This window comes from Vanellus vanellus (genome assembly GCF_965231255.1).
Source record: "Vanellus vanellus genome assembly, chromosome: 3".
Lineage (NCBI taxonomy): Eukaryota > Metazoa > Chordata > Aves > Charadriiformes > Charadriidae > Vanellus > Vanellus vanellus.
In genome coordinates this window covers 10,570,922-10,715,100 of record NC_138907.1, presented here as the reverse complement: position 1 = coordinate 10,715,100, position 144,179 = coordinate 10,570,922, and the positions used below count along the sequence as shown (strand labels likewise).

At 39.7% G+C, this 144,179-nt stretch overlaps 4 protein-coding genes across 6 annotated transcripts; 1 reads left to right on the top strand and 3 right to left on the bottom strand.

The window, feature by feature from the left end:
* Window positions 1-49,471: 49,471 nt before the first annotated feature.
* C1D (C1D nuclear receptor corepressor) lies at window positions 49,472-64,202 on the bottom strand. 3 transcript variants are annotated; one of them, XR_014268998.1, is made up of 6 exons: window positions 64,160-64,202; window positions 55,284-55,430; window positions 53,856-53,922; window positions 53,331-53,386; window positions 50,139-50,475; window positions 49,472-49,803 (listed from the first exon to the last, which is right to left on the bottom strand). XR_014268998.1 is itself a non-coding variant. In XM_082481228.1 (5 exons), the coding sequence occupies exons 2-5, from the start codon at window positions 55,428-55,430 to the stop codon at window positions 50,299-50,301; spliced, it is 447 nt and encodes a 148-aa protein (XP_082337354.1). In that variant the 5' UTR covers window positions 64,160-64,202; the 3' UTR covers window positions 49,930-50,298. The 3 variants fall into 3 exon arrangements, 2 of the variants coding, with proteins under 2 accessions (XP_082337354.1, XP_082337355.1); XM_082481228.1 differs by lacking the exon at window positions 49,472-49,803 and having other exon boundaries at window positions 49,930-50,475; XM_082481229.1 differs by lacking the exons at window positions 49,472-49,803; window positions 64,160-64,202 and adding an exon at window positions 58,052-58,164 and having other exon boundaries at window positions 49,930-50,475.
* Window positions 64,203-74,841: 10,639 nt separating this feature from the next.
* On the bottom strand, window positions 74,842-82,477 carry DNAAF10 (dynein axonemal assembly factor 10; the record flags this gene model as incomplete). Its single annotated transcript, XM_082481630.1, has 8 exons — window positions 74,842-75,671; window positions 76,429-76,526; window positions 78,040-78,174; window positions 78,527-78,642; window positions 79,930-80,031; window positions 80,489-80,619; window positions 81,742-81,842; window positions 82,292-82,477. The coding sequence occupies 8 exons, from the start codon at window positions 82,475-82,477 to the stop codon at window positions 75,464-75,466; spliced, it is 1,077 nt and encodes a 358-aa protein (XP_082337756.1). The 3' UTR covers window positions 74,842-75,463.
* A 117-nt stretch (window positions 82,478-82,594) lies between these two features.
* PNO1 (partner of NOB1 homolog) lies at window positions 82,595-89,033 on the top strand. The gene is made up of 7 exons (XM_082480551.1): window positions 82,595-82,821; window positions 82,911-83,060; window positions 86,106-86,189; window positions 86,808-86,868; window positions 87,615-87,732; window positions 88,236-88,306; window positions 88,778-89,033. The coding sequence occupies exons 1-7, from the start codon at window positions 82,663-82,665 to the stop codon at window positions 88,843-88,845; spliced, it is 711 nt and encodes a 236-aa protein (XP_082336677.1). The 5' UTR covers window positions 82,595-82,662; the 3' UTR covers window positions 88,846-89,033.
* Window positions 89,034-90,529: 1,496 nt separating this feature from the next.
* Window positions 90,530-132,341, bottom strand: PPP3R1 (protein phosphatase 3 regulatory subunit B, alpha). The gene is made up of 6 exons (XM_082481175.1): window positions 132,112-132,341; window positions 108,031-108,070; window positions 98,479-98,655; window positions 96,112-96,171; window positions 94,977-95,161; window positions 90,530-92,698 (listed from the first exon to the last, which is right to left on the bottom strand). Exons 1-6 carry the CDS (start codon window positions 132,112-132,114, stop codon window positions 92,651-92,653), a joined length of 513 nt encoding a protein of 170 aa, XP_082337301.1. The 5' UTR covers window positions 132,115-132,341; the 3' UTR covers window positions 90,530-92,650.
* Window positions 132,342-144,179: the final 11,838 nt, after the last annotated feature.

The window sequence follows — 144,179 nt, the reverse complement described above, 5'->3', positions numbered from 1 at the left end:
CCTCAGAAATGCCTGGATGGTTAAAGTGAGACCAGGACACCATTAAGATACAAATGGTATAGAGGCTTAATAAGGTAGAGACCCTGCCTCACAGGACTGAAGAAGTAAATTGGCTTGCCCAATGGGGAGCTGATGCTCAAAAATTGTGGGCAAACGGCATCATCTAAGGCTAGTGCCTCAGAAACAGAACTGTATTTCCCTCCCCGGTTGTATATGTATCATATAAAATACTGGAATTAGTAGTACAGATGTCCACTATGGAACAAAGTAATACTAGTATTCTACTAATTTCCCTAATTTAAGGTCCAGCTTCCAACAATTTTTTCTTGTGTCCTCGATTCAGAGGAACAGCTACGCATCTTCTGTGAAATACTTTTGGAAGCCACCTTAAATACAGATAGGGCCTGAACCCAGCAGTTAACATCACTGAGCATCAAAAGGCAGAATTTTATCTTAGCATTTTCTAGGCCTTTAGAGAAAATACTATACACTGCAACTATTGCAACCTGCATCCATGGTTTCAGTGTACCAACCTGAGGCTTGTAGAAATTAAACAAGGGGTTGCAGCCGCTCTAAGGATCTTATAGTCTGAACGGTGTTTAGTCATATCTTGACGTTCTACTCTGAAGTAAATACATAATCACAATTAAACATATCTGACTACCTATGATAATCCATGAGAAGGCTTCACTGGGAAGGGAAATGAAGAATAAGTGTGCCACTGGAGACAGCAAAGGGAATAAGAGACTGGTGAGCTGTGTTTACCAGACGTAGAATTACATCAAGACACCAAAGGTGTTACCTGCTACTGTTAAAAGTGGACCTGTAAGAACCATCACAAACCAAAAATTTGATCAAAGACATAAATTCACAGTTGCCTCAGGAGAGAATTAAGCCTTTCCACACTCTGGAATACTACAGTCAGCTTACTATTCCCCAAAAGTCCAAAACAAGCTAAATAGCCATAAATAAGTATAAATAGCCATACTAAATCTATGACTTGTATGATCTTGTATCTTTTTTCTGGATTCTGGAAATAGACTGCTGATATCCGTACTCAAAGCTAGGAACTAATCCTGACAGGTACCTGACATTAACATCTGTTGTCAGAAAGAGATGAGAAGGCAAACTGCTTACATTTCCTACCTCGGTGACTCCTCTCAAAGGCTTAAAAACATCTACTGCTAGTGCAGGCTCTTTACAAAAGTAAAATCAGCAATTTTGACTAGGACATCAGACTTCCGCAAGCTGAAAAGTAGCCACAGCTCTGCAGCCACACACGCCCATGCCAGAACTCAGGGGCCCACGCTGGACTCCACTGACATTGTGAGAGACACTGTGGGGACAGCAGCTATTTCTAGGAAGAAATGCTATTCCTCTGTTTCCCAGCTTCCCACCTGCAGCGGGGAGGAAGTAGCTTCTCTTTGACTTTCCAAAGATTTTATTCCCAGATTCACCCCATTCCAGCACTGATCCTTCAGTCAAAATTCTCACACTGCCAAGAAAGCTTGTCTCTGCCTTGTCCACAGCATGTAAGAGAACACCTACAACAAATTCCTGAAATCTAATATGCATAATAACTTTTAATTCCAGCATTTCAGTGCATACCAAAAGCAAAATGTACCTTGAATACCTGGGTAACAGAAATCAGGGACCATATCTGAAAGAAGTCTCTTTACTAGCTCCAGATACAGCATGTTCTGCCTGCCAGTCACCACTGTCCATACATGGGCCTTAGAAGCAGGCTCTGTACTGACTTGTCAGGTGTACCCAGCATGGCACACAGATTTGAGGTAGCTGTCTGCTTCTTGCTGGAAGGAACCTTTTCTGCTTGTACCAAAGGGAGAGCCTGCACACATACTCTTTATTTGGTTTTCTCACCTTTGGAAGGAATATGGTTGCCCCAGTTTGTCACCTTCACATGGCGTCAACTGTAACAGCAGACAGGCTTGAGAGGTTAAGGAAAATAAATTCATAAATTCAAAGACAGGACAGCCTGCAATGAATGTTGTAACTTGAAAGAAGATCGTAAAAAAAAGTAATTCCAAATTATACTCTGCCATAGGTCATCTTCTTAGTAGCTCTAGTATCCACTAGGCTGAATCCTTAAGACATGCCTTAACCTTTACAGACATGATCCAGACCTTGGAGTCATATCCTATGAGGCAGAGATTGACTGGAAATGAGACCAACATACATCATGTCTGCATGACAGTCTGAAACACACACCCATCACAAGAATAATAAAACCCTCTCTTGAATGTGTCTGCATTGTAAAAGAGAGAGGGGGAAGATTGATTTATTTAAACAGTACTTAACTAACAATAAACACTATCAAACCAAAGCAAACTAATGCTCAGCCATTAAAGCATCCATTCAATGGCCCATCTGTCATATTGTTAAGACCTTTAGAAGTTGTTTAACAAAATGTTAAATAAGATGACATTCAGCAGCACAAAATGCTTGACTGGCTAATGCAACAAAAAGGGGTTGGCCTGCTGGTGTTTGATATACTGCTCTGTGCTACAGGCTGAGAGCTCTGGAGCACACGAGGGGGCTCCCAGACTGTTGCTTTTTATCTCAGTGAGCTATGCCAGAAAAGCCCAGAATCACCACAGGCCAGCGTCAGCAGCATCATGCAGCAGAGAGGAAGAAAATCACAATGCAGACAGGAAAAGATGTACTGTACAAGGAGAGCAAAAGGAAGCAGAAGAAACAAACTGGCCTATGAAAACAAAAAGGAAGAAATCCCCATATTACCATATTCTTGGTGAACCCTGCCTGTTCCAAATCCAGATTAATTTCTTTTTCACCCATCTCATGTCTTTTATGCTACATTTGACGGTAAGGTTTGATGGATGTGCTATGAAAATACTTCAGATTGGCCATGATAGACTATTTTGTAAATATCTAACAATTTCAAAGGTGGATGCAGTCAATTCAGCAAAGATGCATGTAAGTTTTTGTTTGTTTTGCTTTCTTACATGAGAAATTCATTCTCATTCACTTTTCAGAATGGCGACCCTCATACAATATAACTTTTTAGGAACTGACTCCATTGATGCCAGTGGCTTGTACAGCTTCAAATCTATCATCAAAGTTAAGGCAGTACGACTAGGCAAGGTAGGCAATTAGTAGGATCCCTGCAGTAGTTGAAGAATAGATAAAACGTTGCCCTGAAAAAGCCCGTTTCCTAAGGAAAAAAAAAAAACAAAACAAAACAAAACAAAAAACACCAAACTTTCAGATCTGCAGAACGAAGACAAGGAAAAAAGTATTTTAAGTTTGGACGTGTAAGAGTTTTCACAAGACACTCACTACTGGACAGCTATATTTTCACAAATGATGGTCCCCAGCCCCAAATGCCAGTAACAAAAATAAGAATCTGAAAAGCAAATAGCAACATGCAAATGACTGTTAAAAATAAGAGTACAATTTTCTTTTACAATTTAAATCCTTCCCCTGGCATTACAAGACCTTTTTTTCAGATCCAAAGCTTCACAGTACTATGAAATGTAACCCTTTGTCTACCAGTACCCTTCAGTATACAACGGTTTTGTTTCCCATATTCCCTGCTAGTGCATTTCCCTGACCAGTGCTGAGAAGAGAGAAGCCAGGTAGCCCAGCTGGCACGTTCAAGTTTCCCAGCAGCTCAGCACTGACAGCAAGTACAGAGGTGCTTGGAAAATCTGGCCTCAAGTGCCACAGGCAGAGAGGTACTCTGTACCACAAATGTCTGGGTTTTGTTTCAGCATGGTGACAGCTAATAAAAGTATAGTATTAGCAGTATCAGGCAGTATGGAGCTTATGTGCTAGTGCTAGACTAGTGTCGACAAAGACACCCCTGCTAGTCACATTAGTAGAGCAGCACTACGTTAACCTCTAGGATAGGAGGTTATAACCAGGAAAGCTTCCTGACATTTTCACTGTCCTTCAGTAGTAGCCAAATACATATAAGGGTGAACTACAATTGAAACTAACCAATGTTTCCAGGTAACCTATTGACTGAGAAAGTATTCTCTCTGAAAACATTCTCTTAATCAAGTGGTATTTAATACATCAAAACTGAGATGCAATAAAAGCCTAGAAAACAGGAATTCAATACATGTTAGCAAGTCTAGATAAACACCGACTGACAAACGCAGAGAATTTACCTTGGCTGCTAACAGATATTAAAATTGCAACACTTGTTCATGCTGTGATTGATCAACAGATTTCTTATCTACTATGAATACACAACTGAAAATTAAAAAACAAAACACGAGAGACTGAAGTATATTCTTAGAAAGACAAAAAAAAAAAAATGCACTTTGCCAAGCTGGCTCTAGAACCCAAATCATCTGCCATCAAGGTGCTACTGTCACATGGTGATAGTGGCACACTAAGTACGAACCAGATGCAGACACAGCTCCAGCTTAATAGCAAGAGTGATGGGGAAACCACACAACCCGTTTTCTCAAACATCCTCCCAAAGCCTGATTCTGCCTCAGCAAGATCTATTCCAGATGAATAAGGCACCTGGGAAAAGCAAGTGAGATCACAACAGTGTTCTGTTGATGACGTGAGTAAATAACTATATATATATATATATTCATTCCTTTCTCACTGAAATTATCTTGGCTATCAGTAAAGAATACTTACAGGAACATCCCAGAATGGTCTTTTTCCAAACTAAAAGCCCTAAAGGTCAGTCTTCAGTTATACCAAATTCAACACTATCGTGAATGTGTCACCTCTTGGGAAAGGGGAAGGGATTCTTCAGCAAAACATATGGCAACAGCAGTTTATTTTATCACACTGCTGTATTGTTTTGAAGTGAAAGAAGGCTTGTAGGGAGAGACAGTATCTTTTATTAGACCATCTATTATTGTTTCTTCCCCGCCCTTTTAAAAGTAGTTTATTTTATGGGTTATGGGTGACTAGAGCAGAGAAAAGAGCTCTGCTGTAGTACTTACAGACAAGAGAAGAGAAATAAAGATAAAAAGGAAAAATAAAGAAGAAATGAAGTAAGACAGGCTGATCTATTAAAAAATTGGCACAAGGGTTTTATTAGAGACATATACTGGCAGAGTGAGGGAAAAAGAAACACAAGGGAAAAAAAAGACTCATCCTATACAATGAGTATCTGACTACAGACTGATTCAAGGAGTCAACCCAAAACTGCAATCAGGTCAGCAGAAAAAGTCCCACAGATGCCAGTCCAGCCTCTCCTGTAAGCAGTTTTCAGTTACATAAACATTGCTGTGAATGTTCAAGAAAGAAAAAGAAGGGTACGCCCAATTTTGGACTTTATAAGCTTCCAAGTGCAAATTCTATAGAGGAATACCAGCTAGCTGCCTTCTGCATGGCAAACATGCCAGCTTTTGACACAAAGGAGAAAAGAGCATTGTGCTGGCCTTTTTGGGTTTTCCTCCATTTTGGGAAATAACTTTGCACTGGTCTATCCCCACAAGACACGTATGGTAATGAAAGCTTTCTACCTCTAAGCTCACCTGAATAATGCCACACAAGATAACAGGAGAGCGCCAGCATGTGGAAGCTGCATTGCTACAGCGCCAGGGAGAACCTCGCTCCCACTGCAGATCCTTTGCTTGCATGTTCATTAGTTAACTTCAAAGAAGCGGCTGACAACCTTCCACAGTGCATGAAGAAAGCTGAAAAGATCAATTACAAAAATGATTAGTATGCAAACTATACCCGGGGTTCTGCAGGCAGCTATTCCTCAATAAGTATATCGGAGACCAAACAAAAGGATAAATAAATCATCCTAGCCTCTGTTTACAGCAGAAAACGCAGCCAAAAAGAAACCTTTAAGGATTTTAATCCTATTGGGAACACATTCCTATTTTTCTATCAAATATATTGCACTGAAACTTAAATGAAGCTTTTAAAACTCAAAACCAAGAAAATTCATTATCCCATAAAAGGACAGATTTGCTTCCTTGGTGAATTAGTCATCCAGCTAATCTACCTAGTTTCTTCTCTTTCAAGCAATCTTGCTCTCATCAAAAGCTGTCATTAACTGTACCTGTGTTTTTTGTTCCAGGGACAAGGTAACACATTGTTACAATACGTGTGCTTGCACAGCATTAATATGATGGGGTTGCAGTTGCAGAACTAGGGTATGTACCCAGCACCTTTACTGTAAACACTGTTTTCAGGGACCTAACAAAGTGGATATAGGAAAAAAAAAAAAAAAAAACAAACACCACCTCAAAAAAACACCCCAAAACCACACCAATTACTCTATAATGGCCGGTTTCCTGAGCCTCCCTCAACCTGTTCAGCGGTTTATTGATAGGATTGTGCCCTTTAAAGCAATGGGTAGTTTTTCACCTTCAGAGGGAGTTTCTCAGGCTTAGCTCTTGTCTAAATACATCAAGAAATCTGGTTTGTAAATGCATCAGGCAACTATATTCCTTATTAATATGAACTAGTGCAGCTGCACTGACATCCATAGAGCTGCACCCATTAATAACAACTAAGAATCTGGCCTATAATATGATGCTATTAAGGCCAGTAGGTCTCATCAGTCCTTCTCTAAGGCGGGGGGGGGGGGGGGGGGGGGGGGAGACAGAGATCAAAATATAAAAGCTGAAAACCAGCTACTGTGACTATATCATCAGATTCATCTTCCAGGCAACTTATGTGTGATTGTTTAACCTGAAGTGGCCTTGGATTAGCATGAGAGACTTACAAAACCTGCAAACCACACAACGGGTCATTCATCCATGAGCCTATTTGATTCACACCGTTTCAGAATTAGCAGAACACATGCTGACTTGGTACATTGCCTCACCATAAAGACATTAAACCAGATGTGCAGCAACTGACCAAGAATGCCTTTTCCCAAGCACGTTCTTTCTTCCTGCTGAACTATTTGTTATATAGATATGTCTGCTGAAAGGTTACTGAACCACACAGCTAACGAAAATGCACAGACAGAGACAGGAGCTGCATCTTTGACTGCAGCAGAATTCCTCACATCCACGTCAAGCCACAGAGAAGCTGTGCTGCTGTTAAACGGCTGATTAGTTTATTCTGCCAAACATCTGAGAGCATCATTAGTTACACAAATGGCTTGAATTATGATCAAATGAGCTGAGTAACCTGCTGCCATGAAACTCCATGTGAGTTCTGTTTTATCAGATCTCAACATGTGTTACTCAGTGCGAAGCCATGTCTCCTGGCTCTATCTGATGGCTCACCCAGGCCAGGGCGCAAGAGTCCCCTTCTCAACCTGAGGACCACCTTCCCAACTGAATTCTTCTACCTGAAGATTGCCTCAGTATATATTTCCACCAGACAATAAGGACTAACACAACATTGTTAGACATCTTTTGCCACTGCACTCTCACACACTCTTTTTGACAGTAACCTATACATGTGTGTTGTGCCCTACTTTCAGAAAAAAACCCAACACATTTCCCTGTTTGAAATCTCAGTGGTGATGGAAAGGAATTCATGAGATCAGTTTGTCATTTTACTAAGACAGGACCAGGCTATGTCTCAGTCTACAGAAAGAATACAATACCAGCCATAAGCTTTACCTCCTTCCTTTACTTTTTGCTGCCACTCCCACAACCCAACCATTTATAGCAAAGAGGCTCTGCCATAGATCAAGATACATCAGCTCAACCTAATTCCAACAAAAAAAAAAATTAACTGCCAGTATTTCACAGCATCAGTCCTCCAGTCTGCTCCCACTTTTGAATGCTGGCACCTGCTGTGCTAATTCCCAAGGGTAAGTTCCTGTATTCCAGCAAATAAAAGGTTCTTGTATAAGCAAAACCATCAGGTCCAAATTATATTTCCTCTACTGGGTCTCTAAACTCTTTGCTCAGAAAGTAAAGTACCCAGCTAGTATCACTCACAAATGTGGGAAGCTCCCATACATTTACTTCTGTCCTATGAGATACTTCACTAAACAGGAGATAGCCTGTACAGAATCAACATGGGGGGGGGGGGGGGGGGGGGAACCACACCCAAAAAAAACACTGTGCTGTTCTCAATCCAGGGACACTGAAACATTTTGTCCTGCAATACAGAACAGTGCTTCTGTGCACAACTTATCCCGAAATAGTTGCATAGAAAGGATATCAAGAAATACGCAGAAGTACTGATGAAAAGACTTGTAAGGATAGCCATAAATCAGTGTGTTCTCTCTTAGTTTTACAAGTCTCAAAATTCAGTTTCATTCTCACCTCTGGGAATAAATGGTTTCTAAGATCTTAAGGGGACAAATGCATTACAGAAAATCCACTGCTGCCACCACGAATGGTTACACTTATTTAGCCATGACTGATCAATCAAGAAGGTCCGCAGACATTGCCATGCCAGCACTGTCAGACAAGAAATAAGCAGCCAGGTTCATTCCTGAGATCAGCAGAGAGATAATCAGGCTTCACACATGCATGAAACCCTGTCCAAAGATGAGCTGTTGGAGGAGGTACAGCACAAAACAGGTCGATCTCCTGTACATCCTGGGACACATGCTCTGTGTGCATTGCTTTATGACTGCGCTGCAACGTGCCCATTTCCAGCACTCACACAGTTACAGGGTGGCTTGGTGGCTTGCTTTGGATGATGACAGAAAGGGTTTGGAAAGATGTGTTTGCAGAGCCATGCTCTCTCAGGTAAACACAGAGAACGGATGGTTCAGCTGTACTGGGCAGAATTAGTGACCTGCCTCATACTTATTTTTTTTCCTTCTCATTTTCAAGCACTTCCTGCAGAGAGCACCTGAACTGCAGTACAGCTAAGCTAGAACTACAGCAAGCACCTGGTGAAATGCTATATATGTTATTTTGGATCATCTTATAAAATAAAAATCACAGCAAACACCATTAGCTGTAATAACAATGGGTCCAAGATTTAATCATATGGCACTCACGTGGCTGGGAATTTTCTAACGGGCTTCAAGTGAAACAAGTCCTTTCTGTAAAAATAAACTTTTCATTCAAGAAATTCGCATTTATTTCTTTTAGGATAATCAGAAAAAAGCTATCCAGTTTCAAGGAGGATATATTTACTTGAGTTCACCTGACCTGCTGCAGTGCCTCATGACATTTCAGTTTTCAACTACTACTGACAGACCACACATACAATGGTAACATATATTAGTCTGGAAAATATATTAATTAGTACACTACTAATAATTAACATGATAGAAAAACACCACTTTTCTTCTGCCAGGAATACTTTTGTTCAAAAATATGCGCACAGATCATGTTGAATTGCAACAGCCTTACATAATGGACAGGCGAAAAAAGTACACCACAAATAAACAGTGCAATTTTTAAACTCCAACAATTCTTACTGTACGAAGACAAGAGAGAGAACTTCAGTGGCATTTTCATGCCTAACACCTGTAGGCTCCCAGCCTGTAGCAGCAAACTTGCACCAGACACTAAAAACAGCAGACTCATTTTATGCCATAATCTTTTTCTATTGTTGATGAGGAGACACTTCACAAAAATAAAACCACAGATCTTCATATTCCAACTCACCACAGAGCCAAAAATAATGGTTTCCCCCACTGAGAGACAGAGCTAACAGCTATAGTTAGTCAATAGCTCTCTTTTGCACAAACTCACCCTCTCAGATTTGTAAGAATGCTTTCATTACCCAGCTCATACAATGTCTTGCAATTGAGATACAATTGTTTTCATTAATTAGAAAAGATTACCAATGCTAAAGTCCTGATCTCCTCTCCTGACAGAAGAAAAAGCGTGATCAATACCATTATGCTCACATAACGACGGAGAAAGAGTGACCACGCCTTGCAAATTTGCTGCTAATATATTTTCAGCTGTTGCTGTACGTTATTGTATTTATGGATTTACTATGGCTTCTAAGCAACTTTTTTTTTTTTTTTAATGAAAGGACATCTGTATCAGGCACATATCCAGAATTAGTATTCTTCTTGCAGAACTCCAGCATCTGTTCCATATGCTATTCTATCTTATATACTGACTAATTTCCAATAGCACTGGATTTTGCAGGGTTTACTACAGCGCTATTAGAGGGCTCATCAATATGTTCCTCCACTTTGAATTCAAAAACCTATTCAGTATTATGAAATATAAACTTACAGCTTTTTTCTCCCAAGCAGCCCCTTACTATCGCAGTTCTGTATACTGTCATTCCTGTCTGCCTTTGTATCCCGTAGTTACAGAGAGACCAGACATCAGTTCTTTTTCTGCAATGGTCTTAAAGAGGTCTTTGTTCCAAAGCTTCTTAATGGAGCCCTAAGATATGGAGGCATTTTACCATCAATAATCTGTTAGCGCTTAAGGGCATATTTTTCCTGCATAGCATTCTTCAGTGTTTTCTTTTTGATGCCTCTGAATGACCTGGAGTAGAAGGCCAGTTCTAAGTAGCCTCTGATAAATTATCAGTGTATACATAGAGAATACAATGCTGGGGAGAGGTCTGCCAACAGAACCTCAAAGCACATCATTCTTATGATTTCCTTTAATTTTTTTTCTGACCTTATTGGAAAGTCTTATTAGATTTCCCAAACTTCACATGTTCCTTTCCAAGTGTCTCCTTTTAATTTGGCAAATGAACAGAGTATTGCTTGCTTTTTATCTTCCACTTTCTTCAACCTTTTTGATTTGCTAATATATTTCTTTCACACAAGAAGTTTCAAGAAGTACACTTGAAAGTTTTATATCAAGACCACTTTTCAAGATTCAGTAGTCCTACGACATAGCTGCTCTGCAGACAGGAAAATGTACCCATGCTCTTCTTTGTATCATCTTCTCCTTCAGACATTCTCTGACCAATAAAGTTACTCCTCAGTTTGTTTTCTGCCTTCTGTGTAATAATAAAAAAAATTATTTAGGCTTTTTGGGATTTCAGGATTTTGGGATTTCATCCACTAAAACTTCATGTTGTTTTCCACACAACATTCATTATTCCACCACATATCTACACTCATCTGACACCCACCAGTCTGTCCTACATGTGATCTGAAACACTTTGCTCTATGAAGTGTTCATCAACTAAACTTGTCTCGATCTCACACTCTGTTGCACAAAAATTACAAGTAAGTACTCGTGGGCGTATTGAGGAATTCAAACTGATCACTATCGCACCTAATTCTTCTCTCTCCTGCCTGAAGACAAATGTTTCACTTACCCTCCTTTTTCTTTCTTTTCTTTTTTTTCCCCCTAGAAAGGCACAACACTGAAGGTATTTTTCAAAGGTACTTTCATCTCCACCAGGGATTTTGTTGAGCAGTGAATCATAAGTCACATTTACCTTCTCACCCACATATTACAACCAAAGTGCAGCTTGTCATTTTGGTCACCAGTTTCAAACTGCTGCCAAAAGATTTCTGAACCAGCTTGCCCACCGCTGCACCACTGTCAACCCAAGCCCTTCTCCACCCCTCCAAGCACACCGTGTTGTGACCGTACACAAGGATAACGCCATACTCCATTTGGGTTTTCAATCAGTTTCTCCCACACTCCACTTTTATGTATTTTTCTTCTTACCAGTTCTTAGTAAAGCTTATTTCCATTTGGCTCCCCCAACTGCTTTATGTAGCCTGCATACTGGATGCTTTATGACTTCCTCCCCTTTTCACTGCAGACTTCTTTGCCCTCTCACAGACAGTCTGTGTAAGTGGGGCTTGTATCAAAACATGACCACTGTTTTTTTGCTAGTTTCTTCTGCCCTCAGTAAAATACAAGCACTAGAGATCCCACACATCCATTCCTTTCACATCAAAACTCCCTACTAAGTGGGGTAATATTACAATTCCACCTTGAGCTCTACAGATAGAGAGCCTATCCACAGCCAAAAAAAAATCTGTTGAAAACATGTTGAGATAGCATGTGTGTATGCATGCATATGTGGAGACCAGTCAAAACTGCCAAACTAACAATTAACTTCAGATATCTCTAGTAGGACTCCCAACAACATGTTGCCCTCCAGGAGCTGAAGGAAGGATGCCACTCATCCTCATGCTTTCACAGCCACGTCACCTCACCCAGCAAAGGGCAAGAGTACATGAAAGTAATTCCTACCACCAGCAGCCACTTTTTTCACTCTTACCATTGCCAGGGAAAGCTGAGGGTGCCCAATGTGCCTCACCAGCTTGGAGGACCACACTAAATCAAGTTTTGCCCTCCAGTTTCGCTAAGGTTTGTGGCTGCATTTTCTTCAATGTCTTTTTCCAAAATCTTGACCTTTGACTTGCTATTCCATTTCTGGGTTATTATGATTATGACTACTACAGGAAGAGTAACCTGTTTCATTGAAGCCTAGACGTCTTTCAATTGCCCACTCCATGGCCCTCCAATGCACATTCAAAAAGCTGGTGTTTAAATTTTGCCTGTCAAGGCATGGGATGGTTTTATGGAGTTCACCAGCAATTTTTTTTTTATTATTATTATTTATTTATTATTTTGACTCTGCACCTGCTGAGGAAAAAAGATCAGCAATGGAAGGGTTTTCACCACAATGGGGTGGGTGGAAGGATTATGTAAACAACTTGTCTGTCTGGAAAAAGGGGCCTTGACAGGTCCCATGTTGTCAAATGACAATTGTGACTTCTTGCATTTCAAAAGTCACGCTCAGATGGTTTCATCTGAAACCCTCTGGGTAATAGTAGCCTTTTGAGGTTATGATATCTCTGGATGGAATTCAATAAAAGAAATTCGCTTTCAATTGAAGCACTGGAACACCGCCACACAGCCTCAACAATGCAATACGTCTCCAAAGAAAATTGGACTGATCCCCCCCCTCCTTTTTTCTCCTCCCCTTTCTATTTCTCTCTCCGTCTTTAGTTGTGCTTTTAACCTTGTTTGTGGGTTGCTTTTTTTTTTTTTTTTTATATATTTCGTCTCCCAATAAGCTTGGGATGCTGAAGCTTAAAATAAAATAAAAAAAACAAACAACCAAAGAAAAAAAAACACTTGGGACTGAAACAGTAGTAGCTAGTAATAGAGAGACACAGATGCTCACAGCAGCAACGACAACTCGCTCTCAATAGCTGACCTTTGCCACATACGTGAAAGGAAATAGAATAGAACCTCTGCTCTAGGTGAAGGGGGGATATTATTACAACCACCAGCTTCCTAGTCCTCGTTAATAAGGCTGGTTGATGTACTTATTTATTTAGTTTAAGGCCAGGGGAAGAGAAAAAGCTCACAAAACCTGCCTGACTGCCAGAGGCAAAAGTGTTGGCTTTTTGCTTGGGTTGTCATTCACTCTGCCTTGGAATATTTTTGCCTTTTTTTCCCCTCCTCTCTTTTCCCTGGATTTGGCAAGAGCTGCAATTGTCTGTCTTCTCTTGGTTTTGATCCTCTAAGCAGATTAACACATGTGCATAGTTGGGAGGCAGAAGATGGAGAAGATGCATCAATCTAGTGAGAGCATTCATTTTCTCCATTATTTTCTTAGTCAATGATCTAACTCTTATGTTGCTACTATCACATGTAATTTTCTTTTGATTTCCCATTAGGTCAACTGGGAATAGGAACTGAATAATAAAAAAATAAAAACCCCACACCTTGGAAACAGAGTGGAGATCTGTTCGACAGACTTTGCACTCAAGTTCCTTGCGGTTTGCATTTGATTCACCTTGGGTTGTAAATCCCCTTCTTTTGTCTCGGTTCTACAGTGATTTACTCTCCTTCCATTAGGTTAAGATTCCAAAACCATTAAAGTAACAGCAATGTTAGAGTAAAAAAAATCTGATCTGGTTCCTCTCCCTACAGCACTATTTGTCAGGTTCAAGTCTGGTCAAGTGTCAGCTGAGAAAACAGGCGTGGAAGGGGAAAAAAAATAAAAAAAAAAGGGGGGGAGGGGGGAGGGTGTCATTTGTTCCATACATGGTGCTCTCTTCTGATCGGCTGCAGCGAGAGAATGGTAGGCTATGCACAGCCACCATCTTTGACAAGAGATGTCAAACCAAATTCCTGCCTCACAGGGATCCTTGGGACCCACTTCCACTTTCAAGAGAGTTGTATGATTGCTGGTATCAAAGCCAAATCTAGAACACAGGCTTCTGAGTTACAAGTTTAAATGCCACTCTCATTTCAGACTACTACATTTTTAACTGTTTTCCTTCAGTTGTTCTGTACATATTATTAAATAGCTGTGATAGGACTCACTTATTTCATAAGAGCTGCAGCTAGACTTCCTTGCAAAGACTTTGCTTACACAAATTCATAGCGTCAGCAATAGCATTAAACATACCTGATCCCAGTTACCTGGAGAAAACTATTTAGGTGCTGCAGAAGCAAGCAGATGGCAGCTCTGGATAAATTTGCATGCACAAATATTAAAGAGGGATTACAAGTCTCTAACACACAAGATTTTCCCCTAAAATTCTCAGAAGTACAAAGAAATGAAACAACTGCTCCAAGTTCACTGAAAAGCTCAGTGACAGAGTGAGGACCAGAAAGCAGGTCTCACTTCCCCTCTCACACCCATTCCTGAAAATACATCACCACATTAGAGTGCAGGCTTGGTGTAACAGACCTTCCCAGGGGCTAAGGTATTAACGAGGTACTAAAATATTTAGGTGCATTTACTGCATCTCATGATGTTGGATTAAAAAAAAAAAATCCTTCCAGCTAGCAGTCTTTATGCTCTCATTGTCTCAAGATAATACGTAAATAAAATATATCCATCTCAGTGCAATGAAAGTTCATGTAAGTATATTCTGCTACTCATACATTTGCCCTGCCTTAATTCTCCTGAGTGCCAGGCTTGGATGTAGAGTCTATTTGGACAGGGTTTACTTGTTGTCATTATATTTAAGTTAAAGAATGTCAATTCTCTCCTCAAAAGATTTACAAAAGACACTCATTTGTTTGTCCTTTATGGACAAACTGTCACTCTCCACAACATTTTTCCCCTCTTTCCTCTTTGCAGGAAATACCATTTACTCACACATAAAAATATATTCTAACTACCTGTATAATGCATGGGGGTGTTCAAAGAGCAATATTAGAAAATGGTAGAAAAAGAAAAAAAATATAGCAAGTTTAAATCACTGCAGAGCTACTTTCCTAGCCTTTTTAGTATTTGAAAGATTTTAACTTTGTTATGGAGTAGTAAGTCAAAGCTCTCCAGGCAGAGTAGTTCATGAATCTCTCATCAACATTCTCCCTGTTATTTACCTCCCTGTATTTTAATTTTTTTTAAGAAAAAAAAAAACACCCAACGGTTGTAACAGACTTAAACATGTAAAGCAAGAGATTTGTGCTTTTGAAGCAATTCAGACATCTGCAGTCTAATAATCTATGTTTTCCTGTAGCAATAATAGAAAAATATTCCTTGCAGAGTACAACATAAGGTCTAATCTCCAAAAAATTACAGTCATACAGTCATTCTTCACTTTATTCTTGAAAAAGAACCTTTGTCTACAGGAACAACAAGAATTTTCCATTGCTTCTTGCAGTGCCAAGCACAAGTACTCATCAAGGTGGTAGATGGTCCTACTGTCTTTAACAGGATTAGCCATGTTCATGCACTTAGTGGCCATGACACAAATCACAGGTGTGATCAGCTACGTTTGTGCTAGCACAAACCTGGTCAAGTCAGATACCACTGAGGGCAAAGAAAAGCAATATGTTTTTTAAGCTGTCAAGTGAAAAACAGAATCCTGGCCTGGCTTACACAGATAAACATACCAGCTTCACGGCTAGCAAAATTTAGCTAGGGCTGGTGCATCTATACACACTGTTAATTCTTGGATAAAGGCATAGGATAAACCCTGAAGTTTGGCATCGAGCAATACACAGGTGCAGTCCTACTTACCAAGATGAGCACATTATCTTCTCTTGCCAACATGGATTTTACTTAATTGGTTAATCATAGTATGCTAGTAAGAGCTCTACCATGGATACTGCTATGTGAGGATTGAGGTACTTTCCTCCAGTACAATTTATCTTTAATCCTAGTAGAGATTATTTCAGTTGTCAACCCAGAGTGCACTATGAATCAAAATAAACACACACTTATTTATATGAAATAGCATCCACATTGCTAACAATTAAAACCACAACACCTTGTAAAGTTATAAACAAAGACCCTGAAGTCCAGACCAAGAATCTCATTTTTATCTTTTCTTCCATACTTCAGGCTGTTAACAAAGAAGTTATTGTCCTAGCTGGGAAGAATATAAAGCCTTGCTTAGAAAGTATAACTTTTACTTTACTCCCATGGACAAATTCCTTAGAACTCAGAGCTCTGTTTTCCTAAGTTGTTCAGAAGCAGAGGGGTCCAGGAGAAAAACATTTTCCTCTAGCAAAGAGAGTTCATACCAGCCCAGAATCATAGAATAGTTTAGGTTGGAAGGGATCGTGTATATAATCTAGTTCCAACCCCCCTGCTGGGGCAGGGACACCTCCCACTAGACCAGGTTGCTCAAAGCCCCATACAGGTGGCCTTAAACACCTTCAGGGATGGAGCTTCCACAGATTCTCTGGGCAACCTGTTCCAGTGCCTCACCAGGCTCAGAGCGAAAAACTTCTTCCTGATATCTAATCTAATCCTACCGTCCCAGTTTAAAGCCATTCCCCCTCATCCTATCACTACATGCCCGTGTAAATAGTCCCTCCCCAGCTTTTCTGTAGGCCCCCTTTAGGTACTGGAAGGCTTCTATAAGGTCTCCCCGGAGCCTTCTCTTCTCCAGGCTGACAACCCCAACTCTCCCAGCCTGTCCGCACAGGAGAGGTGCTCCAGCCCTGTATAGCAGTATAGTTTGCTTACAGTATACAATACTAGTCCTAAAATATAAGCATCTAGGAATTTTGCAGTGAATGCAGCTTAATGGGATATTAAGCTGGGTGTTTTGGCTGTGGTCGTAAGTCATTTAATAAGAATTCAGATCCATCCTCCAAACTTTGTGACTTTCTTTTAAACTATTTTGCTCTAATAGAATAGATTATCACTTTGTGATCCACTAAGTCTTCTCATTCTTTTAAGACAGTCACTGCAGCATAGCACTAAGAAAGTAATTTATTATTGTAAGCTATTGTAGAGAGTGCCCCAGCTGACCAATATTGGCACCTGAATAACAGGACTGACTCCCATCAGCCTGAGGCATGGGAGTTCTGGGACCATATCCAACCCAGACCTCCTCACAGTGTGAACGTTCAGGCTGATGCTGTTCCAGAGTCTAACCTGCAAAGGATTTTTTAAAAGCCTTGCAAGGCTTGCAAAGTCATTGCAAAAATTAACCAGGATAGGCAAAAAGTCTGCTCATACCACATTCACGATAAAGAATAACAATAATAAAAGACTGCAGGAGGAAAGGAAGATACCTCTCAAAAAAGAAGAAAAAACAAACAAACAAACAAACAATAACCCCAAAACTGCCCATATACCATAAGCATGTAAGGCTTCTGTGAGACTGTTCATTTTCCCTTCAGATTTTGACATGAGTATGATATGTCTTTAGTTTGCAAATCTTGAGCCGTGTTAGTCAGCTTGCCTTTCTGCACAGGAAAACAGTGTTGCCCCAGCAATACTGAACCCAACTCAAGGAGTAAAGTGCATTTCAGTTGTCATTCCCACGTTACAAAGCCTACCATCTACCAGGAAGATACCACAAGACAGCAAACTCCTGCAAGGAAACATCCAAGCAGCAAAACAGAGAACAGTCAAAAAATCATATTATCCAGAAAAAGAATACCCAGAAAACAGAGGAAATTTTTGTTTTGTTCTTAAAAGACAATCTGAAAAAGTTACTGCAAAATAAAATCTATCCTATTTCTTGTACAAATATTACTCTAAAGGGTTTTTCTTCCTGTACCGGTGGTTTCCCCTGTTCCCTTTTAAATTAATTGGTCCTTCCCTCTCATTACATATCAGGTCTCCAGTACTGTAGGCGAGAAGAGATTGCAGCTACACCTGCCAGCATTGCCCTGCTGTGCTCTGCAGCCACAGACGAACATCCGTTTCTTATCCAGCTGTGCCAAGGAAGAAGCTTCTGTCTCCAGACCCCCATTTTTCCCCCTGTGCTTCCACTACCATCCCTTGTTAAGTAAGCAGAATCACTAGCCATCAAACAGCAATTCTACGAGGGCACATTATCATGTCCAAGGTGAAAGCTAGCCACATAACAGCTCACATGAATCACTCAGAGACTGGTGAAAGCACTCATCTCTTCTACCAGCATCTTCTGCTTCTGGAAAAAGATCTTTCTGTAGCCTGGGGTCCTCTGGGGCCAGAAGAGTCAAATTACAAGTTATAAATTCTCCTAGTAAGAAAGAAGTACAGCAACTTTCATTGGAAATCACACTCCAAAATCTCTTGGAACATTTTAACCTTGCTCCCATACGATGACTCATCTCACCACCTATACAAAGTTCCACCTTCATTTTAAAATTTATTAATCAATCCTCCCACTAAAAGCTAGGAAAAAGTTTCCTATAAGAAAAGTCTTTTTTGTAATAATATTCTCTGCACAAAAGAGTCTTCGTTTTTGTTGAAAAAGGCAAGCATGTGAGCAAAAGCAAACAAGCACAGCCCACGAGGATGAAATCCCAGTGAATCAGAAAACAAAAAAAAACTAGCTAACAGTAACACTGGCTTTACATATTATGGCTACTCCACTGTTGACCTCTCAGCACTGATCCTCTAGGATCCTCAGTCTACAAGTGACCTTCAAAATATCAGTCTGAAAACAGAAACCTCCCAACACAGTGGTTGCTAAAGACTTAAAAGATGCTCCTATGTCTCTAAGTTTCCCATTACGCCTCACACAGCCAACCCTCCTAGCTACCTAGCTGTCTTTCCTTTTCCCCAACAAGTCTAAGGACCTCAACCATTTTTCCTACTTCACATCTCAGTTGCTACCTCAACCATCTTTCTCTCAGATTCACTAACTGATTAAAAAAAGGTAAACAGAAATTCACTCAGAACTACACAAGCAGTTACAAGGACTAATTACTCGTAAAATTCTTGGGACAGTCACCTACTCTGGTTCTCAGCATCTATCCACTAGGTAGAGAGTTCAAAACTAAAGGAGATGAGAGTTGTTGCTACTCCCACTGACAAGCATTTACCTCAAGCAGCAGCTTTTCATGCTCTCAGCCTTAGGTGTCTCTGGCTTAAATACTTCTGTCAGAAAGAGGTCTGCTGGTCACCTTGCTAATAGTGCAACTTCCACATTATCTCCTCCATGCACCAGGGCAGCTGACTAAATTTGTCAAGCTGAATTAATTTGTCTCCAAGAACACTTTTATTTCACTATTTGCCTTTAGCACTTAGCATTGAGCTCCCAACATACCTTGTACAAAAAGAACAGTCTTCCCTTGCCTTTTTTATTGAAAGCATGTTAGGCAATCACAAAAGAATTAAGTGGGAAAATTGCGTTCCAACACTGATGATTTTTGTTTTGTTTTCCTGTCTTCCCCCACCTCCCTCCCACCCCAAAATCTGAACACAGGCATATTGCAGCTAGAAGGGCAACTGCGGTCTGCAGTTCATACGGATGACTTCAAACTAGGGTTCATGAGGGTATATGAGGGAGAAGGAAGAGGGAAGTTAGAGGGGGAAAAAAAAAAAAAATAAAAATCTCATGGACTAGAAATGCAAGCTGCAGATGAAAGTTTATCCTTCCCTATTTGTTATCGTGTTGCTTCAAGGGACCCTGGCCTTCAGCTCTAGTTTTTGGCCAGAACTCCACAAGCTTAATTTTAGTGAACTCATAAAAGAGGGCCCTAGGGATGATACAATACTCTGTGGAACCTCTAAACAACATGAATGACTAATGACAAATGAAAGGAAATTCCACCTAAACTGTCTACTTGTGACCAAATATTCCAGCTTGGAGGTTAAGTAATAATCTGAGTTGACCTGAGCTCTGGGCAAACGTTGTGACAAAGACATCCTTTTCTTTCTGATTTTATTTCACTTGTTTTTATTCAGATTCATTTATAACAAGTTGGGTCAAGAAAGGGATCTGTATTTAATTTCACAGAGGTAGCTCATTGGTTGCAATTCAGATACAAACTGAAAAGTATCACTTGGATCCAAACTCATTTATTGTTTTCTTTACAGTCAACCCAGTTTGAAAGTGAGCCCTGAAACTCTCCAAGATACTCTCGTAATAACTCTGCTTAAAAAAAAAAAAAGTCCCCAAAATAACCTTTAAAGCATAGCTCTTTTTACAAGCAAACTCAGCCATAAATATTGTGCTTGAACCAAGAACCAAAAGCAGAGATCTCTTGAACTTCTGCCATGAATCACTACAGAGCAGAATGCAGGCACAGTCTGCCACACATCCCTGGAATATGCTGGGGGAGTTGTGAGAGGAGCGAGGTTCAGAGGGTCCTAGGATTAGCGCTCTGATTTTCCTGTTCAAAACTCAAGAAGCCAGCAAAAGCTGCCCTTCCTATCCTCTCCCACACACTGCATTAAAACAGATTTCACCCCCAGAAAATTACTCCTGCCCACAAACTTGAGATGGCCTGCACCTTGTCTGGTTTCCTCCCCCATCTGCAACAGGCCAATGGAAAAGAGAAAAAAAAAAACCCTGAAGTGGCAGACACAGTTGAGGGTTCATCAAGAGTTATGTGATGCTGGGGATGGACAACTACAGAAGTTCTCCTTGGTGCTGGGGCAAGGAAGGCTGCATGTAGTTTTGGCAACAAATATCAAAATGGCACAAAGCCACTCAGGGTGGGCCCACATTGCTACAGGGATATCAACACGGCCCAAGGGATCTGGGCAACCTGGAATGCATTTACTGTACACACACACACACACAGAGGTCCCTACAACACAACCTGACCAGTGGGACAGATGCAAGCATTGATATATATCCATCCAACAGCCACAGAGCTGCACGTGGATTCTATGGATCTGGGACTCGACTACTTAAACTGCTTTAATGGTCTCAAACCGTTTAAGCTTTATTCAGCTGAAACCATCTCCTGCAAATCTACAGTTCTTTGTATCTCTTACACACAAACAGGTCAAAGGCATAATACTGCTTTAAAAGAAACTTTACTGGTCTTATTGACATTTCACATTTTTTAATGGCTTTTTATACACACATTTTAAAAAGTATCTCTCTCCATAAATACACATACATACATATAAAGTATATAAATATTTAAGTGGAATATGACCAGACCTAATCTATTGTGTTAGCTACTAGAGCAAAGTCTGACTGAAGCCAGCTGAACAGTCATCAGGAGAAAAAACTGGTGAGGAAGCAGTTTCACAAGCATTTAGGGCAGTTCTGAGAGAAACCAAGCAAAAGACAAAAGTGGCAGATCCTTGTTACAATCATTTGGCAACACTTGAAAATTCTTACCATAGTCTAATGACTGGTCTGGCAAGGATTTTTATTGGTTGAAGAACCTCAAATACATAAGTTTATAAGTGGAAAATTACCTATAAACACTCCAGGTCTACAGAGACAATGAAGAAGAGAAAATTGCTATACAAATTACATCAGTGCTCCTATAAGCGCATCGTTACAGTAGGAAGGGGGGGGAAAGCATCTGTGTTGTTAACAAAGCACATGCTTCTGGGAACCCTCTCTCTGATACACTGTGTGGGGTGCAAGAAGACAACTATTCCTGCTGAGGTACTGGTGCTCTCCACATGTTTTCTCACTGTGCAGTGTTATTCCAGAAGGGCAGGAATATCACACTCCAGTCTGTAAATTAATAAGGGTGGAGATTCAAAGAAACCAAAACCTCACCTTCCTCTGGCATTACAAAACAAGTCTAAATGCACCAACACACCCCATGAGAGGGGAACATACACTAGGGCCTCCCTGTACTCTGGGAAAAGCCAAACAGAAACAGCAGCTGCGCCCTGTATGCATTTGCTAAATCCACTGGCACATGATACTCCCTGGAAAGTCATGGGCCCTGCTCCTTCACTGCCAGACCCATAGGGAATGTGGGTGTACTTGGACTCTCCATTCAAGGGCCTGCAGCACATGCTGCAGAGTTTACTGCTTTTCCTTCTGGGTGTTTCCAGGATGACAGCCAGCACAGACATGCTGGTGCCTCCGTGTCAGACATTACTATTGCAATTCTTGGGAAACTGAAGCAATGAGAGTCATTTTGCAATTGTTGCAAACCATTTGGAAGGATTTATCTTTTTTGACCTGCCACCCATACAGAGCAGGTATAAGGACCTAGCTACACCTTCAACAGGAAAGGAAGCAGGGCAGTATTTTCTGGAGAATGGCTCCTATTTAGGTACCTCAGCAAAAGAGCAAAACCTCCACAACTTTCAGCATCCAACTATTCTAGCTGATAATCTCTTCTAGAGCAAGGAAGTCCTTGGCCTTTGCTTGAAAAATATCACTGCAAATGACACAGCAAATGTACAGAGCCAACAATTCCACGGGAACTGCTGCCTATTGAACATTATGAAAATCCAGCTGCCTGTGTCCAGTCTGTCCCCGCCAGCTCCTTTTTGAGTCCTGACCGAACAGTCCTCTTTTAGCCAGAGAATGTGAAAGGTGTGAAGGATGCCCTTCCTTCCAGGCCCTTCCTTATATGCTTGGCCAAACCGTAAGCAGACTTATTTAAAAGAAGCTAATGGAAGCTATGCATCAACTGCAGCTCACACAGGCTAACAGCCAAATGACTCTGTTTACTGTAACCTCGATGCCCAGAGAAGTTTCTTTTGTTCTTAAAATAGCATCAGTCACTGCAGAGTGGAGAAACAAGGAAAATGAAGACTATATATATACATACATATTGTCACAAATCCTGGGGCTGGTACATAATATTCATTGTAATTATAGTTTTAATTGATTTGCATATTACAGTACTGCAGCTTCTGTAGATCAATGAGTATATCAATATTAGGTGTTAAATAAGAATATTAAAAGGCTCCTCTAATGCATAATTTACTTCATGGCAAACAATTTCTTCCTCTCAGATCATTACTATTGCAAATTTGGAACCTTATCTGAAAGGGTTTCCCTAATGCATTTCCTAGAAATTAAATTATTCATACAAATATGATTTACATTATGATTTTTTAATTTGAGTTGAGTAGCACTGTGGGAATGTACTATTTTCTTAACTGAATGAGAATGAAAACTTGAGGGGAACATAGTAAGCTCTGAGTTAGAACATATTTATTTTGTTATTTGTATCCCAGTAACCGCATCAAAGTCCCAGCCCAGGTCAAGATCTCATGGGCCAGGAAGCCTGCAAAGCTATCGTAAGGAAAAGGTCCTTGGCATAAAACAGCTTGCAAAATAAACACATGATGGAAAAAGGGGAGGCAACACCCTGTATATCATTATCTCCACCTTGAAAAGTAGGGATGGAGATGCAGACTGCTGTAAGTCACAATGAGTTAAGCCAAGGAGTCTGAACTATGGCAAGAAAATGGAACTGGACTCTATTAAACGTATCATAAGATATCATCATTGCTTACAAAGGGAATATTTCTGTTACTAAAGGTCTCATTAATCTAGTGGAAAAAGCATGACAAGATCTAATGGCCAGGAGCCAAAGCCAGGCAATTTAAGAGACATGAAGGGTGACCATTTCTAAAACGGGAAAGTAGGCCATTAGAGTTGTGACGCTGGTACATAGGGAGGGACACAGTGACTTCTCCATCTCCTGGAGGCACTCAAATAGAGCTGAATGTCTGCCTAAAAAGGCAGAGATGCTGTATCCCAGAAGTTGCAGGCCCCATGGAAGATTCACTACTCATATTGCACAGTCTGTGGTCATATTCAATGTCAAACTCTTCTGGCTTTAACAGAGCCAAGAGCAAGCTCTCAAATTCCAACCTTTTATCTCAGCTACTTCCTCTCAGAGATCACATAACCACTGAAAACACACCAGAAGCAAGACAAGAGAAAGGTGCCATCAACAACCACTGGTATGAAACGATGCAGTGGAAGAGGAAGCAGGGAGTGGCAAAGAACGCAGGGGTCTATCTGTCAAAAATATCACACCTATAGGACTTGACTTTTCTAATATTGACAGCAGCTGACAAAAGAAAACTCATGTACCTCGCATTCCCTTCCTATCAGCTGAGGAGGTAAGAATTGCCTACACCATTCCCTGAATTTACGCTGTGAAGAAGGAGAGGGTCAACAATACCGTCACCTTTGAGAAGCAGCACAGCACAGGTCTTGGGAATTCATCACTAAGGAACAAATCAGGAATTAGCAAATACAATCCATGCATGCAGAGAATGATTTACGCCTGCCTTAGGGAATGGGAAAGCACTCAGCAGGTCCCCAAACAAAGCCATCTTGCTCAGGTAGTTTAATAAGCAAAACAATCTCTAGGTCTAGAGGAAAAATTCTGGCTTCAAGAAGTTCAACAGGGGAGCTGCCACAGCGGCACAGTTTTCCCTCCAAATTGAACTCCCAGCTGAACCACTAACCTGCTGTATGACCTTGAACAGCCCTTCACTTCCCCAGGACTCTGTCAGCCTTTGCACGCCTTGGGGAGCGTTGTGTGACTCTTGCTCTACATACATGCAGTGCCTAGCATAGCAGGGCAAGAGGTCCTTGGCATTTCTATGGTACAAATGCTATTACTAATGTCATTCACAGGCCAATCCTACTCCAGCATCACCGTGTGCCTGTCACCTCACTGGGCTACACGAGTCCTGCTTTTGGGAACAAAAGTCACAGCACTGCTGTACTAGGAAGCATTGCTCACATGCTGGTGACAGGTGTTGATCTCTTCTTTGTACCAAACGTGGAAACAACATTACATCCCATACGCGGTTCCATAATGCCACTGAAATCACAGGCAATGCATTCACAGAGTCTGGCCTCAAAACTGACCAGTTTGCTGTCCTATACATGGCCCTTTTTTGAAGTAGCTTTATGGACACCAAGGAGAGGAGGGGGAAAAAACACTGTAATAAGCAAGAAAACAATGGCAGAGATCTATTTGAGATCCAGCTGCACATTCCATTATGGGACAAAACAAAGTTTAAATACCTCCATTGCAATAATCTGACCAGCTCAAAGAAAGCTAAAAAGGACAAGGTTTGAGTTTTGAGGGTGCTTTGGGAGGGGTTTGTTTTGGGTTTTTTTAAATGTTTACCTTGTAACTGACCTCGTGGGCAGAAAGAAATGACCTGCAAATGGCTTCATGACATGCCATTCATGCAGCCCACAAGAAAAAGAGTATACGGTTTCTTTCAATACAAGGTTTTGGACAGAGCTGGTCTTAAAATATTGAGAGCTAACTTTCCACTCCAGTGCCTTGCAGCTCAGTTCTAAATAATGGCCACCAAACAGGAACAGGCAGAGAAGAAACAATTTTAATTAGCTGTACAGTGAGGGTCTTTGTCCCACAGATAGATTTGATTGTAACGCTGATAACCTTCACAGGGCTTGTTATCACATTACACTACACCATTCTTCTGAGCTGAAGAAATTTTCCACACGCCCCAAATAGACTTAGCAGCAGTGAAAGAATAATGTCAGAAGTCCCTTCCAGATATTTTGGTGGGATTCTTCTGTTTGACTGAGTTCGCTCAACTGGGATGAAGCCAAGACAGCTCATCAGTGGAGCTGCAGAGTGGTGAGTGATATCAACACAGACCTCTGCCAACTCCTTGTTTACAAGGGCTTGTTTGTAAACCTCTTTATGGGGTTTTTATAGGGCACACAAAGTTCCTTACGTTAGCTCCTGAGAATAGGATCTGATAGCTACAAACCAATGTATTCTGCATAAACTCAGATAAGAAGTACCGGCAGTGATATTACCTGACATGCTGTGACCTTCAGACATTCACCCCTATGATTACATACACCAACCTTTCATGGAATTCAGAAAGTCATGGAAAAAAAATGCCCGAAAAATAGAGCAAGCTGTTTTCTCCATGACTTCAGCCCCTCCACTGTATTGTTGTGCACTTGTGAGAAGTACAGCTAGCATTGTGCTTCACTCACCCTTGCTAGTGGCCTGCATATGGCACCAGGCAAGGAGAAAATCAGAACCTCTGTTCTACAGCAATATTGGGAAAAGAAAGGGTTTGGATCCAGCAGAAGGCTTTTTTCTATGAAGGTAAGTGATCCCACAAATAAGCATATGCAACTTCGATCATTTCCAGTTATTGCACCAGCCAAGAATGAAGCCTTCCTGCTGTACTTAGATAAGTAGCTCTGATTTAGTAGGGCTCAGACAGCAGTCATTAACAGCAGGATTCCTTCTTCCTTTCCAAAGCAGGGAAACCAGAAACCTCTTCACAAACTGTCTCCCTATAGGATACAGATCTGATCCTCATTGCCCATGCACAGCTTATACTGCAGGTGTAACTTAACTAAGGGATTAGCTCTAGCTCACAGCAAGACAGTTGAGAGTAGGATCAAGCACTGCCATTATCTTCCTTTCACTACTACTGGGGTAGATGGAGCCCTCAATGCACTTGCAAGGAGGCTGGCTCCAGCAGTCAAGACATAACTGCTATAAAACTGATGGAGGGCAGAGTGCAAAATTTGGTAGCTTTGGTGATGAGCAAAGAATGAGCTCGTGTGTAATAATTAGCAAAAAATAAAGTAGTAATAATGTAAACATGTCCTGAAGCAAATCTAAAAGTCACATTTTGTTTATACCTGTGGCTTCATCACTCCACTGGCCTTGTGACATCCCTGGGGGAGGAAGAAACCAACAGCCAGTAAAATCCCTGGACAAAGCACAAATTGCCTGCACTGATATGTGCATATTCCTAAGTGGGGCTCAGGGAAAAAGGTTTTCTGTTCTGTTCTCCGTATGTCCAGATACAGACATACAAAGCAAGAAAAAAAAATTCACACCTTTGACTTTTTACTTCAGAGCCTATCGTGAGTTCTGGCTGCTGTTTACCCTCATGGTAACAGACCTCTATTATCATTGCCCTTCCTCACACACCCTTCACAAGGCTGGATTATTGCTGGTTCATATATCTTGACAGGAAGGCTGGACAGGAGTTTCCTCTCCTTGTTTCACCTCCCTGCTGGGCCCACCCATGTCTGCAGGTTTTCCACCCACGACTCTCCAAATGCCTTTTTGCTGGAATTCAATGGGGCACAAGCTCTCCAAAGGGAGGGCCCAGGGCTGCTGAACCAGTGAGGGCAGCATATGCCCCTCTCTTGTAAGAGGTAGCCACAACATCATGCTCCTCTCAGCCAGACTCACTTTTTCTCAGAGAATGCAACGCCACAGCATCTCTAATGGATGCCTGCTAGGCACGCACATACTCCTGACTGAATCCTACTATTGTAGATAGTACAGGGTGGTCTAACCTCAACAGCTGTAGGGGATGCATTTGGGTTTACAATTCCCCATCCTGCCTTCCTCACCATGGGTTGCATCCTGCCTCTCCCTCCCCAGCAGTGGCCAGCCCTCTCCCTCCCCCACCACAGCAGTGACTGCCAGGTGCAGCCTTAAGACCATCCACATAATGCCAACAAGGCACTGCCACAGACTATGATCTGATAGAGCCCACGACGCTGGGTAAAAACCCCTGGACATTTGCCCCTCAGTAGCAACTGATTCCCCATCTCCCCCCAAAATACACACACCTCCTTGTCAAAAGCAGCAGCGTTTTGGCTTTGTTGAAGGACGAGCTTAGCTGCTGGAGGGCGCAGTCGTAGCTCAAAACAGCTGTTCCCCATCTCCTCCAGGGAAGAAGCCGGTGGGCCGGATGGATCACTGCAGAAGCCTGAAGCTGGCCTGCAGGCCGCCAGTTGGACCACACGTGACATTTCGAGCAGTTGCAGCAGGCTGCTAGCGTCTCCAACAGCTCCACAGCAATGCAGTGCTACCCCTTTGACCAGGGGGCTTGTAACGATATACTCACATCTGTAACACACATATGACACCTAGTCAGCATTTATAAATTAAGCTTTTATTACAAAGTCCTGTTTACGAAGCTATTCTGAAGCATGATTCTTTTCTCTAGAAAGAGGTTTTAAATTCTTGCCTTTTCACACAGTGAAGAAAGGTATTATTTTCCCTCTTTTCCTTCTTCGTGCCACTGATTTTCCATTAACTCTTCTGCACATCTCTGTCAGTTTGCATTAATTATTCCCTCAATTTCTCTTTCTTCTTGAAGAATTCAAAAAGTATTTTGGAGAAAACCACAGGTTTGAGCAGAAGTCAACAGAAAACCACTAGTCTGGGATCACCCAGGTGATCAAGCATCAGTTTGAAGTTGTTTGCCTAATACTTATTTTAATAAGTTTAATACTTATTTTAACTCCTTAGAGCAGACCTACTGATGGCAAGCCCAGTCATTTGCATCCCAGTACTGTGCATATTTATTAACCTAATATTTTTACTAGAAATTACTGTGATGAAAAAGCAAAGCATACAGCTAATATCACAAATACAGCAAATAATTAACCAGTCAGGATTTAATATACCTCTCTGCAAATATTTCTCTCATATTAAGGCCTTTGGCAAATTCAGAGGTATGGTAAATTACATAGCAAAATGAGCTTGGTCATTGCAAGGTGGGGGGAAAGAATTCAGTTGAGACATAAATTCCAACTTCAAACTGAGGAACACTTTCTCTCAGCCTTATAACATCACATAGCACTTTTTTAATCAACTGAAACACCCTAAAAGACATAATTTTGCAACATCATCCATTGAGTGGATCTTCAGGTACTAACAGAAACATCAGGGAGTGTGAGTTTGCCAGTAAAAGCCACTGCATGCTTTTCAGTCGTTTTCACATATGGCATTTATTCAAATCCTGAAAAAGCTTTTCGCTCCAATACCAGAATTATTACTATTACAAGAAATGTTTTGCTGAAAAAAAATAGGCAGAACCACAAACTGCTATATTACACTTCAGGTTAAGGTGTGAGCCCTCACTTATGGGAAAAGCCATTGGGAATTTTCAGACTTTTAGCAAGGTGATACTCAAACTCTTTCCAGCTTTAATTCACTTCCATTTCTGCAGAAAGAGTTCATAATCCGACATATTTTTAGTTAAAGTTAAGACACAGAACACTTTAAAACTACTCCTTAATTATATAAAGAAGTTTTTAAGAACTCTTCCTCTCCTTTTTGCCCCAGTCCCAGTGGTTTTGCCATTCCCTGCATTGCTGATTGAGCCTAAGCAGCATTCTGACCACACATTTGGCTCTTCACCTTCTTACTTGATCTCTCCCACATCAGAACATACTGCTTTAGCCTTCAAAAGCAGTTTGCTAGAAACTAGAACAACTTTAAAACAGAAATGGCTGTAAAGCATTAGATTAATACTGGAGTACAGGAAATCAGAATGTTGTATTCTAATTAGCTGGCAGGTGGTTCACGATCATGATAAATTTCATACTCTAGTTGACACTTTTTCAAATGTTAATGTCCTCTAGAGGAATAAACTGTGTTGTAATGACTGGAATAATGGCTTCTAAGGTGAGCATTTGGCTTATTATGGTTTCAAGCCCTGGCACTCAATGTACATAGGTGTTAGGCTACGCACTCTACAAAAAGGAAATAATTATGATCCTATAATGAAAAAAGAAGAGATAGAAGAGATTTACAGAAAAGAGGTTGTGAAGAGAATCTCAATCATGGAGACAACCACCTCCTTCATCAGTGTGAAACAATAGTTAATCAAGTACTGTATATAACATAGCAGACAAGCACTTGCAGGCATCCCAAAAGCCACAATGTTCTGGATAATTGCAGCAAGTTTCTTGGTGGTTGTATGGTTTCAGCAGTAGTAAAACTCTAGTCTCCTGCTTCCTTCTCTCCAACCCTTTTCCCCCCCACACTCACTGTGAGCTTGTTTCCTCAATGGAAGGAACTGAGGCAGACTGCACAAAAGAAACAAAAAGAAAGAGGAAACTTGTGCTCCAAATTCAGTCCCATAGCAGCCAGTAACCAATGCAAGAAAGTCATCCAACGATAAGCAACAAGGACAGTTTTAAGGATTGCCATTTTTGGACTCTAACAAAGGATCTGGATATTTTGTCTTGTGAACCATGTGCTCCTTCTAGGCAAGTGCTATAACTCCACACTTTCCTTCTCCCCTAATGTTCCCACATTTTCTGCCCACAAACATGCACACAGACAAATACTAAAGCCTAAGCCAGCCTAAATATTTACACAACATGAACAACACCACAGCTAGTGCAGAACCAGCATAATTTCCCTTTCTTTGGGTATACAGTTCCCCTCCAAGTACTTTCTCAACACCCAAAAGTTCCCATGCACAACCATGCAGTAGCATTCTCCTCTAACAACCAATTTGTCATTGCAAGTGGAATTGACCTAGTTTGCATCTGCTGATGATCCCATGGTTATGGATATATCCCACTGTCCTCTTGACAATGACTTGTGTTTACAATGTCAAGGATACCACAGTGATTTATGCCTTCCCAAGACAAGCAGAATCATCTGTTGAGCAGCAGTCATGGCCTCATTTGCTGAAGTGTTGCATAATCCTACCTTTGCCCCCATAACATTGCTTTAAAAGTGTCCTCTGTCAAGAGCCACTCTGCAATCAACATTGCTGACCATGTGTTATTAATTAAGTAATTTTACAAAATTAGAAATACAAATCACATTGTTTTCAACCAATTATTCTGCCAACAGAAATGACTTGTAGTTTTTGGCAGGTCTTTTCCCTTTGGCCATTGTTTTCTTAGTTATTAACAAGGTTACAGTTGGTCCTTTTGATTAAAAAGCTTTTTGGCCAGAATCACTGCTATGGGAAAACAAAACCTGAAATTCAATATCCTTCTAGAATTCTTTTGAAATTTGATCTCAGCACCAACGAGGGAGGAAGGTGAAGGGCCATAGGGGATATGTTTTGTAACTTTTTCATTTTCGCTCCAGCCTAAGATTCTTGAAGATGAGGCTAATAGGACTAGAAAGCAAAATAGGGTATTTTTGTTCACTTGTCTACCTGGAAAGTACACACCATGTAGTTACTTAAGAGCTGACTGTAACATTACACTTTTAAAAAACATGACCTTCTTGAACTAGAAAATAATCTTTAAAATGTATATTTATTAGTGAACATATACAAAGAAATATCACAAAAAATATGATTTTTAATGTGACCAAACCAACAATATAACTGATTGCAAGAACTAGATTTCAACACAAGACCTGATCCTGCTAAACATACCTCCAAAATCAATGCTTGTCCTTCAGCACTTAGCACCAAGGGTGCTATGGAACTAGTTTCACCTTAGAAAGATTACTTAGAAGGTAAAGTGTGTGCCACAGGCCACTGCTGTACTCCCACTGGGGGAAAGCTTAGTGCTTAGGCCTTCAGCAAAATTAAACTTCCACGCATTTGCAGTTGTATGAGAGCCTACAGATCTATGGTATGACTTCAGCCCCTGTGTACTACTATAACAAATAATACCAAAAAAAAAAAAATGGGGGCGAGGGGGAATACCTGTACCTAGCTTACTTAGCTTGTTCCTTCAAAAGAGGTTATTAAAGCAGGATGGTGAACTGTTCCTTTCATATTTGTGAAAGTCAACATCATACAGAAGGACAGAAACGTGTAATAGCAGAAACAAGCAAAAGAGTAAGGAACGTTTCCAGGTTGCTCGATGAACTGGCTTGTGCCAGGTACCTCAGATTGGATGTTTAAACAAGCATGTTAAGCACTTCAAGCTTGGAAGATTTTAAGGCTTGGGTATAATTGACCAAACAATTCAGAAAACGGCACACAGGGGTGTCAACCCTGCATATCAGCAAAGAATCAAACCTACCCTTCTCCATTGTTTTACTTTCTTGCTCCATCAGAGAAACAAAGTACAGGTAATAAATCCAAACAGTAACCACATGAAAACACCGTGTTCAAGAAATAACAGACTAGATCTTTCACAAGACAGACAAACTGAAGGTGGTTGGATTTTTTTTTTTCCCTTTTGCATCTCTGATATTTATGGTCGGTGATTTACACCAACTAAATACCTGGCCCCTAAAAGGAACATACCACTATTTGTTGTAATTAAAGCTCTGGTAAACAGCACATTGCTGTATGTGAGTTATTTCAGCAGCTTTCGTATCTCAACCTTTGCAGTATCCCAGCAAAAGTCCTGGTACAGCTACTGTTGGCCATCTGGAAATTTTTCCCTTCCCCAGTCACGCAGCTAGAATAAATGCCACCTCTTCTGCTCCAACATGGTGCTTTGCCTAGGAGCAAACCAAAAAAGTTTCTTACTCAAGAAACACTTTTCCAGAGCCAGTTCACTCTATTCTTGGCGGGGAGGGGGAGGGGGGAGAATCCCAAGAAAAAAATCAAGCTCTTCAAAATTAACCCTTCAAAAGAGGACGCTGTAAAGCAAATGTTGGATGTTACCATTTTGACTGCAGAGACAGCAAGGCTAAAATTAAGTTGTGGAGTAGGCCTGCTTGACCTTAGAAGAGAAAGATCATGCATTTCAAGACTTCTCGCTATTAGTAAGATTTACGCAATGCTGCACCAGTGACACTCGCAGAATGTGCATTACGCTTGGCAACAGGCCTGCAATCCAGCCACTTACTTCCATCATGTATTATAATGTAGAAACAGTCACACCTGCAAAGCCTATGACAAATGACATTTCATTAACTTTGAAGACTGCTGGATCATTTTCCCAGGTTACATGTGAGCCGGGCCATAATAGTCCTTTCAACAACCTATCATGAAAAGAAAGTCACTATAATGTCCCAAATATTTCAGGGAGTAAATACTTCTCAATTTGTTAATGATCAAGTTCTATGTCAATTAGATGTAATGGGATAAAAGCCTATCATTAGAGATCCTGGGCCACACAAATTTAGAATGGTATTTCCCATTGCTTGTTTTGTCACTTCCCTGCCACCCTTTCTCTCTCTCTCTCTCTTTTTTTTTTTTTTTTTTTTTTTTTTTACTGTTTCAAGTGACTGGTAGAGTGGTCCAGTACATTTCACACAATCTGCTTTCATGTCAAACAATCTTTCCATGTATTTTATTTCATTCCCTTGATAATTTCATGGGATCAACAAATCAAACTGTGAGGTTTTACAAACACGAGAATGTCATCAGAAGAACACAGAATGTAACACCTCAGCTGCCTTCTTTTCAAATATCAGGATTCCTTTCTCCCCAACCTGCCTTACCTTAGTTACAACCACCAAATCCTGTTTAAATCATACATATTACAGATGTATTAGGACATTAGTCTGTGCTGCTGATAAAGAAAGGCTTACAAAACAGCTCTTTGTACAAAACATCAGTGTTTTCCTCACTATGACTTCTGTTGCCCTGAGTAATAGCACTTCTTTCTGCTCTCATGGAAGGGGAGGTGGGAATTACTCACATGTGTAAAGCTAAGCACATTTTTAACAGCTTTGCTACACCAGGGCTCAAGACTTTGAACAACAAGGCTTCTACATGAAACTTAATACAGCTTAGACTGAGGCCTGCAATTGAATCCCACAAGTGTGCAAGGTTCTGCAGTCAACACATCCATGGCATAATTCAGCTCCTGAGGGCATTAACTGCACCCCAGTGGCCTCACAAAAATCTAGGGAGCAAGAGACCATTCACCCCAGCTCTACAGTTACTTCCCCAGGTTCTTTCCGAGGAGCTGAGGATCACAGGGTGAAAGTCCTATGGTATTCCTGATGTGGGGAGCGAAACACGTGTAATAAACAGGCAGGTCCCCCTTCTGCCTGGCCAGAGGCACAGGCTGCCTATAGCAGAAGCCAAGAGTCCAGCTCTTAATGTGCACACGCTAGTCCATCAATCTCCATTGAAGCTTATCCTGAAGAAGTCATCAGGAACATCATGATCCTACACAGTTAAACTGTCCCCTGTGAACAATATCAGGGTGCACACCAGATCACAGCTTATACTGTCAGAAAACCCCTGCAGATCCTCCCTCAGAATGAGGGCTGGCCCTCTATGCCATCTCCTTACACATTTAGATGTCAGAGCCTTCCTCTTGTTCTGGGCCTTGCTCAGACATGGAGGAATTCAATCAGGATTATGCATGAACTGCAAAGTCCTAGAGCTGCCAGATCGCTGTCGGTGTTTGTTGGCTTCTCAAGGAATCATGCTGGCAACATTTATAAGTGTACTGAAAACCTATTTGCAGCTTGAAAGCAAGAAGCACACAAACAAGAATCTATTAAACAGGTATTATTAATCTTCCTACTGCCCCCGTTCTTTTTCCCTAACTACAACCTCTGGAGCTAAGTGGGGACATATCTCTATTAGGAGCACTTTAATTGTGAAGATGCAAATGAACTCGACAAAATGTAAAGCACCCATGAAGAGAAATGAAGAAATTCAGGTGACAATGTGGCAACACCACATTGCTATTCCGTAAGAAAAGCACACTCCATGTGTAAATGCACAGCTTTCCTATTATAAGTATGCCTACACCCAAGGCTCATGTTGCCTACGCTGCTCTGTGAGGTGGGAGTTACATCTCATAGCATTCAGTACAGAAAAAATTATCTGAGAGAAGCCTGTCGTGTTCAGATGGGCCATAATAATTAGCCCCATCTATTGTGTCAACCTACTTAAAACAGGCTATACTACTTTGGATCGACTCAGAAGGTTCCGAATCAAACATCACCCCAATGATCTAAACTAGGTATCGATTGATTTATGTCAACATTCTTTTACCTTAAAACATACCATGGCAGGCTTCATCCATTAATTTTTCCTGTTTATGAGTTTAAGTTTGTGTATGTCTGTATTACTATTGTATTTCAACTACATACCCTATAGTAAATAATCTTAATGATCAAATGACAGGCTTCATATCTCTCTGAGCAGAGTTCATCTGATTTATTAAAGTGACACCAGACATTTACTCAAGGAGTAAACAGAGCTGACATTATAGGATGATCTCTGAGGGGAACGCTCCAGGGTAAATACTGAGGAAAAGGAGTGGTTATGCATTCCATTCCTTTGTATTTCTTGCCTAATTCTTCACTTTCTTCTTTTTAACGTTCTTATTAGTATTACAACATCTTTTGTGATCTTTAGGCAATAATCTGAAAGGGAGCCCTTGTAATATAGTCAGTGTTTACAGAAAAAGACCAACTGGTCAAATCTGGAGAAGCATCTGGAGAAGCCCAGTGACTCTTTGTCTGAAATACAGTCTCAATGAAACTGTGACTACTTGCTCTGCAGTGGGGTCCTGCCTTGACAAGGAGTCACTGAGAAGCTCTAGATAAGCCTCTCCACCTCATCTCTATTGACTACTTAAGAACAGAATTATTGTCCTTCATCCTCATCCCCAGAAAACGTCAACCGAATCTACCTTTTCTTGTTAGGATCATGGGTTTGTGTTTGTTAATAAGAACAAAGGACAACAAAACGAGAAAGAGGAACAATATCGATTAAAAGAGATAAATCTTCTAGTCTAACCACAAGTGCAGTGTTCTCTCTTATGACATATAGAAAAAAATGACATATGGATTGGAACAATTTGACCCAGCAATCCCATCCCTTCTGTGAATGACAGTAAGAAGCTGTGTGGCTCACTTTTGGTAATCAATTAAATTAAAAATTAAGATAGCTGTTATCTGCATAGAAAATAAGCACCACCCTCCTTCAAATCTAGGGCAACACAGTGTCCTGTTTCCAAGACACTGCTCTGGTGACCATCTATACCCACCTGCATCAGTGCAGAAAGCAAACCTCCTCAAAGTAGAAGACAGAGGAGTTATTCAGACAACCAGTATTCATAAGTAGGGTACAAGGTTTCGCACTCAGAAACGTGTGGAAAAAAAACCTCAAGAGCCTTAAAATGACATGCATGGAAGCAAAATGTTTTCCATGCTCACACCAACCTAAGTGAACAGAAACAGAAATGGAGTACTGTCGGTTTTTTTAAATCACAACCAAGAGCCCAACACAGTAGGATGCATCTGAAGAGCGGAAACAACGTGTCAGAGCCAGAAGTGCCACAAGGACTTCTTTACAGCTTTCACTTTTACAGAGGGATACTCAGATGGTTTGGCGACTGCTGGTGAGATGATACAGGCTCCAACAATGAAACAATATCCACAGGCAGTACAAGAGGCCAGGTTAGGCATGCAGCACAGCATAAGGAGAAACAATAGCACCTAGAAGGCAATTCTAGGTGGTCTAGCAGCATGTAAGCATTACCTTCTCTCACCTTTTTCTGACAGATGTTTTGACAGTCCTTGAATAAAGCTGAAGCAAGGCCAAACAGCTCTCATTCCCTCAAAAAGAAAGTGCTTCGAACTTGTACGCAGGGAAGGGGAGAAGTCTGTAACATACACTGACTACACAGACATTAAGAAACACAATGTGAGACATACCACAAGTAAAAGCCTTGCCTTGGCTAGACTAACAAGGACAATGCTAATGCCTGGATTACTTTGCTTGACTTAAACAGAAGTTTAAAAGTTTCCCTAAAATCATAGTATCTGTAAGGCTGCCACAGGAAAAACACCACCTCTGACACGGACCATCTTCTTCCCTCCCCTCACATGAGGGATCATCTAGAACCATTCCCTCTCATCCTCCCCTCAGACAACTGTGTGGGTCCCATCACATATATAGGACAGATGTATGTAGGGAGATGTCCTGTCCTCTAGGCCAGAAGGTTCAGGCTTCTTAAGGCCCTGGTCTTAAATTGAAAGTGCTTTAGCTTTTCAGCTAAAACTTCGCTAAAATACTGCTAGAAAACAACTTTGCCATTTGAGATTGTTCCATCTGTAACACGGCCCCACACATGAAGGTCCACATCTGCAACTAACATAATTCAATATAACGCTCCTTCAGCCAGCAGTGATATGAGCAAAACTTACGGCTTCAAACTTAAAGGCCTTACCACCATAAACACTGAAGACAGCTGGAAAATTATATTTAGCTACAACCAGCAAGTTAACCTGGTGCTGCCATGAAAAATGTCTGTTTCCTTGACTCATCCGTCGTCAAAGCATAATGAACTTATAATCAAAATGGTATCACTTCAACTGCTGCTGCCAATCTTTCCTTTAATGGAATTAATTTAATAAAATTTAAAAAAAAAAAGTTTCCATGTGTATTGATGGTAGACAACAACAGTAACAATGGCTTCATAGGGACTGTGGAAAAAAATCCAGCCTATTCCTCAGTGGCAAAGTGCTCTGCCTACTAGACAATACCGGGGCACCGCAGGGCTGAAGGGACTTATCCTCACAAAGCAGATTGAACTTAACTGCCCTTTCAGGGAAATGGAGTGAAAAGAGTTAATCGTTTCTTTTCCCTATTCTATTTTCTCTGCCCCTGGCTGGAATCCAAGTCCAGGAGGGTTGTTTGCTGTTTCAAGAGGGTTTGGGGGGGTTTAGGAGGGTTAGGCCTCTGCACCTGTAGATCACATTGCAAAGCCTTACTTTGTAACATTCACGAGATGGCAAACTGCTATTCCCCTTCAGCCAGTTGCCTCATTCAAAAATTTTGCTCTTTAATTTCCCCTTTCTTCCTATCACTCATGATGACGGGCCCAGTCCACTGTTTACTGAAGTCTGGGGCCTTTCTGCTGAGCTTGAAAAGTCCAATGACTTCTTTTACTAGATGAAAACAGCATCAAGTACAAAGTAGAAAGGTAAATTAAGTTCTGCATTCAAGGCAGAGACTCACCTCCAGATCCAGGAGATTGAAAGATTTTGAAACTTAGAATGGCAAAGCCTAAGTCAAAGTCACTGGGAACTTTGCTTGGGTCTTGAGATCAAAGGAGTGTTAGTATGGTATTTTCAGCAGCTACAGACCAGTTTCTATCAGTTTTAGTCCTAGTCCCTCCATCACAAAGCAAACCCAAGATTAACAGAGATTGTAATTAATCAAAACCAGAGAAAATTCACTTCAATTGGAGCAAAAGTCAGGTTTCTATTTAAACTAAAGCAGAACTTTGACACACGAACATAAGGCTTTTAAGTTCCTCATGGGCACATTTTTACTTGAAATAAGAAAGACTTTATTAAACCAAGAGGAATATAGGAAATACAATTCTGGAATACAATATAGGAATACAATTCTGGATCAACTTTCTTGGGGCCAAACAAACCTGACTAGTTAAGGATGTTGACAGGATTTTTTTAACAGGACTAGGCAACATCATTGTCTAGCAGAAATATAATATAATTCATCTTAATCATTACACTGATGCCCTCCCTGTGTTTCTCAGGAGTGTTACAGGAGGCAACACAGGTGTAGACATATTTATGAAGAAAAGCAAAGGGGAGAAAGAGTAAAAATCCCTTTTTCTCAATGGATGTGCATAATAATCTGCTTTCCCTCTAAAAAAACAACAAACTAAAGAGCTAAAGATTTTGGCAGCTATTATTGATTATCTACCAGGTTTCTTCTGGGAGCTGAGTATTTTGCATTCACATTCTGAGATACAAACAGCAAATTAATCTTGGGACTTGGCCAGCATAATGTTATACCAATGGGTTGATTCAGGAGCAAAATCTTCAGAGTGACTCATACTGCTGAAATTCTGGAGAGAAAAAAAAAAAAGGAATGACCAATATGCAAGAAACTACATGTGTCAATGGGCTGTGACTGAAGCTAAAGGACTTGACTTTGCATTCCTCCTAAATTCAGTGGGGAAACTGGGGCAGGAGGGGTGAATCACCAGAAGTTTTGCTCAAAGAATGTAAAACAGAACACAAGGTCTACTGTCCCCATCAGGATTTCACAACTACATAATAGTGGTGATTTCACTGAAGCCAACCCTGATTTATTTCAAAGCAGAATCAAACTTCAGGTCTAAGGAAGCCTTTAGAATATGTCTTTACTAATGCCTTATTATTTTAATGGTGTAAATCCACAGGAATCAGCCAGACTATCCAAGATTTGCAATGGTCTAACTGAAAGCAAGATTCATGACTTAACATACAAGTTTCTTGGACCTGTGATATGCTCATTTGCTAGTTTCAGCACAGGCATGAAAATCATCAGTGACCAGATGCTAAGCAGCAAATAAACACTGTGAAAATTAGACTTTGACTCAGAAACATTCCCAGATAAAGTTATTTTAAAAAGTTATTTTAGAAAGTAGGTATTTGGTGCTACCATCTTGTGCTGGTGAAAACCAGCATCATTCTATTAATAGAAGAATATCCACTTTTTCTGGCCAAGGCTGCAGCCCTTGATCATCTTTTCCTTCCCACTGGGAAGGACACAACTTTAATCTGAACAGGGCACTGCACAGATGTGCTCACCTCAAACAACATGCCTAGCATGACACATCATGCCAGCTAGGACTGATAGGCAGTAAGCAGGGAAGACAAGTCAACACCTGCTTAGCCCTTCTGGTAAATCTGCATCACTTCACTCCCAAAGAAGTGCAAAGCCTTTAGAGTCCACAGAGCCATGGCTCATTGCATCAGCTGAGGTCCTGTCCTCCAGCCTGCAGTTTTGAAACGCTGCCCTTTTCCACTGCACTTCCACATTTGCAATCTATCAGGATCCTGAGTGGAAGAATAAAGGACCCGATCTGCTTCTTGCTCACATCATTGTAAATTAGAAACAAACCCATCAAGCATTAGCAGCTTTCCATGAGTATAAAACAGGTGTAAGTGAGAGGAGAGACAGGCCTATAAACTCAGCTGAATTTAGAAATCAATGTATTACTTTCCAAACGTGCAGAGATTACATTACACTGTATATATACATACACATATACACACACAATTTTTAAAACCTCTCCAAGAAATCTGACAGAAACTAAGCAGAGCATATGGAAATTTAACTGGTTACTCATAAAAAGCTGCTAAAATTTGCCAAAGTTAAAAGACACAGTACAGTCTACTACACAGGCTTGTTAAAAAGAAATAAGATAAAAGAAAAGCAGCATTTTTAACGATGACTACCTGATGGGTGGAGCACCAGTTTCATTTGTCCTAAAAATGCAACATTTCTGCATTTTTAAAGATTTTGAAGCTTGGGCTCTTTTTTATTTTTTTTTTCCTCCTGTCCCTGAACCTCAGGAGCCGATTTCTAAGGCTTTACAAAAAAAAAAAAAAAAAAACAACACACACCACCGCTTCTCGCCGCTCCCTCCGGCCTGTTTGATGCGCCTTTGCTGCCACCAAGTGGAAAAGACACGGCAAGGCTGTAATTTGCCGACACGCCATGTGTCAAAGGCCTCGTCTAAATCCGCTTTCCCGCCTTCCCAGTTTTTCCCTCAGCCTCTGCCTCCCCCGGGGCTGCCTGCAGGAAGGGGGAGATGACAGCTGCCGCCATGTTCGCCACAGGGGCGGTCCCCAGCAAAGCCACACCAAGTAGTCTGCCACAGCGCTTCCACCCGTGGCAAGTATGAGGGAAATACAGAAAGAGGAGCGGGAACAGAACAAATATAAAGGATCACCACACAGCACCTCCAACCGATGTTGTAAGGGCGGGCCTCCTCGAGCACTAAATGCATTTCCTCAGTAACACACCCCCATTTTCCCTCCTTGCAGAGCTGTTACTCTTCCACTAAGTGACACAGGTGTGCTTTAAAGATATAAGAGGTGCAAGGAGAAGTAAATCCTACCTTTTTCCTGTAGAGGGACGGAAGAGCAGATCAAAACAGGCCGGGAGGCAAACACAGCGCCTCACAGCCCTGCTCAAGTGAGACGAGACCCGCCAGGCGACGCCGCCATTTTAACCCCGGGGCCGGGCGGTGATTGACCACAAAATGGCGAACAGGGGTTATGGCTACCTCGAGCGGCGCAGAGGCGAGAGCTGCGGCCTTCACTCTCTGAGTGGATACAGAAATGGGGAAAAAGAAATGGAATAAAACCACACAGAAACACACCCTCAAATTCAAGATAAGTCTTGTACACCTTTAGATTGTGAAGAAGTTCTGCTAGGGGAGGAATGGGCAGAGGTTAGGCAGTGGCTATAGCCTCTGGGTGGGTTTTTGTGAGGTACAGGAAAATAGTCTCCTTTGAGCCTCCTCAGTCTAGATGTCCAGTGGTAATTGAAGTAAGTCATAGCCCCATGAGGGGATGAAGTTTGTTATGCTTTAAAAAAAAAAAAAAAAGGGGGGGTAGGGAGTGCATGGTGATAAGTCTTTGGTGAACCATTTAACCTGGCTGCTGTGATCGCTTGAGCCATATATATAAGTATTTAAGCAAGGTAACCCAAGTCAAAGCAGGTACCATGAGTGATTATAGTCCATGAAGGATAAAATCTAGCTATAGTATTACAACTTTGATGAGTCTACCACTTGCTAAGGTGTATCAAGTGAAGAAAAGAACAAACATCTGTTTTATTGTGTTATGGATGGATGATTTGGTGGCAGGACTGCTGCCTGATCTGGAGGGGTACAGAGGACTTTCTGGAGGGTGCTGAGAGTAACGCTTCTTTGCGGATGCTGCAAAGGAATCCAGTGCATATTGGTTTCAAGGAATATATATACTGTTCACCTTCCCTTTTAATTTAAACTAATTTAACCTACTATAAGATGTTCTCCCCGTTTTAATAGATCTTGGTTTTGTAGCAATTACTGTCATTTAGGTAATACCACACAGATGTGCCCAAGGAGCACAAACTTGTGAGAAGCCTTGAGGAATTTCTGGCAGTATTTCTTTCATTCAATCTAATTTCAGAGACAGGAGAGCCACCCAGTTGAATTATATTGACGGGGGACATAGGAAAAGCAGATGAAAGACTGAAAAGAAGATGAAATGGCTTTTAAGAACAAAGGTAGTTAAACATGAGGACTTACACACCTTCTCTGCTGTGCTTATAATCAAACTGAAAAATGCTTGCCTCTCAAATTTATACAAGTAATCTAACCTACTAAAATAAGGAAGTATCAGATATACTAAATAGGGAAAATTGGCAAACTTCTAAGCTCGTGGTTGACTGGTTCATTTTCCAGATGCTTTTCAAAACCTAAGTGTTAAGATGTGTTCTTCAGTTATGTCACAAAAAAAAATTCAGATATCTTAACAACATGGGGACCACAGATGTGTTAACACACAGTGCCAGCAAAGTCACTCCAGTTAACACCAGCTGAGAATCAGCTTTTAGGTGGGTTTTTTTTCCTGCTGTTGGTGAGACTTTGACTCAGATGCTTGAATAGGGTAAAATTGTTACTAATGTTTGCCAGCTGAGGTAATGGCCACTGAGGTTCCTGAGGCCAGCAGGCTACCCAATACAGGCTTTGTCTTAAATGACATCGAACCTCAAATTCTTTTTGGACACAGATGAGCTTACCACTGTGCATTAACTGTAGGCTTGGCTCAATTATATCTTGGCTTTTTGTGGCAGGAATGGAAGTGCAATGGGGTCAGGAAGCTGTGGAAGTCAGAAGTCACTGTAGCTAATGTCAGAATCTGGCCTCTTTGTCTTCCTAAAACCTATGCAAGGAAATCCAAGGGCAAAATCTGGCTCTTAATTTTTCTAATAGCACAGCCTCACCTACATGGCAGAAGACGAAAAAGGTTGTCCAAGCTTATTTTGTTCTTGTTAAATTTTTTAAGTGAGCCAAGTCTTAGTCTGGGCAGTTTGCCTTGGCTTCAGGAAGGAAAACAAAGGCACTATAAGTTACGGGTACATCTAGAACTTTTAACCTATGCCCAGAAATGACTCATTTCTATACCAAAACTATGTAATTCTGTATATAAGGGATGAGGTCAAATTCTTAGTCTTTAGTGATCTGAGTGTCTTCCAGAAAGTAGGATACTTCATTCTACAAATCCCAAGAACACCTATTGAAAAGAGTATGTTAAATGGACCAGATGTCATTTTACCAGCTCAAACCTGGAGCAGCTTCACAGCTCAAAAAATAAACACACACACACACACACACACAAAAAAAGAAAAAGCCCCAACCAACCAAAAAATCCCCAGTATAACAACTGTAACCCTTTTTTTCATTATGGTTTGAGCTGAGACAAAATTTTAAGTTTCAGATTTCTAATACATTCAGCATACTTAAACAGTGAAAAGAGGTATGCTTACACTGGGGTTACCTCTGAGGAAAGTGACGCATGTGAATTAATTCCATTTTAGTTAAACTGGTATGAAGTTGAATTCCAGTGTGATCATAATGCATATTAATCAGATACATATGAGAGCATCCTTTGTCTCCATTAACTTTTTAAAAATCTGAAATCCATATAAAGCTACATTAAAACAATGCTGTTAAAAGTTGTAAAGTTGTACTAGACCTGCAATTCTGAAAATATAGTCTGTTACAGAGTCCTGTCATCATCTGAGATAAATTGGACTTTAAGTGCAGAGCCCATATTCCTCCCTAAGCTATTTGTGGCTTCAGAACTGTGCTGAGAGCTCAGTAATGCTGATGACCATGCATGGGAAAACTGGAACACGAGCAAATTAAGGGCCAGTATCTATCATGCAGTTCTCTGAAGTTTCTCTAGAGCCCTAATCTGGATAGAGTTTCACTGGGATAAATTTTCTTGTTAATCTGCAATGCATTTCAAATTTTTACCTCAATGAAGGAGAGTTACAACCTTTAGAAAAACATGGTCAGAAGTTTTAGCTAACATTGCCAATGTGGCCTATACTTTACAAATCATGTTCTTGAACAACTGAGTATCTGCTCAAGCTTTCAAGGGGGAAAAAATAGCCATGGCAGAGACCAAACATGAAAAAGTCCCAATACAAGTAGTTAAAAGCTGGTAAAATTATAAACATCTGGGAAGAGAACATTACCATAAGAAGCTGAGGCACTGTGTGGAAGTATCAGCGGTAAGCCCTGTATATAATAAAAGGTAAACAAAGCTTAACAAACACTGTCAAAGCATCAAGAAAGTAGACTCAGTAACTAACAGACAAGTAAATTTCCCTGGAAGTCAGTGACTTAAGAATCAGCTAGATTTTTAGTGCTGTTTTTGTTACATAAAGACATTCATACCTACATAAAGCCAATTTCTCTGTTCTTTTGTGCTGGATTTTTGCTACTGTGGCCCTAACAAAAATCAAGAGTTAAACTGACTTAGCAGCAATAGAGAATTAAGCTTGTGATGTTATACGCAGTCTCCAAAAATAGCATTTCACTAATATGCACTTTGCATTCTGTTACACACCAAGAGAAGAACTTAGTGCCATTCAGGAGATATATAACATGCAGATGGCTGTGTAATGTGTACATACACGGACAGCACCTCATGAGATTAACTGCCTTGAGAAAATGTTCTCTCCAGGGAAGCTTTGTAGGAGAAAACATGTTTTGTCTTGTGTGTGAGTTGGGGAGCAGGTTTGTCTGCCCAGGGCAACAAATTAAAAAGATTGTTTACACTATCCAACTTGACAGTGTTTGATGTCTCCTTCTCACCTTTTAACAACAGAGACGGTAACTTTGTGGCTTTAAACAGTGACTAATTTGTTTCCATGAGGCAAGTGACAAAGAAAAAATAAACATTCTAGGAAACATATCCATGAAAATGAACATTCATATTGAATGAGAGAATATCAAAGACTACTGCTTTTTCCAGACTTTTTCACTTGCATAACTCAGCAGCTGCTCATTTACTTTAACAGACTCTGCTGGTAAGCAGCAGCTAAGAATACGCCCCTAGAATTACTACTTTAAAAGAGTTCATTTGCAAGCACAGCTGAGTTTTGTTTCCTTTCTGCCGATTCTGGATCACTGCTAAGCAAGATATATCACCATGAATTTTAAGTGATCCTTAGCTTGAAAATGGTTTTGTTGTTCATGTACTCTTTGGATATCCCATCTACGTATCTTTGATATCAAGATTGTCTTGATGTAAAGCTGGAACAACGTAGTGCTGAATTAAACCCATTTTCTATCACTTAATATAGGCTTTAAATTTGTCCATGGAACGTGTCCACACTAGACTGAGAAGAAGCCTCTTGACAATACTGAATTATCATACTCAATTGCTTCCATCCATTTGCTGGGGCTGCCAAATTGAAATGATGCATGTCAAGGCAACCCTACACTGAAAAGTAAAAGATAGCCTCTTAAATGTTCCATTTACAAAGCTTTTTATTCACAGTCAAATTTAGTATCCCCTCTGAAATATATCACTTTACAAAATTGATACCTTGCCATTACAAGGTTTCCACGCCATATTCGCTCAGCTTAGTAGTAAAAACAAGCTTTTGCTCTTTTCCCTTTGGTACAGCTGATGAAAACTGAGCAGTTCAAGGTCTGCTTCTTAGATCACCAGCACTAAGTATTCCATAGATCTGTAATCTACAGGGAAGGTTAAAAGTCACCAAAAAGGCAAACTGTTAGTTCTATCAGTAAAATATTACAAGTGCATCGTATTGGAAAGCAGAAACTGAAGAAAAAAAGTCCCAAACTACCACTAATGCTAAGGATGCTAAAAGTGATCTGCAAAACAAAAGTATTCATGTGGACTTTCTGGAACTCTCTGCAAGGAGTATCACTCAAAGCAAATTAGAAAAAGAAAAATTACACTGTCACACTGCAGAACGTTAATGCATTTTTTTCCTAGTATGTGTCACACGTGATTCTAAAATGACAAATAGCATTATTTACATTCTGTATTATTTCTCTTTGTTTGCTGTAACCTAACACTTTTTTTAATCACTGACAAGTAAACTTTTAACTGAGAAACATATATAGTCTTTTTAACTAATGCACTGTTTTGGCATCTTTACATCTCAGTTTATGAAAAAGGAATAACCTGCCCGCAGTTCGGATACAACCAGTTTCAATTATTTTGGCCCTCCAAGTTGGAAAGTCTTTGTCTTAAAGTTTGTTAGACTTACTCTTTTGGAGAAGCAGAACATCTCCACAAAACTTCACGATCATTTCTCCTGTTACATTCTGATTTGCTTGTCACTGTTTAGCTGAAATTATTTTTTTTTCAACCTTTGATTTGCATCAAAAATAGTTTACTGTTGTTTCCTTATACTTTAACTCTCTAAGGCAGCCATATATTACTAGCCAGCCATATTTGATGGAAGAAAGAAATGACATTCCGATCAAGTTGTCTCAATTTTTTATGAATAACATGGCACATCTCCCAGCTTGTAGCAATGTTAAGTTTTTTCTAGGTATAAGGGGGTTTTGCAGTTGCTTTCAGTAGAAGAGAATATACACGAATTGAGTCAAAAGTTCAGCGAGATCTTGCCAGAAGGAACCCTATACCACAGAATGCCACTTACACCAATATACCTCCACCCGTGTTTCCAGTTACAGATCGGATTTTGCTGTTCACAACTCCCAAAAGCCTTCCTGTGGCCAAGAGCTGATAGAAGCTTCAATCCAGGTAACCAAGGTCTCTTCTTCTGGGGATGCAGAACCAGGTCTTCATCAATCCCTGGGCAAAGCAAGTCATTTACTATGGAAACCAGGATTACCCTTTTATATTTGTAATGGTCCCAGCCCCACAGTTAAAATGTGAATTTTGGTCTACCCTCTTAAATCCAAGAAAATTCTTAATTCTGAGAGAATTAAGTTTGTTTCACTTTTATTATTCCAGATAAGTATGTTTTGAGGAGATTTCCAATGAAACTGCAACATTAATACTTTTTTGACAAGGCTTCATGCTAGTATTGATTTTCAAGGCCAGAAAAAAATAGGATGATTTAATAAAACATCCACACTTGAGGATACAGTTCTCCACTAATAAAAGTAAAAGGAGTAGAAAGGAGCAGAAAGGAGTAGCAGTGATGTGTTGACTTCTCAACTCATGGTTAGCATTTATAAAAGTGGTAATTTAAGTTCTAGTAAGATTTCTCATTTGTTTGCAGCCACAGTAAACACTCTGTCAGAGAAGTTTTCTAGGAGTAGACCTGCAGAAACTTTACACAGTTGGGAGAAGACTTCGTTTCTTAGGTCAGAGATGTCCATTTTGTTATGGTAAAAATCTCTTTACGTGGCTGGGACAGTTAATGACATGGAGTTTTCTCCCTGCAGAATTTTTTTGAGAAGCACAGGTGTATGGGGAGGAAAACTTTCATTAGACATTTAAAGATGTATCTAAGACAAAGATAATTCACTGACTGAAAAAACACTGAGTAGTATGCCAAACATCTACTACAAAATCCTGAGCCATTGATTTGATAACCGAGTAATTTACTTCTCCTGTCCAACTGTAGCAGTTCGATGAAGCCACACTAATTCAAGGACCAGAGTCCTTGAAGACCAAATGGAAAGTCTCCCATTGACTCTAAAGTCAATTGAGTCAAGTCCCTACTATCCAATGACCTCCAAATTTTGCCAAGCATAGAGCTTCCTGGATGCCCCCAGGTGCTGTTTGCTATTTTAATGTAGCTAGCTAACACTAGTGGGGCTTAAAATCTTGAGCTGTGTTTCCATTTCTTTTCTGAAGGTTGGTTTTGGGGTTTTTTTTTGTAAGTTTGGAAAATTCCCCATACAACCTCATATCAAATTCTAGTCATAGCTGCTAATAGCTTCACGTGCTCTTATCAACCTTATCGCTTCCTTGGTACGAAGACTAGAAAGAAAGAAAAGTTCCAAGAACAGGTAACACATTAAATGCATATATCAAAACAGAATCTTTAACAAAATGAATGCTATTTTCACTTTTAACTTAAAAACCTGAACACAAAACACAGATTTTGACATCAATTGGCCTCTAGTCTACATATATACAACTACATGTATATTTCTACCATAACTTAAGAGTTTTACATAATTTTGTCATTTCATTACTTATAAACATTCTCAGAGATGTCAGTTTTGTTAGTGCTTCTCTTAGCTGGTATGTCTAACTAATATTAAATAACCCATAATATAGGAAAATCAAGACAAAAGCAGGGAGGCGTCACACACACCTTAATATTCCCTTTAAATATCTTAAGTTCATTAATACTTTAATTCACTGGTGCTAATAACTTTTGCTATTATTAAGAGCAACTCTTTGCATTACATTGGCATTAACTAAGTGCAGAATTAGTATTTCTGCATCATATTCAGCACATATAGCAATGCGACTAGAAGTCTCCCAGATGTTTTCCTTCCCTTTCAGGCCCTGTAGAACCATTCTGGGTTGTTTTGTATTAGAAAAGCTACAAATCCAGGCTGTGAACAGCCATACTGAGTGATACAAGTCTTAAAAAAAAAAGTTTACAAAGTTGCATTTGTTACATCTATTTAAACTGCCCTATCACAAATGCCAAATACCTGTATATAATTAATTATACCAGATGGACTTCTACCTCAGTAAGTCTTAGCTAATAGCCTTGCATTATTCTTGTTTAAACATTTACCAATGAAAGCTGTGTACTTTACTGGACAATGAATTATGATCCTTTTCAGACATTATCCTTTAAAAACAAAAGCTATAATTGAAGCTTTAGAGGAAAATCATGTAATGGAAATGTCCTTCAATTCCCTTTTAATTAACAGCACTGTCCGTAAATACAAGCTGAGCTACTCATTTCCTCAAGACAATGCCTCTCAAAGTATAAGACATTATCTCCCAGAAAATCTCTACATTAAAGTGCTTCTGGCTTGTGCCACTTCAGACCACTTCTATTGTCTTCCCAAATAGTTCATAGGACACCTAGCCTTTTTTCTTTTTTTAAATTGATGGTTTTGAGAATAACATTTAGAATCTCATACTTTGCACATGCAGACTTCTACATCCACGCAAAGTCCAGAAGTATGTTTATAACAGCCTGCAGCTATCTTTTGCAGTATCAGGTTGAAAGGGGTAAAACACAAGAGACACTTCCAAATAAACTCTGTCCAAACCTGCTGAGTACACCAATACATAAGCATTGCTATCTTTGGTCAAGAACACACTTCGGGTCTTTTTCATTTTTAACCTTAATTAGACAAAAAAAAAAAAAAAGACTCCCAAGTCCAACAGCTCTTTTGTTTGGTGTAACCATGACATTAACCTGTAGGAATAAAGCATTCGCATTTTTGCTTTCAGCTGGGAATGTTCATGGACCTTTGATATGCATACCCATGTGAGCAGTCCTGTAGATGTGAGGCAGCAAAGTCAGGCACCTACATGAACATTTATACAAGCACATTCTCTTGTTAGTTGGACTGAAGGAATTGCTCTTTATTCAAAGAGTTTATTTTAAACAAAAATGTGTAAATTCATACCAGTCACTGGAAATGTTTCTAGAGATATGCAACAATTATTTAAGTTCAATAAACTTGTTAATGTATTGAACTTTCACTTTCAAGTACATACCTTCATTTTAGCACCTAATTCAATTTAGTCCATATTCTGCATTGCATGATGCAGTACAACTCTGTAAGGACAGTAACCATCTACTGTACATCATTCAGCTTGCAGTACTGTAGGTATACTGGATTCATTTGTTCTTATCATTTAATCTTTCACACTAACACTATTTCCCAACCAATTTTGTAGACTGCTACCCAAACTGCATTTTGGTGAGCTACATTGTTTATTTTTCCTTCACAAGTAGTTAAGTTACTGCTAATTGTTAAACAGCTTTTGGGCTGGATAAGTAAGTTTTGCTTTGCAGTGTATTGAAAAATTAACTAGTGAGGGTCTTCTAAAGAAACTAACACACCTCCTCTCCTAAAAGACTAAGCTTCACATTTTGCAGAAAACAAATAGAATATTTACAAAACAGAGCAGTAGTGTTTATTGCGCCAGAGAATGCTTTCCTTGATGAAGATTTGAGAAATCTCAACAGATGACTACACTCCTACCACCTCAGAGCATATTTCTCTCTCTCACAGTGTCAGCAGTGAGCACTGCAGCCAAAATTCCGATCAGGTTCCTGCGCGTGCTGTTTCCTAATAGCTGTCCCCAGCCTGTGCCTTTTTTCATGCCCTACAAATTGCCCTTTGGGGATAATCTACTTTTTCAATTGACTAGACACAGTGGCTTAGAGTGGAATCCAGGCTGTTTGCTTGTAGCCCTTGAAGCTCAGTTTTCTCAGAGGCACCAGAAGTAAGGGAATATGGCACACGTTCAAGTTCAGAAGCTGAAAAGGAAACAGTTTAACACAGTGAATAAACCTTACAAAACTCTACAAAGACAGCATTTCACACAATGATGTAATGAGAAAGTAAACATGGCTCTTGCATAAAGACCATGGACTGGATAGCGTTGTTTGAAACTTTTTAATATTCAGAAGTTTCCGTACATATAAAAAAGTGTCAATCATTGAGTGGTAAAAAAAAAAGAATTCTTAGATATTATGAACAAAACATCACTAGTATCTATTACCAGCAAGCATATGTCATTATTATTTGAATAATGAAATGTTACTTCTCTCACATGAAATGGCACTTTAAGATACACATACAATGTGATTACCTCAGTGACAGGTGTTCTGGACAAAATACAATCCTGTAAAATTCTTAAGTATAACTTAATCAAAAATGTTGCTATACAGCACCTCTCCAAGATGCATATAGTATGCAAAACAAATTTTTAAATAAGTTCTAGGTGACTCTGTATAAGGGGAAACAAAAAATTAGTCCATCTTTCTCTTTTTTCCTTTAGCAGGAGTTTTGGACGTATGTTCATTTTCAGCATTTGGTTCCCAGAGTGCATTTCTTACAAATCTAGAAGCAGCTCCTTTATCAAGTTTGGATGCCTTTTTCTTGTCTGCTATTTCTTTGACCTTGTTCATGTATGTTCTTATTCTCTCCTAGGAAAAAAAAAAGAAAAAAAAAGGAAAGTATATTTCATACTATTCTCCCAAGATTGTTGCTAAAATAAAATCAATGAGTAGAATCTCTTCACACTGTACATTTCTATAATACCTATAAAAATAGCATCATTTAAATATATATATACCAGTCTCTTTGCAAGCTTGAGGCTTCCCCTTTAGCAGATTTTCCATCACATACCATACTAATACTTGCATGACATCCACTGTCATAGGAACATAAAGTCCTACAGAGATGAAGACTCCGCATCTAATTTACAGTGAGACGAGAATTGTTCTTGCAAGCAAAGTTAGAAAACAAAATACCGAACTCAATTTGGAGTTGGGCCTACATAAAGACGGCAAAATAATATTTAGATATTTGACATATTTATAGATGAATTGTACTGTCTGACTACTGTCTAGAAAAAAAAAAGTCAACGTGTCCAAGCAAAGCCAAAAAGCATCTTGCACAAAATCAAAGATGTTACACGCATTATACATACAACTACAAAGAACTCTTGTGGTTAAGATCCTGAAATGGTCAAGAGGACTTATCAATGACCCTATCTAAGGCAGCCTAATGAATTTCCAGCCATACCAGAAGTTCCTTTTATGAACATAAATTAAAAAAAGCCTGTTTCAACTGCCATTCCATAAAGCAAGGGGATACTTTCTTGCCATCTTAGCATTCCATAGTCATTTGGTGCCTAGAGTTTTTTTGAAGAAAGCATGGCTTAGATTCAGCACCACTTAAAGTATACACTCCCAGCTTAACTCCCAGCTTGTCGTTTATGTGCCTACTCATCCTCATCTACTTCTGCAATCAATAAAATTACTTTGAGAGGGTAACTAAACCCCTCTAAGATGGGAAACACCCTCTGTTAAATGCCTGCTTCTCTCCACAGACTAGAGAGGACACTTACAGTAATTCTGTAAAATACATAAAAGTTTGGTTGATATATTTCATGTCTACATGTTTAGCCTAATATGGCCTTCAACTTTAGCACCTTTAGGTAATACTGTAATACAAACAATAGTAACATATATATAGATATAGATATATATAGTGCTCTACCCAAATGATAAATCTGGATTAACAGAACATTTATGGATACTGCTAACTAGAATGTTGATATTATGTAACCCACACATTTCTCGCACAGCTGCTGACAGCTTTTTGAATGTGGAACAACAGTTATGAGACCTACACTACTAAACTGATTTTCAGTTCTTCAGTGACCATTATAAGCAACTGATTTGTCAAAAAGATGGCCACTTTTTCTGTATTAAAACATAGCTTTAATGAGGAAAGCTTTACAGGGTCTGAAATGATGATAGACTGTAATATTTCTTTGGTGACCGAGATGGCTAATGAGAACAGATGGCAAACCTACATGTATCAACATGGGAAAAAGGAGCTGACAAATGTCAACGTGAGAAAAGAAATGAACTCTGATAGCTTGAATGTGAGTTTTATTAATACAGTTTGAATCCCCGTGTATTCCCTGTATGTACACAAGGAGAGCAATTCTAAACCCAAAACAATCATGACAGAACAGTCTTTTTTTATTCCCTTTCCACATGAATAAGAACATCACAATGCTCTTGGAAGGAAGGCATGTGCATTAATTCACCTTGATACTTGTAAAAGGAAAAGAGATCTGGATAAGAATCCAGCCTATGGTAATTCACCCATTCTTCAGAGTTAAAACGACTGGCACTCATGAAGTAAAATACCAGCATAAAATATCCACAGATAAAATAAAATTTATTTTTTAGTACTGCTAAATTAACACAATATTCAGACACTATATAATACAGGAGGAACAAGAAACTGACTGAAAGCTCATGAAATATTAACCAATCCATTTTTTAATATGATACAGTCTAGACTACTGAAAACCTCACAAAATTAAAAATAGAAGTATTCTTGTTATTCAGGCTAGCTTTCTACATTTTTCACTCCTATCTTCCATTCCACTGGTTATGTAAGGATTACATTTAAGCTAAGTATTTTACGATTGCCCAGATTTAATATTTTCATTTATACAGGAATTAAAATGAGTAGCTATAAGTTTTGATTTCTGTTTTTTCTTCAGGCTAAATAATTTGATTTTTTAAGTCAGCAGAATTTTCAAGATAGCTGGCCTTCCATACTGTAGTCATGCATCTAAATGGAATATAAAGACAAACCTAAAAGATTTATTATAGGTTGTAAATATGTCACTAATGCAGAATTACTGGACAATACACATACAACTGGTGCCAAAAAAGCTTTTAGCTTTGTTGCTGAACTGGATTCTTTACTGCTGAGAAAATGAATTAATGGAGGACTTGGAAGGGGGAGGGGAGCTCATTCCCGTCTTCGCTAGTAAATCAACCACACTATACTTTTAGAGTCATACAAAAGTAAGAAAAGGTAGCCTCAGAGATTAACATGATTCCAAGTATTTATAAGAAAAAAATGCCATACTGGAAGTTATAAATTATTATCAGACATGTTACATTTTTCCATTTAACAGATACAAGTGAAAAGCTGCTCTATTCAGAATCCAATTCTCAAAGGTGGAGAAAAGAAAAGATGACACCATTCATCTTCTTGTTCTTTTCTAATTTCAGCAGACTCTACAACCTTGCTTTAAACAGTACTGTTTGGAGCTAAAAATACGTCTTTCTTAATTTAGGCAGCCCAGCAGGGCATATGAACAGTTATATAACACCACGTAGCATATGCACACTATTATGGCAACATATCAATTTTAAATGTAGATATAAACATTTTTTCACTTCTATATCAGTTAACTGTCCTGGGCAAGTAAAATATTGCAGTGCATGCAGTGTAACAATCTTACCAGTTCTTGTTTCACTGGATGTTCCTTTGGATTGATTCCCTGAGTAGCCAAGTATACTACAAGAAAAAAACATGGGTTTTTTGAAACTGAAGGCTGTGATGACCGAGGACCCAATCAATCACTCAGATAGGAAAACTGTAGGTTCTACATAAAACCATTAAAAAGAAATGGAGTTACCTGTATTGTTAAGTATCTGACAAACTATTATCATCAAATATTGCAATTTAAAAAAGATAAATCTAACATGGTTAAACTTCCTGTTAAAAGGACAGAAAAGGTTGCTACGAAAAAACAAAGAAACATTCTCATGCATGTACAAAGTCAGCTTGATATTGTAAATATCATTTTTTGATTTGGAGTTTCAACATCATTTATCCTACAGATGCCAATAATTTCGGTCCTCAGGGTAATTACAAGTTTCTAATTATTTGGCTATGAAATATGATTATTTAATGTTCGCAGCTGTCTAGAAGATGTTCAAAAGGCAATCATAAATACTACTTTTTCCTCCTACTACATACTTACCCCAGAACATTGAATTTAACGTGTACACTGAAACCAAATCCATCTTTGCTTGCTCAAGAGGATCCAGCTAGAATAAAAAAAAACCACACATCACATTTGCACATTTTTAAGCAAGATGTGCACAGATTTTAGTATTATGTGCATTTTATAATTGTGAATGTATTAATAAAAAAATACACACTGAATGAGCACATTTTTGTACCAGAAGTTCACTGAGACCATGTTTATGCCTATTTCCCTGACATCACAGAACCATTTTCTCCTCTGCAACTACTCTCGTCATTTTCCCAATCTGATGTTAAATGCCAGTCCCATATGGCCAAAAGCCCAAAAATCTCTTGACACGTAGCTCTCAGACTACTGTTCCCATAGTCAGAAATAAGTCTCTATTTTTCCACAGAAACTTAATTCAAAATAGTTGCTGCTATCAATGGAAGAAAAAAAAAGTCTTAAGATCGCAGAAGCTCAAATGTGAATACAGTATGCTACAGACATTCAATGAACATTAACACTACCCATGGCAGACTGTGTGTTCAACGCATGCTGCAATACTTAGGGCTGTAAACCAAAGGAAGAATAAAGGTAATGAGGGTTTTTTTTCCCCCTCAACTGTCAAAGTCAATTTATTATTTTAGTCCTATAGGATTTCCAGAAACTCTGATAACATCATTGTACAGCTCACTAGTTCTAACATGGATACTGTCAAAAGATCAGTGTTGTCAAGACTGTTTTCTTCATAATTTATTTGTGTTAGAAATCCTCAGAGGATAAAGAAGCTCCCTCATGTGCTGGCTTTTTCTTGCCCTAAAGAAAGAAAGTACATGTTAGGCTTTAAATGTTAAAAGATAAAGAGGCTTGTATGAAGTCTTCAGGCAGTACCTTGCTCTGTCTTTATACCCTGAAAAAACCCACATTTTACAGACTTGTGCTTATAAGATAGCTAGAGGAGACAGCTCGGTTTTTAAAGCACCAGGTCCTGCAAGTCTAGACTTCTAGAATCAGATCAATCCTCACTGCTGTCAATTCACCTTTACATCCTTCTGGGTATACCAAGTTCCATTAAGTTTGTTGTGAAAAGGTCTCGGAAAAAAATGTGAATGACCTCTCTGTTATGAAAGAGCACTCAGCATGCACTTTAAGGAAGGTCAGAAATAAGCCAGAACGTCCTCTACCTAAATGACTCACTGGTAGGATCATCACTTTTCAGCTTGGAAGAGCATTTTTTTTTGTTTGTTTGTTTGTAAGACCATCTGGATATCTTAGAAACGTAAGAACTTCAAATATTAGGTATCAAGGGTAGGAAGCATCACATTTGTTATTTCTCTGTGCAGTGGCTAGCCTAACAGACCCTTTTATTTCGGTTCAGGTTCCCAGGTATTCTGGGTATATATTAATAGCAAAAAGATTGTCAAAAGGAAGGTTGTTTACCTTTTGGAGAAGCTCACTCCTGGAAACTGACATCATTGTCTTTAGCATCTCATCTACAGAACCAAGAGATTTTTCAAATGCTGCAAGATAATCATGAATTTCAGTGGGGTATTCTTCTGTATTAATATCATCTTCTGACATTTCCATCTGGAAAGAAGAAACAAAACTAATAATCCCTTTCATTAAGTCCCTACAGAGTCAAAAGACTTTATTTTACAATACAAAGCATTAGCATTCATGCATTAAATATTACAAGAAATGGCTACTTCTGAAGAGTTCTAGCAGGTGATGTCAATAGTGACACAGTTAAAGGGCCTATAATTTCAGGGATATCTCCTAACTGCTGTGCAAAATGGCACGAAGGAGCATTACAAATTACATGTCTAGTACCTATCCTTATAACAGTCCCAAACCAGTATTTAGCTTTTATGGTCTGTGATAGAAAGAAATTATTTGCTTGTTTAAAAGAAGTGCTCTATAAATCACAGTATATAAAGAGCTACACCAGGCAACAGGCTGGACACTGGAAAAAAAAAAAAATGGGGATATGGCTTCAGCCTGTCTTAGGAACAGACATTACTTCAGCTTTAAAGCGGTTATGCAGCACCAGTTATGTCAGGGTCAGTTACATCTTCCAATGCTAAATTTAGGAGTTGGTCCAAGAAATTCTTCTTGTGAACCCTGTGTCCAGTTTTCTGAATTCTCTACGGGGTATTATAATTTGCAATATAACTCTACCAGTAACAAAGCTGAGTTGATTTGGGGATTTCAGAATACTCTGGAAAACTTGTAGACACATCTATGCACAGCAACCGTGAGATAAGCAAAGATGTGAAAAATCCCAAAGCACTCCTTTTTTTGATCCCAGCAGTCATGGTAACATGACACAGCTACTGCCAAGCCACCTGGCTGCTGGCTTACAATCGATATCTTTAATTCCTCTCAAATCATAAATGACATTATCTCGGGGAGTTAATGTTACTTAAAGCTAGGTTATTTCTTACAACTTCTACTGGTTGAGCAACAACTTCTGGAATGTTACAAGGAAAGAAGAGAAGAAATATATAATTTTCTTGCCCATTTGGTGAGCTGCATCTAGAACAGTGGGAGCACCTGGACCACTGCAGTCCTTCCTACTTAGAATCAGCGTGATAATCTTGCCACCCTGAGGCTGAGTACAGAGGGCGGGAATGTAAATTGGAGAAATTGCACTTTCAAAATTTCATCTGTGAACACCAAGCCACACAGCCAGTGCAAACAGCAAGGAAACAGCAAACAGCTGTCACATCACGGGAGTTTGTTTTAGGTGAAGATTTGATCTTTCCCTTTTCCTGGCAAGAGCGTGGTGTGTGTGAGAGAGGTTTCTTTTTATTTATATAGTCTCCTAGAGGTCAAACACGAGGAAGATTGGGAGAAAAAACAGTGTGGAGCTATTCAACTTTGTCTGCAACTGCAGTTTTTAACCGCACCAGCGTGATTTCAGAAATATGATCGGCCAGTTAACAAGCCCAGTTTCACTGCTGTTGTTTACATAGTTTAGAATTATAATCCTACTCAGCTGCATGACTTTTCATCCTGGTCAGAGCTGTTTTTCAGATTGAATACAGAATCACAACGCTAACCATGACATGTTGAAGGTCCTCTCTACACCCCAGCATGTAACTCACACATGTAAACACTGTTCCAGTCAGCTGCAGCAAACCTAAGCAAGAAAGCTGAGATGGACCTACAAGATGCTGTAGGGTAATACTAAGCAAATACCAATACAACTATTTCTGCCATTTACAATAGTATTGCTTGTGTTTTGTTTTGTCCTGGCCACCGGCATTATAATCACCTTTGTTAGGCTGATTACAAAAGTCCAGAAACAATGTTTGTTGTTAACTTTTAGTCACGTAATCCAGCACTGAAAATACTCAAAGGTACAGAAGAAACTAGATTTTCCCAGCTGTTAATACAGTTAAGCCTGGTTAGAAAGTGTCTGTCACTACACATTTACACATACAGGGAGAGGTGTAATCCAATCCAAGAATCATCTAGAGAGCTTATTATCACTACAATACTTAATCTATGGTCTTAATTTGATGGACATGCATGAACATACCCATAAATTCCAACTCTTCTCTCTGTCTTTATCAGGGCATCCAGCACCTGCAACTGCAGGAAAAAAACAACCCACCGACAAAGTCCTGCAGCAGGAATGTGTTACCAATGCAAATTAACGCAAGCTATTTTCCAGCAGTTGCAAGGACAGACAGTCACTAGAGCATATACGATATTATTTCCGCTATCTCAAGCTAAACCTAAAGAATGAGACAGAGAAAGAATAGGAAGATAGAAGGAAAGAACAGATAGTCTAAAATGTATTTTTCTATGATTGCTCTCTGATGAACCAGAAAGAAGTTTGCTCTTGTATCCCAAATATTTACTTGGCACTGTCAATTAGCAAGGAGAAGGAAAAAAATGCATCAGCCTTCAATGGAACAAGGCTGCACATTAGCCTATGTACAGTGCCCTTCATTGATAAGTCTGCTCCTTCTGCCCAGGGAGGTGGAAGAATTTGTTGAATTTGTGTTTTCTGTTCAACGGGAACTAGCAAGTTCCTACTCCTGCTGTGGAGGGACCTCTCTCTTTTCATTAGACTGTTGTTTCAGCATTACTAATCTCTAAGCAGGATCTGTTACAGTGTTGGCACATGCCAACAATAAGGCAGCAGTCAACAGCCTAAAATAGTTTGGATAACATTAAATCAACAAGAACAAACTTACACTACATTAGAAAACACGTACACCGGAAACTCCACAAAGCTGTTTCTGCCAAAATCAACACACAGACTGCACAGTCACACCTGCAGAATGAGAAAGCCAAGGATGGAAGGAACTAAGACCACATCAGTGACTCTCTAAACATACATAAAAGCCGTACTGCCCTCAATGGTTGTGTTTCAGTTATTAAACCACAAACAAAATTTTCCTGAAAGTTTTACAAGTGTTTATGTATTTTGAACAAGTAGAAATTTAATTCAGTTCCTGAAGTTGATGTTTACTACACGGGTTTTCTCTGTTGGATTTGCTGACTTGCAACCAAATTTTATTTGGCATAGAGATTCCACTTAAAAGAAAAAATATAGTACAAATATTCAGATAAGAGAAGTTATGAAAATAACTTACTGGGTAAGCACGTGAATAATGGGCCAGTCTAAAGCAAATAAGGGTAAGACAGCATTTTCATTATCACATAACAACACTTACGATGCAGAACACAGTCTGTGGTTGTGGGCATGATGATAATACTTTATAAGATCTTTAATTTTGAGAATGCAAAGGAAAGTTCACAACCCATAAACATAAAATAGAAAAGGCCTACTTTGATTAAGGACACCGAGGCAAACAAATAGTGATGAAAAATGTCGTATGACTTCATAACATCAATCTACCAGAAACAACTTTCCCTTTTAACCCTGAGCTGAAAAACTGCCATGTAGTTTTTGGGAAACAAGCATAAAGAAAAAACATATTTGAGGAAGAAAAGGACTTTAAATCACAAAAGTAAACCATTTTCACAAGAAAACTCAGTCATTGGATTTATGTCTGATAAAAAATTGTCTTATGAGTTTCCACAGGTGGAAAATTTCTGAATGTTCTGAAACTTCTAAAAAATTCTGAATAAATTCTCTTTTATTCAAAAACATGACTACATTTATGTAAATTTCTGCTTAAAAAACAAGGAACACCTTGTTTTCTCTCCAGTCAACATAGTAAAAATCACCAAGTAATAGACTCAACCTGCAAAAAGGGAAGGGAGGGAAATATTATGAACCATAGAAAAGACACAAATATGGAAAGGAGAAAGCAAGAGAAAATATGTCATCTTACGCAGACTGTATAAAAAAAGACTAAACTGGTGACAATCAGCAGCAGTTTGTCGTAGTGATAACGTGGCTACTGATCTAAGATCCAACTGAGTTAAATGTTGTATTAAGGAAGTTTAAATAAAACCAAACAAAATAGATGATTGTGCACAATACAACTACCAAAATTGTCCATCTTCACATTTATCTTTCAGGAGAACGAAGAGAAGAACTCTGCAGACACCTTTCAAGAGAAGTACACTCATGACTGGTGTACAAAGGTAAGAAAAGGAAAAAGGGAAACTGCAGACAATTTGCAGGTGGCTTTTATGAATAATCTTTGAATGTATCTGGTGTTTTAACACAAACTGTAGACAGTAATTGCCAGCTGGCTTACAAAGCAAAACCAAAACTCCCTTCCTGCCCACCCTCACAGCAAAACTGTAACTGTCATACTGAAAGATATAAACTAATTAGGCCCTGGGTACCTCTATGAATGATGAAAGCAATGGAAGCTACATGCATGTATCAACATGGCAATAGGAAACTCTGAAAGAATTTAAAAATGCTCAGTGTTAGTGTCATGCACAAGGTTTTCCACTGGAATTAAAACTGCCCAGTTCAGAATAAAAATGGTGTATTTGAAGTATTTTGTAACATGCAAACAGAAGACACAATGTAATTAAGCACCCTTCATTCTGCTTAATACTGTAACTCACGTCACACTTCATGTTAATTCTTACCTATTTCTTAAGCACGAGAAAGCCTCGTCTTCATACTTAGCTCAGATCTTTTATTTTTTCAGATTGTTCATTTAACAATCAGATTAGACTTTCCTGCTTTTCATGGATATTTACAGATTATATAAAGAAAACCAAAACAAACCCAAAACCTTTTGGTCAGGGCACATAAAAATGCTCTCAAATTTGAAACAAATGCATTAGCAACATCAATATGACAAACTGTCTCTGTCAGCTCCTAAAAACTGACACTGTCCTCCTTCTCATGAGTTCTGACTCACGACCTGCAGTGAATGTAGCTGATGTGCAAGTGCAGCAGAGATGTTCCTTCTGCTCTAACACTGTAGTTCCACTGCTGTGGCTGTAGGACGACAGAGCAACAAGGAACAAGCATCTTAAATTTAAAGCTACCAGAGATCATGACTAAGTTCTTTGATCACAAACCTCTTTTGGGGAGAGAAATCCACCTTATTCCATGTTTGCAAAGCTCTAAGTACAATAGGCTCTAATCTGTGACAGACAACTTCTCAGCATTATTGCTGCATAATAATTAGTTGACACTGGTCAACACTGTGTCTACAGATCTGTTTTGCTGCTAACGCCTTTCAAGCCAGCTTGGGGCAGCTGGAGAGCACATCTAGTACAATTAGTCAGAGTGCTCTTGCAATGCCAACTCACAATCTCATTTGCAAGAAAGATTTCCATTGCAAAACTAATTAAGCCTACCATGAAATACCAAGTATGCACCAACAGGCTTATCTTGATCCCCTTAAAAATATCCCAACTCGAGCCCAATGCACAATTTGCACTATATTACAAATGGGCAACAGCTGAGCAATCATTTTTAACCCTGCCTTCAAAGCTAGGCTCCAGTCAGCATCTCAACGTGCACAGAAGAACCCAACAAAACGGGTCACAGCCATTAGGCTCTTGCTGATGCCACCGAGATATAAGTCTCTTCAGCATTCTAGAGGATTTGCAAGGTTTATTCTGATCTGTCTTAAAAGAAGATTAAAATTTAAAAGGAGGAGATAATATTTTTGAGGCTCATTTACACTTCAGCCCATGGGGGGATATCACATTAGAAAACGGGTATCTCACCTTGGCTTATCTCACCCATATTCACTGCAGCCCCAGCTATATCCACACAAACCAACTTTGTAAACCTTCAACTCAGTCTGCATGATTCTTAAACCATTTTTGTTCTCTGTAATCAGCTGTCCTAGATTCCACATCTTTGATGACACAGTCATTTCCTTTTCTGAACAAATCCAATATACCCTGGCTCCTGTTCAGCTCCAACCTGTCAGTGCACCCATCAGTAAGTACAATCATAAAACCAGCTTTCTTTAGGTATGTCCAGAACACTTCTCAGTGAGAAGTTTTATGAAAACCACACTCAGACTATGCTACCACAGCTCAATTCAAGATTGGGGCTTTAATGTGATGTTAAATTTGTACATCTAGTCTTTAAAACATATTTTTGGTTGCACTGAACCTAGCAAGAACTTCTTGTACAGCAAAATACTATCTCCTTGCATCAGTTTGCACATTGTCTCATAGCGGATGAAACTCAGTTATCTCCATATTCCAGCAGGTTTTTGTTGGTGACAGCAATCAATACTGAATAATTCTGTCCTACCAAATTTGCAGCGAACAGGAAACAACCTGCCTCCAGTCTATAGCTCCTGTGTGCTCTAAACCCTGGAGTTTACCACCTCTTCTAAAATTTGTTGTAACTCTCCACTGCACTTCACGCAGTACCTTTCTCTACTGTTTAGAACAGCGACCCCAGGCTATTTTTGGTTGTTCATTATTTGACTGTGCTAACAAGACTCTGTTCAACTATTAGAAGCATTTACCCATTTTTTTTCATTGAACATAATGCAGTAACTGTGGGATGTTGTGTTCTAAGCATCAATCTTACTGATGCAGGAGAAAACCAGGAAAATCTTTTCTACCTACCCCATAAATAGAATTTAAGAGCTGATAACCTGACAAAAAGGAGACCAGCTACTATCAGCAAAGAAAGGGGACATGCAGAAATCACAGATGTGAGGGAGTAATAGGGAATACTCGTCTGGGGACATGGAGTTTTCACAGGGACTGATATAGGTTAAATAAAACATTGTAGGATGGAGAACAGAGATGCACTCTGGCCTGGCACAGGAAGAAAGGGCATTGCAGTAACTACAGCCTGACACGGAAGGGAGAACAAAGAACCAGGAGAATAAACAAAGCCAGGAGAAAGAAACCCAAGCAATTTCTCAGGACAGAAAAATAGAGCTTATACAGAACAGCATGCATGGGGAACACTGCCTGCGTGAAGAGGTGATTAAAGGTGGTGTGTATCCCGAGGCCCTGCAGAATGCCTCATAGCAAGCCTGCATAAAGAACGGAGAAAGGCAAATAGTTATAGTGAACAGAGAGAGCTCAGACAAAGGTCATAAAGTCTGAAACCCCAAAGCTTTCATAGTTTGTTATCACATCCCCTTGGCATCATCTCTAAAGTTAATGATATCAAGCTTCACTCTCACTGTTGCCTATCCATCAGTCAGCTTTGTTTCTTCTGTCGGCTGCCTTTTCCAGCTCTGGTTCTGCAGCATCTACCTGGAGCTGTGGTGACCAGTACCATTACAGTACACTGTTTATTTATTTATTTAAAGGAATTGATGTTTTTCTCAGTACCCCATTACATTCCATTCCATATACATCCTACAACTTTCTACTGCTGCCATTAAAAACAAACAAACCATCTTTACTAAATGCAGGCAAGTTCATATGAAAAGCAGACCGGCTTGTGCACAGGTGAGGAATGAAGATGAAGATTCTAAAAATCTCGCACCACTTCAAGGAGAAATGCGCCTATCAATTATTTGTGTGATTTCTACACCGCATTGATACGAAGCTTCCAAATTCTAACAAGCACTTCCAAGCTTCTCATGTTCTGGGGTACAGCCTCGTGTTAAGTGCTTTCTGATTTCTATAGCAAGGGTCGTACTGCTGCACGATTAGCAATATCCAAGTATTTTAGATTGGAAGTGTTCCTTTATATTTTTAAAGTATATTTTTAAAACCAAGACATGTGGCAGACACCTTTCAATTTTGACTTATTTTACAATCGAGTCTTTCCATTTTTGTTTGTCTCAAAAATGAGGCCTTTTAATTAGCATAATCTAAAGTTTAATTTGCATATCAAAGTCCTATCCTAAGTGGCTAGCAGCAACTAAGCTTGCAGTCAGGATGCTGTGACAAAGCCTACGGAAGGGGACATCTTTACCTCTGCAGAAATATGAGAGAACCGTATCCAGATCTACTTCATTACAAAGTGCTTGAGCTTAGTAATTTTAAGTATCAGCACCTGCATTTCTGTTAAGAGAAAAGAGTGCTTCTGGACTATTTTAACCACGGCCTGTAAACTGCAAACTGCATCTTCTCGTTGAAAGCCGTGCACTTCTTACAACAATTACCAAGTTCTCAAGGCTCCTTCCATTGCAACACTATGTTACTGACCTTTAACAGGAACGTAACCGTTCACTGCCGACAGTACAACCTGCCATCCCCAAGGCATGGTGCCAGCCAAGAAGCCCGTAGTCCATATTCTCTTTCTCACAAGTAATTACACAAGCCATGCATTAAACTGTGTTTACGCTCACTGACAAAATGAGTAACGCACACAACCTGACCCTCAGTTCTGGGACATTACGGAGGGGCATCCCCGCATTTGGGTCAGTGACAGGAGAACAACTTGGGACAGTTTAACATGGACTCACAGCTCCCCTGGAAGCCTGGTTCAGCTCCCAGGTAACACACAGGTTCCTCCATCACAGGCACACCAGGTGAAGCAGATATGCGTGCAAACCGAGGCTTTCCCAACACTTTATAACCAAAATCTCCTGTCCTAACACCTCTTTGTGAAATATGGAACACTTTACCCATCCTTTAGAGATATGGTATAGTGGGATTTTACCATTTGACCCGACTTCCCGAATGTGGTCGGTCACAACTTTCCACCTCCCTCTTTTCAATAGCCTCTGAAAACGCCTAAAACCACACAGACCGATCTGACTGCGTGGACGACAACTCCCACCACAAGGACGCCGTGGCCGTGGCCCAGGCCCGCCGCCGCGGCCCAGCGGCCGGCCGCGCCAACCCCGAGCCGTACCACCGGGGGAAGGTGCGGGGGGGAGCGGGCAGGCCCACCTCGAGGGGTAGGTCGGGGGTAAGCCTGTGCAGCCGCACGAGTGGGGTGAGGACAAGGGAAAGGCGGGAGGAACCGCTCTTACCTCCGGGCGGGCTGCCGGTGCAGAGCGGCGAGGGGGCGTGGGTTCCTCCGGCGCGCAATGATGACGTCAGGGCCGTCGGGCGCGAGGGGCGGCAGTTGTCGCACGTGTGTGCGCCGTGGGGCGGAAGTGGGGAACGATGTGCGGAGGATCCTTCCGCCCCCCCGGCGGGTAACTGGTTCTGCTGCGGCCGTACGGTCCTCCCCGTACCGCCGGTGGGCACCGCGTGTAGGGGCACTTCCGCCCCTAGCGACAAGAGCGGGGCCGCTTTTTTAGGGCAGAAAACATGCTTTTCGGCAGCCAGGCCGTTTAGGTGGAGGCGGTAAACAGGCAGTTCGCATAACGCTTCCAGTTGCTTCCTGGAAAAAGGGAGGCACAAACTGGTTTGCGCGACGGTGCCTTAACGCCAGAGGTCCCTTGGTTACACGGAGGCGTCCCAGGGGAAAGAGCATCTGTTCTGTACTGGCTGATGTTACACATCTTCACCTCATCTTCCCAATGTGTTTCTCCTGGCAATTTTCAGCAAATAAATCTGGGTTCAAAATGCAGTGGACTGATACTTCTCCACTGCGAGAGCTCGCTCTCTAGAACTAGATTGCACAAGCGCATCTGTGGCTCCCAGAGATGAGATCCACATTTTACAGATTTATGTTCCGATAAGTCATAAAACAGAAGTAAGTATCTGCATCAAAAGTATTGGCATTACTAGCCAGACACCTCTTTTGCCTCCTTTTTGTTTACAGTCTCATCTGAAGCTTATTGTAACCAAAGTCTGCAGCCGGTTCCCTCCAAGGCAGATTAAGATAGGATCACTGGAATCCTTCAGTGTAGTTGAAGGGGGCCTGTTCTCAACTATAGGTTACGCTGGAGTGTATGTATGTGGCTGATTAGGTCACGGCTGGTTGCCTGAAGGGAATGTGCTGAGCTGGCTTCCTCAGCATCAGGGTTTGTAGAGGAAGAGAAAAACAGGTCCGGTCTGAGGAAGGTTGAGGTCAAGGCTGGGGAAAGTGGAAGAGTGTATTCGTAAGGAGAACAGGGCTAGAAGTTTGGGGTTTTATCTAGCTGCAGTGCACTTCTCTGTGCCGTCGGTGCAATTTAAAATATTGCAAAAGTGAGCTTCCTTTTAATAAGTTCCTTTACATCTAAGTGCTATACTGTGTCTATTCTAATTAAATCAGTATGAACTACAAATGAGAGTCTTTCTCTGTACTTACAGTCAGAAGCATACCTGAGGATCTTCAGATGGCGTAGTTACTTGTTTACATTTTGTCATCTCTTTTTCCTCCAGGAGATTTAAAGGTTTAGGTTTTCAGTTTCAGCCAAAAATGGCTGCAAAAGTAATGCAAATGGTTTGGGGTTTGGGTTGGTTTGGTTTTTTTTTTTTGTGGTGGTTGTTGTTTTTATAACAGTATTTATGAAAGCAGCAAATACAGGGATTCTTTAAGAGCCTTTCAGCTCTGTGTGGGACACATACAGATAGTAGAACCACTGGGGTAGGGAATGGGTAGGCAGGTATCCCTACTTTCTGCTAATATTTTAGTGTAATAATATAATGTTTCACTGAATTGTCATAAACATTTCTTATTTTCAAAAACCACAGTCTTAAATTATTTTATCTTGTTCATTTTTACTGATACAACTGCAGAATTATGTGCCGTAGGTAAAAGGGAATTTAGGAGGGTTGTTTGTTGTTTTGGTTTTTTGTTTGTTTTGGTTTTGGTTTTGGTTTTGGTTGTTTGGTTTTGCTTTTTTTTTTTTTTTTTTTTTTCAAAAAAATCAGAAATGCAACAGTCTGAAGGGTAGCAGAGAAATAGCAATACCTGCACTCCTAAATAAAATAATACTTTGCATTTCCAATGTGCCAAGTGTCTACAAGGACCTCAGAACATTTGACATATGTTTAGTTCATTCTTACCACAGTATTCATGTACCACAGGTTGCGAAATACAGAGAGGGAAGTTGATCGATAGACTAATTGATTTACCAAACATTAGGTAGGAAGTTTCTGCCAGAGTCTTATTTCCTAAGCCAAATATTTTGTTTCAATTACAGGATCAAAGGAAAATGTATCACATGCTGATCAATGTTCAGACTCAACCAACTCTGTTTGTAGAAGATTGTAACTGCGTACTGCATTAATGCAGCACAGGTTGGACTCAGAGTAGTTCATGTTCATGCAGTGTGGCTCTCTGTCTCCTTCTAGTGGTTTACATTTGTTATAGATTTGCTACTGGCTCCAGACTACTAGAGATTTATACTTCGGTTCAGTTAACTGGTGTTCCTATACCGAGTGCCATAGGTCTTGGAATTTCTTGAGGCAATTCACGCAGAGGATTACTAGGTATATAAGTATTCATTTCCTGTTTAAAATAACTGCATTGCTTGTTTGGGTTTCAAGAGCAGAGAGTGAGGAGTTAAGGATTTGCATTTATCCCAGCCAAAATCTGATCGAGATACTGCTCATATAATTCAACTGTTTTATGTTAGTGCCACTCTGAAGATATATTATGATTTTATATATGGATATCTGTGCAAAAATCCATGCAAGAAAAGCTATACTGCCATCCAGTACTTAATGGAAGCCATTTCATTTGAGAGGCCTATGAATGATTATTGATTTTTCTGTATCATCATTCCCAAAACAACAGAACACAAGCCTGAATATTTTCTCCGAAGTAGTCAAAGTGACAGACATCTTTATCATAATTACTCCTTTATTATGATGTATCTCATTCATTGTACATACTATATATTCACTCCTGCGGAGTCAATGTTCTTTGCAGAGCAGACACGGAGGCCAAATCTTGTAGTCTTGATCTCACTGGAAACATTATGCTTACAGCCTGGGTCATGCAAAGCACCATAGTCTGCCAGCTGTGACAACTCCAGCTTCCAGAAACAATGCCACTGTTTCTGGGCTCTCTATATGAGCTTTGGGAGATGCTCATACAGAAGACAAGATAAATAAAACAATAGCCTAGATTCTTCTGTTCTGAATGTGGTGTAAATACAAAGAAGGATGCTAGAAGCTACTTGTAACAAAAGGGCTAGTGAATCATTGGCAGAATAAAAATGCTACAATCAGACCGAAAGCAAAAGGTGGTTGCAATAGGCATCTATAGTCATCCTAATGGAGAAAATAAAGCTTTGTCTGTAAGTCCAGCTTCTTCTGACACTAATAGCTCTTTTTGGCCTTTTAATGTGAGTCTTAATGAGAGCAGCAGAGATACGTAATTAAATAATTTAGCCTTTCTAAGTAGACGCTTTTATCAGGTGCCCACAATAAGCCCTTTCTAGCAATTACTGGAAAGCCAGTACATCCAAACACTGAGAACATTCCCTTTTATTCTGTCAGTCTCTGTCTTAAATCTCTAGATATTCAGCAACCATGCTGAAAATGCTAAACCAATGCAGACTTAAATGAGATTAAGTCAGTGAGAGTACAGCTACCCTGTGTTGAAACTATACTGAGAAATTTTGTGTTACCTCTGGTCAGTCTGTAGCTTGCATTTAAAATGCGTTTGTCTAAACTTGTGCAACATTCCATTTTAAACTATTTCAAGAGTGAGTTAGTCTGCATATGCATTACCTGACCTGCAGACCATTTCACGACAGTTCCTGGCCTGGCATGTTTAAAGTCCAGTTATGGCCAAAGTCATTAAAAAGCAGAGTATGAGATGATACCCTTTAAAATCCCAGGTCAGAGCGAGCAGACCACTTTGGGAGATGTCAGTATGTATAGGACACTTGTGTCTGAAGGGCCTCAGTCACATTGGGCATTTCTGGGCTAGACATTTTGTGATTGTGAGGCCTGTTTCTTTGCAATGTAATCTACTGAATTTGCAATCTGGTGTGTGGGCAGGCCAGCAAGTTACCAGAAGAGGGTGTAGCAGGAGTAAGCTGAAGCATGAACATCATCCATCTGCTTGCTGGTACCTGCCTGCCTACGTGCACTTGCCACTCAGTGGAAGAGGGGTGAGTACCTGATGTTTCCTCTGGCGTATCAGAAGACAAATACTTGCACAAGGACAGTTACAGGCAGCTACCTGGGTCAATGGCATGTTTATGGTAACTTATGTCTCTGCCTGTATGCCACAGAAACCAGATACATGCAGGGAGTGGGAGGCAGGACAGGAATAGAGAGTTTGCAGTGGTTTATTGCAAGGCGGATGGTGAGTCTTGGAAGACGGCACAAGATATCTGTCTGCCAGGTTTCTGCCCCATCCACTAGATAGGGTAAGGAGCGGAATAGAGCCCTGAGGCTAACCCACAGGGACATCTCACATCTTCAGGAACTAAAAAACCTCTAGCAGTGACACCTAGGACAGTGGAAAAGAAGTGTAGCCTCCAAAATTTTCCATGCTGTGATACAGCTTGCTGGACTTGGGGACAGTGTGCATGGCAACCTAAGCCCAGGTGAACTTAGACTCACCTTTCCGTTAAAATGCTCTGGAAATGTCTTTTTTTTTCTGCAGTCAAATTAAATTAGAATGGCTTTAAACCTACTAAACACAGACTCTTTTCCCTTTTGAAAACATAACATTTCTAATCAAAATACAGATGTAAAAATAGATGGAAAGAAGGAAACTGAGCTTGAATGTAGCTTTGTTTTAAGGAGGAAAAGTAATATAATTCAATAAGACTAGCTTAAACCCTCTGATTAAAGCTTTTTTAGCATAACAGATAGGGAGGATGAGATCTACGCTGAGATAAAGATAGTTAGTACAGATCAAAAGAGCTTGTGTTCATGCCAGCTAGATTAAATGACAGGATGTGGTGAAGTGCTGGGTACCATATCTGGTTACTTTACATACAAAGCTTTATTTGTTGAATGTAGATATATCTATTAGGTTATATACATTTATATATGGAAACTGTAGAAGTAAACTGAAAGCAATCTACCATGTGTAGAGTATTTGTTCTGATATTGTTCTAAGATTGCATTTCTTCCAATTAGTATGTAGAGCTGTAATTTTTTATAGCTGTCTCTCTCACTAAGACTGTGGAAGCAAATTGTATTAGAAATTGAGGTTTATTTCTAAATGCATTAGCATTCCACCATTCTCACTTGTTAGCTTCTGTGCATAAATTCAATAGAACCATATACTTCAAACTCCAACTTCATTTTAGCAGAAAGCCTAGGACAACCTTAGGAGTAAATTAAACTTAGGACCCAAATTGCAGAGGCAGGACACAGGACTGGAAGGCTCTTTGGTCTAACCCAGTGTGGCTGCTCTTATGTTTCTCATACACCCTGCAACAGCAGGATGTGGGAGGACGGGAATGTGAATGTCAGGAAGGGAAAACAGTGCCGGATATGAAGATGCCACAGGCCTGTGCCCCTGCACACTTCTGCAAGGAAGCAGGTCTCTCCTCTACATCTGCAGAACAGGCTGCGAAGTCCTGCCTGGTCGAGCTATACCAGAAAGAAACACGAAGGAGAGATCCTCTCATCTCTGCAGGAAGATGGATGACTCAGAAAAGGAAAGGTTTAGCATGGGATGTAACTGCGCTGAAGAGATTTCATTAGCTGCACCTACCTTTTATTGTTATTTTTCACTGTTGCTGCAGTGCTGCCTAGAAACCTGAGCCTCACAGCGCTCCAAGCTGGAAATGCTCATAAGAAGATTGTCTCTGTCTCAGGAATCTTAAACAAGAAGTAAAAGATGAAGAGAGCAGGAGGAAAAAGCCTTTAGTACTCAGAAGACATTGCTAGTGTTGGATTCTTTCTGGCAGACAGATGCAGGACGGGCTGGAGCAACATCCCAGCATAATCACAGCCAGAAAACAGCTACAACCGCAGCAGAAGAGGTGCACGGTTCCATTATGTTCTGTGACACAGGGAAGGGGGCAAGAGGGTACAGCTCCCTTAGCCCTCACAGCAAATCCACAAATAAGAACAACTTAAGAATTTGCACCACATGTAGTCATTTGCACCTGTGCAAAGTGAGGATAATGTAACATTTCTATGCTGATGGAGACGTTTGCACAAAGAAATCAGGTCCTTGGTATTTTCTGAAACACAAATACTGCCAGTGGTGGGTTTTAATGTAAGCAGCCCCTGCCTGTAAGAGATGAAACTGGAAGCAGCTGAGACTTGGAGTCTTAACCAGTAATTTGCTTGAAAGAAAGAGTAGTTTCAACTGCAAGACTGTTAACAGTCAGTCTAACAGTGGGCAGCTGATACAATGCAATCTGGTAAACAGGCTGAGCTACTATTTCTGAATCACTGCCACACAAAAAGGTCCCATCAGGTCTTGATTGCTGTGCGGTTCTGTGGACCTTACTGCCCTTCTGCAGCCCACACATCCTCTGGCTTCAGAGAACGTCTTAAATATTTCATAACCTTAAAATCCCAAGCAACCAAGGAGACCTTGCCTGTACTTGTTTTATTTATGTTGCTGGTGTGTTTCATAGTGATGAAAAACAGCTTCACTGCCATGCTTAAGAAGGTCAGGGTGTAATGTTCTGATCAGGAAATACCCTGAGAGGCTGGCAACCTTGGGTGGCCTCTTGCACATTGACAAGAGAGGAAGAAGCCATTGGTCTGGGAAGGCAACCCTAATCTGTGCATTCTGCACGGCCCGTTTTTATTGCCAAGGTCTATAGAGGAGGGAGCTTACAGGTGCCTCCATGTGGTTCTGCAGCTCAGCTCTCTCTGCATATCCCCAGACATGGAGGTGGTGACTAACAATTTACTAACATTGTAGAAGCAGGGGAATAAAGGCAGGAGGGAAGGGGATCTCTTGGAAGCAGAGAAAACTGGAGCACATCTGTCCCAGAAGCTGTAGCTGTACCACTAAGCTAAAGGGTGACAGGCTTGCTCTCTGACTCGGAGACCAACTGGCATAGCTTGTGACCATACTGTTAAATTGAGCGTGTCTCCAAAGCAGGGCTGCCGCACACAGACTGCCTATTGGGAACAGCCCCTGCTCACGCTACAGTCCTGAATCACACCAGCAAATTATTGGGCCAGTGTCTATTTGGCCCAGATCGACAAGTTAAGGATGTAACACTGAAGAGTATTACAGGGAAGAGATATTCTGCTGTGATCCCCTTTACTGCAGGGTCCTGCAAAACTTCTCTGCCTCTTTGTTGGCAATTGCTTTATTGGTGGCTGAGGAAGAGGAAGACCAGACTGTGGGGCAGCTACTCACTGCCCTTGAGATCTACTCCTGCAGCCACCAAGCAACAATAACCCACTTCCAGCGTCCTCCTTGGACAACGCTGTGCAACTGCAAAAGCAGGCTCTGCAGTGAGAAGCAGGTCCTCCCAAAAAGGCCAGAAAGGAATGAAAACCTTGTTTGGCCAAAGCTAGAACTGGCCACATCACCAAGTCACCAAATAGCTCTGGACGAATTCCACAGAAATCCCATCTGGTCATTCCTCTCTGCTGAATTTGCGCTGCCACCGGCAGTCCCATAGCCATGCCCTACACTGCACACAAACAAATTCAGCTCTCAGCTCCTGCCTGAGTTAACAGCTGCCCTTGCCCAAAGTACTGGGACTCGCATTTGCTGTGTTTGTTACTACAAAATATCTTGTGTGCACAAAGGCTTTAAATACACTGCAGACACGTGGACTGTGATCTGGGGGTTCTTTGAGGAGCGGGCAGTTGTTTGGTTCAGAGTGCCTACTACCGAAAATACAGCAGGAACAGCATCAGGAGCAAGAAAATGCAGGCTTCATCACTGAGGAAAAAAGACAAAATGTAGTGAATCAATGCATTTCCTGGTAGTTTTTCAATACCAACTTTACAGTTAGACAACTTTATTTCAGTGATGAATATCCAGGCCAGAAGTTAGTAGCTTCTTATAAATCAGTAAGCTTAGCCAAACAATCCCTATTTGCTATTGAATATACTTGATGGCAATAATTTAGGGAAGATGAGCTGAATTCTATTGGCAAGCTGTATCTGCTGTGTCTGAAGTTATCACTGGAGGACAGATATCCTTTTTCAACACAATTCCCTGTCTTCCTTCTGTGCACCAGTCCCGTGATGTCCCTGACAGCATCACTGGTTGTGAAGAAGCAAGGGTACGTGCACTTCTAAGTGTTAGTATATGCTGTGCACCTCACAGGTTTGCCTTTTATTCCCTGCTTCAGCTCTGCCCTGAAGTTCAGAGTTACAGTTGCTATTTTGGATGGCACAAGCAGAAAGTAATTATAAACTAATACAGTTCACACATAAGCAGTTCTAACTTCATTGGGTAAATTCTCTAATGCTGGCATGCTACTTAACTTTTTCCTCAGTTCTGTCTTCTGTCATGGCTCTTTTGTTACTGGTTCTGGTTTTGAATACCTCCTATATCACAGCTGAATTTTGGAAAATCAGAGACAATAGGTGATATTTCACCCACCTCAACAGCGCACCGTATTGTGGCTTCCCATACAGAGTTATAACTTGCCTTACTTTGCTTAAAATTCAATCCAAGTCATGGCGAAGCTGTAAATAGTTTTTTGGGGAGGGAGGATGAAAACTACACACTGTAGACCAAACTACCCGCACAGAAACCTTGGAGGGCTGTAGTCTCCAAGGACCTGTACAAATGGTGAAAGTCAAAGTAACTATATTGATGTGAAAGGAAAAACTCTGATTTGGAGTAATTGGGAATTTGGGCAATACCTGGTAAAAAAAAAAAAAAGGCTCAAAACCAAAACTGTGTAGCACATACCTACATTCTGGCTGCTGTCACCCCCATAAACAGATTCTTCTCTTCCATAAGCATACTGGGATGGTTAACACAGGAAACAAGCAATAGCTGCCAAGCAGATATACTTGTTAAATGTGGTCACTCACGGCACAGCCAAACTCGGTAGCACATTCCATTCCCTGGCCCTGGGCGAGGCAGGGGTTTTCCAGAGTGCTCCTTGGAGTGCTGTGTCAGAGAGGATTTGGCCCTGTGCATTTCATCTCTGATGCATTATGATTTTATTTAGAACACGCTTTAGTTCTTCAGCCTCCAGGCTGCAGAGGCAAGGTGCCAGTCTTCAGCAAGAGGGGGAAGGACTATAAATAGAGCAGGCTAGACTGCCACAGGCAGCTTTTGGTCTGCTTAAGTTTCTTGTTTAGCCTGGGAGAAGCAGAAATGCAATGTGCTGAGGAGACACAGCATAGTACTAGCACTAGCAACAGCTCTTCTCTCCAGCCAATGACTATCTTTCATTTTCAAGGTACACAGACACATCCATTTACCTTTTCTGAACAAGGACAACACCACCATTCTACACTTCCCTCCAGCTCTCTTGGCTTTTTGCAAACTCTTGCCATGCAAACCGTCAGGTATTTTCATGAAAACAGCTTCTTATGAGGGAAATGCATTCCTTCATTTTCAAAACAACAAATAAAATGAATCCCAAAATTAAGTACCCAGAGGTAACACACATTTCATCTTTTGGAGGCCTGTGGAGCTTTAAGAAGTGTTATTAGTTCTTGCTGTAATTTGTGTTGCCGTCATGTAGGCTCACTAGGAGCTCTCCCTGGAGTTGTTTGTATAAGGAAGGGACATTTTTGTTGTAGGCCAAGTACATAATAAAAATACCACCAAGAGCCCAGTCCTGCACTCAGAGTTTTTTGTTTTACGTCACAGGTACCTATATCGAGAACTTTTTTTTCCCTTACTCTGTGCTTGACTCAGAATTACTGCCAAAGACGGAAATCATACTTCCACAAATTTCCACTGCCTAGCATACCTTTCAGTGAGTAATTTTATTTACAGCACAAAGCTAACAGAGGCCATCTCTGAACAGTGCATTTTAGACTCAAAGCACTTTTATTGATTCTTTGAACGTAGTAGTCTCTGGCCTCCACATTGCTTCCCCCATTTGTCACTTTCCCTACCTTATCCTTCAGTATTTGGCTGTTTCATCTTCCTCCTGCATCTTGCTTGGACGCCAGTTGGTGGCATGACCAGTACAGACATAAGGCACCGGTGTGTCTCTCTTTACAGAGCAGCCTCTAGTTTTCAGGAGTGGTCCCTGGAAGGTCAGGCTTGATGCAGCATAGGTGACTTGCCTGAATTTGTCAGATACCAATTGCTCATTCCAAAGCCTGAGAAAACAGAGCTTCTTTCAAACGGCCACAAAAAATGGGGCTTTTCTGTAGTTAACCTGGACAAAGCTAACATTTTCCCATCACAATCTGGTTCTAGAAGTAATTAAATGCTTTTACCTGAAATTTGCAAATGCACATACAAGTCACCTGAAAGCTAATACCAGACAAAGAAATGACAAATTAAATCATTAGAGCTTACTGAAAGTATGAAAGCCCCCACCTTAATACACAGATAAAGGATGTGCCTGCTAAAAACTGGCAGCAGCACACGTTGGTAAAATCAGAAAAGAAACAGATTGGAGAAAAGGGGAATTACAAAGAGAAGTTCAGGTGAAACTACAGTAACAAAGTTACTCTGTCATATTGGGTTTTGAAGAAATACTGAATCTGTTTAAAAAACCCCAAACTTTGGCTACCTTATAAAGTTTTTCACGATGGAGCTAAGGTTTTGTAACTTTTGCTGCAAAATGAGTAAGTTTTATCTAAGTACTGCACACTGTTCTTGTAAACCTATACAATTACATTCATTCCCTAAATCTCTGGATGTTTGAATAATACACTTTGTTCGTATTAGGACAACACTCCATTTAATTTTATTTATAGAATACCAAGTTAAACAGATATAGAAACAACAGAACATAAAAACTTGTTATGAAACCAAACTAAAATTAAAAAATGGTGCATTTTGCTCAATACTTTAATTTCAATATGATCTTCAATAAAAAGCTTACTCCATTAAACCTGAATAATACACTATAGAAACTATAATGAACGCCGAAATAAAGAGTCACTTTAACAAAAATTCTAATTAATATATCAAATAACACAAAGAGTTTCTGTAAGGGAGCATATAGTAGTTTCCATTGCGTGAATGCATATGGAAAATACTATATGTAAAAAAGCCAAGCCATTTAACAAGCGTGAACAGATTTGCACTGTGATTAAACTGAACACAATTTAAAGTGATTTCTGAAATCACAGGTTGCGTTAACACAAAGGCACATCTTATTTTAAATGTAAATTCACATTTCTAGAAGGTAAAAGTCTTGTGCCCGGGCAACTTCGCCTCACTGCGGCACAGTCGAACAACTGTAACTGCATGTATCTGAACTTTCAATAGAAAGATCTGGTTTCTATTTCTTTAATCCAGTTTTAGTAAGGGAGAAATTAAATTAGAAACAGAAGGGCTCTCCTTCCCATATTTACAGACTGCAAACTATATTGCATTCTCATCAGAAATTCAAGTCTTCCTGTCAAATTTTGTTAAGCTTGGTAACTATCAGCACCCTCACAGTTTGGTCAAAGGCACCACAAACACACAGTCCCTTTTTGTCAGGGCTCCAGTCCAGGCTAGAAATTGGCTGTGTTGACAAAGTCACATTCTGCAAGAGGCTGACTGAACCTGCCACCCCCATCTCAGCTCCTTCAGAATCCTTTTTCGAGCGCTGAGCTGGGTACTCACTGGCAAGAAGTAAAGAAAAGTAAAACATGCACTTAGAATTTACTGATGAAAACACATTATCCTTTTTATTTTAAAAATAACACAAAGAAGGGTTTTGTCTGTTCTCAAGATAAGGCAAATAAATGTCTTAAAAATAATGAATAATCATATCCAGCTATATGCACTCTGCATATGTAGTAAATATTTCATGAAAGAAAAAATTAAGCAGGAATTTTTGAATCCTGACACCTCTCTCCTATAGCCCCTCATTTTTTAACTGTTTGGCTTTTGCCACAAGCAAGAAAATTTCATCTCAGCTATCCCTCTGAAACTTAATACACCTACCTCACTGCATTCAGGATGATTAAATTATTTTGCCACGTAATGCAAGAAGATGTAAATTTAAGAATCATTAAAAGTCCAGGCTTTCAATATTCTTCTCAGACATAACTGCTACCATGTGAGAAATTTAAGAAATCCATTTTCCTCCCTTTATCACCTTGTTAACTGAGGATATAATGAGATCTTGATTTTGTTAAGAAAAGCGACAAGGCCAAAATTCACCTGTGCTGTTGTCACATGCTTTTAGGAATTAATTCAGGATTCCAGATCAAGTACTGACACCCTTTCTACCGCATTTGTAAGCAGTAATTTTAACTAGATATTCTGAGGTTGGAAGCAGGACCCCGCTCATCCTTTTCAGGAAGATTCTTTCTTAAAACAATAAATGGTGGGTTTCTTATTGTCCCTGTTGCAGGCTAGAGAGTGATCACTTACTATTTCCAGAGATGAAGGCTTCCAGCTCCTCCACTCGTCATAAATATATCTCTGTTCTGTGGTAGGTGCCGAACCTGCCATATGGTAGATTTTTGCGCCTAATAAAAAAAATCATCATCGTACAGAAGTCAGTTACGGATGAGCATCACAAGAAAGGACACAGCATCTTAAAACGGCAATCACTTGTATGAAGGGAACCCAGACTTCTCGTAGTGGACATTGGAATGTCTGTTCTGGGGTACCTTCTCTTCCTCTGGCCTTGTGACCTGCTGCCACAGGAGCGGCCAGTTGCTATGCAGGAAAAGCCAAGTCAAGCCTCAAATGTGTCCCGTTCTTCCACAGAGCTACAGAAGCAGCCCTGCCAAGGCTCTCATTCACTGGTATTTCAGCTTCTTTGGGACTAGCCATGGGAGGAAAGTTAAGTAGAGCTAAAGTGGCTTGTGTAAGCCTGTTTTTTGAAACAGCTCTAGAACTACAAGATTCCCAGGCTCTTAGGTAACACAGTCACCACAAGGTTAATTTCACTGTCTGACTTCTGTTAAAATCACTACTGGAAGGGAATATACTGCAAACACTGTGCAAACACAACAAACAATCTACAATTCAAATGTAAATGTTGCCAGGGCACAGGAAGATCACAGAGCAACAGAAATCACTTAAGGAAAAACCCCAACACACCTATGCTGACTTAATGCATATCTGTCTGCCAACGTCCAAAAGGAAAAGCTTAAATGCAGGGAATGAAAGATAAGACAATCCATTTTCTCATTTTGATTATTACAAACAGTAATTCAGTAAATGCTTTTGTGTTATCTAATCAAAGTACTTCTAACATCTTATCTCCTTTGAATGGTGGTAGGGAAAAGAGTAATTGAAAGATACTAAGTTGAAACTCAGCTTTTTCTAATTTAGGCAGTCCTAGAGAACTTCACCACAAAAGTTCCATTCCTAATTATCACATTTTGTTCGCTAAAAAAAATAAAAAAATACTGCTTTATAAAAAACTTAGACTAATCAACACAGTGGTCACAGATGGAAGAAAAAAGGTTATGAGTTCTCCATATTTAACAGCCTCCAGGCCACCAAGTCTCTCCTATGTATGCTTTCACTCACTCCCAATAACCCAATCCAAAAATGCTTAGTTCTGCAGAAAAATAATGTTTTCTATGACTCACATGAGGTCTGGTGAGTGCAGGATGAGTGCAGGATGAAAAAAGTTTGCAGAGGGCTCACTTTGTTTTGGGATATATTTAAGATTCAAATCTGCGTTCTCATCACAATTTAATATGGCCTCCAATAAACATGACTCCCAGACTAGGGGCATGGCTGAATCCACAGAGGTGCAACTGCAACAGGACCCAAAGACCAGAGAAGCCCAAATATCAGGTTATAAAAGGGATGAAACCCTGGTGAGTGCTGGCAGCGAGATGCACAGGGGCCTTTCCACTACTTGCACCTGGGGCCACAGCAGCCACACTACTATACAGCTTGTGCCACAGTAACATAAGCATCTATTACCTATCAAAGACAATAATTTTAGACCTGTAGCACTTTGACAGCGTATATTCAAACAGTTTGCCTCTTATTAAGAAATTCTCTGTCTCCCCATACCTTCTCTGAAACAGAAGCAAAACCTTTGGTTGGATGCTGAGTTCTCATATCGAAAACATGAAATTTTCCCTCAAGCGACGTGGCCACTAGCTTGTTCATATTTACATCTTTTCTGTCAAACTCCACACTGCAAACCTGGAAATATATAAAAAAAAAATACATTCAGCCTTGAAATTTAGCCACTGCTAAAAAAGTGAAGGTTTTGTGATTTGTAAATATATATTAATCATTGGTTATTTTTACAATGACAACGTCACCAATTTGGAAATAACAAAAACATCTGAAAACATGAATCCATTGAAAAATACCCCATGCTATCCAGAGCAAGAACTTGAGTGGTACAGTTTGGTGAACTTAAAGAAAATGATTCCTTGATACAATCTCAGCAGAAATGTCTTCTGGGTAGATTTCACATAGAGAAGAGTCCTTCTAATTTTTCCATCCTCCATAGAAGCTGGGATGAAAAATACTTTTATGGTTTTCTTACCCCATTCTTAATGTTGGTCTCCCATCGTAGTGACATGGTTTTTAAGTCAAATAATTTAATGTCCCCATTGTCGTATCCAGCACATACGACGCGTTCCTCTTGATTGTAAGCATTGCCTGGAGAAAGAATTCATCAGAATACAGAAACCCTCTTTAGGCTTTAAGTTTCAGACCTCCTAAGCCTGCAATTTCAACTTACATTTATGCCAGAAAAATATTACTATTGGGATATTAAGATTTAATGAACAGTCTGGTTTTAAAACCTGACAGGTATAGAAAATGTAGCTTCAAAATTGGCAGTCTGTTTCTTTTAAAAATATGAACAAAATTCTTATTCCCCCTACCAAATACTGCCTAAATCGCACAGACTAAGCACTGCACGCTGTTCTTGCAAACCTATACAAATACATTCCTCCTCTTCAATCTCCATCTGCTATAAACTGTGCTCCCCAGACAGCACCACAGCAAAAGCAGTTCCTTAACCAGCCTCTCAAGCAGGAAATGTTAGCAGGACAAGACTTTTCTGCAGACAGAGACTCGCAGGGAGGCCCTGAGCATAACCATGGCCATCAACAGACGGATGCAGAAGCCTGTGTCCAAAAACTCTCAGCTGACAGGTTCAAGGAAGCCCATCAGTGTCTGAAAGAAGTTAGCCCAGGGCACGTAGTTCAAGATGAACCCAGCCTTGGCTCAAGCTTCAGTAACAAAAATGAAAATGGAAGAAAATATGCGGCCACTTTTTTCTCCATTCGTCAAAGCAGAAGATATCAACAGCAATGAGCATTACAGTTGCACCTACTTGCTAGGAAAATGTCCTCTCACTACCAATTTTGTTATTATAATCCATGCACTTAGTAGCAGTTTGTAAAACTCACTCCCTGGCTCTGGAGGCAAAAATGGAGCTAATGCAGAAATACCAGCTTGTGTAGAATACAAACAGCTCGTTCTCTCCAAAGAAAAAAAGCAGAGCACTCATCAAGCATCTCTGTGGTCTTCAATTAGCTCTTAGTTTCAAGGATCTTCTCTTAAATTAATATCTTAATGCTTGATAGTTGGAACTATGCTACAGCAGTGATTGGTTCCTTGCGATTACAACATTTATACTCCTTCAGGACAACGCAGCTGGGTATGCTGTTTTTACATTCCTAGGCACAGAAATAAAGCTTGCACAACTTATCTGTGAAATGATTGACCAAAGGTGATAAGAGTCCAAAACCCAGCTATCAAAAAATTGGCTTCTTTTGAAAAACATTAAAAAACACATACATTTGACAACACTGAAAAGCAAAACCTGCTATTGATTGCTCCACACAAAATAAGCTATTCCATAACATCCTAAAATACTTTGATAATCCTCAAAGCAGTCATATTAGAGGTAGGAACTGTTATAAGCCGATAAATTACCAAATGCTACTGTCCAGCAGTCTCTTTTGCTCTCCCCCTGTACAGGTTCCATGTTGGCGACAGGAGTATCTTTCTGTCTTGGGTCCCACACCTTAACAGTTCCTGTGAAAGAAGAACAGTGGGGTTTGTATTATGGATACGCTGTCACGTTGCGTTCATCTTCCCAAGGAAGGCCTTTGCTTTTTCAGCCTGATCATTCAAAACACAGGAGCACCTCTTTCAATTCCAGAAAGCCAGACTACATTTAGCAGATAGAAAGACATAAAACAGAAATAAAGCAAAAGTATATGTTAAGGAAGTTTTCTCTAGCTGATGTTTTGCATTTATCCTGCTTTGTGTTCCTTCTGTCCCATGCTCAGTGACAACAGTATCTTTTGCTTATCTACAACTAAAGAATTAAGAGAAAATTTGTCCCAAGCAAGATTCAGAAGACAGCGTACGAAGAACTAGTTGCAATGGATTTGTAACTAGTTCAGATGGCAGACTGCACCCTGCCATCAAAGCTCGCAGGCCACTTTCTCAGAATAACTGAAAAGACTTTCAGAGTTCACTAACTCACCATCTCGACTGCCAGTCACAATTTCTGGTGCACCTTCCCCAATTCCTAAGCCACCTACACCATCTATACTGTTTATGATTTCCTTATGACCTTTCACAGAATACACTGGTATTTCAGGAGCTTCTAAATTCCTAGGCAAGAAAGAAAAGAACAGATAATATGGCATTTTCCTTGACACTCGGGATTCGTATAAAAACGAGAGGAAATGAGCACAAATTATGTAAGCTCAGATTAACTGTGTGAACAAAATACAGATATAATAGTGGGAACAAAATATGGATATCACCATTAGGAGCCACGAGTCTTTGCTTGATTCCTTCTTTGGCTACTGCTTTAGACTGGTCTGAAAGTTTTTGCTTAGTTCTGGACTTCCCTGTTTGTCAAGGCAGTTGTGGAATTCACCACAGCAACCCTTAAGAACCAGTTTTTATGTTGGGATCAAAGCGAATCATGCTACAGATCAGAATTCTTCGATTAGCTTTACTTTCAGTAAATACATAAAATGACCTTATTTGCTGATCCCCACCCAGATCTGACTGCTGCTCTTCAATTTCAAGTGAAAGTTGCACGCAGCCATGGGTTTCACGGTTCTTTCCCACCGATTCTCATCCCTCGAGAATCCTTCAGGATTTTATTTTCAATTTCAACTAGTGACTAATCCACGTCCTTCTTGCTATTCCAACAAAATCGAACCAATAATTCCTTGGCGATGGAAATATTGTGATAGTAATAATGTAGAAGTAATATTATGATAATAATAATAGTAATGATAGCAATAATAACAACAACAATGATAAAAAACAACCCTTTTTTGACCGTTTAACTTTACTTGATAATCAATTTACCTACACAAACTAATTATACAAATCATTCAGGGACCTGAAAAAACATTTGAAACTCAAAGATTAAAAACACGTGTTTAATCTAGACATCAAACCGAGGTTGAACACAACCTCTTGTTTGCACTCATGAATCCATTCCGCAGCCTCTTTTCAGAGCAGGACCTAGAAGAATTTTGGCAGGTTTTTCGTAGCTGCACGCAGGAGAGGCAAAGTGAAACGGCACTGGATTAAACCACTGTGCAGAATTCACCTAGTTTTTACAAACCAGACAGGTTCCAATACAGCATCTTACGGCCGGGTCCCAACCACAGGGAGCATTTGACACACGAGCCAGCCGCACACAGGAATACCCGTCCAGCCAGACACCAACAGCATCGAAGGGAAAAGCTCCAGGAGAATCTGCGTGCTCACCAGATGTTAAGGTTTCCTCCAAAATCTCCTGTCGCGAAGTACCTCTGCTGCAGAGACGTCGCACCAAAAGTTCCACATTTTAGAGGTTTAGCCTTTTCAATCTTTTTTAAAACAAAAAAAAAAGGATACAGTCTGGGTCAGCACACGGGAAAACGCAACACAACCTGCTGCGGCGGCAGCGTCCACACAGACGATGGGTGGCGGATTTCAGTGAAATGCACATTGGATATTGGGCATAAATACAACCAAAATCCCATCAAAGGCGAACCGCGCTTTGCCTTGACAGGAAGTCCAGTTTAATGGTCTGAAACCTTTCACCTGGGCTTACTACCGATACTCGGAGGCTGCTGCCTCTACTGATTTGCAGCAAAAACCAAACCTCCTCTTCAAAAAAACCCCAAACAAACACAACGGGAGCCTCCGGCCTCCCATGACAACCACCCCCCCCGGTGCGTGCCAGGCTGGGGCGAGTGAGGGGACCGGCAAATCGAACGGTTGCTGGTGTTCTTCTCGTGTTTCCCCCTCTCCCTCCCTCCCGGCCGGGTCTCACCTCCCTCAGCAGCGCCAGCCGCCCGCCCCGCAGCTCGTAGAGCTGCAGCAGGCCGCTGCCGCGCGCCGCGCTGCCCAGGCAGAGGAGCCGGGCGCTGCGGGGCACCCACTTGCAGTCGAACAGCGTGTAGCTCAGCGCCTGCTGGGCGTGCGACACCACCTGCGGCCGCTCCAACCCCGCCGCCATTCCGCCCCGCAGCCGCCCGCTCCAGCGCCGCGGCCCCGCAGGAAGTGGGGCGGGGCGGAAGCGGCGGAAGGGGCGGGGCGGGAGAGCGCCGCCTGACAGGCCTCCTTCCGGCGGCCGCTGAGGGGGCACGTGGGCTCGCGGGCTCGCGCCCCTGACCGCCGCCGTCTCCTCACGGCTGCGCCGCCATGGAGGCTGAGGCGAGCGAGGGCGGCTTCACCAGCGTCTCGTCCAAGCGGAGCCGGCGGAAACGGCGAGCGACGGCCGCCGCCGCCGCCATGGAGACGGCGGAACCGCGGCCTAGCAAGAGGCCGGCTTTCCCTCCGGTGGCCGCCGAGGCACTCGGGGTAGGCCGGGAGGGGAGATACCGGCGGCCGGTTGTCGGCCTGGCCTGGCCTGGCCTCACCTCCCTCTCCCCCTCTTCCCCCCCCGTTAGGTTGGAAAAGGCGAACTGCGGAAGGTTCCCGTGCCGGCCAACAGGTACACTCCGTTAAAAGAGAACTGGATGAAGATATTCACGCCGATCGTGGAGCACTTGCAACTTCAAATCAGGTTTAATTTGAAAACGAGGAACGTTGAAATCAAGGTAAAGAGAGCTCCTGCTCCCGCTGGCCCGGCCGATCCCCGAAACGCGGCGCCTCTTCTCGCAGGCGTTCTCCTTCCGCCTGTTAAAGGGCTGCCTTCTGAATCCCACAGAGTGCTTGGGAAACCCCATAGTTTCACCTAACCAGAAAACCCTCGCTGGGGGTCAAAGTAAAATCTGTCAGTTACTGCTGAGACGTATGTAGTTAATGTAAGTAAAATTCTAAAGTGTTAATCTCTTCTGGAAGGGACCAGCATAAATTGCTGGGATTTTGTGGTTTTGCTTTTTGGTCGGGGTTGTGGTTTTTTCCAATTTTTATAGGAGAAAATGATGTACTTGAGAATTAAGGAAGAATCTTAGTCTGTTCGTTAGATATGATTTTGGAATGCAGTGTTTGCCAGACATTTAAGGCTACTAAGTATTTATGTGACAATTCTTAACTAGCAGTGTCTTTTGAGGGGGACACTAAATCTTCTAATGTCTTCTGTTTGTGGCAGAAAATAAGGGCCTGTAGTTTAACAGCTTATGATTATCCTTAATGGATTGCACTGCAATAGCATGGGGTACAGATACCAATATATAATTGTAAACCTTGTAGATGCTCATTCTTCAGTCTTATTCCTTCTCAGGACTATTCAGAGTAGCTGTTTTTAAGTGTCTATATCCAGAGCTCATGCTACGCCTTTGACAGATGAGTTACTATATTAGCAATGTTGATGCATGAGATTTTATAATGTAATGGTGAAAATTAGACACCAACAATAATTTTGCTTCCTAACCTTGAAATCTTACCACAGGTTTGATGGTAGCAACTAGAGGAAAAAAACTGTACTGTTAGTGACAAGTGGGCCATCATTCATGGTCTCCCACAGCATCCTCATAGGGAAGCTTAGGAAGAGTGGGCTAGATGAATGGACAGTAAGGTGGATAGAAAACTGGTTGCAAGACAGAGCTCAGAGGGTTGTGGTTAGGGACGCAGAGTCTAGTTGGAGGTCAGTGACGAGTGGTGTTCCCCAGGGGTCAGTACTGGGTCCAGTCCTGTTCAATATATTCATCAATGACTTGGATGAGGGGATAGAGTGCACCCTCAGCGAGTTTGCCGGTGATACAAAGCTGGGAGGGGTGGCTGACACACCAGAAGGCTGTGCTGCCATACAGAGAGACCTGGACAGGCTGGAGAGTTGGGCGGAGAGGAATCTTATGAAATTCAATAAGGGCAAGTGTAGGGTGCTGCACCTGGGGAGGAATAACCCCATGCAGCAGTACAGGTTGGGGGCTGACCTGCTGGAGAGCAGCTCTGTAGAAAGAGACCTGGGAGTCCTGGTGGACAAGAGGATGACCATGAGCCAGCAATGTGCCCTTGTGGCCAAGAAGGCCAATGGCATCCTGGGGCGCATCAAGAAGAGTGCGGCCAGTAGGTCGAGGGAGGTCATCCTCCCCCTCTACTCTGCCTTGGTGAGGCCGCATCCGGAGTACTGTGTCCAGTTCTGGGCTCCCCAGCTCAAGAAGGACAGGGAACTGCTGGAGAGGGTATGGCATAGGACTACCGAGATGATTAGGGGACTGGAACATCTCTCTTATGAAGAAAGACTGAGGGAATTGGGTCTCTTTAGTCTGGAAAAAAGATGGTTGAGGGGTACCTGATCAATGCTTATAAATACTTAAAGGGTGGGTGCCAGGAGGATGGGGCCAGGCTCTTTTCGGTGGTGCCCAGTGACAGGACAAGAGGTAACGGGCACAAACTTGAGTATAGGAAGTTCCATCTAAACATGAGGAGGAACTTGTTTACCTTGAGGGTGGCAGAGCACTGGAACAGGCTGCCCAGGGAGGTGGTGGAGTCTCCATCTCTGGAGACATTCAAAACCCACCTGGACGCGTTCCTGTGCAACCTGCTCTAAGGTGGCCCTGCTCTGGTAGGGGGGTTGGACTAGATGATCTCCAGAGGTCCCTTCCAACCCTATGATTCTATGATTCCATCTTATTAGGAAAGGTGACAAACCTATCCCTTATTTACACTTCCTAGAAATAACTTGAAGGAAAGTTAGGAACACTCTTGTGATTCCACTGAATAACTACACAGGTGAGAAACCTGGGATTTTAACCCTGCTTTTTGATGAGAAATGATGTCTGGTCAAAAAGCAGGTTCTTGATCAAGTGGACTGAACTTTGCCTATATCTATAATGAGTATAAAAAATTGAAAACTTTGAAATGAGTTTCTGTCATATCTTTGACATGGTGTGGAAGCTGTAAATGACATTTCAGAATACCTTCGAAATAAATGCAATATACGCAACCTCCAGAAATTCGTATGATTACCTTCCTCGATTATTGTTTCCCGCTTTTCTTGTCTTACAGCTTCAAAGACTGCTCTTTGCTGTCCCTGTTAGGATCTGTAAACGCAGATGAGCACAAACTTTTCCACTGGTGGCAGAGGAATGCTTTGGCCCAGGTTTAGAACATGAGCTGAAAAAATGCCCTTTGGCAGCAAATCCTGTGGCCTCTGCTGGAGGGTGGGGAATAGAAAACACTCCAACATTTGCAGCTCTGTCGGGTTGATTTGTTCCTGTTTCAAATATCTTGTTAATCTTGTCCCATATGTCTTATTGAACCTGTCTGGGTTTCTAATCACCTGCTGTGATATTTGTAGGATGCTGTCAGAATAACTTCCCCTCCTCAAGCTGTCTCCCGCCATCATCCTTCTCTCTTACTCTGCTGTCCTGTGTTGCAGTTTAGTTTGGGGTTTTGGTCTTGGTTTGTTTGTTTCATAAAAAGGGTTCTCCTCAGTCACTGGTGGTGGGTTTTTTCAGCAGTTTCTCTTTTCCCTCCCCTCCAAACACAGGCTGCAGTGGTTGGGGCATTCTTGGGCGTGAGGGTCAACGTTACAAGAAAGCACAAAGTTTATCACTTGGGTCTTTCAGTAAAATGCAATATAGGAACATTACCTAAATGCGACTTTTTAATGGTTAGCCTTCATTTCTTAGGTTTTTTTCAAGTCCTGATCCTACTTGCATGGTCCTAATTTGCAAATGTAACTTCTTGTCTTGCAGACTTGTCAAGAGACAAAGGACCTTAGTGCTCTAACAAAAGCAGCTGATTTTGTGAAAGCATTTATACTTGGGTTTCAAGTAGAGGTGAGTCTCCCAACAGATCAGTTGTGAGGTTGCTGGAATTTGCTTGCATGAAGTCTTTAGCCTCTGCACATTACAGTAATAAATAAATAAAAATCTTGTGGTGGTTTTCTAGAAATAAGTTTGTTTGAAATTGTTACTAGAAGTCTAATTTCTGAGGCTAATGCAGAATAAAAAGGTAATCTTGAAACAGCACAGAATTAAAATTATGAAGTGGAGGCAATATTTAATGGCAAAGAGGAAATTACATTCTCTCTGGCTCTGAGGTGCTCTGCACATGTAGAGACTGTTCATTTTGCTTTAGTCCCAGCCAATAACCATCAGTCTGTTCAAAACTCAAAATTTACTCATAGAAAACAAAACCACCTTTTGCAGTATCGTACAGGCTGCTCGTTGCCGCAGACTTTTACTGACTTCATTAGCATAGGAGGGTCTGCGGTGAATGGGGGGGTCTGAGCATTTGTAGGCTTCTCTACACGGAAATAAATGCTTATAGTGCTACAGTAAAAAAGCAGAGAAGTACAACTGATGTCATGTGTTAATATGTGCAAAGAAAACATATAAGCTTGTAACTCTGTCATACTGTAACACTCATGCTGATAACAAATCTCAATATTTTAGGATGCTCTTGCTCTCATCAGATTAGATGATCTTTTTCTAGAATCATTTGAAGTTACAGATGGTAAGTAGTTTCTGCTGTGGTAATCAAGTAGTCATGTGTACATTTATATTTATTTTTTTTCCCTCTGCTCCACTTGTGTCACTTGTCCCCAGGGTTCAGGAAACCTTCATGCCAATACATAGAATTACTGTCTAGGTACAGGCGGCTTGAAAGGGTTCTCATTTTTGTTAAGATGTCCCAACAAAACCCCTAAACCTTCGTTGTTAAAGCCATGTCGCTTTGTCAGGTTGATTGGATTTTTCTTGTCACAGCATAAACATTGTTTTAAACTGAAAGGGGACATGGAGTGTTTCCGGGAATACATACCCACTAGACTTTTAAACTGTCCTGACAGCAAGGGGTGGGAAGTAGGCAGCAGAAACACTTATTATTTTATGTATTACTGGGACTCTTTGGAGCTGGCTCCAAGGAGAGCAGTGTTTAAATGTGATCTATTTAATTCCTACTGGTGTTAATTCTGTCCACTCTGGCTCTGCTGCTTTCCTCAATCTTAACAGCTCAGTAACAAAGAGACTGCCTTCCATTGCAGTTCTGTATGAGAATTTCTCTCTGCTGCTCGTCATGTACCCCTGGATGTGATTTTCGTTTCCAGTCACACAGGCGAATACAGATACATACGTATTTCACCTACAGTGAAGTTGCTTTTGTATTACTTAAAATGAGTTGCTTCCAATACCTTGAGCAAGGGAAGCATTACAGAAATATACAGCACTGCTGTTTTACTGAGTGTGTTATTCTCGTTTTAGTCAAACCTTTGAAAGGAGATCACCTGTCAAGAGCAATAGGGAGAATAGCAGGGAAAGGTGGGAAAACAAAATTCACTATAGAAAACGTAACCAGGACAAGAATAGTTCTGGCTGACACGTAAGTATTGACTTCCTTAAATTAATCCATGTCCTCTTCCAGGAAGAAAGATAACTTGATTTTTTTTTTTTTTGAAACTGTGGTAGAGCATTAGTAAAACAAACTTTTAATGAACGCTGTTTATTTATTTAACCTCTTAAGAACAATGAGTATCACCAGCACACCTGGAATTGACTCTACAGAGCATAAGAATTCCTTCTTATGAATAATCAAAGTTGAACCCACCAACCACACAACAGTGTTTTCGTTCTAAAGCTGCTACACTGAATTTGCAAATTGTAAAATCTATTTTATAAAGGATTTTGGAAAGCACAGGTTCTATGTTGTAGGTTGCCTGGTTTTGAGCGTTTGGGTTTTTTAATTGCAACTGTAGCAAGGGAACTAGTATACTCATCTGAAATTCCATGGTCATCTCTCACCTTAGATGCTCTATTAACTAAATTTAATCACAGGGAGGGTTTTTTTTCCCCATTAACTAATGCTACTTTGGTTGCTTTTTACAGGAAAATTCATATTTTGGGATCTTTTCAGAACATTAAAATGGCACGAACAGCAATTTGCAATCTAATTTTAGGTAAGTCCTGTTATCTAATCTTCTCTATTACATATGAATAGATCTTGTAGTCTGAGAAACCGCTTTCTGTGGGTCTTCTCTTTTTCCTGCTGTGTCCACACCTGAATTTGGAGCAAGTAGCTCGCTGGGAGTTGTTGTCCTTCTTAAGAGAAGGGTTTGGGGAAGAAGCAGGGAGCCCAGGGCTGGGTTGCTGGCTCCAAAATCCTCTCCATGGAGCAGAGGGAAGACTTTCTGCTTTTTGCTTTAGCTGCAGCATTACCTGAGGGGCTATTTTGAAGGCACTGTCTCAAAAGCCAAAGGAGCAACCCACACTGACAGCAGCAGCTTAACTCTGCGCTTACAGCAATAGACAGGGTGGCTAACCTTGACCATCATTCTCACCCGTGGACTTATTTCTCCACTTCTAATACTGTCTGTTTCTGTGAGATCCATTATCTTGTTTGCTGACTGAATTTATGCTTTCTGCTGCAGGAAGTCCTCCATCAAAAGTTTACGGCAATATTCGGGCAGTGGCCAGCAGAGCAGCTGAAAGATTCTGAGCTGCAGTGCGCCTGCACCACCAAGGACTGGGGCTACACAAGCACTCGGTCTTCTGCTTGAGTTGGAAGCCCAGAAGAAAACCGGGACTGTCTGTGCAGTCTTAATTTCACATCAGACAGTATGTCTGATGTGAACACACTTAGTATTTGTGTATAGTCATTAAAAGTTATTTTAAATTGGTTATCCATATTGGAAGTACGGGTACCTGATTTTACTTCAACTTGCTCCTCAAACAAAAACAGGCTTCAGTACTGACTTTTTGAACATCCATGTATTAAAGAGAGTGCTGTGAGGACTTCAGAAAGCCTTGGAGCTTGTGCCTAAAGGAATCAGCATAGTTAAGTGTTCATAACCACCAGCATCTTCCTGGAAAATGGAAGAATCAAATGGAACACAAAGTTGAGTGGGAGGCTGCCCAACAAGTCTCTGCTGCTGATGATACACACAAAAATGATAAGAAGACAAAGAGGTAAACAGTACATTTGAACTTAATCCTAGAATTTGCACCTATACAGATTTTATTCCTTTTTATTCTCTCACAAATGATCTGTAAGGGCAGGCTAGTGAAGCCAGGTTAAATACGTGCCAGCGTACCAGAGCACAAACAACTGTAAAGTGCTGTCTCCCGTCGAAGTGGTACATTTATGTAACAGAGTAGGGGGAGAGATGACAGAGCCCAGCCACCATCCCAATTTGACTTGTATAGGGGCCCTTTTCTCCTGCCCCTGCCAGACAAACTTGGTAACAAGTCTCTTGCAAAATAATTCAGTTTAGGTTTGTGAACAAGAAAAAAAAACAAAACAAAACAAAATGAGACTATCAAAACCAGAGCAAACAGTTTCCAGTGCAGCATGCAGTAGTATGGGATTATTATTCTAGCCAAATTCATTCCAGCCTTCACCTGCTAAGAGATTTAAGTTACCTAAATGTACAGCTGTCAGCAGTCTGAGCTATAGAGGGGAAAGCGTGTCCACTTCGAGCAGCTCAAGGTAAAACAGTGCACCTGCCCAGTTAGTGCATTTTCTGTTCAGGGGTTGCTTTTGTCATTGATCTCAATTAGCTTGAAAGATAAGGGGAGAGTGAGACAAGGACACTGAGAAGTAATCTAATCTTTATCCTAAAGCAGGTGCACACTGATACTGACCACAAGCAGTAGAAAGGCAGAGGGCCACACACAGAAGGCCTAAACAACTGCACCAAAGAGCAACAGCAAACAGCTTCCGTAAAGGACATACCTGCTACAGGGAGGATTGTTTCCACCAGCAGAACTCAGACCTTTCCTTGAGAAAGCAGCTGCCTTTCATTCTCCACCTACATTAAGGTTAGGGGTTTTTGTTTGTTCTGTTGGGTTTTTGTTTTTGTTTTTTTTTTTTTTTTAAACCACCTTCCACTTACTGAATGCAGAATGATTGTGGTATGATTTAAACAAGGTATTCTATCCAATTCAGAACCCTAACAAAGAGAACCAGATGGGCTTTAAAAAAAAAAAAAAAAATACACAGAAGTGGTGTTGAAACACTGAAATAAAGCTTGGGAAGTACTCGGGGGACTCTACCCCCTGTACAGTTTTTCAATAGAGACAAAAACTGAACAGCAAGTTTTCTTTAAAGCACGGTACAGAGCAGCTTTAAGTCGACCAGGAGTCAGTTTAAGTTGACTAGGTAAGTACTGAAGCAGCCCAGCCAAGGTTCAAATATTTTATTTTGTATTCATATAGTATGAAGGGTCTTATAGTTCCCACAACATATGATGTAGCATGCAGAGGAAAAACTAAACATTCAACATAAATCATTTTTCCCCACACAAACTAAAAAACCCCCTCATCCCTCCCCTTCCAATCCCCCTAAGGAAATAACATTAGCACTAATTCCTATAATGCCAGCCAAGATATGCACAAGCAAGTAAGAGAAATCGAAAGCATTTGCTAAAATGTTTGTAACAAATACTTATGTACAAAAAATTCACAAAAGACTAGTTCCCCCTTGAAGCAGAGCACATGGCAGTTGACACTGGAACAGATACAACCACTGGCTGGGATTATAAGCCACGTACTGATCCAGAGGAAGAAAAGTTACATGTAGTGGAGATTTTTGTTTTGAACATAAACATTTACCAAAGTTTGGCAACATTATCATCTTTTAAATTATGCAAATTATGTAAACAAGAGGAACATTTCAAATCGATCTACATGCAAAACTTCATGTCATGCAAGGACACCAAGCACCTGGATTTCTCTCTCACAGACAGAGCCCATGATGTGCAGCACTCAGTTGAAGGAACAGCTATGGCAGACAGGTGCTCAATTGAAATAGGTTCAGACAACCTGCACTTTCCACTGCTGATTATAAAACAACGTTTTTAATAGAAAAACTACTATACAGGAAAGATGTACTGTCCTAAAAAAATCTAGCAAATGTTTTTCTTCCAGCCAATAGTACCATTGCAGAAAAGGGAAGGGATGATATAAAGTTGTAAAACATGGCTCGCTACTTTTATATCACACAAATATATCAAGTTACCATCCGTTACAAATTATGATATGGACAAATCTAGAAAAGAAAAAAAAATTCTCCAGGTGAAGGTCTGGAGAACCGCAAGAGGTATAAATTTAGATAGTGTGAAGTTTTCCTCCTCTATGGCATAGGTTAACAAGATTTTTCCCCCCGTATGAATCCTATATACATATATATATATAAAATATTACCAGTTTATTTATGCTGCCTGTAGTAGTATTTAAATGCAGAGGGGAAACTATCATGGTTGAAACAACAGAATTTAAATGGCAAGAACATTTTATAATCTAAGTACTGTATAAAATAAGTAGATGGGAATCCTGCACAGTTACGTCGATCCTAATTTCATTAAGCTAAGCACAAGAGAAAATTGTGAATGTCTCTACCACCTTGCGCAGCTGTAGCTAAAATGAATCCAGAACAGCAGATTTGCCTTAATTTCAGGACAGCTGTAACTGCTCTGCACTCCTGGGTGATGAATCTAGTAGCCATCAAAGCATTCTGCAGTTACTATATGCACACGAGGGCTAGTTCTTGGCAGTAGCATTAAACTATAGTCTCATATTAAGTAGAACTGTACTAAGTTATTTAGCAAAGAGACACAGTCCCTGGTAATATATTAACAGGTATAAATAAACTTAGTCTCCTGTGTTACAAAAAAATGTAATTAAGGTGAATTAATAAGAAGCAATGCTTTGTCAGCCAGTCAATATATAGAAACATCTGAACAGTCACAGGAAAAGGAAAAGAGTTGACCTAACACCCAGTTAAAATTTTACATTCTTCTACTATATATATAAAACTGTGTGAAATAAAAGTAAGGATGTATACCCATATATTGAACTGTTAATATTCTGCTTGGCACTTTGTACTCTAGTTTTGTTTCTGAATCAAGTATATTAAATTAAAGCCCACCTAGCTACTACATATAGAAAGCTACATATATATCTATATATAAATACACACACACATATATATATATAGATAGATATTTCCTTGTTATAAAAGATGAAGAAAAATAAATTAAAAAGCCAACCCCTTCCCTTTCTCCACCACACTGATATGCTCTTTCCATCTTTGCTGTCCTTCAGACTTTAAAGTGCTACACCGAGTTATTGAGAGAATAAAAGTTCAATAACACTTAGTTGGCTTCATGAGGCTCATGTTGGAAAATGTGGCTTCACAGAGAAAAATACTTCCATTTAAATACACAGAGAGCATTGCTGGACGTCTTGAGCAGATCTTCAGAGATGGAGAAGAAAGCAAAAGTGTTGGGTGGTGCCCTACAGAGTCACACGTCTACAACCATCTTTTTGTGGATATCTAGGCCTCCTACAACCTGGGAGAAAAATAAAGTGTTTGTAAATAGATGAGAACCGAAAGTCAGCACAATACAAAGAACACACTTTATTCAGAAGGTGCATTCAGGTCAATCGTAATTACAGTACTTCCCTGGCCTCTCCAAACTAATTTACTTTTCACAAGTACTGTGCGATATGTGAATGAATTATGTATGAACCAAGGTAATTATATTAGTACAATTTACACACTCAAGGGCCTGAAAAACAGCGTCAGTTACATCATTTTGGCTTTCCTCCCCCATCTCATATTCTGACCTTGTATTAGGTTTCAGCATGTTAAATGAAAAGCTAACTTTACTTCTAAAACATCCTGTAAAACTCTGCATCTTTACATGAGAAGCAAAGGGCCCTATGAAAGGCGGCAGGATTTTATGACAAGACTGCATGCACCCAGAAAAGAATTACCAGGGTTCAAAGGCATATGATTCGTGCCCAGAGAAAGGAAGAAAGGTGCAATGTCAGAGGAACTTTCTATAATGCAGAAATAAACTTCAAAGGCCAAACGTTATGGCCAAATGCCATGAAAGAAAGTATTTTGGTGGACAGATGGCACAAAATTCCAAGAAGGTAAAATGCAAGAACAAGAGGATAAGAGATTGTAGGAATGAAAGGTGTCCTGTCAGGAGGTCAAGAACAACGGAAGAAACTGAAAGAAAGCTAGAGGAAAAATCAAACAGTAGTACAAGACAGAAGTCTTGGCAGAAGCTCAAGGACAAAAGAAAAGAAAGGGCAACATCATATTCGATGGATGGCTAGAAGACAACAGCCCAGTGCAAAAAACGAACAGACATTTCACTAATGTAGTGTTTGCAGGCTGCAACTCATTCTGAGTTCTCTGCAGATGACCACGGGTTTTCACACGATGCCACAAAAGTAACTACCAAAAAAAAAAAAAAATGCAGGCAATAGAACCTTTGTGCTTTAATAGTTTGGGGCAGGGCAGATTTCCCCCCCTCCCTTTTTTAGAACTTGCATTGATCATGAGTATGAACAAGTTATGTTTGAACTGAAGTTGTAAATTCAAAGCGTAGGAAACAAAACCAAGGCTTGAGTGCCTATTGACTCATATAGCACTACCCAGGTGTATGTTTATTAATAAATCATTTAAAATTAACAAGTAAACACTCATTATTGTGATTTTCAAATGTTCCAGTTTCAATGTGTCATTTACCTTTTTTTTTTTAAAGAGAGAAAGAATTTAAAACTTGCTGTCAACTAATTAAAACAATACATCATGGGGTGAAAATCAACCATTTCAAGTCTCAAGTGCTCCATTCAAGCGTTCCACTTTGGTAAAACCCAAAGTTTTTAAAATGCGCCTTTCAACCATTCGTCTTTTTTCAAGAGCAGCACTTGAGGGGTTACTCTCCCTGTAACTGACACAAATCCCGCTCCCCCGGCCTTTGTAAAATCCCCCTGTTCTGCAGCTGGTGATAATCTCCCCAGGCTCTCTCCACACCCTGCAAAGATAAACCTTTCTAAAGGGTGATTTGGAGCGGACACCTAATTTAGAGATCGCAGGAGATTAACCTAAAGTTCACCTCTATGGAACACACCTCTCCCCTCCACACACCGCCCCCGATAGCCACACTTTTTAAAAGAGACCTCTGCTATGACATACTCTGTTTTTTCAGATGGTTTGAAGCCTTTTCCCCCTGTACACGCCTGCCCACCGTGCTCTGAGTTTTTTCACTCAGTGTATTCTATTAAGCAGCTAGAGATATTTAAAACAAAAGTGCTCTTTTTAAATCAAATTTAACTGTTGAAAGCAAGGAAAACCAGCCTCCTACGACAAGCCAGTCACTCGCAACTCATCTTTAAAGCTATTTTCCACCAGCATAGAGAATGGAATCCAATATACGTCTTCATGTCAGACTAGCATTTTTGTCTATGTACAAAAATAATTAGGACTAGTCTTGTGTTTATTATGTCATAAAGTGACATAGAAATTACTTTATACGAGTTGCTGTGCTCTGAATGCAACAGCCTCCTCTTCTTCTGGCACGCTAGATTCCATGGGAAATCTGCACCTGAATCTGCATGACTCGGGACTGGCTCACAGGCTCTAAGACACATTGCTCTACTGGAAGCCCCAAGACGATGATACCATCTATAGTAAAGCTGTGTCAAAGGGTGACTGTTGCCAGATCAGAAAAAATACTCTGCTGTTGTAACCTTACCCTTTATACTGTTTCCCTTTTTTTCTCCTTTTTTTTTAGTTCCAAAATATTGAAGTTTTCTTTAGGTGTTACTTACAGCACAGAATTCTTCAAAGGATATTCTTCCATCACCATCCTTATCTGCATTAATTATGGTTTTATCTACTATTTGCTGTAACTGAGTGTCTTTGAGATTGTTCCCAACCATCATCTTCAGCACCTGGAAGAGCTCTCCGTTTGAGATATAACCATCTTTGTCCATATCGTAAATGCGAAAAGCAACTGCAGAAGTAAAATACATGTAAAACTTCCAGTAAACAAGTGTGGTCAGAAAAGAGCAATATACATTCATGGGCTTTGCATTAATGATAAGTGATGACACCATCCTGCACAAACTCATAAAAACACTGCAGTTTAAGTGAGATTTCTAACAGCCTTTCCCTTTCATTCTGAAAAACATGAAACATTAGAAACAATAAAATGAATGGTGCTACTATTGAATTTAAAAGAAAAAAAAAAAAACACCTCATTTTAGAAGTGTCAATCAAAATTGGTTTAGCACCAGCAGTGAACTACTCTATAAACACAAGTGGAAAATCTTCACCACCGCAAGCAACCCACCCAGGTAGCAGCTCATTTGGAAGCAGAAAAAATTAAAACCTTCCAGGGAAGAGATGAATCAAAATCTCACCTGGTTACTTTGCTGCATACAGTTTGGTATTAAGACTGAATTTATTTTTAATCACTTCAGTACAGGAGATTTCTTTCCTAAATCTGTATCATGTCAGTTTTTGAAAGCTACATCCATGACTGAACTTATCCCTTCCCCACTCCAAAAGCTTGGGTGGTGATATGCTCCTGAGATGCAGTTCTCAAACAAGAATTTAGTGCTGGTCTACTATAGTAGCAAAAAATTTCGTATTATTCTTATGCTCCCTTAAAGCAAAACACATTGCTAGCAGTTTTGTGATTGAAGTACCCCTAAACAACTTATTTTTTCTTAAAATGGGAAGCAACTTTAGATATTCAGAAGGCAACCTCCTCAAAACATTCCCCGCAGAAAAGAGTGCTGGCAAATTCTTCACAAAATGAGTGCAAAAAGCTTATAGTCTACCTTTGTGATTCCTCACTTTTTTAGAAGAATCTGGATTTTCTAGTTTCTCACTGTAAACTAACAAAAGTATATTTTTGAGGATCAAAACCTTTTTGTTAAGTAAAATAAAAATACTTACACCTCAACTTCTGTTCCTTATCTCCTTTGACGCTGAACTGGGAGACTCCTTCTATAAATTCTAAGGAATACAAGAAAAACATTTACGAAAAAGGTTTTTTTTTTAATAAACCAAGGAAATCAACATTCGGAATTTTTCAGAAATTGTTACAAGAATCTAAATTGCCCTAAAATCTTTAAAATATTGCCTACCTTGTGACACACCTAAGTGTCCACATACTTTGATACTTTAGTGTTCTTTAGCAGGAAGTACTTCAAATTCAATACTGCATTCACTGAACCAACTTGTTCACACAAGAATTTAAGTAATTCCGAACTCAACTTTCACCAGAATCTGATACAAAACTCCACTGAGATTTCTACTAAATCTACTCCAGTGGGGATTCTCGTTGTAGAGCTCCTTTCTCAAGACTGGTTTCTCAACTTAATGCAAGAATTACATAAAACTGAAAACTGCTCTAGAAAAAAAAAAAAACTAAAAAATTATTTTTATATAAGAAACAGGGTAAAAAAGAAAATTTGCACTGTTTAACAATGAAGTCATTATCCCAGCAGTAAACTCTTCAGTTGCCAAAAAGCCCTGGGATGTGATGTGTCTGGATGAGATCCCATAACTACACTTCCTAGAACTTTGGGTGGTAAAAATGACAACAGTGCAAAACTATGGTATAGAAACCAGCTAAACTACAGAAACAGCTAAACTATGGTATAGAAAAGAGGGGTATAGCAATATAGCATTAGATTGAAAGGCCTACTACAGTTTGAACAAGTTTTGTGAAGTTAAGTCAACAATTCTGATGGTATTTATCAACAAAATGCTTGACTGATAACTTCAGTTTTACTATTATGGTTATGAGACGTTAGTATAAATTTTGAGTCTTTCAACAAAAGAACGCAAGTTTCCTCACACTTGCAATATTCTTTATCATAGAATGGTTTAGGTTAGAAGGGACCTTGAAGACCATCTAGTTCCAACCTCCCTGCCATGGGCAGGGATACCTCCGGTGGGAGACCAGGTTGTTCAAAGCCCCATCCAACCTGGCCTTGAACACCTCCAGGGATGGGGCAGCCACAGTTTCTTTGGACAACCTGAGCCAGCGTCTTACCACCATCAGAGTAAAGAATTTCTTATATCCAATCTAAATCTACCCTCTTTCAGATTAAAATTCTTTCCTTTGAGCTTCCCTCTGAGACAGAAAAAAAGAAATTAAATGACTCAAACTTGGCCAGACAACAACAGAATTCATTGCCACTTACTGCAACAGCATCATTTTCCCACTGAAAATTGATTTTGACAACTTCCTGTTCCCACCCAAGAAGAACAGCTCTTGATAATTCTTTTAATCACAGCTCAATGTCACATACAATATAGCATCATCTTTCATCACTGCCTATTTTTCACAAGGGAATTTTGAACGATTACATACAACAATTACTACTTTGGAAACTGATACCAAGAAAAAGTCTCAAAAACTCAACATTCCAGTTACGCTGTAGTTCTCCTTATAGAAATTTACAGGATTTTGTGAAGGTTAGCAGCTTTTGTGTGTTAACATTTTACTTAAAATGCCAGCTTGATGATATGAGATTTAAGAATTTGCTCCAATTAAAAAAAAAAAAAAAAACAAAACAAACACAACAAACACTCAAGAAAAACTGATTAACCTTTTCCAGTCATGAGCAACAAGAGGTAAAGTATTACCCTGAACAGAAGTTACAGACTTTATCATTTCTGAGACAGAGACTGTTTTAACATCACCTAGTAACTAAGATTTTCAACCTGCTGGCCCTTTTAATCGTTATTTTTTAAAATAAGTCTAAAGTTTTTGAAGAATGTACTAAATCAAATACTTGTTTTTCACTTGAAGTGTCTACCCAAGATCATAAAAAGAATCCTGTAAAGGACGTATCAACAGAAAAATTCGGACCTCTTTCACAATTTAGAAAACTATTTTGAAAATACTTGGAAAGACAGATCTCTTAACATTTAGATAAATACAACTTACACACAGACACACCACTTACACAATTTATCCCACTTTTTTCAGTCTCTTCAGCCTAAGAATATACTTCAGATAGGACCACAATTAAGACTATGAATTAGTGTACTTCAAGGGATACTTAATGAGTAGTCCTAAATTGGTATGACCTGGAAAGCTATTACTAAACAATCTGCTCTTCTAAGCATTTCATTCAGGAGTGCCCTAATGGGCCAGGGAAACTAGTTTTACTGGTATTCAGTTTCGCCAGGAATTAGCACCTTATTTTGATTAACACCTTTTCTTCACCCTTCCCTTGCAAAACTAGAATTCCCAGGCTCCAGGAATTGCGATAAAATACCACCACCTGTCACAAAGCACTGTCTTACCTTTGAAGTCCACTTCTCCATTTCCGTCTGTGTCAAATATATCTATTACTCGCTGTACTAACGGGTTCTGTTGCAATTCGGGTAAAGACATGAACTCTTCCACACTCAAAGAACCAGAGTTGTCCAAATCAAGCTTCTTAAATCTCTTTCCTAGTCGTTTTATCTCATCAGCATCAACTGGAAGGAAAAAAAAAAAACAAACACCATATAGCTATTCTCAGAAATGCTTCAGTAAACTCTCTGCCAGTTAAACACAACACGCATTTCTTTATAGCTTTCCTACCAGAATTTCTCCTACTTTATTACAACTATTAAACACACTCATGGAAGATTACAAAGATTATGTTGAATTCTGAAGACAAACACAAGCCTTTTCATTTTATTTTAAATAAACCTTACCTTTTTTCCTCCCTGCCCCAGCCATAATACAGCTAGCCTTGTGAGTCACTGCATACCACACGCTGACACAACATTTTTAAGGATTGAGGGTGCTTAGCTAGTTCTTAGACAGCTATTATAAATACCTGGTATGAAGAAATTTAAAAAAAGAGACCAAGTTTTCTTTGAAGAAGCTAGCATTGCATTTATACTAACCTAACATAAGTTAGAAAGACAATTATATTAGTAAACTTATTAGCAAAAATAGTGCTTCTTCAGCACGGCAAACATAAGAGGTCTCCTGGGACACACGCCAAGTTAAGCAGGTTAACAGAGTCCCACTGTTGACCGGTTATCACTCATCTACTCACAACATCACCCAGACAGACCTAATTTTTTTTTTCTCCATCTCAAACAGAAAATAGACATACCTGTAGCTGGCACCTGCATACATTTATTTGTTTTGTCCCAGAAATTAAGCAGACTCAGGTTAAGGTGTGCCCTTAACAAGCAGTACCACTTCATCTATCCTCTTCAAATTTATAGAGAATCTCAATTAAAGCACATTCCTTGTACCCTACTTTACATTTCAGATTTTGCCAGGAATGGACTAAATCTGTGAATCCATAAGAATGACTAAAAGAAATCTTGTACTCTTACTGCTGAAAAGCTTGACAAATTTTTTCCCTGTAACAACCTGAAAAATCCCTATCAGCAGCTTGATTTACCAGACCAAAGTCAGGTCACAAGTTGCTCACCAAGTTTGGGTATGAAGGAGGAACTGAGGTTCTTGGGAAGTCCTAGAAAGTGGCCAGCATACAGCAAACCACAGCAAACAGATCTTGCAGAACCAGAAGCTTTCAAACCTTCCATATCCATTTCTTTCCTAACACCAACAGTCTCCTCAACATTTCTTACCTCCATTTAGTGCATTTGCTTCAATAGTAAAATGTAACTTCTACAAGGCACATACATACCACCTGATCCACTTTACATCACATTAATATCTCCTTAGGGTTTTGTGAAAGTGCAGCATAAAAAACAAACAGTACTTAGTCTATCCAGTACAGAAGGTCACCCAACATGCAGTTTTATGTTTGGAAATTGCAGCCGATTCAGAGACTGGATCCTCTACCAAAGCAGTAACAAACTTCCACTTAAACTTCCTGATATCCTTGTCTAAAAACCAACCAGAGAGACACACAACTACAGTATTTCAGAACAAAAGGGAGAGAACACACCGGAAGTCCAGAAGCATGTGAAAATTTTCCATCAAGACTTATTTTGCCTAAATAGTAAATTCTGACATTCTGCAGTTAGTTGCTTTTGGTAATTGCTTGCAACTGGAGAGGCAGAGGGCAAAAAGGGTCAATACTCCCAGAACAATCTTCCCTTTGCTGTGCCAGCAACTGACAGATCTCATTCTGCCTCTAGGGATATAAAAATAAGGCTAAACAGCATTTGCAGAGGCTTAAAGTGGTTTCCTCAGTTTCCAGTATGCAGTTTGGTATATCAATTAATTAGGTTCTCAACTGCAATAAAGCCACATTCTGTTTTCCACCAGTTTACGCAGAAGCCTAGGACATGACTGAAGGTGTGCCCTTAACAGCACGACATCGCAGCGCAGCGTCAAGAACCCATTACTGTCAACACAGCTACACAGAAACCCCTCTGGATGACGCGCAAGGAGCTGTATCATCATATGGTAAGCTATACGTAGAACATAATCATGAGACTAAAAGAAGACAGTATTAAAGAGAACAGCAAAGCAGAGCTCCACTGGCAGTTAGCCCAAATAGTTGCTTAGGAGTTCTGCCAGCACCAAATTCTGCTTCTACACCAGTATACTGAAGGTATTTGCCAACTCTTGCTTCTGTCCACAAAAACTCCTTGGTTTCCTTTTTCCCCTCAAAATCTTAAAACTGTAAACAGAGTCAGTCAGTCTTTGAAACAGCAGGCACTATCTACCCTCACTCCCTGCCCTGCTGCCCTGAAGTTACCAGGCCCACTGCAGCGTAGTGCAAAGCCAGCACTTTGGCAAGCTGTTAACATGGGAATCTCCTTTTTACTGCAAGCTCTACTCCGGTCTTGTAACTCACATAGAAAGAGTTAATGGCCTAAAAAAGTCCGCACAGCATAAGCATTTGAAAAAGTACAGAAACATTAAACATGGCTTGTCACACTACATATGTAAACACATTTTCCACTGCAAAATGAACATATGAATAAACGTAATCTATACCTATATTACAATCATGTATCTAAGGACTTGTCCAGCCATGACATCAGTCTCCCTACTTTTATCAGTCATCTTTATAATAGTGTTCTGGTCCAACCACAACCGTCTTAGTTCCTTACCTGTACTCAAAAATCACAACATCTTTCAAGTAACTGGCCTTTATTTTAAGACAAATCCCTCATAAATGATCTATTGTTGAAATCAGAAGTTTGCAATTGCATCTAGAACTCATGCTGGGAAACCTTGAAATAAGTTCTGTGAGGGTTACTGTTAGAACTATTTCCTACTGATAAAAACAATAAAAAGTACACGAACTATTTCTTTTTAAAAATTAACTTCACTTCAAAACAACTAAACAGCAAATTGAAAGTATTACCTATAGTGTATATAATGCACTGTCATCCTCTTACCAGATCAGTGAGATCTCATTTCCAATATTAATGGAAAGACTAGCACTGACTAAAATTGAAAGATTAAAGCTTCCTAAGCAACCTGAAATACTTCACAGTTCTGCAATTTCACCAAAACACAATAGTGAAAAATGAAAGAAGCATTAACACAGCTGCACCTCTTCTCCCTTACCACACAAACTAATGAGTTAACAAATTGGAAGTTTTGAAACATTTTTAACTTACACTTAAGAAAACCCTAAGTATCAGAACACAGCAATGACATTTTTACAGATGAGGACGTAACTAAAGAGAAGCCTGAGCCAGGACAGAAGCCCAGCAGTCATTACAGAGCATCATTTCTCAGAACCCCAGAGTAGCATTAAGCAAAGTCTTATTTCGCAACTCCAGTCCATTTCCTGGTTTGGGAGCTAAAGTCCACGATATTTTTCCTCACAAATATAAAAGCAAAGACTGAAAGTGAGCCCCAAAGTTCTGTCAATGATCTGCTATGAAGTGGAGCTAATTACCTTGTATACAAGTGACTCAAACACTGCTACATAGCTTGAAATTATTACAGCTGGCACAAAAGACAGACAAGACCAACTCTGCCACCACACTGGCCTGCTAAAGTAGAGAGAGAAGATCTTCCACAGGATGTGCTAAGAAAACAAACTTTTCCCAGAAAGGTATTTTATTTCAAACTAATCTATCTCTAGCAGCACCTACCAACATGAATTAAAAAAAGAGAACATTTTATCGGGACATTCAGAAACAGATCCACTGCACACAATGTTAACAAGCAATGCTATGCTGAAAATATATGTTCTGCCATCATCTGCTGGGCATAAGAATCACTGCTACGCTGAAAATATATGTTCTGCCATCATCTGCTGGGCATAAGAATCACTGCTACGCTGAAAATATATGTTCTGCCATCATCTGCTGGGCATAAGAATCACTGTTCAGTTAGCCAGCCTTGCATCTGCAATTAGCCAAATACTTAAATTTACAAACCAGCAATGCTTAAGAGAAGATAAAGCACCAATTTATGTTTTTCTTTTAAATTTTGTATTCATGGAGATCAAGATTATGGATGATAAAGACAAGAAACAGATGACGATGCTTTTTGTGTTCTGCTGAACTGTAGCAAAGCAACAATTGCCTAAATTATGAAATTAAAGAGTCTTCATACTTAAATGTTAATTACTCCTTCTGTACACATACACATGTGCAATTTCATAGCTCATATGGTCCATTCCAGTTCATCTGCAATACAGAGTCCAGGTACAGATACAGCAGTTTCTACTAGAAATTGGTATTACAAATTTCTCATTCCTAACCTTGAAATATTCAAGCAAAGAGTCTGCCTGCATTAGAGAACTGAAAGAAGTTCTACTCTTGGGGGGGAGATGAGAGGTGAGGGGGGGGGGGGGGGGTTGAGTCAAAAAACAGTAGTGAAGAAATTAGTCTCTCTGCCAAAAGCTGACCAAATATCAGTCTCGTTCAATGTTTGATTCCTGGCAATGGACACACCACAGATGAGAGTATTTGGAGGAGAAAATAATGAAAAATCAAAGTAATTACAAGAATAGGAAAATATCCTTTAATAGTTCATAAGCATAAAAGCCTCTGTTCATAATGAACATATATGGATAAAAACATCTGCAGATCAGTGTTTCATAACTGACTGTATGAGAATTTCATATCAGAACAACTTCATTATTTTTCCCTAAACACATTGCAAGCACCTCACTTACCTTTAAAATCCTTTCTATAAACTGAAATTTAAAGAGCTTATACATTTTAAAAAAGTCATATTTCAATAACATCTCTGCCTTCATAAAATAGCTTTTAAAAATATAATATGAAATAAGGCATGAATTCATTAGACTAAGTCTTATTTTAAATTTGCAGGTTTTGTCTATTCTTTCTTCCTTTAATTCAGTCTTCACTTCTGCTGATTCTCTCTGCCTGAGCTGAACTTACCTAACAAACATGTAGGTTTTCTGGGTTTGGGGGCATTTTGTTTGACTTGGTTTGAATTTTTAAAGGAAAACAGCAAATATTTATGTATAACAGCAAATTTCAAAGACATCCTATTCATTTTTTGTTCACATTTCCTCCACGAATGTGCATATATACAACAGTCCTCATCTATGATGGACATGCCCCCCCTTTTACGAGACTGCTTCTTCTGCAGTATCTAGAGACAGACTGACTTTCTTAAAATTTCACATAGAAGAACAGAGTACTGAATTAAGTTTTCAGAGCCTGAACAAAACTTTTCCTTCTTCGGTAAAGGCTCCTTACAGGCAAGCCTTGTGCCCATGCATTTTCACAAGAGCTTCAGTATGTTTGTAAGGCACAGGATAGTTCAGATACAGTGAAGGTTTCTGAGCCAGAAGGACTGATGGTGGCAGTAGCAGACAGAGTTTTACAAGACAAGCTCAGGAGACCAGGACAGAGATGAAAACACTAGGAAATCCAAGGAGGTCCAAGTCCACAATAGTATAAACAGGGCGATAAAAATCACTGAGCGAAAAATAAGGAGGCTCAAGCTTTGTTTACATCATTTGAGGCAGAGTTTGCCTGTGACTCATCACAGCGGTCTGAGCTTCCTTGAGCTCTGGCCGCAGCGAGCGTTCCTCTAACCTCAAACTCAAGTTAGCCTTTTTTGTGCTTTGCTCCCCAGCTGACAGGAGGCTCTATGCTTCCTATGCTTTTCAGCAGAATTGGAAAGTATCCCATCAGCTTGGCACTGATGCCTGAGCCTACAAACTTAATAACTGGCTTGAAATAATACCTGTTAAATGCTTTTCTTTAAAAGGCTTTGCTGGTAGCCCTGTAGAAACATCAAATTATTCACTGTTTTAAAAGCCCACAGAGTTATTTATGCTTATTTCATAATATATTTTGAATTTCATTCACCTTGTAACTAACACAAGGCAGTTTTTTTTTTTTGTTAAGCAGTATCAGCATTAAGGATTTTTGGTTAAAGAACTACCAGTATTTTCAAAATATTCCTCTTTCATCCAAGTATTAAAATTCTAGAGCCAACAATACCTGCTTTGTATCTTGAATTCATTTGCATACATCTAAAAATGGGATGAATCAGGTTAAAATGCAAGGACTCCATGCTTCCAAGAAGCCACATGCAAATGCTCTGCGTAACTCCCATTTCAGAAGAGCTTTATCTTTCAGCTGGACACTCTAATATGTTGATATGTATTACTGAATACTCCACTCCTTTCCCCCAACACAGAACACCAGAGGATGATCCATGATGTTTTAAAATAGTCTTCAAGTGGCAACTCAAAAACCTTCATTAAAAGCAGATTTCTGAAGTGTGGTATGCTCTATGTTGAAAAAAGTAGTTTCAGAAACTTTAATAGTATTTTTTCTAATCAGTGTAAAGGTATATGGCTAGCTTCCTATTAACATGGTAGTCAAAGTAAGGAATGCCTTAAAAACCACACAGACCTCTCCGAAATCCCCTACATTCGGTGATATGTTAACAGGATAATTGCTTATGTATTCCAAAGCACTGTACATCCATGGCTTCAGAGTACACAACACAGGCACCTGCAAAGCGTACAAACCTTAGAAAAGCTGTATGTTGCTCAGCAAAGAGGTGAAGTCCAAGTGTTTACCTAAATGTTTAAACCTGTACTTAAAAGGTGGTCTTTTCAGATACTCATAACTTTGAGCCAGTATTTTAAAACTAACAAAAAACAGACCAGAATGTGGTCACAGAGAGCCCAGTTTCCACATGTTTTTCAAATACAAGATCGTTACGAAAAAGAGCATTGCTAAGGTATCAGAAAAAAAGATTTTTGTAAAGAAAACATGTTCCAAATTTTATTTTAAAATGTTCCCAGGTTAAAAAAAAATATTTTTTCCTCCATAAGAATGGATTGCGGAGATCTCAAAATAAAACAGACCTTCAGCAAAAGCTCTCACCTCTATCTACAGTCTTGTCTGATTCACGAATATAATGTTTCAGAGTAGCAACCAAGACAGCCATTTCAGTCTTGGAGATCAGATTTCAAAAAGATGACGCCCTTGAGAACACATTCAACCACTTGTCTTGTATATGCTTACACACAGCTGGCCTAATCCTTTTCATGACTTCAGATGTGTCAATTACAATTTCCTAAGTTAGAAAAGAGATACCAGTCTCCTTATAAACCAAAACATACTATAAAATATTGTTTATATTATAAAATACTATACTATAAACTATTTTCTACCATAAAATATTGTTTGCTATACTATGAAATAGTTTTCTTCACAGGTTTTTGCTAGGATAAAATTTTCTCATGGCTAATTTGACATAGCTTGGCTGACATCAAATTTTCACCACGTAAAATGGTACTAGATTTTCAGTAATTTCTCAGACATAGCACAGCTGAGAAACAAAACTATGCTCTTCAGCACCACTAATTCAACCTATGAAAAGAACTAACATTATAAAATGAAGGGTAAAAAGAACATTCTTGACTATTTAATGGTGTGCGTCATCGGCACAGTATCCTGAATTTGCCTCCTGCAACTGCCAACTTTAAAACAAAATTATTCTTATAAAATGAGGCACCAAAATAGTGACTGCAGTGCCAGGCAGAGGTGACAACCCAAAGCCACCCTGCTGACAGCATAAACACATTATTGCTAACTGACAGCCTCCCCAAAAAGTCTAACCATTCAAAATCCTTATCAAATGATCTTCAAAAATGTTGTCTGGTCTTGCCCTGAAAAGCTTTTGTCCTGTCAGTGACAGCTACTTGGAAGCAGCATGAATGTTTAACATTTGAAGAACAAGGTGAACACCTGCTTAGTGGACTTATTCACAGACATGCTACTGTACACATCTGTGCCGCAAACCCCCCTTCTCTCAGGATATTCAGCCATCCAGAATCTTTAAGCACACTGCAATCATTCCAGCAGTTAGGCACAATCAAGCAAAGGGCCGTCTCTGATAAATACATCTTCCCTGATGTATGTTGCTCCCAGAGAAGCAGCTGACTGACTCTCTACTGTGAAAAGGGCCATCAAAGCTTTAATTGTGCAAAACCGCAGATTTACACGATATCCTCAACATACAGTTTAACCACAGAATATAACACGGAAACCATCTCTTTCTCTGCAATAAAAGGGGGCAAAGAAGCTCAGTAATAAACCTTTAGGTTGGCAGTTGCTACCAATGAATATAGCTTGTCCTAGAATCAAATGGCAGATGGGAACATGTTGCTTACAACTCTGGCAGAGACACACATAGTTTAAAAAAAAAAAAAAAAAAAAAAGAGAAAGATATCTTCAGAAGCCAGTTTGTCCCTAAGGAAAAACTGACCAATGGAGCAGTAACCCAAGATTGACATACACGATTCAGGAAGAGACTACTGAAGTTTTCATCAAGTATGAAAATTCCACCCACACACCCATATTTAACAGAACATACACTGAGAGCACAACAGCAATGCAGTGCTGCGGAGAAGATTCTCAAGTGTTTACAAACTGATGACTCAAATTATAATTCATGTGGACATGTGTATTAGGCATAGAGGACTTGCAAATTACTAGCTAAAGCCTCATTTCTCTGAAAACATATTTAGAAAAAGATTCCTCTATGATTATTTATTTTATATTACCATTTGAGTTATGCTGAGATAGTGTTCAATTATGACTAGCATTGTGAAAGCAATCTAGAAGACAGTCCCTATCTTGAAGAATTTGTTATCCTGTTTAAAAAACAAGATCTGATTCACCAAAGATGAGGAATTTTATCAAGCAGTACATCCATACATACACAGGTCTATGCATGACTTAGTGCTGAATAAAAATATTCAAGGCAAAACCAGTTAAAAATAAGTACGCTTAGCATAACACCACAGGGACACTTCACAAGACGACCTTTTCTTTGGTCAGCTTCAGGCAAGAAATATTTTGTTATTTTTACAGGGCAGACTGACCCCATGAGACAGCAATGAATTTTATGCTCACGTGGCCAAAAGCGCATAACACCAAGTGGCTTCTCACCTAAATGCCTGGCTGCAAGCTTACACAGGAAAAAATGCTCTTTTAACCTCAACCTCTCTTTCCTCTGAGGGTGCAAAGGCAGCTTAGGCAACCTCCTTCACCCCTAACATAGCACATACTGCACCACAAGCTGTTCCGCATCTCTGAGGAACTGGCACTGGGACTGATGGAAAAGCCCCACCAGTAGAACTACCAGTTATAACACTTAACTTTACAGACATCTAAACTACCATAAGTTTCTTTTGCATTCTAATAGAAAAATTGAGAAAATCTTTATAATTGATTTGTTTTAAAGATAGATTGTAAAATCAAAAATCAGTCAAACAGCAAAAGCTGTATTTTTTCCAAAGGTAAGCTTTCACCTTTTAGTTTTACTCTTCTGGTTAGTACATAAACTGCACAATTTTTTAAGCAACAAATCCAGTAAATTCATACATGAAAGTTGTACATATCGAACTCCAAATAAGATTAACCTCTCTAACAATATAACGTAGCAATTAAAACACTTACAGTGTGAGCACATTTCCAAAGGGTAACTTGCCTCATTTCCCTGAAACACAAAAAAAAGAACAAAGTCGCAATTATTCCCAAGTTAGCTTAGAGGAACTATTTTAAGTTTCAGGACTGTAAAGACCTTGGGCAATCCAAGTTACATGGTTATTTAAAAAATAAAAAATGTACCAGGGACAGTGTTTTATTTGAATAGGAGGTCTATGTTACCAAAACATATAAATAAATATAAACATCAAGAGGTCTCCTCTAATGAGAATTTCCATGAACATCTCAGCAGTCCACATGATGATAAGAACTTCAATCCCATATCCTAAACTCCAAAAATCAAACTCACTACTTATATATTGTGCAAATGCTACTTTTCAAGTTAAAATACTTAATTGCAAGACATCACATAATCTTACCATTTTATACGCAGAAACAGACATGTCCTTATGAATTACCATGACAAAGCTTACTCAATTAGCATAAGAAAACCACAGCGTATTTTCTCCCCAGAGCCACCTGCCCACTCCCTCCAAAAAGGATTCACACAGGAAGAATGATGCAAAAAAAAGTGGTTTACATGACAAGAAATTCAGACGAAACCGCTTTACATTAAAATATTTTTGTAATGTACTATGTTAATATGCTCCTGTTTTGTAGCTGAATGGAAAGTTAAACCAAGATTTAAAATCCTTGCTGCACTACGACACAGTCATAGTAAGAAAAATTAACACTTTGAGTATACAGTCACTTTGAACTCATACATACTGAAAAAACTACAACTACTGCAACATGAACGCCAAAAGACACTAACATTAAACGTTGGTATTTTTTCTGTAATTACCTCTCTTTGAGCCAGAGAAAAATCACAATACACACATGCTTAATTTTTTTTTTTTTTTTTTTTTTTTTTTAGAGTCAGCCAGCAAAGGAGTGACCAGATAACTTAAGAGATTCATAACTTAAGATTCATAACCAAACGTTTTAAAAAAAAATATTTTTAAGGGACTGTTTTATACAAGAAAACAAAACATATTTAAGATGACTCTCAGACACATTCTATTCAGCAGTGTTTCTCTTACAGTGTGGAGCATAGGGATTCCATAGCTGAACACTTGCACAGAAAGACTCCTCAAAATAATACAAAATTGAACAGAAATAGAGATTACTTGACAGAAGGGAAAAAAAAAGGAAGAACTACATTTAGCCTGGAAGCATGCAATTGCATTTCCTAATAAGGACAGAATGGGTTAGAACAAACATCTCCTGAATCTAAACAAGTCTGAGAGGAGATGTGTTGTTGTCGGGGGAGGGTCGTTTGCTTCTTTTTTTTACCTCCGGAACACATTCACTTTGCTTATCCCCCACAATCCATAAGCCCTCTTGCTTTATAATATACTTGTTTCATAAGCAGAGCAGTAAAAGATACAGCCTTAACTTCTTCCCCAACACCTACTTATAGCAAGACAGAGTAGCAGAACAGAAATCCCCAAAACCTCAAAAGCATGACTGAGATATTCTACAAGAGAAATTCATTCCACTGTGGCAGGGAATCCAGGAGAACAGTGCCACATGGAAAACCTTGGACGGAACCCAGTCAAAGTCTTAATAAAAACAGCGAAGACCAAAACAGGTAATAAAAGCCTAGTATATTTAAATGAATATAAAAGGGTAGGGGATTTAAAATGGGGGAAAGCAGAATTTTGAAACAAGAAGAAACAGGAACCAGGGGATCCAGCTAGGCTGCTCAAGACACGAGGTCATGAAGAGGCAAGAAAAACACCAGACTGGAAGGCTGCAAATTAAAGGAGAAAGTTGAATTAAAACCAGTGCACTTATGCACATGCACACACAAATATACAATCTTAACTACATTAGAAGACTGCTCTGCGCACTTACATCCTTGTTCAGGTCTTGGGATAAAGTTAATTTCCAGTACAGGCTACTGAAATCAATCTGCCCAAGGAAGCATAAAATGCTCCTGAAAATTGAGCAGGAAAAACTAAAAAATGGGGGTAACTTTTTTCAGTTCACTAACTGATTAAGCGTAATGTTTATAAGGAGTCTTACTATGCATCTAGATGCACAGGCTAAGCCAATCAAGTAATCTACGTGAAGTAGCCTAAAAAGTATTTGTGAGCAGCAAAAGACGTGAATAAACTTCAGCTTAGTTTTTCTGTGAAACAATTACTACTAAAAAGAAGCGTTAAGAATACTTACCTATCCAGGACCGGAATTTGGATAGCTACAAAAAAATGAGAAAAATCTAGTAAGTGACAATGTAAAAATTATATGATTATTCAATATTTGCTACATAGTACTTAAATAAGGTATTTTAAAAAGTAGTTACCTGCTATTGATGTACTGAGTGTTCATCTTCACAGGAGATTCCGAAAGTCTACTAAGCTTTAAGACGACTTTAATCCCTTCTTTTTTTTTTTTTTGGTACAAATAAATGTTTAAGCTACTCATGACAAGATTCCCAGTTGCACAGCTATGACCTGGACAAACATAAAGGTGTTCCTCTGTACCAAAGACCTGATCCTCAGAGATGATTAATAATTTGGTCTTCAGGGCAGGCATTTTTCATTGTATTCTGAACTGCAGTACAAAAAGGTCAGGTATGTGTCCCCAAATACAATCAGTATGTGTACACGCTGTATGAGATACAATATAAGCCCTTGGAACACAAGTGCTAAAAAAGCTAATATTTTCTTGCTGTTTAAGAATATGTAGGTAATGAGTAAGATGGAAGGTCTAGAGCTACATCCACATTAATGTGTTATGAAAAAAAGCAGGGAGGGAAGCACAGCTATGAGACTTCATCAAGTATCAAATGAGCCCTTTAAGAAAAGGAAAAAAAAATAATATCGGGTACACGCTTTCATCTGAACAGTTTTAATGCAAAGAATTACCGAAGTTTAACACCAGGACTAGGTAGCATTCTAAAGAATGCTGGAAAATACTACTTTGTGACTGGATGCGCTAACAGAAAATTGGACGGTTACTGCAAGAGATCATCATAATTATAAAACACTGCATTGACTTATATTTTTTATTTTATAGTTTTATGATAATGATACTCATTTATAAAGACAGAAGTCACTGTAAAATCTCTAAACAGCATGTCATTTAATCTCTGATGCAGACCTGTCTACAAATAAATGTGTAGAGTAACAACGTTCTGATGCAACTCTTAAGATCCCCAACTTAGAAAACTCATTATAATATTAGCATTTCCTGCCAGATACATATTTAGCATACCTCACGTGAAGTGAGAGTATCCTCTCATACACCATATTAGCCATTTCAAAATGAGTGACACATGCTTTGTTGAAGAAATACCGCTTGTACAGCATCAACACTCCACAACATATTCACTTGGCACCTACGCCTAGTATAAAACACACTTTCCTCAGCTGCATCTGGGCATTGCTACCATACTGCTGGAGTTCCACTTTTTTCTCTCAAGTTACAAACTTCGAACAAGCAGCTGGAATACTACGGATATTTTGCACAGCCTTACCCTTTCAGAATAGTCTTGAATTTTTTTTTTTTGAATGCTGTTAGATCCATACAAGTTAACTTAGAAATAATTACAGATTGAGGAACAGTCCGGAGTCTACTAACAGAAGGCTGACCAAATTCTGAACACTGCAGAAATACCAGTTTACTAGGGAGAGGTCAAAACATGTCACTGAAGTATTTCAGAAGTTCATACGACATGCAGTTTGTTCCTTCAAGAATAAAATTGTTCTTTGCAATTTTATTCTCTCCTAATTATTCTCCTTTTCTCTCCTTTCAGCAGCTGTGCCTTTTTACTGATTAAGGGTAACCTATTAAAGGATTTTAGTCTTTATTTCTTCTGCAGATTATCCATAAAAATGTGTTTCTTAATTTCCCTTTCTTTGGCAGTTACTTCAAACACAAATCACTCTCTCTTCTTAAGATCAGTTTTGCACATGATCCTCCAAGGTCGGATAGTTAAGGGCAATTATCTTGACAAGTTTCCTCTTAGTGAAAGACATGAAGAGCTGTGGATAGAAAATAAAAAAGGAAATTTGCAATTAGCAAAATTAGCAGCAGAATCTAAATTCTTCACTGAAGTTGTTTATACAAAACAGCTTGTACACAGCAAGACATCAAACTACAAAGCAGTTCTTCAGCATCCATTAGCAGGATACACCTTCTAGTTCTGTTTGTATGTTACTTTTCTGCATGATGTACATCTTTTTGTGAATAGTTCAAAGACTTAAATTACGGTGTTAGCCTTCAATTAGTTTTCTGCTTGTATAAAAGTAGAAAATGTGTTTAAATGCCAGCAAGCCACGATGTCAGCTTAGGACATATCTCAAATTTAGTCCTCAGAAGGTGGTGTGTGAGGGCCTACAAATACAAATGAACTCCCAGAACAGTTTAAAAGTTAGATCGTTTCAAAGCTTTTGATTTGTTTCCATAGGCAGACAATGAATTAATTCAAAAAGCAGCAAGAGTAGTCTCCTAAGATCTGTTTAGTACCTGTACAGAAGTAATTGTCCAAGATTTACTATAATTTCTGCAGCAACATATAAAGAAGTGTAATAAGCTCATCCTTTGTTGTAAATGGCCTTACATGTGCAAACTGCCTGGACGGTGCAGACGGCTGTTACACCTATGCACCAAAGCTTCCCACAGAAACGGAACATTACTAGTGTTTCTGCATCTGTGTTTTTGATACGTGGGCACATCAATAGGGTGTTGTCAACATGCTATATGTTCTGCTTCCTGCATTTGTCCCTGCACCTCCTAAATTACTAATTATCTTTGTTATCACAAGAAACAAACTAGTTGGTACAAGTGAAACTACTAACCAAGCCACATCTGCTGGCGGTCAGAACTAGCAATTATTGAGATAATAAAGTTCAATTCTCAAGTTACACAAAAAGCTGTTTTCCATCATCCACTACTACAGCTAGAAAAGAATGAGAGCGCTAAGAGGAAAAATGGCAGAGGCTGGCAGTCAGCATTTAAAAAGAGCCTCCTCAAAAGAGCCCTCCTCTTCCACAAATGCACCAAATGCTATCTTTTCTCATTCTTCTCCATAGCACCAAAATAAATGATTTCTGAAAATTACCTGTTGCAGAGTATTCTTTGTCCTCCTTTGAGCTCATTTTCCATGTCTGGCCATTTTCAAAGCTTTAACAATGAAGAACTTCCAGCTCGATAAAGAGAAGTTTGGTTTTGTTTTGGGTTGTGGGTTTTTTTTGGGTGTTTTTTTTTTTTTTTTTCCATGACCATTGTTTAATAAGTTACTAGAACTTTGACTGTCATACGTTGGCACTGTATTCTTCAACAACCACCAGGCAAGCTGGCAAACTAAAAAAACTATGGTATTTGTTATTAAGGCTGCAAAAACTTTTGCAGGAAAAGAACACACCGCACAGACACATCCACAGTGGTTTAAATGTTCATTAAAGTGAATTTCAGACAAAGCCCAAGAGGCTTTAAGCCACTTTAATATTTGAATTTCTGAATTAAATATTGGTCACAAAATATGCAAGATGTCACCTACTGTAATTTGTACATTTCATATGTGACTTACCAGAGCAATTAAAAGCCTAAAGGAGTTTACGAGAGTACAGATGAAAGACATGCCCAAAGTTTCTGTAGACACCACAACAAATACAGCTTAAAACAAGACAAACAGAAATACGTTTGACTGGAAAAAAGCAACAAGAAAAACACATTCATCTACACCATTCAGAAACAACGTGAATGCATTTTGCCTTTTTTTGTTAAATCAGATTAGAAAAAAACAAAACGCCCTCATCAAACAAACTACTCAATACAGAGAAGTTGCATCTTACTTGAGAGGAGCCTGTGAATCAAGAAAAACAGGTTACTGGTTATCTTCCAGTATATTTAACAGGAATATCTAATTTGTACACTACAAAAGGAAACATGTAAAGAAGATGTCATAGATAAGACTGCCAGGGAATTTCGCATTTCTATTTAACTCTGAGAAATTAAGTCACCTTTTAGGATTTTCACTGCAGCCACTAATAGAAATCTACTTAACATTGGAGTATCTCAACACAGTTACCCAAAAAGAAGACTGGACTTAATTTAAGAGCTGATAATAGTGCAGACTAACTGCCAAAACTTAGAAATTAACATTTAAAACAATCTGAAAGCAAGTACTTAGTAGGTGTTTTCCATAAAAGTATTCCAGGCACAGAGAGTGCAACTCCCCCAAATACTACCTCCTTGGAATTAGCAGCTCTCTAGCACAAGACTTCCACTCAAATACTAAGAGAATAAATCTACTTCTGAGGTTCTTATAATACTAATGTTGAGTCAGATATTGCAATACAAAAGAATTAAGCAAAACCAAAAAATTAGAGGGCATTAAATTAGAAGACATGCAGAAGTTTGAGCAACTTAAGAACAGCGACAGTTTCATCATTGACCCCAAATTCTCAACCTAGTTTCCAAGTTCATCATCCACAGAAGGAATTAAAGAAATACATAAAAATGTCTGACACCTGCCTCACATTCAGTAAGTTCCAAAATTAAATATCTTCTAGCAGTATGCCGTACTACATCTCCAAATCTTACATTATTTTTCTAGGCCATCAACAAATCCATTTGCTCTTCTGAGGGGCAACCTAATTCTTTGCCCCTCTAATCCTGAAGCTAAGATAGTATGACAGCAGTTTGAGACACAAGACTTCCAAACTGAATCCAACTGAGCCGACAATTTATTAAACCTTCACAATTACACAATTTTCACCACCTCAGCTCTGCTTATGTCCCTCTGATTTTTGTAACCAAAGCTGTGTAAGCACAGCTGTAGCCACCACGTATTTCATTGCCATCATCTTGTCTGTCCATAACTCCAATGTAGTACCTGAAAGTTTGATACCATCTCATTCCCCTTCTGGCATTTGAACTATCAAATCTGGGCACCTTGTTACCCTGTGGTGTGAACATTCAGTTGTCCACATGTGCAACAGAAGGCATTAAACGGGTTACAAATGAGCAAGGAATTCTTAGAGGGTATCCAGAAAAGCAAGGGATTACAGAAGAAAAATAAGGACAGAAAAGGCAAGGAAGAAAAACACAGAAGCAACAGTAATGGTACCAGGTTAAGTAGCACAGACCACAAGCATGACAGTAATGGACTTGGGCATTCAGTTGGTACTTAACAGTTGTGCTCTCCTGCTCTTCTTTAAGTAAAACTTCCCATTAAAATTGATAATTTTTATTAACGAAACTCTAGAATTGCTATCATATATTGAATTCACAGAACAGCATGGGTCATGAAAGAAACAGAGAACATGGTCTTTACCAAATAAATTTTGCAATGTTATGTTAGCAAAAGAATAAACACTATTTTTATGGAAGAGTATCCACCATTTGTTTCTTTAATTTTTTAGTCAACCAGACACAAGGTACATATTACAGCAATGGATTACATTTATTTTCTCCTGGACCCTTGAACACAAGATACATCTACAAAAACAAACTATGACAGCTATTAAGAGTTCCCTAGGTACACAGAGATAAGGAATGCATTCAACATCCACCAAGTATTAGGATACAGCCTAAATATTGGGGGGAAAAAAAAAAAAAAAAGCCCCCCACAAAAAGAAAAACACCACCACCACCCTCAAATAAAACCCCACAAACAAACAAAAAAAAAACCCAAACTCAAATCAACCCATACTTGAACTTGCTTTTAAGTTATTCCAAGTGGTTTTGGGACACATTTGCTCTCCTAACTATGACTGTTGGACATTGAGAAAACCCATAAAGCATGAGGAAAAGAAGTTGCAGGAAGACTATTTGATCTAGTACAAGAGTTTATTTTATTTAGGAACTTCTCTAATGATAATTTTAACTTCTCTGACTTAGCTACAACCCAATACTTGAAGCTTCTCATGTTGAAGACACTAAAACAAATGTATCCCACAAAGAAATAAACGAGAAACTGAAAACTGCTATAATCTAACTATTGCACCTTAATGCAAAAATGTACATATTTTTTCAACTCAAAATTTGCCAAGGGATTGTTAACGTGTTCTCCTCTACTTTTTGTTCACATACACAAGTATTATCCAAATGTTGATTCTACAAGAGTTGAAAAAACAGAGAAGCACGTTTTTAATGGCCTACATAATGTAATAACTGAAGCATCAAATGCTTTAGAAGGTTTAGTAATATTTTCTGTTTAAAAAAAAAAATCTAAGAGAAAATGGACAAGTTTCATTTGGGATTAAAAAAAAAAATCTTAGTTATATTTAGTTAATATGTTGTTGTCCAATCAATTTACGGTTTCCTTTGAGGAGGCAGAGGCATTTGCCTTTCTGGTAGCCACAATGTTCAAGAGGATACAACTATCTAGCATGATACATCCTCAGCATCTCTGTTACAATTCCACCCAGCTGTTTAAGACCACCAACATAAGCCTGCCAACATACTCTTCCATTCCACCTTCATCTTCGGTTACAGTCTCCATTCCAGGACTACACATGAACTGTGCTCTCCCCTATAACTGCCGACGTAATCATCATCCCTTGAAGCTACGGGTAACCTTTTGCCCAACACTTTCAGTTACACTTCTTGGAAGGTTTACTAGAATTCTGATAAACCACTGAACGTGTATCAGTGCTCAGTTTTTATGTATGATCTTAACTCAAAGGTGAAACTACAAAGGTATAAGGGACTGGTCTTACAGCTGCTGTTAATATTCTAACTCCATATCTCACCTGAACGCTAATCAACAGCAAACATTGAGGAAGGCTACAAACATTATGTAGTCAAAAAAAGGCAGCACTGGAAAAAAGAAAATCACAGCTTGTTTTACCTTACCTTTGGAAGGAGAAGATTTCAAGTTTTAAATGTTATCCCCAAAGTAGCCTAAATTTGTTAATCCTGCCTCTAAAGAAAACACCCTGTGACCTTCAGTACTTGGAGAAACTCAAAAAAAGATTAATACCTAATTCTTGAACATGGCATTTAAATTGCAGACATCAGAGATAATGAACCAAGGCAAAGGGGATTGCCGGATTTGGGATTACAGTAGAGATCAAGTCAGGTTAAAGCTGTTACACCATTCTGGCATTGTTGTTCTTTGCAAGTACACAGAATAAGTGTCATAATACCCTTTGCCACATTTAAAAAAGAAAAAGTCTCATTACAAAAACCTTATTTTGGATACATTTATTCAATTTGTTCATAAAAGAAGTGGTGATTGTTTAGAAGATTCTTCCCTCTTGGATGTACATCGGGTTCTACCACATCCCCCCTCAGGATGCAGGAAGCAAGAAAGACTGTACAAGCTTCAGGAAAAGCCTGCAGTTTGCTCCTTAGTCACCATCTAATCCAGTCATGGCTCTGCTCAAGCTCTGTCAGTCATTTCAAGGGAAGCCACTTGTCCCCTGGCTGGCAGTTGGCCATTCACTTCTGCTATGCTTTATTTAAATCCTCCACCATCCACGGGTCTCCTCCAAAATGAGATATTAATGGCTTAAGGCCATCACAGTCAAGTAGCTATTCTAGGATATCACAGGGAAGCCCTAAACCAATGAAGCAAGAAGCGAACCTGAAATTAGAGATAGCTACTGTTGCCAAGGCCTCTACCAGACAGGAAAACTAAAGGAATCAAGAGCATAATTATAAGAGGGTTCAGCCTCTATCTTTAATACGCCCTTTTGCTTTATTAATATTAAAAGGAAAGATAGAAATAAAACATATACCTAGTCAAATAAAAGTCTAAATGCAAAGTGTTCAGGACTGAAAAGCAACCTGTAAAGACTGTCCAGTTAAAGCAGGGATTATATGATTTATATTCATATACACAAATGCCATAGCTTTTCCTAGATGAACTCCAGCACAACTGCAGAGCTTTCAGCAAAAATCTAAACTTGCATGACCTTGAAGATACAACATACTTGGTTTAATCATATATCCATACATACACACAACACTATTTACTGATCTGCAGATAAACTACCTTCAAGAAAAAAAAAAGTCACCTAAGACAGAATGAGACACAAGGACCCAGTAGAAATACCAAAAAAAAATCAGTCTGTAAAAAGGTTTAAGAAGGAAGCATGATCAGTCCTACTGCTAAGTTCTCTTCCTGAATTGGGAGGAGAAAAGGAGCCACCAAGTCAGAGCATACAATTAGCACTGATATTCACTAGATACGTGTCAATCCCTAGAAGGTATCTTACACAAGTTTGATGTAGACATAATAAAAACCTAAAGGATAACTGGATTGCTTTAAATTTAACATAACTCCATTGTTGCATCTGTAATGTGTATTAAAGCTTTCTGTTCTATCTAATGACCTCCCTGACAGAGTCTGCAGCATCAGGTACAGATAATTAACAGTGCTACAGACAAACAGTGCAGTTTTTAAAACAAGGCAAGGCAGAGAAAAAATTGTCCCACATTTAGAAAACTAAAAAATAAATCTCATTATTGGAAGAAAATCAAAACATCTTATGTACAAGAAACCACAAACTCTCATACAGAATAACATGATCTCTCACTGCAAAAACTTGCATAAGCACTACAATCTGCAAATAGAACTTGAGAGAAAGTCACAGGAACAAAAGCGTTAACTTTATGAGCTAAGGTACAATTCCCTGTGTGCTATTAGACAATTTAACTTTTGGCAGTTCCCAGCTACTACTCTTGAGAGGCAACAATCCAGTCTACTTATGCAATCGCTATAGAGCTGGCATTTCTAAAGCTTGCATCACTTTTCAAAATTCTCAGAACCCTGTAATTTTAAGTGCATAAATGAATAATGAACTCTGCAAAAGCCAAGGAAAGGAGTTTCCCAGAAAGATTCTGAAGCAACCCAACCTTCAGTAGGGGAACAATAAAGTTCTGTCACCACTAAATCAAAGTAAGTTCTGATGCAATTAAGAGCTCACATTAGAAAGTCTTCAGGGTGAGACAGGTTGGTCCTGCGTTGCTTGTGGAGAAGTCACAAAAGAATTTGCAAGATACTAATTTATTTGTTAACATATTGGTTTCACCTACAAAACCTCTTACTGGGTTTACTACACAAGCCTGAAATGTATTCACTTCCCTTAGCTGAAGAGATGACATCAGCCTTCTTTCCCTACTTTAAAGATAATTGCAATAAAGTTTCCAAATCAATCCATCCCGTGACTGTACTCTTACAGTGACAAAGACCATGCTAGTGAAAACGAACCAGAAAATTTGTAATCCAAGTACAAAACAAGATAGAAGATACAGGGAAGACTGCAAGGCAACAGAGATATCACTGACAAATTTAAAAAAAATACATAAATCTTTATACATAACAAAAGTGGAGCTGAAGTTTTAGAGAGCATTTCAAAGACGGCAATTTTTGTTTTTAAGTACATAGTGCAAAGCTTATAATAAACACTATGGGTGAAAGCATAGAATGTGACTGAAGATTATAACAAGTGACTAAGGTGTCACGGGATTATCAATTAAGGGTCAACATCTTAATAACAAAGAAATTACATCAACTTACACTTAATGGGATACTAAAGGGAAACAAAAAACAAAGCCTATCATGTTGATCTTGTTCTTCAGAACACTGATGGATATTAACTGGGTATCAGCCATTTATGATCTTCTCTGATTTAATTACTTCATTAATAAGAAGGATTTTTTTCCATTCACTGGTGAATATGAACATAGAAAATCCAAGCAACTGCAAACAGTAAATTGTGTCATGCTTATGTGAAAGAACAACAACTTCAGATTTGGAAAAATAAAGTAACATAGAACAAAGGAAGCAAAACTTCATTCAAAACATTAAGCCAAAGTATGCAAGCATCACTGAGAACCTGGAGGGACTACAAAGTCACACAGTTTTCAACAGTAATTAAAACAGATTATACTTAAGCTATTATTTAGCATCTTCTAGTCTGTCCAGTGAAGAAAAACAAAACTACCCCAAAAGAGTCAAAACACCTGTTTTACAGGCCAAATATTTAGTGGGCAATTATAGCTTCTCCCTTTCTCTGCAACAATTTGGAAATAAAACAGTTTTTGTCTGAAGTACCTTCCCAGAAACCAGACAATGTTCAAAACTTCCACTCCAACACAAAGCAATAAAACAGTGGTCCAGCAAAACAGAGAATTAATCACTGGCTGACCTACATAGAAATAGGAACAGACAGTTACTTTACAAGAAGATATTAACTTGACCAAAAGCCATATTGAAATATAATTTGCTATATATAGATAGAGTCTCATGAGGCTGCTTTCAATTACGACAATTTAATTCTCAGCACTTCCAGGTACTATAAAACAAAAATGAACTAGGGAGCTTCAGCAAACAGCTCTGCAGAACAATCCCAGTAAAAACTCGGCCCAGTTAATTGTTAGTTCAATACCTCCCTCCAAAAATTAACAGAAACAGCCAAGAAATAAGTTATATTCTCTGCAATACTTCCAGTCAAGCACTCTTGCTACTGGATTGATGAAGGGTGTGAAAGGTAGGCTTTCTTTTCTCTGCATTGTTTTTTAAACACGCTTTAGTGTGTTGCAGAAATTACTGTCACATAAAGGTATAGTACTTGTTACCATGCTTGCAAATTTAAACTTATTTTTGGAGTAGTTTTCAAAAAAGCTAAAGGCAAGTGTTATCAACATCTGTAGAATCAAACACACTACCTCTTAAAAATACAATTTGTGATACTCCAAGTACAAAAAACTAAGGGCAGCCCAGTTTTCTAAAGTTTCTGAACTTCCTGATTTCATGTGTACCAAGAAGATCAGATACAACACTGAAAGCCCCAACTCTACAGGCAGCAAGAAAACTGATAGTCATTAGACCAGTTTCACACTCCTACTCCTCAGCAATGCTATGAGCATTAGAAAGGAATAATAATATTTTCCTTTGCAGAGAGTTTTCCCAAAGCAGAGAAGGAGGCTAAGGTACGCGCAGAACTCCCAGTACAGAAAACAAACCTCCCTCCTAATTTCAGCAAGAAATGGCTACAGGCCTGTGTGTCATTGATCAGCTATATCCCACATATGTCTATCGGGTCGAGGCAAATATGAAAGATGAGAACCTAGCTGGAAATGAAATGGAGCACGTTATCCTCCAACAGCAACCAACATACATACAAGTTAATGTATTTTTTCCCAACATAACGGTTAAAGTTCCCTCACCACAAACTGTTCACTGACTTGCACAAGTAAAGAATGGGAGACTAGTATCAGTTAGAGAGTAAGTTTAAAAGGCTTCACTTTTTTAGGGTATTTAGACAGAGCAGTTTCTCCGTACTGCTGCAAGTGGTATTTATAGACGGAAAAGAAAATAGCAAAGATGCATTCTAGAGATGAAGGTAACAGATTATACTGCATGATATAACAGTATTATAACACTTGGTTCCCTATTCACAGAAAGGTTGTAAATACTCAAGAACAATGCGACCAGCGCATCCTTCTCTACCAACTGATTATCCTAAGTTTTAGATTTTAACAGTGTATTCAGTAACGAGTGAACTGCAAAGGTTAAAGCTCTGGGAACAGATATTTTTAAATGTATCTAAGAAGGCATGGAGGAAAAAGAAAGCTTATGCACCTCTACTGCATACAGTCTGCTAACAGTTTAAGGGAGCAGAACATCCTTGAGCTGGGAAATTTGCACCAATTCAGAGAATACTGTCAATTCCATAAGGACTTAAAATTTCAGGAAGTCACGCTGGTCAATTTACAGCACTTCATCAAATGGTGTAAGAGCACAGAAACAGGCTGCATAAGTAGATGCTGTCACCGGCCCTTCTTCCCATTTAAGGAACTTACAAATGGTTTAATACCACTTAGTGTGACAAATGGAAATCTGAGTTTGAAAAAGGGAGTTAAGTGTCTTATGGCTGGCCAACAAGAAAAGATAAAAAGGAAACAGTATAGAAAAAAAAAGTCACAAAGGAAAATAGAAAAATCAATAAAATGTCATTCAGGATCTATCACAAAAGAGGCTGAAGAACATTGCAAAGAATTGTGTAAAGGACACATCTGAAAACAGAAAACATAGTTCAAAACCAGGATTTGACTGCACAAACTTACAGGAACAGAAAACAGTCAAGGAGGCAAAGATGTCGAAATGGGCAAGACATGCAAATCAAAGGAAGAAGCAGAATATGAAGAAGGGGAATTGTTGCATAGATACAGAATCTGCAAAATAGAGATTGTATTCCAGTATTCTTAACCATTCCTAATAGCTAACACTAATCTTAATACTTAGTTCTGATTTTTTTTTTTTTCAAAAGGAAAATAACTTCATCAGAACTTACAGCTGTCAGCTATTAAATTGAGACATTTTAACAGGCTCTGGTTTAGTTTATGCCACTCAAGGACTCATGAAGAATTCAGTAAAGAATAAAAATGAGTCATATGGTTTGAAAACAGGCCCTACCAACACTGTGATCCAATACAGAGGGATCAAAACCAATGTAATTAAAGTATCAAGAATTTTACAAAACACTAAGCTGGTAATGCCTGGAAGACCTGTTAAGTGAATACTTAGAATTTCCAGCAAATTTGGAATTTACCTTCTGAAAAAGATACACTGCAAATTTCAAATTATCATTATCATAGAGTTCCCGACAAAAGAAAAGCAAAATGAAACATAGTAAAACACAAAAAAGTACCACACTGCTTTCAATTAAGGTTTTCACTGCTATGAAATATTCCAAAATCTTGAAACAGTTTTCTTTGTATGACCTGTGTCACGGAGAAAATACTGACTTTTTATTTTTAATCATAACACTGAGGTGATGTTCATTCAGGAGTTGTTTTGAAGTAATATTCAAACGCAATTAAAGTGATAGAATATCTTAGGTTATGTTCTTCAGTGCAGGAATTGACTTGTTTCTTATATTTATGTACAGGAATGTAAATATTTAACACTCCGTATCAAATACGGACATCTAGCACTTTTGCTAAAAGCTAATAAAAGAGTACTCAAAAGATTCCATTAGAATTCCAAGCCCGTTTCAGTAGCTTATAAACAATCATATGTAAAATGTTTGAAGAATTATCCAAAATCTCATTTACTTATAGACATTAACATTATTTTTGGTAAGGATTCATAGCACTTACTAAAGAAAAGATTCCTTCATCCTGTCAGAAATCAAAGCTTATTAATTGCTGTAACTAGCAATACAATTGAAAACAGCTGTCCTGAAGAGCTGTAGATTTCGATGTTATAAATGTACATACAAAGCAGCATTAGGAAAATTACTGCTATTTATAGGGTCCACAGGTCCCAAAATAAGTCAAGTAGATGCATCTCTGCAGAGCCCCAGTAACTTCCAGTAATAATTACCAGTTTCTCTGGAGGCTCACAACGAAGAATCTAGTCATCCTAATCCAAGGCAGGGTACAAATAACCACATCCATCCCTCAAAGACTAATCGGCACAACTGTGCATGTACACACAATTTGCTCACAGAACCACATGCTATCTACCATCTTTCTTGCTACTTCCTGTGTCATCTCTTCATAGGTGACACTTCCAAAAATTCACTGCTTGCAAACCTTAAAGGCAGCATATTACATGTATACACTTGTACACCAGTGTGTAATATGAACCGCAAATCAAAGAACACTTCTAATTTTAAAATAAGTGGTTTAACTATTCTTTGCGAGATGCTGGGTAATGTGGATTGACTTGACAAAACATTCATGACACTGCACAGATGCTAAACAGTATCTCTAAGAAAGTAGCCAAGATAAAACTATTAAAAAAAAACACCCACTCTCTCAAACCAACTCTTCCCAATTTTTCTGGAATCTTTAGCTGCTCTGTCCCCTACTATAGAGCAATACAGTACTACTACATCATGACACACAATGCCTAAATCTTAAACCACCATCTTCTACTCCCCCTCAATTTTAGTCCCTCTTACTCACGTGACTTTTTGTTTTCTCACCAAGAAAGGGAATTTGGCCACCTTCAAGCTCGTTCTTCATTTTTACAAGGCTTCTCAAAAAATAATTTTTCAGAATTGAACTCTGGCAATCTCAGTTACACCAACACTAGAGTGGCACTCTAACATTCAAGACTACGCAGGATCCAAACTTAATAACCTTTCACATTTTATAAATTTCATTTGTCATTAACCCAATTTTTCAATGCACTGTCTGAAATAAAAAACTAATACCAGCAGTACCCAATGCAAACACTTTAATCTTATTACTAAAATAACCGAACTTAAGTGTTTTAAATAAAATACTTCAGGAAAACTAACACCATTTTTATAAAAATCTGAAAAAAAATTCTGAAGAATAAGCAAGGAACAGATATTTTACTAGATATCCCTATGAAGTACACTGATTAGAGTGCTAAGATAGTCCACTTAAACATAAAAATCAAGTTTATTTTTTCATGTGGCATTTTTTGTTATTGCTGATTAGAAGTTCTATTTAACACGATTTTTTTCCCCCAGGCTTATTAGGAGATCTACGTGGCTTTTATCTGTGAAATCTGTGAAGTGTTCCTTCAGTGTTATCAACAAAATTGATGCATGACTGCTGAGATACCAAGGTGCTAAGCCTGTTAAACGGTGGGTCAATACTAAATTAAACTTCCCCAAGGGAACATCGTTATATACGTAACACTGAAAGTTGTTCAGGCATCATGCTTACAAAGTATACCAGAGGTTCTCTCCTTCATAAGCTCAGGCCTAAAGTCATATCCGTGGATTTTGTTTCAAAAAACCTCCTTTTAAAGTCCTCTCTGCTAGCCACAGTATCATTGAACAGAAGGAATTGAAGTGACTTCTTTCAATTTCAGTGATGCTATTCAGAACCTATACAGTCAGCAGTGAAAAAACAATTGTTTTCTCTTTTACTACCTATCAGAAAAAAAACAAAACACCTGATAAATGTGCACAGAGGAGCTATTTACAGGGCAACAAGAGAGAATGGGTACAAAAAGAGAGGAGTACTGACCTGAGGTATTCCTTCCCAAAGTTTCCAGCTCCTTGAAACAGAGGGTAAAAAAGTCTCCGTATTTGTCACAAATATACCAGAAGGAGAAAAGTTCCACACCATTTAAAGATGATCCTAAGGTTATATTCTGGTGAGAATCACAGCTGAATCCACTTTTCCAGTAGCTGGGTTTCCTCCCAGAAACGTATGAACCCTGGCTTCCTATCTGTTACTCCATCCCTCTCTCTCCTGCCTCTCCCAAATTCTGACTAAAGTTCCTTAACTAACAAATGTCTTACTACATTTTTTAATTCCTACTTTATGTAACTTAGACAATGATAGAAAGTGTTTATGAACTTCAAGCTGGCTGCATAAGGTTTTTAAAATAGGCACGGTATCGGCTTACTGGGGGAGTTCCGGTTCTTTGCCTTCAGTTTGCTTAAAAATGTCCATCAATACAGACTTCACAAATATTCACTTGAGTGCATTAACTGGCACGACCTGTTTACAGCTTGGAAGCCAAGATTTTTATTGGCAGTTCATGAGCAATGCTGTCCTTTAATCCAAAGCATTTAAAGGGTTTCTGGGACTTCTTTAACACAGTTAAACATTATTATTTATATCGCCAGGGATTCTTCCTTATTTGTGGAACAGTGTACCAATAGCAGGGCCAACTTCACTGTCAAGTTACAAACAAGTCAGATATAGTCTCCAGCCTGTTTTGCACCATCTATGTAGTTTTCCCAAGCAGTTAAAATAATAATGTGCTTGTGGCTGTGTTAGGTACAATCTAAAAGCAACATAAAACATTTTAATGGTCTTTCAGTATGGAGAAAAGGCCTAATATAGTTACCAAATTAAAATTTTCAAGTTACATATTTAGAAAGCTACATAAAATGTCAAGATTAAATTTTCCTATTTAAAAGAACTGTCACTCCAAAAACTACTTCACTTGAAAGATGTGGGTTTTATTTTTAGACACACCTGAAACTTAAAAAAAAACAAAAACAAAAAAACAACAAACCAAAAACCTCTCCACAGACTTTTGCCATTCAAATTAGATAGAACAGACCTAAAGAGGAAGACAAGCCATAGTTTAAGTTTAACCCTGGTTAAACTTACCTTGATATTCACTATTACTAAGAAAATACAGTATTTCAAATGGTGACCAAAATAATCTAGCTACATCATATGTCAAGCAGAACATACTGCTTCTAGTCTTGTACTTAAATCATTACAAAACCATGAATTTCAAGTCATTTAAGCTCCCTGATCATTGATCCGGGGAAACAGCAGTGAAAACAGTCCCAAAATACTTGAATTGATATACTGAAAGATCCATCTATTCCAGACTAAAAGATGTTGGTTCATATCCAAGTCCGTCCCACTTCATTCAGCACATTAAGGCAATCTTTGTAGCAGATCTTTCTCAAGCTGCTGGTGTCAAGATTACTTTAGGCCACCGGCATCTAAGAAACTGAACAGCTTTTATGGGATATGAAAGGCCTATCTCCAGGTCTAATATTTAAAACAAGTCATCTTAAGTGCCTAACACAATGCTACAGAGATGTTAAGAGAAGGTAGTGTATGCCCAAGCTTTCAACCACAGCACACCGTTACATGCTTTAAGCCAAACAAACAGGGTACAGCACATTTTCTAGTGGCTGCATTCTAACTCCAACAATTCATCAGCCCCAAGACCTCAAAATTCATAGCAGTTAATTTGATTCAGACTTCTTATTTATTTTCAGAGCTACATCCATTTCCAACATCACATACTAATGTTAACTTCTAAACAATAAAGAGAGCCTTGGATAAGTTATTACCCTGCCACGACCTCAACCTTTTTCATTTGTACAACAAGGACAGCATTTACCAGCTTCACAAAAGCACAGCAAGATATGCTCTTACGGTCTTTGGGAAAGAAAGAACATGTTTAAGTGATTTATATAATCAAGTCAGCCTATAAAATTCTTACAGTTTCCAGGAGTTCCAACCTTTTTTTCTGTTTTAATTAACAGGGGCATGCAAGTAAAACAAGATACTTATTTTTTTACAATATCCTGCTCAGAAGGTTCCAACTGCATAACCTTTAGGCGTAAGCACTTTTCATTCCTCTCTTTTGATGTAGATCCATGCCTCTCATCATTCCTTCCCCATCGCTTCAATCTTTACTCCCCCATCCTTGCAGTGCTTGCTCCTCCAGAAGCAGAGGAGTTTGATCATGACAAGGACATCACACAGTAACACCTTCCCTACGATTCCAGCAAAGAATGAGCGTGTAGGAGGCATGGGAACAGCCAGCCCCCCTTTGCCCCTGTGGTCTTTCTGTAGGGAACACACAGGAATAAACAAGCTTAGAAAAAGAGAAAAACATATCGGCCAGAAGAAGGAAAGGATGGAAAATAGGGAAATGTGTCACTAAATGAATTGGCTGCTAATCAACAAAGAACAGGACAGTGTAATTTTCCTCCCTATTAGAAATTCACAAATGATACAACCTGGAGCAGGGAGAACCAACTTGGGAGGAAGGGCAATGAAATCAAGAGCAAATTGCTTTCAAGAAGTCATGTATTAGCTCAAATTATAAGAGAGTTTTTCCCTATGAACACCACGGTCACCATTTCATATAACTAAACCAAAGTTTTAACGGTTTCATGCTCAAATACTATCCAGACTTAATGTAATTTATGAATTATAGTAGGATAACACTATGAAGCATAATGACAATTAAAAAAAGCTATCCCTTCTGCAACACTGCCAGGTAAGCACTAGTGCAACACCCAGCTGCAAGAAAGCTACAAGACCTTCATTGCTAAATTCGTTTCTTCTTGAAAGTATGTATTATGCCAATCAAAACTGATAAATTTTCTTATAGTAGCCCAGCTACACCTTAACAACTTGCTATGTGTCTTTCTGAAATAAAAAAAAAAAAAAATGAGGGAAACGAGGAGGCAGAAGCAGACCAAGGAATGGTTTGGCACTAAAAATGTGCATTTCTGCCTCATTTGTTTCCCCAGAAATACCAGAATTACCAAAGCCTCCTTTTCTGGCACCGATTAGCTGAAGATAGTCCTATCTCTTTTAAGATATGAATAAAAAAAATCCAATTTAGATGTAATTAATCTCACTCCCTTAAAGCTTCCTTTTTAGTGCTAAGCAGATGCCTTAGAAGATGATTGCCCCTGTACTCAGCACTGGTGAGGCCACACCTCGAGTACTGTGTCCAGTTTTGGGCACCTCAATACAAGAGAGATATGGAGGTGCTGGAGCGAGTGCAGAGGAGGGCAACGAAGCTGGTGAAGGGCCTAGCAAACAAATCATATGAAGAGCGGTTGAAGGAACTGGGACTGTTTAGTTTGAGGAGGAGGAGGCTGAGAGGAGACCTCATCACTCTCTACAACTATTTGAAAGGACACTGTAGAGAGGTTGGTGCTGGTCTCTTCTCACAGGTAATTAATGACAGAACAAGAGGGAATGGCTTCAAACTCCAACAGGGTAGATTTAGGAAAGAATTTTTCACAGAAAGAGTGGCTGGGCATTGGAATAGACTGCCCAGGGAGGTGGTTGAGTCACCATCCCTGGATGTGTTTAAGAGATGTTTAGATGTGGTGTTGGGGGATACGATGTAGGGGAGAACTTTGTAGAGTAGGGAAAATAGTTGGACTCGATGATCCCAAGGGTCTCTTCCAACCTATACAATTCTATGATTCTATGAATATTCTGAAGTTCCTGAGGCATGCCACCACAACCCATTTACCCTTAAACTACTCAATGTTCATCCCTCCCTAGTGTTAAATTGTTTAACCATATAAAGACAGAATTCTACTTCTATCACAGAAATAGTGAAAAAATATAATTACTTTTTAAATAAAAGGTGTCTTTCTTCCTCCATCAGCAGGATCTGTCTTCCTTTGTAGATCACAGAGTGAAGTAAACATGCATATTCAAGTTGGCCTCTAAACTATGCCTCCGAAAATGACTTCCAAAATAAAATCTTTTATTAAACAAACTGGCTTAAATAAGCCAACCAAATACTTCTTAACACCTACACATGAGTTTCACAGTTTGAATCCTAGACCAGTTATTCCACCTGTGGCAGAAGACCACCAGTAGGCTGTAAGATGGACCATGCGAGTGCCTCCCAGTTCCTGCCACCTGTTACACAAATATCTGAATAGTCTGTTTAGTTTTGAAGATTAGCAGTGAAATTATGGTTTGGTAATGGAATAACTAGCTTTTTTTTCAGCTAAGAACCAACTTATTTAATACCCTCCTTGCTAAATAGTGAACAATTAATCAAGATAGTCGTCTGTGTTTTGCTTTGTTTTATTGAAAAAAAAAAAAAAGTTTGGGTTGTTCTTGGCTTCAGTGATTTAGAAACACAGAAACACTGTTAGACCAGCTTCAGCTGGAGAAAATGCATCAGAAGCACTACTACTCAAGCAAAGGAAGTCGAAACACCCGAATAGAGTCCAGCTAAGAACACGGGTGCACTACATAACACTGTTTGGGTGACTCCTGTGGAATTCTGTGTCTTCTGCCCTACAACTATAAAGCTCAAGAGCTGGATATGAACCAGAATGCAGACCATTCCAAGAAAATAGAATTTATCTATCCAAGATTGTTTAATAGCATGTCTGTGCTATTTACCTTTTCCTAGAAAATACTACTCATAGGAAAAACTTGCTAAGTCAACTCTGACAAAAATAGCATATCAACATTACTTCTAGCATTATGTAATGGACTCATCATCTTATGCTCTGCCTGACAGATTATTTTAGAACTGGCTATATCAAAACATCCAGAACTACATTCTTTGACTCACTAGATGTTTATGTGTTATCTTAAGCTACCTACTATGAACACAACAATACATTCAACTCTTTCTTCACTCTGTCAGCTCTCTGGTCCTGTAAGAACACAAAAGAAATGTTACTCTAAACTGTGAAAAATAATTGCTATATTCTAATAAAGTAAAGGTTGAAACAAGGTCTGCTCTACTTCTTCATTAAAAGTGAACTCTTTCATTGAAAGCATCCACAGGGTAACGACAGTAAAAAGAACAGCAAGCTAAATGAAATGATTGTTTTTAAATGTTTATCAGGTGTTTAGTTTTAGCTTGGTTTTCAGACTACAAGGCACCTAAGATCAGGTGTTATCAGAACCAGAGTACTGATACAGCTACAGTGAAAACTCTACTGATATTGTTACTGCTTATGTGAGCAAACAAACACCTTTACTGGTAGAGAAAATATCCAGCATACCTTTTTCCCCCACATCTGCATTTACAATTGATCATACACAAATACTGTTCAAGAAGTCATAAAGTAATAATCAACATAATTATATCATCAAAAGATGCTAGGACAGCTTTAGCTACAGAAAATGGATGGAAAAAATAATCAAAGTTAATCATATATGAAAGTTAGGTTCATTACAGGTCACTGACACACAGGAGCATCACAGTTAAGTAACATTTTCTTTCCTTGTATGCATATTAGTATGTCTCATCAAGGGAGTCTTTGAGAAAAAAATTTTCACAGAAGACCCAACTAATGGCAGTATGAGCAGAACTGTTGCGTGGAAGATGATCACCATTCACCTATATATTCACAGCAATTAGCAGTATTGCAACCATGATGTAATTTCTAATATTAACTTTTTTTCTTTTGAAGTCTTGACTTCATTAATACCTCGTTCTCAAAATATGAGCCTTCTTCTCTCATAGTCTTCATGTACTCCAAGACTGCGCAAAGTCATTCAGTAAGCACACAAGTTTGCTCCCCAATTGAAACCAAACCTTTACACATTTCAAAATATTTCTCCAAATGCACATCCAACATTAAAGTGTACACGCAAAGACAGCCTGGCCATGGCACATCAGTTTCTGCTGCAAGTTTATTTTTTATAAGAAAGACTGCAATCCCCTGCTTAAAAACAAAAGGAAACCCATTTTCCCCTCCCAGGTCTTGTGAGGTCTAATGTGCAATGTGATAAACAGCTGGCCTTGCTCTTAAAGGGTTAAGAACGAAAAAGTTTAAGCCACTTATATTTCTGCAGCTGTAAAACCAAAATATTGCCAGAGTCTTCCTGCAGCCAGGGTACTGGATAATTTAGGCTAAAATAAATGTTTATTAAAAAAGGGCGTTGATTTCTTGGCAGCGGTGAAAAGCAGGAGACACCCCTAGTGTCGACGTAAAATACTACAGGACTCCATACTGTATCTCTGGGTTAATTTTACGGCAGTAAAAGGAAAATTTAAGTCGTCATGATTTAAAAAACAGAGCAACTCAAATACACACACCTGGACATACCGCAGCACCTTCTTCCTGCCGTCTCCAACCCCACATACCTATCATATTTGAAGTGTCAGCTTTCTAAAGCCCGACAAATTAAAGTATACATTATCTACCCTGTCTCCCTGCCATGGGCTACGTGCATTATAGCTTTCCGGTCTGCACATGAACAGAAAAACGCTGCTATACCAAGGGCGGGGGGGGACACGACACCCTATTGAGATTGCAAAACAAGCCCGCCCCCCTACCCCCCCTCCCCCCAAAAAAAGACATCGCTACCAAAATGCCGGGCTCCTTTCGGGCGCTGCTGATACATCTGGAAAACAGATAAAGCGCAGGCCGGAGAACGCGAACCCCCAAACTGAGGGGAAGGGGGGGACGGGGGGCTGAGGGGACCGGGGGTGAGGTGGGGGGGGTGCCGCGGGGGGAGAACGGGAAGGGCCGAGCCCGATGAGCGCTGCCGAGGCGGTAGGAGGCAGCGGAGGGAGTAAGCGGGGAGGCAACGGGGCGCACGGCGGAGGCTGTGGGCGGCGGAGGGGAAGCGGGGGGGCGGACGGGGGACGCGCCTGCCCCCGGGGAGAGGCGCGGGGCGGCCACAGGAGGGGAGAAGAAGGAGGGGGAAGCCCAGCGAGGGACGTGGACGGCTCGGGGGCGGGAGGCGGAGGAGACGGGTCAGAGGCAGGGCAGCGAGGCGGAGCGGCGGTCGGGCCGCGCCGGGCCGCGGGGGTCGGGGCGGGGGTGGTGGTGGTGTATGTGCGAGAGAATGGCCCCTCACAGCCCGGCCCGGTCTGGAATATTCCGGCGGGGCGGGCGGGAGCGCCGGGGGAGTTTTGCGGGGAGGGTCCCTCACCATGGCGGCGGGTGGGCGTCAGGCGTCTCCCCCGCAGCTGAATCCACCAAGCACCGGCCTCGCTGTTGCGCCTTCGGCGTCGTCGCCGCCGCTGCCGACCGCCGCCGCGCTCCGGCCCGCGGCTCCCCTCACTGCGGCAGTGGCTCGCTCTGACCCGCAACGGCGCGCAGGGAACGAGGGAGGGGGCGCGAGCGGCGCTAACGCTCAGCAGCGAAGAGGAGGGAAAGGGGGGGGGGAGTACAGGGGGTGTAGGGGGCGGAGCCTCCTACATCCGGGCACCCGCCGCGATCGCAGAGGGGGGGTGGGGCGCGGCCGTGACGTCAGCCAGCGAGGCGGGGGAGGGAAGGGGGTACAAAATGGCGGCGGGAGGAGGGCGGGAGCGGCTGTAGTTGTTCTGCTGGGTTCCTTGGGGGCGGGGGAGGCTTAGCGAAGGACGGGGTGTGTGAGACTCGGACGAGGGGTCGCTCTGCAGTTAGGAGGCCCCTTTTGCAGGACCTTCGGTGTCGAGTGTTACCACAAGATAGGCTTATCCCTCCTCCCTTAGGCCCAGGGAAAGGTTCCCTCAGGTGCTCTGAGGGCTGTCAAAGCTGCTGGTTGTCCGTCTCCCACGCAGTCTCTCCTTAGGCTGGTTCTCCTCAGCCGCTTTGCAAGCTGTGCTGTTAGAGCCCTTGCAGCTCAAGCTTCCTTCCTTCTTCTTTGCGTTACTTCTGCTCTTAGCAAAATATTGAAGAAAAAACCCTTCCTGGCAGGGAGAAAGCTCAGGACAGGTGGGCCTTTGGAAGTGTGGCTCTGAGGGGTGCCTGCTCTCCTCATGTTAATTCTCCTCACGTTTTTAATCTTAAATTGCAAGAGGCTATCAGGGCTGGAAGGTGCTCAGTACTTCACAGATTTTAGGGTGTTGTGTTTCAGTAGTGTTAATTATACAAAACTAAAGGAACTGTGCTGTGATGAGATGACTCTTAAAGGTGTTTACATGTATGCTTGTGGTTTCATGCTGGTAATTAATGCTTTGTACCCTGGATAGTTCACAAAGTAAAATGCCTGATACAGTCAAATGCAAAGATGTAGGCTTGGTAACCCCTTTAAGGCAAGATCTAGGGCAATACAACTGCTTGTATAAGTAAGGCTGACCCTCAGGGAGCGTTCGCTCTATATTGTAAAATTTTAAGTAGGCCAAATGACACCTTTAAAAACTCTGTGAAGGGTAAAGTAAAATAATGAGTAGAGATGGGTTGATTTCACATTCCCTTTGCTGTTTTTGCCCTTCTTTATGTGCTTGCTCTGCTGAATATGTTTATTTTGGAGCACCATGACACAGCGCAGAACACTGTGACAAATGAAGTGATGATGTGAAAATAATAATTACATATAAAATATGGTTGTGTTAATGTTGCCAAATAGAAGATTCAGTACCATGTTGATGATGTTTTTCAGGCATTTGCTATTTGGCTTACAATAGCTTGACCCTTTGCCAGGGAAATGCAAATCAATGTTGCCAAGTTCAAGGTGAATGGCAACCTAATTTGTGGGGGAAGGGAAGACTGGATTATTACTTTAATACCAGGTTAATTTTTTAGGACCATAGCTGAGCATGAGCTTTGCGATCTAAAAAGGTCATTTCTTCTCCCTTCAGCTTCTTCTGGAAAAGGAACTGCCTCATCGCTGTTGCCCTGTCTTGTGAGAGTCTGGGCTGGTCTAAGGCTAGCAAAGGTTACCTCAAGAGTTCCTGGAGAAACCTGGAATCTTGAAATTAGATGCTGATGCAGAAACAGTAAGAGGAATGGAGAATCTCTTACACGGAAGCCTGCTCAGGAAACTAGATAAATAAAGGGTGACTGTGGAGTTCAAGGCAAGATTAGAAGTTTTCTTCTAAAAGACTGAAGCAAAACACAGCAATAAATTTGCAGTTCTTAGAAATTGTTAATGATTGTTTGGAAACTGATACTCAGCATGCCTTCGTATCTGCATAAAGGAGTGAGCTTGACCAGGAAGAATGAAGAGTGGATTAGGGAGATTGCACAGAAAAATCTAGCAAAAGTAAGTAAATTAAGAACATGGTGATGTGTGAAACTAAGTGGTGGAGAACAAAAGATAATTTGCACCAGATGAAAGTAAAATGAATGCTAATACATAACTGTAAGCTTTGAGTTAACAGCAAATCAGCAAAAAAGGCCTTGCTGTTAAGAACCTGGCTCTGGCCACAGTGAGAGGTTATACCTGGGAAAATGGTCTGATCTGGAGAAGGAATTTCCTGACTTATTACCAGATATAGGTGTCTAAGACAACTCTTCTTTTGGGGGGTAAGGGAGGAATGCTAGCTGCTAGGTGTCTAGGAATGAAATATTCCTACATTTCACTGAGAACTAGTATTAAAACTGACTGGACTCTAGCCAAAAAATCAAAATGAAAAATAATAACTTAAAATTTCCAAAAGAAAAAAGAATATTCTGATGTAAAGCAGTCTTGGTGCTTACGTCTTTGTCACTGCAGCCTTATCTAGCAGATGCAAATCTGGACTAAAATCAGCTCAATCAAGTTGAATATGGCTAGAATTTCTATTGCATAATGTAATGGGAATAAAATAAACAGAAATGAGGAATACAATACCTTAATTGTTACCTTTTAGGTTCTAGGTAGAGATGGCCAAGAACTTATGAAAATACGGTTTTTATCTTGTGATGCTGTTATGTCACTGCTAGCAGTTTTGAACTACTAGATGCAGTGCAAGGATGTGCTAATTAACTTACAATGAATTTTCTTCTGTTGTGTGAATGTGTTAAAGTTACTTTTCTATCTGACACCTAAAAGAAGTTAAAAATGTAAGATAGCATTTGTTAGTGTGTAGATAAGAGTCTTTAGAAAACCATGACTTGCATTTAGGACTTTACATTATATTATCTGTATTTCTGACTGGTATTTTTGTGAATATTGGAATGTGTTTTTAGAGTAAGTTTCAGACAGTGCTGTGTTTTGTCAGTTTCTGGTTTTAGTGAAGCTCCTCTGAAGCATAATTGCAACCAAACTAGGATAAATATGTATCTCCATATAATTGGAAGCTGGTTTAGCTACAGATAAATATCTATGTATGTAAACTCTGTGCCTGTTTGGGTTCTTTAGTGTTATTATCAATAATGATGTGTGTGGCTTGCCTAGTGCTTGACCTAATGGCTGGAAAACAATTTCTGTGCTCTTGCATATGTATCTGAACTCCAGCTGCAGTTCTTTTCATAGCATGCTTCTTTTAAAGTGCTATTTATGATGCCTTATCTGTCTGTAAGTTTTGAGGGCTTTTAATATAGATGTATCTTTGATCCCCCAAGAATATCCTTCTTTGTCTTGCCTTGTCTTCATATAAATGTCCCTTACTCACAAACTTAGCTAGATGCAATTTGTACGGAGCCATTCCCCTCTCTGTTAACCTGGGGTGAGGGCTGCCACCTAATTAAATAATCTTCTGCCCTGACCCTTAACAGGCTGTAAGCAGCTTTTCCCAGCAAAGCAGGTAAACTCTTGGGACATTGCAGTAAAGCTTGAAATACACTTTTTTTTTAAGCAGATGTGTGTTCTCATGGGCTCCAGTAGTGTTTTATAAAAAGAAATAAACTCTTATTTTTCTTTAATGCTCTGGAAGGAAAAAAGGAAAGCCACCTTTTATGAGCTGGCTTTGAGGGAAAGTGCTTTCAGCTACAGTGGGTGGGGGAAGCTGTATCTTATCGGCAAAAGAGGAAGCCTTTTTAGATAGAAATGAAAACTGTCCTTTCTCAGCATGTTTGAATTGCCCTATTACTGCAGGTCCTGAACTCTAATGTCTGTAAAACAGTATTTATTCATCTCATTTCATTTGTAATGACAGGTAGAACAATAAGCAAATCTAAAGATACAATACTGACTAGAACTGACAAATAGTTGGAAAGATTAAGTGCCTCTCATTGTATCTCTCTTACACCTACATCTCTGTCTTTTCAGTTGAAAGAAATCAAAGGGAGTCTACCCTTATTTTCTTGCATATTTGTGAGAGCATGTATAAATTGCCAAGGAGGAGAGGGAGATAATACTTTTCAGATCCAGTAAGGCACAGCTGAAAAAAATGGTCAAATGAAAGGGTTAGGGTCGCAGGGTAGCACTGCTCTCCTTACCTAGAAAATGTAGAACGGGACTCTTCCCAAAGACCAGAAGAAAGGCAGGGGCCAGAGAAGCCTTTTGGAGCTGTAGGTTAATAGGGTGATTTCTGGTTACCTGTTGGTTCATTTTGTGTCACTGCAGGATGCTGGATTTCAAATTGCTTGACCAAGTGCAGATGTATAGTTGTCTCCAATATATGTGCATTTACTGAAACAGTGGTTATAAATGCTTCTGATCTGTGGATCTTGCTGCCCGAGGTGGTGTGAATTAAGTGTCCTGATAGTAGGACTTGAAGCCACAGATTGAAAATCACTGCATGGAAATTCTTTTTTCTTAACTGGGTCATAACAAGTGGTCTTCTGATTTCCTAGACTTACTAGGATAAACTGGGGACAAAAATGCTTTCTGTATGTTTGACCCTGTGCCTGTAAATCATATCAGTGTGTTGGGTAGCTCTCTGCAGAACAAATATAGGGGACAAATTTGCAAGGAAGGTTGAGACTAAAAGGTTACATTTTTCTTGAGACTCTGCTGTTGGCATAATAATTTCATGTAGTGATCTTATTTGCCTAGCAGCTGATAAGATTTCTTGATGGCATCCAGCTGTAGCCGGGGTTGGTATAATTGGCTGCTTTTTTCTGAAGACATTTGTTCTGGGGAATTCTGATAAGAGCTGTGGGCTGACTGCTCAAAGACCTCGCAGCAACTGGAGGTAAGTACTGCAAGCACAAGTACAGTGTTTGATTTTTCACTGATGTGCTTGTCTACCACCATTGTAAAGGCTTATTGCTTTTGTTTAACTTTGCTAGAGATATACATGTATTGGTCTGACTTGTGAAGCTCTTATCTTCCTGCAGTAACTGATTAGGCAGTAGTGATTGGCCTGTACAAGATATTAATGAGCTATTAATGTATGTAACTTCAATCTTGTGAAAACAGTTACTTGAATTATTTTAAGGTGGTACCTGACTTATCACTGGTCATGTATTGGCTGACTGGTTCAGGTTCAGGCCATTACAAATTCTAAAGATGATGACTCAGGCAGCAAACTAGACTGAGAATTTAATAGTGAAACAACAGAGTCTGAACTGAAACAATGCCAAAAGATGTTTGTCATAAGATGTGATTTTTTTTTTTTTTTTTTTTTCCATGGGAATTCAGAAGTGCATCTAAGAACTCTCAAGGAATTAACTTGGTGCTAATACAGAATGCTACCTGTATTTTTGTAGCCATGACTGGTTTTACTGCTTTAGACATGGTGAAACTGATTTCAGTGATGCTCTCGAGTTGCAAAACACCATTGTGTACTGTGTGTTTTTTACCATGATGGTCCTCAGGTATTCTGGATCTGCAGCACTGGACTAGAATATAGTCTCAGCTCTTTGGTAGTGGGTGAAATTCCAGTCCTTCTCTGCTGCTTTCAGTAGAAGAGTGAAGTTACTCTCACGCTACTGGATGGGGATTCTGTGTTTTGTTCCCACAAAGTGTGTTCAGGTCCAAAGTGTTTGGACATCCTAGGTTTTCACCCTGGTGCAGGAAGGGATAGATTCTGCCACTGAATGGTTGGTCTTTGCACTTTCAGCGTAGTATGGTCACTTAAGGAATCATAAAAAGATTTAACTTCTTGGTATCCTCCTATTCCTTAGAGAAAGAGTAGTTAAGACTGCAACTTTTTTGTGCAGAATCATTAGAGCTGCTGGGAGCTCTTGCTTTGCACAGAGGTTAAAGAATCCCTTACAGGAATTATAACTTGGCTGGACTTGCTGTTAATCTGTGTTAATCTGAAGATCTTGTCTGATTTAAGTCTTTGGGCCTTCATGTTGCAAAAGACTGCCTAATTAAAAGGGGCACTTGCCAGGGATGGGGTGCAGCTTGTTACTGTGGTACGCTCTAAGTCATGATGCTTCTGCCTCCTACCTGTTTGGCAAAGTACCATCTACTTTCTGGTGTAGAATGGATTTATAACTTCAGTGGATTTAACATTAGCTTCTAATCAATCATGCTGTTGCTGAACAAGAAATTTAACACAAGAAAAAAATTGAGATTTTCCTTTTCTGGAAGGACCTGCAAAGTTTCTAGAGGAGATTTCAAAACTCAGAACAAAGATATTTGCTCATATTTTCATATCAGACTTCCCCCCACTATTTCTGTCTCCCTGCAGACAAAAGGTATGCATAATGAAAGTGAAGTTCCTACGTAAATACCATGAAATTTTAGGTGACTTAGTCATACAGTACTATTTTTCTGTCCTCTGTCAATAGGGAAGAATTCTGCTCTCTGAAAATTGTGCATTTTATTTTGCAGCCTGCTTTGCACGCTGAAAACAACTTCAGATTTTGTACTATAAAGTGGCACTGGAATTGGAATTTTACTACTGCCGAAACAATTTTACCACAGAATGATTTCTCCTCAAATGTGCTGTCCCTAGTTTAAGTAGCATGTGTCATACAGCAAGAGATAACTCCAGGCTGCCCTCAATGTGAAATCTAGTTTCAAAAAACCCACTCCTGTAAGTCTTCTTTGTGTCAGGAAGAATAGGACCAGTAGTAATTCTAATGCTTTTCAGCTGGTGGGAAACTCAACAGATCATTTGTGGCTTGGGTGCATGTGTTTATACATAAATAACCAGAGGTTTAAGAGAACAGTATCACACAAAAAAGAATAATGCCAATTAATCATTATGAGGATAATACTAATGAGAAGAGACTATTTGTGTTGAAAAAATCGTATTATGTAAAGAACTTCAACTTTGTCTTTTCCTATTCAGCTGAAGTTGTTACATGACCTTTTCTGCAGACCTAGGGATAGCTGGTAAAATTGCAATGGTGAGTTAATGCACAGGTAGGTGAAGTACACTACTTCACAATGCTGCGAGAGCTCTGTAATGCATGTAAATTTTGGTATTAAAAAAATATGGAACCTTGTTTAGTGTGGAAAAAAAAAAACCACATGTAACCTCTGAGTAATGCTACAGCTGCATGGGTTGAAACTGCGCAAAGATTTACTGAGGTGTATCCAGTTCTGCTGGACCCACTATTCCCAAGGTAACAGCAGCTTGTAGATGAGACACTATTCCCATTCTGACAAACCTTGGTGTAGTTGCAGTCAGCGTCTTTTTCCTGTTATAGCTCACACCAATTTTGGACTAGAACAAACAACACTGTAGTGGCTTTTTGGTCAACATAATTTGCAGTTTTCTGGCAGACTTGTGCTCACGAGAGTATTTTGCTACCTTCCTGTTGCTAACCAGCAGAGCTAAAAGTGTAGGACGCGTCTGGGAAATGTTTATGTTCTGGCCTTCTTGCAAATAGAAACCCTTCTGAGAAACATGCCTCATGGCATGGTGAGGCAGCGTGCTACTTACTGATTTTGGCATATGTAGCAAAGAATAAATACAGGTCATCAATACTGTCTTGCCCTGCTGGATATTCCAGCTCTAGCAATACTTTCTTTGAGCAAGACCTCTGTAGCAAGCAGGTGAAAGCTTTCATACCCTGCGCCTGCATCCTGTAATCATACTGTGGGATGAAAGGGGCTAATTAATGCCTCAATACCAGGGAATACATACCCAGTTTTCTGCTGATCAAATACAGTGACAGTTACTACTGGATTTAGCTTAGGGTCAAGGAAGAGAGAAGGACTGCTGTTAGGGAGAAGGAGAAGCACATCTGTAATCCTCTTGGGAGTGAACATCTTTCTCCCTCTGCTGACCAGGATAGTCTCGATTGATAGCGTGCCAGATGTACCCCTATCTGGTACAGTGAGAGAATTTGTCCAGTGCGTATGGAGGCTTCCTCTTTTTCTCAGACACATAAATGGAGATCTACGTTTCATGTTGAACAGCCTGCAACCCTTCTTGTGTGGGCTGTTAGGTTTTGGTTTTTTAAGCACTGCTGCTTTGAGTGCACTAAATAGAGCGTATTTTAAATGAGTTCTCCAGGGAAATAATTTTCAGTATAACCTGGTTGTCAACGCTCAGGAGCCTTTAGATATAGCCTAAACTGTTTGTTGCAAACCCAGGGAGGTCAGAGCCTTTGAAATAGTCATGTGGAGTAAGCAGTGTTTTAAAAATAAAACCAAAACCTTCCCCAGATCTGAGCTCTGTTGCTTTCAGAGCCTCCCAGTTCCTGCAAAGTCTGAGTGACCCTGCAAATGGACTTTTTAAAGAGGAAATGCTGCTACCTGATCAAGGCACTTGAAGGTGCTAAAAAGCAGCAGAGAATGCCTAAAGCCAGTAAAGGTGGTGGTACTAAGATGAAAAACATCCGTCATTGAAGCAGTTGGAGCTGGAATCTTCTAAAGCGCTTGGGATCTGTGGATAAAGCACTAGATTCGTGGGAGTTCTTGAAATGAACTAAAATACAACTTAACCAGGGATTATGCGATCTTTTAATTCATGTTAATGTGGAGTGAAATGTTTATAAGAATTTTAAAAAGGAAAAAAAAAACCAACAACTTGCACTACTGTAACTCCAGGTTTGGCAATTTATCTTGTTTGTACAGTGTTCAATTAAGTATCTGGTTTGTATAATCGTTAAGGGAGAACTTGCCCCCCAAATGATAAGTCCTTTAGTTTATTGGTATTTTAGTAATGTTCAGTGCCCATTTTACTGCTCAAATAATTAATTTCTCAGTGAACATGTATGTTTATCTTGCTTTAAATATGTGGGGTTTCGTTCTGACTGAATGCATACATCTGTAGAAGTATGCTATAGAACACAATGGAAGCTTAAAATACTCAGTTCTTGGCATCATAGTAGCCAGTTTAAGTGTTTGTTCAAGATCTCCATTCATGAGTAGCCAGCTTTGAGTCTTCTCCTGCGTATCTCATGACAGTTTGGGGATAACTATATTTTGAGAGAATTTGGGTTGGGGGAAACTGCAGATAACTTTCAGTGAAAGTGAAGTGAAAACAGTTTCCCGGGGATTGTCTGCTTTCACAGAGCTGTGAGATTGAGCTGTAAGCATGCTGAATCCCTGAGCAGACCGATGAAAGGTTGTTCTGTGGGCAGCCCTTCTTGCCCACTCCCTTAGAGCTAGCATATAGACTCTCCAGCATCCTTAATGTCCCCATGTGGTGTGTGGTCCTGTTCAGGAACCACATCTTAGTCAGATGTGTCCTAATCTGCAGTAATGTGCTCTTACCTGCTGCTGTGGTGATGAAGACCACGGAACATGTACAGGCATTCTTATCTGCATAAGGTTCAGCTTACACCCTGTTGTTTCTGTTCCGGTTTACAGGATTACGAAGCGCTTCAATACTGTTTCCTGTAGAGTTGGGGAGGCCGAACCTTGATCAGGACCACAGTGATTCTTCGCTACAGCTGTTAACAAATCCATCACTTAAACATCAGTGAGGTAGGTGTTAACCCTAAAGTCTAAGACAAGTTTTCAAGTGTACATATTTTGTTGGATGTCACTTTGGGAACACCTCCACTAATACTCTGTTCACACCACTGAGTTTAAATAGAGGATTTTTACCACCAAATTTGTTGTTCATTGGCTATGTGACCTCAGGTGGGCATGCAAACTTTAAGGCCTCTTTTGAAATGTCCTCTTTGAAAGGCAATAACACTTCTGGAAGCAGAATTCAGAAATTTGTATACAAATATGTAGTGTATTTATACGTGCATTTACATAGTGTATAACCCATAATTGCTTACAAAAAAGTACAGGGTACTCAAATATGGTAAATCCAACATGGCTTGACATGTCCAGCCTAAATACATTTTGTAAAGGGGGGAAAAAAAATTAAGGTTTCTTGACTTACACAAGTTTTGAGGTGTAATAACAGTGTTAGGTGATTTTTTTATTAACATAAAAGGCAGAGAATAGCTCACTAATAAAATTTCAAGTATTAAAAGGGAGAGAAATCTTAAAAGCTGCATATTTTCTTTGTTTCACTACTACAGTCTAAATTCATGTTGAATCCATTTTTTAAGTAAAAATACTCAACTAAACTCTTCACTGTTTCATGTTTAAATGAAAACAGGATGTCTAAGACTTTGTACCATAAAAGTTTGAAAACAACTCCAAATATTAAAGGTATTAAGAAAATCTGCTTTGAGATTTCTTAGCAATTTACCTGGCTCTCAGCACAACTGATAGCTCTGGTGTCACATTTGGGGATGTCTGGTCCCTTACTATGGATTATCTTGTAAACATAAATATTTTGTGAATTAGTAGTAATGCATGGGTTTTAAGGATAAAAGGAGATTTATTTTGACCTAATTGTCTAGTTATTGCCTTTTGCAATAACACGCTGCTCCCTGCAGCTATAGCTAAATACTCAATAGAAATAAAGATCACTTCTATAAATATGTAAATATTTGTCAATTAAAAATCCTTTGATAGAAGATGCTAAAGCTGTAAATCTTGGTGTTTGAGAAGATCTGTTTTTGATTTGGATGGTCCCTGAAGAGATACTCAGATTCTAAGCTGAGTTCCTTCCCTCAAATGCCTGCATTGTCTTCAGTAATAAATTTGCATGCGAACTGGAGGAAGGCGTTTGGCCTATTCTTAGAGCAAGTCAAAATTACACTCTGCTGCTTCATGATCAGCTGTACATCTTCCTGTTCTCTCTTGTGTATCAATAGCGTGTGCAAGGCACAGAAGAAGAAAGTCTTTGCCTTGGAGGAATTTACAGGCAAAATGTGAAGGATAACTAAATGTTATTCAACGACTTCATTAGGGTTAAGATCTCGCTATTTTTTACCACTAGGTTATAGTGTGTGGATAGATGCCAGGTGTGCACATTGGCTCCTGCTGTGCTGCAGAAAGAGTATACACTGTTGGTTTTGCCCTTCTAACTGGAAGTTTCCCCTATATGATGTACTTGCGTGAACCTACATGTGGCTGCTTCCTAACTCAGTTATTCAAGTGTTTAAGCTAAGAGGGCTAATATTTTATGTAGTTGAAGTTTTTCTGAAGTGAATTACTCCAACAGTTGGGCTGGGAAGTGAATATACTTTTAGTTACGTTGGCAGACTGGGGAGAAAGGAGAAAAATTTCAGTGAAAGACCTGTAATAGGTGGCTGGGAGTAGCAGCCTCTTTACTTGCCTGCTGTCACCAAACCACCACCTCCAACTGCAGGTGTAGTTATTGATGCCCATCGGGTAGGTAAAGCTGGATTTCATTGTCATACTTGAGACCAGATGGGTCTGGGTAAGGCTGGGATTCAGAGGAAGTGTAGCGCATGTGGACAGGGAAGAGATGGCAACAGATGGCATCACAGTGGAAAGAATGAGGCAGCTCATCAGCTGGCAATGTTTCAGCCGCATTTTGCCAATTATTTGTTTTTCTTCAGGGAGGAATTCAGTGTATGGTTAAGTTTTCTCATTAGTTTTTTTTTAGAGTAATTGATTCTAGGAAATCACCTTGTCTACTCTGAATTTAGTATTTCTTCAATTTAAAGCAGTTTTAGATGCTAAGGAATATGACTAGTGATCACATTTTAGGACTGGATTTTCTTAAAAAAAAAAAAAGTCCAAGTTATATGTAAATGTTGTGGCGAAGGGTTTCCCAAAACCCTGAGTAGAATATTCGTCTTTGTGGCACATGGTTCTGCTGTAATTACTGATTCATAATCTTTTGAAAAAGGAAGTAAGCTACTCATAAGTTTATGAACTAAGCATTTCAACTACATGAACTTGTTTATATCAGCTTGCTGCTTTTACAGTGAGCTTAGAGTTAGGAAATACTGCTTATATTTTACAAGTAGAGGTCATTTAATTTAGTGATTGCGTAGAAGAAGAGGACTCATTCATTTTTTATTCAATAAGTGTTTCTTAATCTTTGTTAAACAATGAGGTAGTTTTATTAATAATTCCTATTTTTCTGAAGCAAAAACCTAAAATGCACAAAACCAAGCATTAACTTAATCTCTAGGGAGTTTAGCAGTTTAGTTTTCAGAAGAGATGGGATTCTCATTGACTTAATTTTTGAG

Excerpts from the sequence above, each read along its gene's own strand:
- PNO1 (XM_082480551.1), top strand. The coding sequence starts at position 82,663 with ATGGAGGCTGAGGCGAGCGAGGGCGGCTTCACCAGCGTCTCGTCCAAG. Across the intron at positions 86,190-86,807 it reads TACTTGGGTTTCAAGTAGAG|GATGCTCTTGCTCTCATCAG; the intron begins GTGAGTCTCCCA and ends TCAATATTTTAG. Across the intron at positions 86,869-87,614 it reads ATCATTTGAAGTTACAGATG|TCAAACCTTTGAAAGGAGAT; the intron begins GTAAGTAGTTTC and ends TTCTCGTTTTAG.
- PPP3R1 (XM_082481175.1), bottom strand. Across the intron at positions 96,172-98,478 it reads TGGAGAAGTGGACTTCAAAG|AATTTATAGAAGGAGTCTCC; the intron begins GTAAGACAGTGC and ends TGTATTCCTTAG. Across the intron at positions 95,162-96,111 it reads TAAGGAACAGAAGTTGAGGT|TTGCTTTTCGCATTTACGAT; the intron begins GTAAGTATTTTT and ends TTACTTCTGCAG.
- C1D (XM_082481228.1), bottom strand. The coding sequence starts at position 55,430 with ATGGAAATGTCAGAAGATGATATTAATACAGAAGAATACCCCACTGAA. Across the intron at positions 53,923-55,283 it reads GGAGTGAGCTTCTCCAAAAG|CTGGATCCTCTTGAGCAAGC; the intron begins GTAAACAACCTT and ends TTTTTATTCTAG. Across the intron at positions 53,387-53,855 it reads GTTAAATTCAATGTTCTGGG|TATACTTGGCTACTCAGGGA; the intron begins GTAAGTATGTAG and ends TTTTTCTTGTAG.